This window comes from Rhamphochromis sp. 'chilingali' (assembly GCF_963969265.1).
Source record: "Rhamphochromis sp. 'chilingali' genome assembly, chromosome: 6".
NCBI lineage: Eukaryota > Metazoa > Chordata > Actinopteri > Cichliformes > Cichlidae > Rhamphochromis > Rhamphochromis sp. 'chilingali'.
In genome coordinates this window covers 22,509,815-22,653,993 of record NC_137933.1, presented here as the reverse complement: position 1 = coordinate 22,653,993, position 144,179 = coordinate 22,509,815, and the positions used below count along the sequence as shown (strand labels likewise).

General features: G+C 39.4%; 2 protein-coding genes across 3 annotated transcripts; one reads left to right on the top strand and one right to left on the bottom strand.

Annotated features, from left to right (window-relative positions):
• The first annotated feature begins 31,220 nt into the window (after nt 1-31,220).
• Nucleotides 31,221-131,927, top strand: galnt18b (UDP-N-acetyl-alpha-D-galactosamine:polypeptide N-acetylgalactosaminyltransferase 18b). Of its 2 annotated transcripts, XM_080885101.1 has the most exons (12): nt 31,221-31,709; nt 71,101-71,296; nt 75,329-75,495; nt 82,794-82,826; nt 83,985-84,168; nt 85,684-85,881; nt 86,131-86,245; nt 105,740-105,925; nt 109,272-109,409; nt 120,934-121,029; nt 125,151-125,315; nt 131,375-131,927. In XM_080885101.1, exons 1-12 carry the CDS (start codon nt 31,472-31,474, stop codon nt 131,519-131,521), a joined length of 1,863 nt encoding a protein of 620 aa, XP_080741227.1. In that variant the 5' UTR covers nt 31,221-31,471; the 3' UTR covers nt 131,522-131,927. The 2 variants fall into 2 exon arrangements, with proteins under 2 accessions (XP_080741227.1, XP_080741228.1); XM_080885102.1 differs by lacking the exon at nt 82,794-82,826.
• Nucleotides 131,928-137,868: 5,941 nt separating this feature from the next.
• LOC308398882 (uncharacterized protein) lies at nt 137,869-141,829 on the bottom strand (the record flags this gene model as incomplete). The annotated part of the gene is made up of 8 exons (XM_080885750.1): nt 137,869-137,877; nt 137,987-138,190; nt 139,628-139,894; nt 140,127-140,333; nt 140,624-140,788; nt 140,879-140,963; nt 141,371-141,389; nt 141,736-141,829. 8 exons carry the CDS (start codon nt 141,827-141,829, stop codon nt 137,869-137,871), a joined length of 1,050 nt encoding a protein of 349 aa, XP_080741876.1.
• Between the last annotated feature and the right edge of the window lie 2,350 nt (nt 141,830-144,179).

Sequence of the window (144,179 nt, the reverse complement as noted above, 5' to 3'; positions counted from 1 at the left end):
TGTACCATCTGCATGATTGTTAAAGCTTGGCTGAAACTGGGTCATATGACAGGACAATAATCCCAAGCACAGCAGCAAATCTGCAATGGAATGGCTTAAAAAGAGAAGAAACGAGGTCAAAGTCCAGACCTCAACCTGATTTAAATGCTCTAGTGGGACCTCAAGAAAGCACTTTCTGCATACTTGAAGCAAGGTTGCAAACATTCCTCCTCAATGATGTGCAAGACTGATAAAGTCACACAGAAAATTATTACTTCAAGTTATTGCTGCTAAAGCCATTGAATCATGGAGTGTTTATTTTATTTAATTAACTATACATGTTTCTGAAATAAAATATGTTCAGTATTTTGATGTGTTACTTCCCACTCACTAACACAGAAAAAATGTGACAGTTTGTGGCTGTGAATAAGAAAAAATACATTATACTGACTGTATTATTCACTGTTTATTTTATGGAGTTGCATATAATGAAGCTAAAGTCTTCATTATTTTCTGAGGCATGGACAGTGTTCAGCACAGAATATTTTTGTGCCATTTAATGCGATGACAAAGTGCTTACCTTTAAAGCTGATGTGGGAGATGCTCAGTGACCTTTATTGGAACAAGGAGGCACATACACTACATACAGAGACTTGTTTTGTAAATCCTTTTCACATGCTGTGAGCAGTATGATTTGTTGATGCTTCAAGGTGAAAAGACCTTGAAATATCTCAACTCAGATGAAAATCTATTGAATATGACAGAAGATGGCAGAGCGGGATGTTATTAACGACAAATGTACTGATGTATAATATGTTTGCAAATAGAGCATACAAAATGCTATGAGAGGCAACAAAATTAAGACACTCACGATGATGGTTGTGTAGTGGGGAGGGCTTCAAGAAGGATCTGCCATGGTTCTTAGGAACATCAGACCCCCAGGGGACCTGAGGAGAAAGGAGAGCGAAAAGGGGATGAGGGGGTGGACCACAGAGAACAAGAACAAACGGCAAGGAACACCAGGAAGTACGTCGTTGTAAGAGGAGTGGGTGAGTCTGATCTTGAGCAGCTAAATTATTACTACACACTGATTTGATTAAATGTTTGCTCAACTCACCAGATGCTTTAATTAAGAGTATGCTATATTTATCATAAATATTTTATTTTTTTTATTAATTCTGCAAGTCCAAGCAGACTGAAAACATTTTAAGGCACTGCACTTATCTAATGAAGTATTAAAACTCTTCTCTCTCATTATTGACATAGCTCATTATATGCAGGGTAGCCACTCAGCACTGCAGGCATTATCAAGCAGAGGTACAGCACAGCACTGGGCTTGATCTAGCTAAAAAAAACTAAACAAAACAGTTTTCGTTAAAGAACTGGTTTAGAAAACACTTAAAAATTAAAGAAATTTCTATTAGAAGATGTCCAATAAATAAATAGATGGCTCAAAAAGCCACTGTCTAATATGTCTAGCTGTAAGAGCCATGCATGAGCAGTTTCAATAATGTGAGGTGTATATGCATGGATCTCCCATGTTTCCACCTCTCTCATCTATGCATACACGTGTTGGTTTATTTGTTTGTGTAGTAGTTTGAGCGCCGATAACTGTGCACGACTTCCATTAACCCTTTACAGCCGATCGGAGCGGGCACGCTCTGTTTTGCGTAACTATTTTTAAATCCCGGTAGCTCTGCAACCAAGTAAGCTAGCGCAATAATTTTTTTTGCATATGAAACTGGAGGAGTTGTACTTACATCTTATGCCATCAGCTTGTCCTAGGTCACAGTTTCCTTCCACATATAGCTTTGCAAAAACTGCATAAAAATCACTTGCAGCAACAAAAACATGATATTCCAGAAACACGCTTCGCCGATCCATCAGCTGTTTGTAACACTTCCTACGTCCATCAGCGCGAACTATCACATGACCGCATGACCTGCCCGAAACCGGAAGTGACGTCATTTTGCGGAAATGTAGTTTTTTACGATCGGGGCCTTATGAGCTTGTGTTTTACTTATTATGTGTTTTAAAAAGTTATGTTTGACTTTATGACTTTCTGTGTCGTTTCTGGGATGCTTAAGACTCATATTGCACTGCTGGAAATAGTTTATTTTGATGCATATGCTGTTATTTTGCAAATTTGCACTATAATATTTATTTCCGTTTTTCCTGCAGTATATAAAAATTGGTGTATTTCAAAAATAAAACTATGAAGACACTCAAAATAAATTTCCTGTGGTGGGAAACTAGTTTGTGTAACTTTTTTGTATTTACAGTTTTGAGGGATAAGCCTCTTAAATTTCTCTAACTAGAAATATATGTTAAAAAAACAAAAACGATTTTCAATTTTTTTGTAGTTTATTGCACTTTTTTGCAATTTATGTAATTACTATGCACCTAATGCAGACATATTATTAAAGTTTGGGCTATAATGGTTGTATTGATGTATAGCAACTTGAAATGCTCCCAAAAATGGCTCCACAGCATGTAAAAATATAATATAAGCTCTGGCGAACTTGGTTCTATGGTAGGTCTTAAAGGGTTAACCTTTACATTTTTAAAAATCACATCCTGAGCACATCCATTCAGCACGAAGCTTAAAGGACATCCTTTGTTGAGCTTTAAAACCCTACACTTAGAGGATTAAAGGGTGTCTGTGGGCGGAGGTGCACTCAGGTAAGTGAGACCTGTGGGGTTCATAGAGGCCCACACCTGAACAAAACCCTGCCAGTCAGCCAAAGGGTACTGAGAGGTAAGATACTGCATGCACAGCCCTGGAGGAGTATCAGTGCTCACTGCAACGTAAGACCCTGAAAGATCTGGTTTGATAGTAAAGTCAGCCCAATTCAAGGACTCAGTTTTTTACTTTGCAGTAGTGTTAACTGCAGAGTATGCTTTAATAACAAAGAAGATGAAACCAATTCAGAAAAATGAGTCAGACACTTAAACAAACCTTCAACTAGCAATGATGTGCTGACTTCTCACATACTCTGGCTAATTTTGCTACTACAAAAACATAAGCCCTGCATTAGCCAGATTTTTTTATTGTCCTGTCCACAATTTTTCTCTTGAAATTTCTGACAAGTTTAGCTGTATAATGTTGTTTTATGGAGTACTTTTAAGAATACATGGGTTTGAAAATGTGAATAAAGTGCCGATCGCAGCTGTGATTGGCGCATTTGGGAAGGAACTACAGCACCCGTCCGAAGGGCAAGATCTGAGCCAGGAACAAGCAGCGTTTTCTACTGATTATCTAAAGACACTTCAACCAGATTCTGTAATGCGTCGTAATAGTGAGTCCCATCATTTGAATGCAGAGAAAGTCACAGAATTGAAGGCTGGGACGGAAATGGAACAAGCCGTTGTGCTTAATGAAGAATCTTCCATGGCTTACCAAGAAACAAGAATAGAAAAAACTGAGCAATGTGCAGCTCAGAAACAAAAACAGTATCTATTCTTTCAAACTGTTAATCATGCCAAAGTGTTATCAGACTTAAAATCCAAACCCAAAGGTATTCTTGGTGGCTACTTAAATATTCGGAGTGTTATTCCAAAAATAGATCAGATTTATACTCTTCTTTGTGACTCAAATTTGGATTATCTTTGTTTAACTGAAACTTGGCTTCATGTGAATATTCCAGTCAGCTTTTTCTATATTTGGTTTTATGAAAATGTATGTTTTATTGTAAAATGTATCTATTTAGATTGTAAGCCCAACAAGGGACAATTGTTGAAAATTAGCAGTAGCTATAAACCTATGTGCGGCACATCAGTTTCATGTCTTGCACTTGAACTATGTTAAACTGCACTGTCCCTTTTAAATAAATAAATTCAAATTCAAATATAACAAATGCCTAAATAATATTGCAGGTTAAACATTTACAAAACTGCATCCAAGTGTTTTCCAGATACATTGTTAGCATGTTTGCAAGCCAGTTCAAAATTGCAGGTAATTATAATATACTGCTATATAATTATATAATTATAATAATTATATAATTGCCATATTGGCATTTAAATGCCAATATGGCAATTAATCAATTTAGGCTTTAGAGTAATGAATGGCTTTCACTAAGTAATATATCCTATATGCTGTATGAATGCATGCTGTGCCTGCAATAGCCATTTAAATGAAACAGAAATATCCTCTGCGTACCTTCTTAGCTGCCGCTACATTATAACAAAATCCTTCCCGACTGATGTACATCTTTGTGGGTGGAGGATCTGTTTTATAATTGCTTTTGAGAAACATGTAGGGCTTAGGCTTTATCACTCAGATCTTTTTTATATTTGAATTTAAGTAATACTGTAAATCTCTGTGCAATCACCTCTCAGCAAATTAGGTTGACGAAAGTAGCTGAAAATCCTTCTGCTTAACGGGCTCCTGTGTCCTCTCATCCTCGACAGCGTAATGGTGTTTTGTATCAGCAGTTATACATGAACATAATAGATTGTCTGCTGCCCTCTACATCTGTTGCCATGTGGAGAGTGACAAGTTGATTTATGGGACTTGGAGGAAACAGTAATGAATTAATTAGTTTGATGAGATGCGCCCATCAAGGTCACTGTCCAGTGATTCCCATGCATATCCTCGCTGACTGTAAACCTGGTTAATTAATACTGAATGAGATCAGCAAGTGACCATATAAAGACCTGAAAACTGCCAACATCATTATGTGTTATCCTGCTGTTTTAGTTTTATTTACAGCATTTAAAATTGCATGTCGTCTAACCGAGGCCTCAGAGGGTGGGCTTATGCCTCAGTCAACGCTAGATTAAAAAGCAGGAAACCTCCTTGTGACTCGTTAGTTAGTTAGTATTTGTTCTATTTTATTTATTTATTCTTTTTGCTGTTGGCGAGGTTGAATATCCTCAAAAAAAAACAGCAACACCAACAACCTTTGAGCAACCAGTTTCAATCACAGGTCAACTGCACAGGTCTTCCTAGTAGGAGGCAATCTGTCTCCAAACGACAGACAGATAAACTTTAATCACTGTCAGGGCAGATTGTAAACATATTTAAATAGGTCTGAGTCAGTCTGCACTGACAAGCACAACTCATCTGCAACATGTGATTTGTAGCAGGGGACTCAGCTCAGTTGGATGCTAACTGGTTGTATTCTGGTTTTGTTTCTATGTAAAAGGAAAGTTGTTGAGCACCTGTTCAAGCAGTTTATGTGAGTTTGAGACTTCTACATCATCAGTGTGATTTTTTTCCCCTGTGAAAAATAAATTGCACAATAGATTCAAAGAAAAACAGCAAAAAAAAAAAAAAGAAAAAGGAAAAAAAAGCCAGATGTAGCAAATTTGATACAATTAAAACTTGGGGGATTGTATTAATATTATATTAATTTTAAAAAAAATTGTCAGAAGTTTCAGCAACCACTAAATAAATAAACCATACCATACCTTAAAGCTTTAAGCGATCCTGCAGCAACTACCTCACTCTTTTGCAGAGGAATTTCAGATTTGTTTCAGATCTACAACTCTCTGGCTGAACTTTAAATTAATTTCTGTAATTTCTGCAACAGATAAGCACATTTTTTGCCGATTAATGTCAGTTAATCATCATATTATTACAACTAGTTTGCTGATAATTGCCAACCCGATCATGATGGCAAACTGACAGCGGAGAGCCTCTAACTTAGTGCCGTTTTATCACCATCTTAAAACCATCTTGAGTCAAGGAGTCACAGACCTGGTTTCTGTCTTTGATGCGCCGATTTCAAAGGCAACAAATGGCAAGGTCATTGCACTTGGCTGCATAAAAAGAAGAATCCAAATATTAATAAAGCCCCGGAGAGCAGCCATTTGGGGAAGTTGTTTATTTTGGAGTCATACCAACCAAACCCAAGCAGCCTTCCAGACATATTTTGCATCCCTGTTATGTCTCTATGTCATCTATATTTGGTCATGCAGTATAGGATTGAGACTTGATATGATCTTTTGGTTTTGCACTGCACGAATAAAGTGTTGCTTAAGAAGAGTTGAAGGTCATCAAAAAAATGTTACTACATGCACCCAGATGCAGGCCACTTTAGATTTATTAGATTTATACTAAATATATTTAGTGTTTTATAGATTTGTCTTATTTTTATTATTATTATATTACTTAACCAGTTTTAGATCGGAGCACCAGGACTGCCAGCTCTGACTGGTACCTGATCCACAGACCACTGAACAATATGGACCCCATGGGTTAAGGTTCAGCCACCAACTGTACTACCCAGCCTGACTCCAGAGTAGGACCCAATTAACCATGCCCCAGGCGTGGTACGCTGGACCTGTGATTTATTATGCTGCATAGAGGTTGCCTGAATCACTTTGCCGATCAACGCCGACTCTGCATTCACCAACGAGCTGAATCGGTTCTACGCCCGTTTCGAGGTTAGCCAGGCGGCTAATGCTATCTACCGCCTGACTACCGAGGACAGTGACGTCATCAGTGAGAGACCGGTGACCAGCATCGCGGAGCATGACGTCCGAGCGGCACTGAGGAGAGTGAACACAAGGAAAGCGGCGGGGCCAGACGGCATCACCGGCCGTCTGCTGCGCTGCTGTGCTGACCAGCTAGCAGGTGTGTTCACTTACATCTTCAACGAGTCCCTGGCGAAGTCTGTGGTCCCCACATGCTTCAAAAATTCCACCATCATCCCTGTGCCCAAGAACAGCAACCCCTCATCCCTGAACGATTACCGGCCAGTTGCACTGACCTCGGTGGTAATGAAGGTGTTTGAGAGGCTGCTGAAGAACATCATCTCCTCCTCCATCCCAGACACCACAGATCCGCTGCAGTTCGCCTACAGATCCACAGAGGATGCCATCGCCCACGTCCTACACACCACTCTCAGCCACGTGGACAAGAAACAGGGTAACTATGTGCGAATGCTGTTTGTTGATTACAGTTCAGCGTTTAACACAATAGTGCCCTGCAGACTGTTCACAAAGCTGAGGGATCTGGGACTTAACAGCCGTCTGTGTGCATGGGTGTTGGACTTCCTCACTGGCAGAACTCAGGTGGTGAGGGTGGGCAGGTGCTTCAACAGCATCACCATCAACACAGGAGCCCCTCAGGGATGTGTCCTCTCGCCACTGCTCTACTCCCTCTACACTTCAGACTGTGTGGCCACCCATGGCTCCAACACCATTGTGAAGTTTGCTGACGACACAGTGGTGTTGGGTGCCATCTCCAACAACAATGAGGCGGCCTACATGGATGAAGTGAAGAATCTGGCATCGTGGTGCCAGGACAACCACCTCCAGCTGAACGTCAGCAAGACCAAGGAGCTGGTGGTGGACTTCAGAAGGGGTCAGCACAGAGACTACAAGCCCATCATCATCAATGGAGCACCAGTGGAGAGGGTGCAGTCCTTCAAGTATCTTGGTGTCCACATCTCCTCAGACCTGACATGGACTGCCCACATTCAGGTCCAGACCAAAAAGGCTAGGCAGCGCCTGTATCACCTACGACAACTGAGGAAGTTCAGGGTCTCTCCAAAGATCCTCAGGATTTTCTATACAGGTGCTGTGGAGAGCATCCTCACACAGAACATGACATCGTGGTTTGGGAACAGCTGTGTGAAGGACCAAAAAGCTCTCCAGAGAGTGATCCGTACAGCAGAACGCTGCTGCAGGATTGCTCTCCCCCCGCTTCAGGACACCTACACCAGGAGATGCCGGACTAGAGCAGCGCAGATACTGAAGGACCCGTCCCATCCTGGCAACAAACTGTTCCAACTTCTGCAATCTGGTAGAAGGTTCCGCATCTTCCCGGCAAGGACAGAGAGACTCAAGAGGAGCTTCTATCCCCAAGCCATCCGTGCCCTAAACACACACACCCGCCCTCTCACATCATCTATGATTGACTGAGACAGGACTCTTCCAGACACTAAACCAAGGAACAATGTACATTTCAATTCCTTTAATTTTAAATATGTTTATATTGTCTATCCTGTAAAATAGTCAGATGTCTATTCATATTAATGTACAGAATTCACCTGCTTGCTGCTACTACTGCACATTCACCCAGTGCATGCGCGCGCATATATATATATATATATATATATATATATATATATATATATATATATATATATATATATATATATATATATATATATATATATATATATATATATATATATATATAGTTCTTCCTCTACACCCCCCCAATTTTTGCACATGTCGAGGAGCGTGTCAGGCTACATTTCACTGTGTGTTATACTTGTATAACTATGCATGTGACAAATAAAGAACCTTGAACTTGACTGGCCCCTCACCCAGGATCTACACGGGTGACCCTACCAGGGGCAGATTGCTCCTGACAACTTAGTTCCCAGGATCACTGGAGCGCACAAACACCTCAACCTTCATAAGGTGGCGGTTCGAGATCTGTTGTGATGAAGAGAGAGTTGAGCGGAATTTACCGTCAGTCTATATTCCTACCCTTACCCATGGTCACAAGCTGTGGGTAGTGACCGAAAGAATAAGGTTGTGGATACAAGCAGCAGAAATACGATTCCTTGCTGGGCTCTCCTTTAGAGATCGAGTGAGGAACCCCATCTCTGGGGTGAGGAGCTTGGTCATTCGAGAGGGAGCTTTAATGTTGCTCCTCAACATTAAAAGGAGCTGGTTGGGGTGTTTCGGGCATCTGACTGTGCCCCTTGGATGACTCCCAGGGAATATATTCTGGGAATGTCCTACCAGGAGAAAGCCCCAGGGCAGACCCAGGACCTTGATGAGCTGGAAGACACAATGGCTGCTCATTTAACATTTCTTTGCTGGAAATTGTAACATGTTCTTCACACACCATGATATTAGTTGATATCTAATTGAGAGCTAATTGTAACACATACCAGAAGACAAGGGGAGCATAACACACAGCCTGATGGACGACGCGACACTGACTCAGAGAAACACAGGATTTAAATACACTGGGAAGTAACGAGGGGAATGAGACACAGAAGGAGGGCACAGCTGGGAGAAATCAGGACTGACGAGACAAGCAAAGCAGGACACATTTACATAAGACACGGACCTTCAAAGTAAAACAGGAAGGATCACACAGAGACGAACTTGACACAGTGGAGACAGCAACTAAGAAACACAGAGACATAAACCATAAGGCAGAGGACTCTAAGAACAGAGGGGACACAGAGGGGAACTCAAACATGCAGACACAGACTTACACAGAACAGAGGGGACACGGAGAAACATGAAGGGCAAGGGATCGAAACTAGAAACCATAGAATAAATCACACACATAAGTACAATAATACAAAAACCACAAAGAACTAAAAACGCTGGGTCAGGAGACCCAGGACCGTGACAAAAAGAGCTTGCCTGGTACATATGCTTTTATATTTTCTACCCTGTGGTGCAGAAGCACACGCACACACGTGCTAAATGTGAACAAACCTTTTTTTGTACATTTTTGGAACATGAACAGAGCATTGATGTTCTTTATTAATGTGACCAGAAAGTCATTAAAATGTATTATGTGGTATTTGTACTTATTCACAGTTTTGGAGGCGAGAGACGTGCTGAATGAGAGCCAGGTGTCACAGGCTGGGTCTCTGACCCAGCGCTCTGAGTTCATGTTTGTATTTGTCTCATTTTGTTATGTGATTAGTTTTTGTGTCATTTCCTATCTGTCTTTAGTTTGGGCAGTTATTGTTTATTGTTCCTCTGGTTTTCTATGTTTTGGGTTCTTGTATTATTCATCACGCATTAGGTTTGTTAAGTTTGTGTTGTCATGTCTAGTTTTAGTGTTTCCTGTTTTATTCTGACAGTGTCATGTGTTCTTTGTTCATTGTATTTAGCTTTCCTCTCCTGGCCCTGTCATTAGGTTTATGTCAGTCAGCTGTTCCCCCATGTGTCTCCACTTCCCCTGATCATCTCATGTATCTATTTAAGCCCTTTGTTTTCTGCATGCCATTGTCGGGTTGTCTGTTTATTTTGACCTTAGTCTTAGTTAGTGTTCTTCACCCTCAGTCATAGTTATGGTTTTCGTCTGTCAGTTCTACATTAGTCTTAGTCATAGTCTTTGCCTGTTATTTTCCACCACAGTTATAGTTATAGTTTTTGGTCTTAGTACCTCTTAGTGTTTTGTCTCTTAGTGTTTTGACAGTTTGCTTTGGTTTCCTGGTTTTCCCTTGCCGTTATCATTAAAGGATCACTTTTCTGTTCAAACTTACAACTCATCGTCCTCATCTGCTTTTGGGTCCTGTTTCATCACACATCGGCGCACCCCGCCGTGACACCAGGAGCCATGTGACTCTTATGTTAAGGTATGTGCTACAGAAGAGAATGATGAAAAAAGCCATTGTGGAAACTCTAAGACAGTAGTTCTGTTTTTTTTTTTTTTTTTTTTTTTCCTCTTCTCCTCAGGTTGGCTTGTTTCCAGATTCTGATCCCTTAGAAAGACAGAAGACTCAGATGGTTCCCCGCTGTAGGAACCCCATCTTCTTACAAACCTTTTACTTGTAAGACTTTATCCAGTTGCTCATCATTATTGCGTCAAATCCTGTTATTGCGTCAAATCCTGTTATTGCGTCAAATCCTGTTATTGCGTCAAATCCTGTTATTGCCACTGTGCGATGTGTTCACTGCTACAGATACCATGGCAGTGCCAGGATTGTGAGTGATTGCTGAAAATGTTGAAATGTACTCACTCACTTTTTATTATTGAAAGAAACTCCGTCCCGGGTCTGGTCCGTGGATCGGGTTTCCCCGAGGCGTGGGCGTCTATAAGCAGAGTTTTGTCTTTACCCTATAAGATTCAAAATTATTCTTATGTAACACTCAGCAATATATTCTCAAGTAGCACTCAGATATGCCGTCAGCGGGTTAGTTACGACGTCGGGAGCAGTTAGGAGAACAAAATGATACAGAGACTGTTCAGGTTGCTTTCCCAAAATCAACTCAAAGTTTTATTCTTTTGTGCAGCGGTATTTATAGGCAGAAAGTTCGTGTGTCAACAAGTTTCAAGTTAAAACCATATAAGGAAGGTCCCCCAGCTCTGAAAGAGGCCTTCTACAATCGTATCTCAACATACCTTTGACAGGTCCGTTAAACACTAGACAGTTGGAATCCTTTGTTCTACAATTGCAGTAAGATGCACTCTCAAGGCCTATAAATCTTATACAGAGGTCTCCTACATCCGTGAGTTCTGACACAACCCAGATGGTCTTCACATAAACATCTTCTGCAAGGGAGTGATAAGTAAAAGAGTGATTTGTTGGTGTTTTCCCTCCAACCTTAGTATCTACTTTAACACCATAAAATCTTGAGTTGACAAAGCAAGAGAAAATGAGGTTAACATAAAGAGCCTTGTTGAGTCACAGAATCTTCTGTTCTAATATCATCAAAAAAAGTACCCAGTACATGCTCCCTTAATATAAAGTTGTGTTAAAATATTAAAACCTGCCCAAAATGTTTTGGTGACACTGGAAGCAGTAGAAAGTGGCGTATCGTAACTGAAAAGCTCTTTGGAAAACAGTTCTTTGTGACACATGTAAAAGGTACAGAGCAGCATTAGCATTCATTAGGAGTCATGTCATCGGCCACCTGGCAACTCTCGTTTTTGGTCCAACCCCCGGGGGAAATATCTGGCTCTTCAGCTGCTACATGTTCCTCTGTGCTCATCATCTATTTGTTAACTGTGACTGGTTGCTGTTTAGTGCTCAGCAGTGACCTTTTTTCTCCAAACACCCGCCCGCCACTTGAGCTTGAAGTTGCTGGAAAACCAAAAATCTTAAAGATTCTTCCTTCTGCTCACTTGCTCCATAATAGGCTTTAAGTTTTTACAAAAATTCTTTAAGAAAAAAACCCTTTACATATAAATTCTGCCTGGCAGTGTTAAGACTCCCAAACTTGGAGAACAGGAGATGTTTCTTTGATATAAAAATCATCCTCCTTACCCTGTATTCCCAGAGGCTGACCTTCAAATGGTGAATCCCATTTCAGGCTGTCCTCCCCTCCCATACTTCTTCTACCTCGTGCACCTGAAAACCAGATTTAATTTAGTCTCAAAATGAATCTGTCACTTGTAGTCGCTGGCAATTTCTTCAGGTTAACAGAGGCACAAGCGACGGTGCAGCTCCCATTTATTGGTCACAGGAAACTAAGAACTTTCACTTTGTGTCATGGTCCTGAGTCTGAGGACTCAGTGTTTTGTGTTTCCTTATGCTTTTGTTCATTCCGAGTGTGTATTCTGTTGTTATTTTGCCATTTGTTAGGTTTCTGTTCTTTGCCTGCCTGCTCCCACTTCTCTGTTCCCTCTGTCTGTCCATGGTGTTTTTGTGTCTGCTCATGAGTCTGCCTGTCAAGTTCAGTGTCCTGTCTGGTTCTGTCTGTTAATTTCCTGTTTTATTCTGAAGGTTCATGTCTGATGTGAGTGTGTTCAGTTTACATTTCCCCTGTCCCGTCAGCTCTGATTTCTCCCAGCTGTGTTGCCCTCCTGTCTCTTATCCCCTGATTACTGGTGTGTGTATTTAAGCCCTGTGTGTTCTCCTGCCTGTTGCCGGTTCGTCTGTATTACTCCATGTAAGTCCGCGCTTTTCTGCATTCATCTGTGTCTCTCTGCGTTTTTGTATCCTCCGTCAGTCTGCGTCTCTCTGCCTTTCTCCCCGTGTCCTGTGGATTTCTAGTTGCTCTTTAGTTTTCCCAGTTTAGGTTTCCGTTAGTCTCATTATTCGTTTTCTGTTCCTGCCACTGACACCTTGTAAATAAACTCCACTAATCTTTTCATACACTGCTTGCTCTTGGGTCCTTTTTCCAACTCCACACGGCTCGCCTCGGCAGCCGTGACACTTTGCTCAGCAAAACACCTCAGCCTCTTTCCTGTGGAGCCCATCAGCTCTCTGATCAGAGGGAGTTAAGTTGGGCAGACTTTACCAAGGCTGAAGCTGTTAAATGGATCTGGCCTGCAGGTTGCAGATTCCATTCATGATACTACTGAACACATTCAAGCTTTGTGAGACACCCGTCGTGACCCAGCGGGGAGCTCAGGGGGAGAAACTATTTAGCCAGCTCAGCATGTATACTGAGCAGGCACCATTACATCCCACTGCAACATAGGTAGTGGGATTGGAAGCCATTTTGGGGGGGAGACAATTTAATTTCACTACACAGTATGTCTGTGGGATGAAATAAGTTAGTTTGTCTATACATGAATGCTTTGTGGCATCTCTGCTTTTCTGTTTCATCGCTTCATCTGTTTTATCCCACCATAAAGAGCCAGCGGTATTTCCAGCAATTGGTCTTCTAATGTCGCTGAGAAATGGCAGCATTTTACTAATGCATGTGTGCAATTTCAGAGCTTGTTTCTTCCCTTACATTTGTCTACACAAAAAAGGTTTGTCAGCATTAAATTAAATGTTCATAATCTCTATGATGAAATTAATTTGGTGGCTATAATACATAAACACGACCCCTGCTAGTGTTATATCTGAGGCAATTTGTGGTGCAGTCTGTACATGTACCCTAACAATAACTACACAAAAATGCATTAGCTATAGAAAACTACACCCAAATAAGCAATCGGTGGAATCTGGCTACAAAGGGCGGTTGGGGTATGATCTGATCATTTTTTGGTAAATAGTTCCTATATATTTGTTACACCTTGTGTCCCAAGACTGCAAAGATGTTCTGAGACGAGCATGATGTTGTCTGATTGCCGTTTAATTTATTTATCAAGCATAAAGCCACTGTCACCCTACTGAAAACTACACACTTTATGCTTTTGTTGCATAAACCTTGGTCTCATTTGTCAAGCTCTGCACATTGTTCAGCTTTCACCTTGACTACCTCTATCTTTTGTGCACTACAAAAAAAATGTTAGCATTAGACTAAAAGAAACCTTAATATAATCCTTAACCAGAGGCAGGAATCCGCTACTTGAACTGTGGCTTTGATGTTGCTCCTCCACAACATAAAGCTGTGACTCATGGGACCTCACAGGTTCAGGCAGCAGCTTTAGATGTCCTTGGAAACAAGATTTTGAAGTTTGCAGCAGCTTTGTTTGCCTGGTTTCACACTATAGAAATATAACACAAGGGCCTTATACAGTTTGAGGGAAAAACTAAAGACCTAAAAAGGTTTTTCTTTTCTTCCGTGTTGTCTTAAACACAGGCTGGCTGCTTTAATTTCCAGCAGCAGGTGAAGTAATGCAAATTCCCATTCATCTGTAAAAAGGAAAAGTTGACTTTGAATGCTGCCTCTCAAAAAAATGCATCTGACCTCATTAAAAGGGATTCACATTAAAGATTTATGTGCATGGGCATATCTGTGTCACAGAGGCGATATGCTGCGCGCAAAACTTTGTGTTGTGAAGCAACTGAAAAGTAGTTTGCATGTGTTTTTTGTCTATTTTCTTTTTTTTTTTTTTTTTTTTTTTTTTAAATTGCAGTGCTAGCACAGTGAATTACACAAACACCTTTCTGGTCGTTTGTGTTGATTTGTATGACAGAGCACAGCTTTACACACTGGCTTCATTATTGTTCAGTTAATCGTTTAGTTTCATTACAGGACCAGGACAAGTTCAGCTGCGGCCGTTTTAGGTACTCCTGTGTCTGTCCTGCTGTGACTTTTGACAATGACTACTGTGAAAAAATCTATTTTATTGAAATAGAATGAATAGATAAGGACATATTACATCCAAACTGAGTAGAGTTCACTCATGGATATAGAAATGTTACGTGTCCCCTTCAAAAGCATTACAAATGTCATGTCAATGACATGAAAACAAAGCTTTGCTGAGATTTAAGAAATTAGGTAACCAGCATCTGTGGAGAACTTTCATCAATCTGGTTACAATAATAACTACTGTACGTGGTTAAAGTCAGTGGATAATAATCATGCTTCACAATAATAAACACTTTTCTGTCTGCTCTTTTTGTCTTTTTTTGGAGAGTATGTTACTTTGAAACAGCATCTAGGAGCAAAGAGTAGTTTCTTTGCTCTTGTCATCATTTTCTTTGGTAAGTAAGGATCCAGAAATATAAGAAAATTACCTTTACAGTTGTAGGAAAAAAGAAAACCATCTATTCAGTTTAATAGTAAATCATATAACAATAACATATTTCTTTCAATTAAATATGCGGAATTGATAAGATGGTTTCCCCTTATTTTTTAAAATTATGATTAATCTTGTTGAACCCATATGGCATGCAGTTTTAGAGCCACCTGGCACTCAAGAGTGGTTTTTCTATTGAAAATTGATTTGAGAATTTTATATCATCTGGATATGTAGTGCAAAGACATGGACAGAGAGATGATTACTGTACCTTTTTTAAGCAAGAAATTTGCATCTCCTGGCATTTCCACTAATAGTCTCCTCGTCTCTGACACATTTTACACAAGTGCCTGGATTATTCTAATTAGAAAGGGCGATCATTTCCAACACTGAATTTTTCCTCCTGGATCCAGACATAATGTTAGATGAAACAGGGAAATCTGTTGAAAATTGGTTAAGTAATGACTACGGTTCTGTTACTTGGTGGGTTCAGATCTACAGCCATATAAATGCGTCACTGATTTAAGTGTGATCCTTCTGCCATGCAAACGTGTGAAAACTAACAGTTGGGATGATAGTGAGAACCAGCGGGTACGAACTAGGTGACAAGTGTAAAAGCTCAGATTAAATTAAACTCGTGCATGCTCAAGCAGGTCAGACACCTTTTCTAGAAGACTGTGTTTTTCTCTTATTACACCTCATAATTAAGACAAATGGAGCAAGGTTTGCTATTTAATATTTCTCTTGGGTCATGTAACAATCTCATATTCAAAATTGAACTCTAATTGCAATTAAAGGGGTACTGCAACATAGAAGATAAATTATTTGTTTTACATTAATAGTTACAAGTACTCTATCTTTCCCAGTTTCTTGTGATTATCTCAAGGATGGCTTTGGTGAACAATTGCCTTTTGAGTTTTTCTATCTTATCAATGTAACTTCTGCAGAACAAACATCTGTGTGTGGCTGTATGTTGAACAGTCAAGCAGCATATGGCCCCATATTGTTTGTCAGGGAGGAACAGTTTACTGTAAAATAATGGCTGATGCTGAGTTAGCAGATTAAAGAAAAAAGCCCACATCTGGCTGTAAAGCCTATTCCAAGGTTATAAAGTCTATATAAAATATAGAGTCCATCTGGATACGTGCTATTTTGTGCAGGCTCAAGTGTTTATGAAATCTGACCGCGTGTTGTTTTATAGTTATATACAAATTAATTGATGACAGCTACTTTTAGCAAACTAAAATGAAGTTAGAGACACTTTTGTACACTTAGCAGCACCTCTGTGGATAGTCTGTTGTGCATAGTACTGTGCAAAAGTCTTGAGCCACCTCTGATTAATTTGTATGTTTTTAGGTGCAGCAATTTATTAGGCTAAATGTACAAACATACATGAAAATACAGTATGTAAGACAAAAATATAGTTTGTCTAATTCTAACAAGATTGAAACTCAATATTTGGTGTGACCACCTTTATTCTTCAACACAGCTTGAACCAACTTAAGCAAGCTGTCTTGCAATGTCTTTCAGTAGTACTCAGGAATAGTTCTCCAAACTTCTTGAAGGACTTCTCTGGATGTTGGCTGCCTTCTGGTCCACTTTTTGTCAAGATGATCCCACACTGCTTCAATAATGTTGAGATTCAGGTGCTAGGAAAGCCAATCCATGACTGAGAGGATTCTGTTGTGTTTGTCTATCCAGGTATGCTTTTACTGCATTGGCAATTTGATTGGGATCATTGTCATGGCTCCTTGACAGCCACGCTTGCAATGAAACGAGGAAACAGTTAAAATAAATATAATCAGAAAGCCTGGAGAACTATTGTTGAAGAAACTCTGGCAGCTTGGAAGCAAACTTTAGAGAAATGATGGGTGACTCAAGACTTGCACAGTAGTGTAGTTATATATAAATTAATTGATGCCTGCTGTTTTTTAACCAATTAAAATAAGGCCAGAGCTAATTTTTGGAACGGCAAGTACCACCTTTGAGCTTAGTCTGTCGTGTTTTACGCTGAAAAAGCAGGCGGTGCACCATCGTCACAGCTGTTTTCAACAAAAAAGGAAGCTAGCAGAGGCAAAGGTTAGTTGCAACAAAGGAACCAAGGGAAAGAAACAGAAGGAACAGCATGATTGAGAAGCCGGAGATCAAGACACTAATCAAAGGCACGCATGGATCTGTAACTCTGCAGCTGGGTGCTCTTTCCTGCTCGCAGACACGCTTTAACCTGCAGTGACCAGAGGGAACAAAGAGTCACACTTTAATTGATTTTACTTTTATGTTCTGTTGCTTAATGGAAATCAAATCAAAACTCAGCCATGGGCCACTCAGCCTTTCTCTTCCTTTTCCTCTCCCCCCCACACACCCCTACCCTTCATCCCAATCCTGTGCCGTGCTGCTTTGAAGTGTAAATCAGATTCTAGTGATGTATGAAAATAAAGTGCAGACTGTACACTAGAGATCATTTTGCAGCACTGAGGGCATGCAGGGTGTAACCAGAAGTAACTGTCTTTTTTACAATATGTTTAGGTCAATAATGCTTTATACTGTACAGCTCCGTGTATTTGTGTGTGTGTGTGTGTGTGTGTGTGTGTGTGTGTGTGTGTGTGTGTGTGTGTGTGTGTGTGTGTGTTTGATGTGTTTGTCATTCATATACCTGCAGTTTGTCCTTTCATCCAGCTTCAACTGTAGAGAAAAACGCAGTGACCACCAGGTGTTCAAGTACTTCTGCTGCTCTTTCTTCATCATACTTTACCCTGATCTTTGTTTTCAGAGCTTTTTGGGGATTTTATAATAAATAGATCTTACTGCTGAGTGAAAATAAGCAGATTCTTTTATAACAGAGCTCTGAGCTACGAATGAAAAAAGCATGCTTGATGTTGAGTTCAGTTCTTTTTATCTTACACCCATGTGACTTTTGCTTCCTTTCATTTAAAATTCTTTCCTTGAATTCTCAGCGATTTATTAAAGAAAGACAAAACGCTAATTACTTTCACTTGGCTTGAACTCATCTATGTACTTTATGAAAAGAGCACATTTTTATAGATTCTCACAGTCATTTGGGTAGTTGATGTTCATGTCCTATATTTTTCATTATTGTGTATAAAATTCAGTTTCTGAAATTATACATTACTTTAGCAATCAGCTAAAAAAAAAAAGAAAAACACTGCTTTTAAAATAAAAAAACCTTAGCAAAATTTTAGCCGTGATAAAATATTTGCAGTAAATAATAATAAAATTGGCCACTTTATAGGCACCAGCAGTGACCCAGACAATGAGTCAATCAGTGCTTGTGACTGAGTTTCAGTTTTACGTCATTTTTATTTATAAAGCATCAAATACTAATGAAAGTCATCTCAAGACATTTTACATAGTGAGGCAAAGAACCTACATATTTATTTATATATAAAAAAACACAACCCTGTGAACACAGCACAGTGGGAAGAAAAACAAAGTCTCTTTTAAGAGGAAGAAACCTTTGGCAGAACTAGGCTTAGGGAGGGCGGCCATCTGCTACGACCGGTTCGGGTTAGGGGAAAGCAAGAGAGGCAACAAACAGCAAACAAGGGAAGACACAAACTACTAGAGAGATTATACACAATGACATGCAATTTTTAACTATTTGTTTATGATGCTATTTATTTAATAAGTGTAGTCATTAAATTATGTGTTACCCCACACACACACACACACACACACACACACACACACACACACACACACACACACACACACACACACACACACACACACACTTCTGTGGTTCACAAAACATAATTTATGAAGCTACTGTGGTAACAAACAAAGTGAGATTTTTGCAGAGAAACACGTTGATGCATGGTTGGCACCAGCAGGTTTGCACACATTACCCACAAATGACAGAGAGTCAGGGCAGAAAGTACAAGTAATATGTATCCCAGGATGCCCCCATTCATCAAAACCTTTCAGGTGAGACACTTGTTTTTAAACTAAAGAAGTTTAAAATAGTGGAGTAAATAATTCAATAAAATGAATTCAATAAAATAAATCAGGATAGAACTATGGCTTAGACATATAGTGCAACTTTAATTGAACTCAATGATCATCTGCATGTAATTTAATGTGGGGAAAAGGTCCAATTTGATATTCATTTTCACTGGGTCCCCCCTACCTCCTGGGCCCCTGTGGTACTGACCTAGCTGCTTCATTGCCTTTAATGAAAACCCACATTTTCACCTGAATGGCATAAAGACTCTTAATGATGTGACTGAATAAATTTAAGTCATTATTGCCTGTCTTTTGTTCAGCTTTAGCTTTAGCTTGCATCACATTCAGTCAGCCACACAATTTTACAGTTCGAAAGACTTCATATTGACAAGCAACCGGGACATCACAGGTGAGAAATATTTATAAACTATTAATAAACAAATTACAAGAATTAAAGGGGGAAACACAAAACACATAAAGGAAAAACTGAAAAATGTGATGAATATCACATTACAATTGCAAACATAGGAAAAATTAAATAAACGACAGTGTCTTTTTTTTTCTTTCTTTTTTGACTGGGGGATAGGACAGGGAGAAAGAATGAAAGAAAGAGAGGGAGAGAAAGAAAAATAGAGGGGAGAAGAGATGGAGGGAAAGGGGGGAAGAAAAAAAGAAAGAAAAACAAACAAAACACCTCGATCACCTGTATGGAGATAAAAAACCAGAAGAGAAAACAAACAACAAAGAGCAACATAATAAAGACAACACCATCACAATAAACTGGCTAACAGTAGATAACAGTATACTTTTTTAATTTCACCTGTTGAGAATGAAAAAAGAAAACAAGCAGAAGAAAACGAGAGCAATAGAATAAACAACATCACAAGGGTCTATGGGAATGTAACGGTAAATACTAAATATTAAACATTATTGTGCAGCACGTAAGATCGACAGCGCACAGTGTGCTTTGAGGTAGGAGCCAAAAAGGGTGTAGTTTGTGTGTGTGAGCACCCGTGTGTACACCTGTGAGCATGGACGAGCTTGTTTTTAAAAGGTTCCTTCATGTAACGATCTGCTAGAGGGTGTGGGGAGCCACTGCCCCGTCCACCAGGGCATGAAGCAGGTATGGAGGAGATCAAAACTCCAGACATCCAGAGCCCCCAGAACACAAGAGACCAAGGAAGACCAACGGAGGGGCAGCCGCGCCACTGTCCCAGTAAGAGCTGAGGAGAGTCCCAGATGAGGGTTCACTCAGCAGCCGCGGAGCAGAAGCCAGGGGGGGTTGCAGTGACGTGCCCGTGAGCTCCGCCGGCAGCCAGCTGTGCCAGAGTGACCGAGCCCCAGGCCGAGAGGCCGAGGGCACCTCAACCCTGAAGTGGCCTAAGCGAGCCCCAGGCTCCAGCCCCCGGGGTAGTCACACATCTGTCTGCTTCCCAGGTGTTTGGTGGCAAATTTAAACTTTACATCACTTCCACTTTCCCACACTGTCAAACTCATTGTGATGTCACTGGTCTAGTCCACTCATCTTTCAGCTCAATCATCTGTCATTTTTCCTTGCAGACGCCTTTGTGCAACCCACCTCCTCCCAATCTGCACCTTTCCCCTGTTACACAGGCTCCATCCAAGCCTCCATCTTCATCTCCACCACCATCGTCTAGACTCCTGTGTGGTCCTGCCCTAATTCCTATCACTGCTGGCATTACGTCCTGCAGTGATGGGCCATCGGACTTCCATTGCCAAATGCTTTAAGTGAATTCTGTTCAGTTCCTTCAAATGTTCTCTCCTTATTTAACTGGTGTCAGGTAAAGATAGCTACGGGAAGAATATTCAACATGACAATCCACTTTTCTTTTGAGACGATATGTTTAGGTTTGAGCCCAGACACACCACATGTGTTCGAAAACAAATATTTGTAGAGGATTTTATTGAAATGATGGATGATGGTAGCTGACGTTTATTTCAAGACAGGATAAGGACACATTTTTAAAGTGCTGGCAATCCTGGATTGAGTATGTGCCGATTTTAAACAAGCTAAAAATAACTTATAATAATAATATTAATAATAATAACTTGTACTTCCTCCCCTAGTTGCTAAGCTACTCAAAGTTATGATAGTATTACTGTAGGTTATTTACTTTCTTAATTAGGTTTAGGGGTTTTGATTTTATATCAAACTGGTTGTACAAAAAAAAAAAAGAAAAAAAGAATTTGAAGCCAGTTTGTGGTGTTGTGATATACCATGTGCATCCCAAATAAGAACTTAAAGCAGACAGGTCTGTGTGAAATATATAGCCATGCCTGTATCCAGCCTTAGATAACACTGCCTGGATGAGTGGTTTTGGGCATGTCCCAGTGGCAGGATCCCCCGGGGCAGACCCAGGATATGCTGGGAAGATTATGTCTCTCGGCTGGTTTGGAAACACCTTGGTGTCCCCCTGGCATCTCTGCTTAGACTGCCACCCCTGCAGATCAGTGGCAATGGATGAATGGATGGTTCATGGTTTCAGCTCAGTACACTAGATGATCACCAAAAAATATAACTGAAGATCATCACATACACCACAGGGCCAACTTCAAATTCATTAACATTTCTGGTTAAACAGGCATTGAATTGTAATTGTGACCTCAGAGGTTATTTTGTTCATCCAGGAATAACACGTGCATAGGCATGTTGAGTCATAACCCCTAAAAGCCTTTTTCTGACTCAAAGTGTTGAAGTCATTCCTAAGTCAGTCTCCCACAGCAAAGGGATGTCACCTTTAATATCAGTCAAACTGTGGAAAAGTGAATTTGCGGCATGATTTTCTACTTGTTAGACCTTTACTTTAGTATCTTTAGACAACTCAGGTTCGGTATTACATGTTAAAGCTTGTTAGGAAATGTGAATCATTCGTGGCTTAAAGGCTTATAAACAAAAGGATTTAAGACAGATTATTTTTTTTCTACAAAGCTCATATAATAAGGATTACACATAAACCCCCAAGGTTTATTACAAAATAGAAAAGACACAGACAATTTTTCCAGAGAATAAAATGTTCAGGAAGCGTTACTTTATTCATTCATCGTGCTAATGGAAAATGTTTTTGTGAATTACACTGTTAAAAACAAATCTACAAAGATGTAATAAAATTACAAGGTGATTGGATTTAAGAAAACATCTTAATTGATTGTAAAATATTTCAAGCTCCAATATTGCTACAAAACACTGAAAAGATTCCCTTACCTTCACTCTTGAAAAAGAAAAACCTACCACGGAGGCTTTGGGATTCTCATTCTGGGCAGCATAAATATATGCATGATGTCAAGTACTGCAAGTTTAGCCAAAATCTTTTCATTCTTGCATGAGAGAAAAGAAAAGAAAAGAATCTAAAGCTGAAATGGAAAAAGTAGGGCAAAGAAAGGAGACTTTATGCCGGGTATTAGACTCCCCTATTGTAACGGTCAACGATGATGAGTTTATTTCAGCTCTACAGTTGCCGAATAAAAGGTGGCCAGAGGTTGAAAAGCTTCTCTGAATGAAGGTTAGAAATATTCAAATGCATGAAGCTGCAAACTATCATACACATAATAATACAGCAGATTCTCACTAGATGTATTTTCTGACATGTACAAAATTCTTAGCAGTAACAAATAATTATAAGCCAAAGTAGTAGCTTGATCACAAGAACAAAAAACGAAAAGAACAAAAGAAGAACAAAACAGCATGCACGGCACATTTGCATTTTTTCAGCATAATAATATGATCTGCATTTCTTGGTTTAAAAAACGAGAGCATCTGACAGGAATGCTACAAGACATCAAAGCAACCTGATAACCATCTATCAGCCGTTAAACTTGAGTTAAATTAAACCATTCTGGATGTTTAACACGTTAGAGAGCTGACAACTCCAGTGCACTTTTTACGTCTCTTTTTAAACACCTACAACAAGAAAGCACAATCACTGGGTGCCCTGGTAACTAGCTTCAAAATGGTGCATTCTTTTATTTTATAAACCATACACACCTGCAATTTCTGTCAGTTTCTTTTGAAGTGAAGCTCTGGGACTCTTTGAGGTTGGTATTAGGGCTCTATAAGCCACCGAGCCAAGCAACTGTCACATTCGGTCTTAGCAAATGGGCTTGTCTGCATGTCTGATTAATTGCTGTGTGCGAGAGGTTATCCTCTAATCATCACTGCAAGTTCATACAGACAAAGACACTACCTCTGTAAGTTCTTTAACTGTGGCCACGGTAGCCATTAATTAGCACACACTCAACACATAATTACTAGGCAGTGCCAACCTGGAAATATGAAGCAGATATTTGTGGTATTTTGAACCAACTTTCAAACCTTCCCTTGAAATTATGCACTTCGACTCATTATGAATTGTCCACTTTTACTACATAGTATTTTGATGTGCTATTCAAAGTCTCAAGTGTAAGTTTTTGTACATCCACTCACCGACACCATCATGTGCTTGTCAGAAGGGGAAAAGGAGCGATCAGATATGGAGCAAATGTGATTTTCCTACCCCCTCGAGAGTGTCTGGTGAGGATAACACTCCTCAGATGTCTGGCACGTTTAAAGGCTTGTCTCCACCTCAGTCTGAATACCATGATATATATATATATATATACATGTACACAAATAGATCACTTACAGCTCCAGTTTCCATCATACTTGTGAAGGTGGACATAGTTTAATAAATGTAAATGTTGGTACATTTATGTTGTGTTGCCTCCAGAAGAATGAGCTGTCTGTTTGAGGTGGCCAGCAAAAGAAAATAAATACCTGGGCTTGGGTGTAGAAGCAACACTACAAAAATTGTATAATTGCTCAAACAGCTGTGGAATATCTAAATCTGCATGTAGTAACATTTTAATAACATTTTTTCATGCTCTCTTTCTTTCAGGTTTTTCCGTATATGCTTAGCATTTATGGACAGAGAATAGCTTCTGTTCTTGAAATGATGATTACACATAAATCATTTACCCAAGAATCAGATAAATATTTGTATTTTTTAATTTTAATTTAAAATATGCTTTCACTTATCCATATCTCTTTTTCTGACCTGCACCTTGTTAAAATACTCTATTTGAGGTGGTGTAACTAGTCTTTGCTGGCAACAGCTGAAGGCCACAAATTCAGAGCAGAGAAGTCTTTTTTTAATTCGCGCTGAAGTGCTCTGAACATTTGTAATTTTAAACAAGCCCCCATATTATTTAAGTGGTTGTGGAGCTATATTTCTTGATGTGGACACAGGGATTGTGAGATGGGAATCACATTAAGTTCAAGCTCATTTGTTCATCACAAGTGTGTCTCAGAGGACTCCAGAGAGAGAAACTGCAAACCTATCCAGATCTCTCTAATCATACTCATGACATTACAAAATGAAGTGCTGTAATACATGATGAAACAACTGAAATGCAAGGCAACAAACAAAGCACAGAACTCAGAATAGACTCATACATCTAATCTACAAGAGGTGGACGAAATATCACAAGTGCAGCATAATTTAATTCAACAGCCCTGCTCTGAATAATAGATTTGTCAAGCTTAAAGTAATAAATTGTTTTTGTTGAGACGAGATGAGAGAAGCCGGCTCTGGAAAATTTTATTCTGTGTGTTTCTATTATTATGTTACACAGTGTTAAGCAGAGCTGGTGTGGACAAAATATAACGTCCACCTTATAATTTAATATATTTGTAGTTAGCGATTGCTGCGGGGCTCCAGAACACGATTTTATGAGGTTGCAGAGATATTGTGTTCACTCCCTGTACGTCCTGAAGTCTAGTCTTGTTTACCTGACACCGTCAACCTTCCCTCGGCACAATCAAAGCTGCATCCATCTAGTGGGATCACATTTGAAGTATAGCATCCTTTCACTACGAATAATTTGAATAGTCTCATCTCTCTGTCAGCTCTCTGAGTGTTATTAACATGCTGTGCTCTGCAGGCTGCCTGTGCAGAAACTCTGCTTTTCAAATAAAACCATCGAAATGAGAAGCCACAGGTCTTGAGGAGGTACATGGCCTTAATGGACCAAAAAGCAAAATATATGTCTTTAATTTTAGCAAGCATTTGCTAATAAAATAGGCTCCGAAAATGGCTGAAAAGGAAAAAACAAGTACAGAGGGTCGCCATTTAAGGATGCACGTTTACTTTACCAGAGGAGGCAAAAACAGTTCTTCAGGTTAAATCTGTGTTTTTAGTGTTTCTTTCTCTCTTTTTTTTTAATGCAGCAAAATGAAGTGATGTATCTGAAAGTGATGGCAGGGGGCTTGAGGAGAATAGATGTTTGGTTTGACAGCATATTGAAGAGAAAAGCTAGGTGAACTCACCAGGGCTTTTTAGAGGAAATAGAGTTTACTAGCTCAGTTTGGTGCCTTGAAAGAGAAGCCAGAGAGCTTTCTCTGTGCAGGCAGGAAGGAATCAAGTAAGGTTATTGCAATTTTAGTCTACAGAAGTCAAAAAGAAAAGTAAGCAGAAGCACAACTTTCTCTTCACAAGCACTTATCTTCTATTATAGTCAAACACACCAAGGGGAAAGAAAAAAAAGGACTCATTCAAATACTGACATGATTTCCAGGTAGTTTTGATCAGCCTTGAAACACAGAATTGCTGCAGCTATACTGCTTTGGAAATAATCTTTTTGTCTAAGGAAAATTTCAAAAATGGTTTTGACTGAAAGACACATTGTTCTTTGTGCTCCCCTGCAAAACAAGTAACTCAGTGAGATTTCTGAAAGAAAAGACACTAATCTCTCTTCTAGTTTTATGCTGAAGGTCTTCTTGTATCATAAAACATTTCGGTAAATTAAATCATCTAGCATTGATGCTTGCTTACCCTGCCACTATGTTGTAAAGCTCCTTCCTCACAACTAATTGTACTGACTCATTTTATTTATTTTCTGTGTTAACGTTAAGTAAATTAGTGTTCCAGTAGCCTCAAAGTTTGTGTCATTCACAGAATCTGCATGTCACAAAATTGAATTTACTTATGTTTAGTTCAGTCAGTACAGCTGCTTATTAAACGAAAAAAGAAAAGAAATGATTAAAGCTGAAATTCTGTACTTCGGACAAATCTTGATTTGTGTATCAGTTTGGTAAATAAAAAAACAATCTTTTCAATAGGACGTTTAGACATTTAATTCTGAGAAGCATCTAACAGACTGTTTAATCTCAGTGAAAGGTAATGTCTCAAATTCTTATTCAAATGCGACTTCTGTGAATATTTCTGTTCCTAAGTGACCTCAAGTTTAAACTATGAGGAAAAAAACCTAAAACATTACATCAAACACTACCTTAACAAATTTTGAATGAGTTAAACAAAAAGCCATGCCTGCTTTAGGTCTGCTGCAATTACACGGTACAGACATTAGTGCTGGGCCACCAGCACATGTCACCTACAGAAGCTGCTCAGTCATGGAAACTAATGCAATGAAGCTCCCAGTGTACAGTTTTTGTGCTGATGTTAGTGTCAGAGCAGGTTTGTAGCCCTGTGATTAGTGAATCAGCAGCACTCTGTCAACTTTTGTTCAACAAAATACACCTTAGCATTTGGTGACTCGTGTGACTCATATTCATGTGGTCAGCCACAGGGTGGCTGAGCTGCTGTGTTTCCTCAACATTCAAACTTTGCAAAAACACCACTTACAGTTGATTGTGGAATACTTAGGAGGTAAAAAATGTCAAAAATTGACTCTGACTTGGATCTTACAGCACCCATTTTTAAATTCAGTGAGCTCTTAAGAATGACCCGTTCAATTCAACTCTGTTCAGTTTAATTCAATTGAATGCAATTTTATTTATATAGCATCAAATCACAACAACAGTTGCCTCTAGGTGCTTTATATTGTAAGGTAAAGACCCTGCAATAATACAAACAAAACAGAGAAAAACCCCACCAATCATAGGACCCCATATGAGCAAGCACTTTGGGAACGAAATACTCCCTTTAAACAGGAAGAAACCTCCAGCAGAACCAGGCTCGGGGAGGGGCGGCTATCTGGTGAAGAGAGGACAAAGACACTCTGTGGAAGAGAGCCAGAGATTAATAATAACTAATAATTAAATGCAGAGAGGTGTATAAACACATAGTGACTGAAAAAGATGACTGAAGGAGAAACACTCAGTGCATCATGGGAATCCCCCTGCAGGCTAGACCTGTTGCAGCATAACTAAGAGAGGATTCAGGGTCACTAGATTTGCTTCACCTATATGCTTTAACAAAAATAAAGGTTTTAAGCCTAATCTTAAAAGTAGAGACGGTGTCTGTCTTCCAAATCCAAACTGGATGCTGGTTCCACAGAAGAGGGACCTGAAAGCTGAAGGCGCTGCCTCCCATTCTGCCTTTAAAAACTCTAGCAACAACATGTAAGCCTGCAGTGGGAGAGCAAATTGCTCTGATGGTGTGATGGTACTATAAGGTCATTAGGATAAGATAAGGTCTGATTATTGAAAGCCTTGTATGTAAAGAGCATGATTTTATGAGTCCTAGTTTGAAGTCTGGGTGATGTTCTGTATTTATCATTTTCTTGCCAAAACATATAAAATCATGGAGTTCAGCTGAGAGAGAACTAAAGGAAACAATATGCACAATTGAACTGTCAGTTTTAATGTTCAGCTGAAAAATATACTGATAAAAACGTGAATGTGATTATCAAACGTAAATGAATGTTTTCATTAACTGAGCAATAAAGATTTATAGCCGGTGTCATAATTGTAAATGACATCTTATACACAACATTTTAAACTTTTACCATGGACCTAAATTTACAGTCTAACTTAAAAGGTGCAAAGACTGCAAACAGTGTATTGACTTTCTGGAGAATCTAATGGTTTGGGATAAGTAGAAACAATGGGAAAAGCAAGAAAAATCTTTTTCATCAGATCCTTGTAACTAGAGAATAGGAACACCCTTCACATATTGCAAACTAAAACAAATCTACCTTTTGGCAGTCTGGCAGGTCTGTTAGCTGAGATGAATGGGCAGCATGCTCCTGCATTGATCATCTCACAGCCATAAATGGCTGCTGCTGCTGAGAAGACAGGACAGAGGTGGTGGTGGTCTTTTATAGAGGTGTCAGAAGCTCTGAAACAACGGACAGCGATATTAAATATGTAACAGTAAGAACAATAAACGAAGCAAAGATAACTATGAGCTAACCTATGTTCTGAAAGACGAATCAAGTTAAAGAGCAACTGATTTGCAGCACGGCTGAGCAACTGAATCTAATTGCAACAACTCTTCACTAAGTGACTCTGACAGGGAATAGATATTGCCTAACCAAACCAATAAGATAGGAAAGAACAAGAATAATGAAAATCAACTGCAAAACACACTGTTCAGAAAGTTCATTACTATTATCTTTTTAAATAACAAAATAGGTAGCATTTGTGCATTATCTCCTAAGCTCTTTCTTAAGCAGACTGTCTGGGTACAGTCTAGGGCCCAGATGTAGAAAATTAACACTATTCAGCTGTCTAATCTTTTGTTCCAAAGGCAGGCAATCTGCCGATCGAACAGGAAATCAGTAAAAGAAAAGCATCATTCACAGTTAGTTCTCTATGTTTTTTGAAAAACTACACAATTTTTGTCATTTTGCCTCTGTCCAACAAAACAGTTGATTTTAAATCAGACAATCAAGATGGGAATGAAGTGCAGACTTTCCGCTTTAATTCAAGGGTTTTAACAAAAGCATTGAATTAACTGTTTAGGAAGTACAGCCATATTTATTCATCGTCCCCCATTTTCAGACGCTCAAAAGTAATTGGACAACTGGCTGTCATATAGTTTCATGGCCAGGTGAGGCCCGGTCCCTCATTATTCCATGACAAATTGAGCAGATGACAGATCTCGATTTGACTGATTCTGATTCCAGTGGAACCGGGTCATTAGTGTTTATTGATGATGTGGCTGCTGATAGAAGAAGCATGATTAATTCTGAAGTGTACATTCTACACCGTCTGCCCAGAAATAACCACATGCTGCAAAACTGATGGACTTGCTCTTCACAGTTCAAATGGATAGTGACCCAAAGCATATGGCAAAAGCAACCCAAGAGTTTCTCATGGGAAAGAAATTTGATATTTTTCAGTGGTAAAGTCATTCATCTGATCTCAACCCAATGCTTTTTAGTTATTAAATAGAAAACGGAAGGCTGAGAGACCCACAAACTAGCACTAATTGAAGGAGGCAGCAACGTATTGCAGCCGGCAGAGCATCTAAAAGCTCTAGAACTCATGGACATCGCCAAATGTCCTTGGGTTCTAGATTCAGGCCGTCTTTGACTGCAAATAATTTTCATCCAATAAAGTCCTTGGATTTCAAATTGTGTTACTTCATCCAGTTACATTTGAGCCTCTGAAAATGCAATATTCCTAAACAGTTAATGTCTGCACTCAATTTTGCACTTCAATCACATCTTGACTGTTCAATTTAAAACCAACTGTGGTGGTGTACGGTGGCAAAATTACAAAAAGCGTCACTGTCCAAAAACTTATGGACCTGACTGTATCTTAGAGAGCAGAACTTCTGTGTTTACAGTTCCAATAAAGAACCACATATGATTCATTTAAGTACTCAAAACTAATAAGCTGAAAATGCAAACTGAAGCACTAGCAGTGTTTAATTCTTTGAAAGCTGTCCTTTAACATTTTATACCAAAGTGTGGGTCAAATTACTGTGAAGCCGAGTGGGAATGACATTACTCAGTGATAATGGCTGCTAGTGTGACCATCACTGATGAAGCACAAATCGGGTAACAGTGGTGATCTTTGACTGTCAAAATAAATTAAAAGTGATTGAATTTAGAATAATACAGCTTTTAGATTTGTTTTTCAAATGGCCGCATATAGTTGTCAGTTTAATTTACCAAATTCCTGGTTTCCCCTCCCAGTCTCTGTAATCATAGCAGCCAAGCACAAAGAAGACATTTCACGTTTTGCTCTGTAAAGTTAGAGAATGGGATAAAACTGCAAACAAAGGAATCTGTCAGCATTTGCTCTGCTTTTCTATCCTGTCTTACTTCACTAACATGCTTCAGTCACTCAGGAAAAAATGTGGAGGAACGAAGTATCACATTTAACGCTGTTTATCCCATTTGAAAAAATATGCCTATATCATATTGATGTAACTTTTATTTTTCATTACTGAATATAATAGCTTCACCCTGACAAGCTGCTGTGCTGTTGCTGTCTGGAAGATTGGATGACAAAGGCTTTTTACTAGCAAATAATCATCTGGTGGAGATGATACTGGAAAATGCTGTCAAAACATAATCAAGAACTGAAGTGGGGGGAGAAAAATGCAGTCAACGACGTCTGACATTCATTCAGACAATAAAAATATACTGCAGACAAATACTGTGTGCTCTCAATATAAAATAAAAACATTCTGATCTGCTTAAAAAGGAAATGCCATATGCTTTGGATACACCGAAAAGGAAAATCACTAAGTGACAAATCTGCGTAAACCTGAGGCTCTGCTGCAGACATTAGTATTGGTGCACTATACTTGGGAAAAATCTTCTACACAACGGCAACATTTAAAGCTGTTTGTTATCGCTATATGTGTCATTTACTGACTCCTTTAATAAAATGTCAATAAAGAGAGGGTGCAATTAGGCCCAGACACAAAAGTCCATAATTTAAAATTCAGTCATCACCCAATCACTCAAAACGGGAAGGGGGTCTTCAAAGAAGCAACATCAGTTCAGCTTGCCTCGAAGTAGATGTTGATAATTTTAAAAAATGAAGTTCACGATTTAGCCCAGAAAATACATTTTAAACGATTCTCCATCTTCGCTGTATTATCCACCCCCCCTCCCCGCTCCCTCTTCTCTGCATTGATAAGGCGATTCACAGACCTATGACATGACCCCACGCCTCGATTTCACCGTGAAACCCCGTTGTCTCTATCTCGTGGTTTGATCCAGTATTGCAGCAGGTAGGCTGTGGATTTCATAGCTCTTGCATCAAAAGTGTGTTCTACATGCACGGGACAATTAAGAAAAAAGAAAGAAAGAAACCAACGTGTCCGAGGAGAGAAATCAGACACGCATGCTGAAAATATCTCGCTGTCCAAATAAAATAACGCCTGGCTACTTTGTGTCCTTTAATGTGCGAACAGTCTTGACAGATCCTTTCACAGTGAATCAGTGCGCAGTGTGAGGACGCGTGCAGCGGGCAGACTGTCAGTCCTCTCCACCCTCCCATTGGCTGCAGGATTCTCGGTGTCTCTCCAGTTTCCTTAATTCTCCAAAGCTACTGGAGCTGACGGAGGTTTACGATGGATCGCGAGATGGAGCTTCACCTGTAGATATTTCATATTAACCTGTGATTCAAAATTGAGAGAGGAGGATTAAAAAAAACTAACACCTCTTTGGAAGTAAATGGTTTTCTATTGGATTTTGCGTTGCTGAACAGTTGCTGGAAATAACTTCACTATCACAGTTTTGCGGGCGGGCTGTCGCCTCCTGCTCCGGTTTAACGGGATACCGTAAGCTGTATGGAGGGATGTCGGCATGGCTTGCACCAGGAGAACCAAAACTTTGGTGTCCACATGCGTGATACTGAGCGGCATGACCAACATTGTTTGCCTGCTCTATGTCGGATGGGTTACTAACTACATCGCCAACATTTACATCAAGGTCCCGATGCCTTTACCCGAGAGAAAGTTAGAAGGGGACAAGCGAGGTGACACTCTCCGGATCATGGAGAGGCTCGATCGGCTGGAGAATGTGGTCAACCAGCACATTCATGGTAAAACCTGTTATTTTAACACGGTTCTGGATGAACTAATCCTTCTGTTTTACATAGTGTCCGAGCTATTTGCACTAAACCATGTGAAAGTTTCATTTTTGTCACATAAAGGTGTGTGGCATTTGAAAGTGCGTTGTGCCTGGGGGAATGGATAGAGCAGGAACTTCTTTTGTCTGTTCACGATCAGATTATTTAGAGGGTGTAATAAAGGACAAAGAAAAGCTGCAGGTTTGCAAAGGAGTGCAGCGAGGCTCTAACCTATATGACAGTAATACAGCACACATAAACACCATTTAAAAAGCTGCATATATGAATTTCATTGTAATAAACAGATAGAATACAATAAAGTCTGAACAGCATTTTCTCCTTTTGTTTTACGCACAGAGAGTGAATCTTCATTAATACTGTCAAACACGGGATTGTATCTTTCCTTCATTTCTTTAGGTGTTGTTTTTGCTGTACAACGCGGATTGTTAATAAAACGTTTCCTCTTAGAGAGACAAAATTCAATAAAACGTTGAGCGCTGCCAGCGTTAAAATACAACTGCACGACAGGACATTTCACATCTGCATTAAGTTTGATTATGTGTATAAGAAACTTGCAAAGAGAATTTCTGGATCTGCTCTTTCATTCCTCGTCTGAATGAATCGGAGTTATACATTAAACAGCTGAAACAAAAAGTAAGTCTTTTCTCCCCAATCACGTTTGACTTGAACTTGACCTGTTCCTACACTTATAGGAATGCCGGGAATCCTTTTGGTCAGATTCCTTGCTGGCATGCAGTTTCTTTACGCTTGATCACACATGGTTAATTTTCGTCCTCTCCCTCTCTTTAAAAGAGCTATTCTTGTCGTCACAAGGGGGGCTCGTTTTGGGCAGGTCCCAATTTGAAATGGCACAGAGCTGCTGCAGAACTGAAATGCAGGCAGAAATCTACTCATGCTTCTTTGAGCAATAAGGCTCTGTGCTAAGCTTGGGTAAACATTCCTCCTGGAGGCAGGTCTCCATTTCAGCTTGGCACCCATAGGCATCTGCAGGAGCTTTGTTGAGTTGCCCCCAGTGACTTGCCTCCAAAGTACACGTTTCAGCTATTTCTGTTACTCTGACTGGAAAAGATAATATGTGACATTGCCACTGCTGCTGCGATTCTGCTTCTTATTAACCTTATCACCCAACCTATATAAATTATGCTGCTTACACGGAAAAAGACTCGGTCTCTAGAATCACCTGTACTTTATTTTAAGCTGCTTTTTGACAGACCGCACATGCAACATCTCAGTTCTTGGACTTTTTCCAGCTTTAACGCGCAGTTTGGCATATGGGGAAATGTGCTTATTCACTGTATTGCATTCGGTCAGATGAAAAGATCACAAACCCTCCCATCTCGTTTCTGTTTGGTAAATAAGCTAAGCTGCAAGAGTGCCAACAGGGAAAAAGCTCACCTTGCTTTGTCCAAAGATTAAAAAATATATATATCTGCCTGCAGCCCCTCTGAGGCTCACTGATTAACTTGTTATATATTGCTGAAATTACTGCACCCAGACCAATTCCCATGCACAACCCTCCATAAACCATAGCTTGTTTTCCTTCACTTTGGCCAAAAGTATCATGGTATTTGGAGGTTGTTCAGTTCTTTTTAACATTTGGACGAAGGCTTGCTGTTCGGATTTCTCTAAGTCAACGTGGCTTCTGGCTGTAACAGAAACAGGGGTATAGCTCCCTAAATGGAAACTCTCTTTAAAAACAGGCTGTGGTTCACGTTTTTCTTACTGTCTTTTTGTGCTACTTTTAAAACTAGGACAATCATCCTGTAATTAGTTTTAAAGAAAACATCATGCATATCAAACATTTTCACTTCTCCATTGTTTCACCAGCTCCTGCACAGTCAGCCAGCATTATTATTGTCTGCTTTGGGATTTTTTTTTTTAAGTTTCTGAACATGTTTCCAGGCCCTTGCCATAAACTGCAGAGACAAGACAGAGATAACTTTAATAGCAACAGTAAGTCTCAGTGATGGTCATTTTTTAAGAGTTCGGGACCACAGTGTTGTTGTTGGAAGCAAAAATCTGTTCGGGCTAATGCAGGGGGAGACTGTTGGAGCTGACTCAGTCAGAGCACATTTGCAACAGTAAAAACTGCAACAGCAAAATGACCCATCATTCTAAGTGCAAGCCATATTGTCTGGATTTCCCCGATAATTGCTTTCAATGGATCTGCAGCAAATGTAGACCCATAATCTGAGTGCATATGTGGCCAACAGCGTCCTCAGAAAAAGAGCCAGAGAGTCATTAGTGCACTTTTGACATCTCTAAAAATACATTTCCTTTCTGTACAATGATTTGAGACAAATGCAGAAATGGTATATTTTCACTCTTACATTCTTCAGTTTTGTGATGTGACTTGAGTCATTGTATACTAGTCACACAGCCACCAACTGTATATGCACTTAGTTTCAGTGCAGCGGAGGCCAACATGAGCCCTCACAACCAGAGAGCATTACCGCATCCGAGAATGAAACATTTATTGCAGCTGACAGTCAAGAGAGATGTCTCTGGTGTCAGCTTCGCTCTCAGGGATGAGACAGAAATATTCCACTATGTGATGAAGTTAAGTGGCCTGTTACCAAGATAAAGCATCATGGAAACAGCATGTTAAGCGGCTGAACTCTTTTATTTATTAAGTAGAGTCACCCAAGGAGAGTTTTTTCGAGTGGCTGGACCGAGCACGTTCACACATGTCCACCATGTGTGAACGTGCACTCTTTCCCTTACGCTACCAAACCCAAAACTCAAGGGCAAATGCTGCAGCTACATGTGTGACAGTTTACAGAGCATATTGTCAAGTCGTGCTACAAAATGTCTGATAAACCTCTGGAATATACAGTTAATGGAGCACTCCACTAGGTGTAATAGTCAAGCTTTTTTTGCTCTGTGTACATTTACATATATTTGTAATTCTTTATTAAAATAGGAGGCATCAGAATTCCACATATTTTTATTTCAAATAGTGCTCATCAACTAATTTTGTCTTATTTTTTGCTGCTTTTTGTTGTTGATCTGGGTGACAAACTGTTGCATTGTTGACACAGCAGGAAAAAATAGCACTGAATAGCACTGCAGCTAAGAATTATATTCTTGAAATCATTTTGGTTCTTTGTTAAACCATTAATGAATTGTTAAAAAAAAAAAAAAACGAAGAAGAAGAAAAACAATTTCTAAGAATCAATGGGTGACATCTTCCAGTTTCCTGTAATTTGGATTTTGTTGTTTAGTTTAGTTGGTATAAACAAAACAATGAGGCCAATTATCACACCTAAACAAACATAAATGCATGAGTGTATACCATAAAAGCTGTGCTGTTTTATTGTGATGGTGATTATGAAAAGATAGCCGGTTTCATTGCTTCGATTTGACCTCTGAGGACGTACATTCGTCTGATTGAACAGTCACGGAGCCTCTGTGAGCGAGGCATTAACACAGTGGTGATTTAGCTGCAAATGATTGTGACAGCTCCCATGATGGCTCCAAGAAAATACTGTACACCCATCAACTCAATTGAGAAGCTCAGTAAAAGAGCATTTCAGTTGATGCTCAGAGGACAGTTATAGCTGGCTGTATATCTGATGTGATTTTCTCTGGGGAAAGTCGGTGCAGGCTGGAATAAACGAGTGAGGGTGAAAACTGAGAAAGGTGGGTGCATGTTTGTCTGCATGTGTTCAGGTGCTTGTGTGCTTGCTTGTGCAGGCTACGGCATGCAGCTCCGGCAAGAACAAGCTGCACTCACACATACTTGTGGATTCTCAGGACTTAAGGGCCAGTGAAAGAAAGCCGTGTTTCTTACAGAAGTTATGATAAAATATAATGACTGCGTTTGCATCATAAACAACAAGAAAACACAAACATTTCTGTATTACTATAAGAATACACGTGTGTGTGTGTGTGTGTGTGTGTGTGTGTGTGTGTGTGTGTGTGTGTGTGTGTGTGTGTGTGTGAAAACCTCTCTTTCTGGCTCACGTTGCAGAAACCTGTTGATGATTGGTCTGTTTCTCTTTACCATTTAACTTCTTCTGAATCTGACTCACATTCATTTGGCAGCTCTGAGAGCTTGTTACTTCAGCAGAGACTAGTGAGGCAAACTACACAAATAGTGCGGCTGTTATGTTGGTGTGCAAAGCAGCTTATTTTCCTTATGGATATAGCACAATTTGAAACATTTTTATAGGTTGTGATGATTTTTTTTTCCCAACATGTCATATACCAAACGACAGATTAATGCACAAGCACCACTAGTACTACTACTACTATTAGTAGTTCATGTACCTTGACATATTGCAATCTGGCAGATAACTAGAGTTAGTGGGCATAAACTGAGTGGCTAATTAAGGTAATTGAGGGCAGGTGCTGGCAGGTTTAGGACAGCGGGAACAGCTGAAGACTGCTGCTGGGTGGAGAGACTATTCGGCATCTGAAGTGGCAGGACAGGTTCAGACTGGCAGAGAATCATGATGAGCATTAGCATGCAGAACCATTAAGGATGAAGATGATGTAGAACTGTTGCAAACTAATGTGCTATCCATGATGAACAAAAATGTGATTTTATTATAATATTTTTGTAAGAAAATGTCAGTGTCGTTTTACCCATTGTTCTCAAGTGCTGTCTTTGCAATATACTGCAGAAACACTGCTTGTAATTACTGTAGCAGGCTATTAAAGAGATCATATTTTTCTTTCTAATATTGTCTTCTTTTCATTGGCTCCCTGTAAAATCTGGAATTTAATATGAAATCCTTCTCTTTACATGCAAAGTCTTGAATAATCAGCCCTATCTTAAAGACCTCATAGTACCTTAATTATCCTGATAGAGCACTTTTCTCATAACCTGCAGGCTTATGTGTGCTTCTTAGTTTCCAGAAGTAGAATGGGAGGCGTTCACTCTCAGGTTTCTCTCTTGTAGAAAGAGCTTCCTCTTGTATTGAATTCAGGAGACCAATATCCTCCTTGGGCTTAAAATTGTACTTTTTGTTCAAGCTTGTAATTTGGGATAGATCAGGTGATTCTGAAACCTCCCCTGGTGTTGCTGCTATAAGATTAGGCTGTTGGGGAATTTCCATGATACATATCATTTCTTTGTGACACTGAAATTTTGGAAGCAAACAATGCAAAACAACTTAGACAAAGCAATGCTTTGAGTGAAACGCTAACACAATAAGAATGCTGGCAGGCTCATGTTTAACAGGTGCAGCACCTACTGTAATTGCCACGTTCGTTTCATATAAGACAAAGGAATATATTTTCTAATGGTCTCCTTGAGGAAATTGGTCTATTTCATTTAGCCCAGTGTAGGTATTCTGATAGAAAATCCGGTTCAAACCCAGGACCATTTTGCTGTGCACTGACTGTGGAAACTACAGAGCCACCATGCTGCCTTAGCATGCCAAAAATCACTAATTAGTACTATAGTACCCTGCAGCTAAGGCTGAATGTCATTAATTTTTCAGGTATTTGTATCATGAACCACAGTAAATTAACTCAAAGGGATGGGAGTGAATAAATGTGACTGTACGTCCATAATAACTGGTTAAGATTCAGACTCTTTGAATTTCTATATTTCCAATACATAGAATTCAGCTGGGAAATAAACATGCCAGTGCGTTCAGTTAAGTAATCTGCAGTATGTTCGATACTGCTTCAAAAATACTGCAAATGTATCTCAGGTGTGGAATGTGTGTGTGGCATTTACATGTTTTCCCTGTGCTTGTGTGCGTTCTCTCGGGTACTGCGGTTCCCTGCCACAGCAGCCCTGCACTTGCTAAGGTGCACCCCTCCTCTTGCCCAATGACAGATGGGATAGGCTCCAGCCCCCACCCATGACCCTGAATTGGATAAGCAGTTAAGAAAATGGATGGATGGTGTCTCGGGTGTTTCTGTAGTTAGTTATACCTTTTGTGCAAAGTCAATAGATCTGTGACGAGCTAATATTGGTCTGGCGCTGCTGTAAAGATTTTGTGATTAAAAAGAATATTTGTTTAGGGAATAATGCAGTCTTGGTAGGCTGGCAACATTTCATGTATTTTTAAGTAAGCAGCCAGGTAAGACACTCTGCACATTTAGAGAGACATGAAAATGCAAGTGCTTATAAAAGCTCCAGCCCTTTCAATATGTTTTTTTTTCTTTTTATGAATAGATCATGAAGCAGAGATGGTGCTTCTCAGACTTCACCATCTGTTAAAATATAGCAAAGAGGATTTTACTGCATGACTTTATCTTAATGCACAGAGCTTAACAGTGCTTCATATTGTACTGTAATGTAACTGTGGCTCTAAACATTCTGCTGTAGATTTATTACAAGTCTGATTCATCTGTCAGCACTTGCTGTTCGCAGCCTGTAGGCAGGGCTGCAGACAGTGTGTGAGAGCGAGATGTGTGAGGAGTGGGAATATAAAACAGGAGAATATTCTGGGTGGTAATTTCAATAAATCAAGACGCTATTGAAACACAGGGATATTAATCCACTGGAGAGTCTTTGGTAATGAAAACAATTAATTATTTTGAATCCAGAGGGCTAATATGTTAAAGTAAGTAAAGCCCTCTTACAAAAAAGGTCATCCCTTGACAATTTATCCTGAATTGATCAGTTCACTTTTGCAAATGTTCTCAGTGTTGTTTTCCCCCTGCTGAATTTGAAGTTGCAGCTAAATATGAAAACAATCCTTGTAAGTCAGATGGAAATCTGATTTAGCTCTGACTGCATGGGATTTACGTTACAGCCCCAGCTGACAGTGAGCAGTTTATCTTTACATATTGATCTACAATGATTTATTGATAAGAACCTCCTTCCCTGGAGCTGGTTAGGTAAACATAATAAATATTCTCACAGGATAAACATAAAGATGCATTGTGTGATTTTTAGACCGATGTGCGACGAAAGTCTTTTCTCTGGGACACATTTCTGATAACCAGATGTTGTCATCCTACAGTCAGTGGAGTAGTTATTTGCTGTCAGCAGAATGAAGCCCCAGATTAGTACACTAGATGTGATCCTCAAAGTTGTCAACACCACATTTATAAGAATTTAATTAGCAAAAATAAACACAGGGTGTTTTGTGAGAACATGCATGGACATAACAGATATGTATCTGTGTTAAAACATCTGCAGAATGCTCAGCGCAAAAGACGATGAGTGCATCAGCAAAGCATTCGAAGTCAATCCATGGACTGGAAAGCGTCAGCTGTTTCATGGTTATGTTAAGCCAACCCAGACCTCTTATATAAATCTGGGCCCTAATTTTGGTTTAGTGTTTTATATCAATTATAATTAATGTAAGGGGTTATAATACCAACAGAGTCTCATTGAGGTGAGACTCTTTATTTTGCAGAATAATCATAAACCAGTATTTGTTTGAAAAGAAAATGGCAAAAGAATGCACCATCTGGGTTTCTCCTCAAAGTATCTTCTAATCCACTGTAAATGCTTCAGACCTCCGTGCTTCACATTCAGCATATATCAGCAAAGGCAGCAACAGCGGAGAACAAATTGAAGTGTTTTGTTGCACTATGCATTCAAGATTTGTCAGCAGTCGTTTCTTTTTCTCACTCCTCTGCACTTTTTCATAATTAATGGCACTAAGTGAGGAAGTATGCGTTTCCAACACAGCTATGCCATTATGTTTTCATCTGCTATATAAACAAGATCTGTCATTTTCTCATGTAGTGTCTCTTCGACTCCTTTTTATTAGATTTAATCTGAAAGCATATATCTTAAGATATCTGAAATTATCCAGATCTGTGCTTTTATGTTTGCCTAGCTTTGGTATGAGACTGCTGACATTCAGATTATACTTTTGGGTCTATATTAAAGTCAAAATAGAAACGCTTTCATCAGAGCTAAAACAGACAATCAAATACTTAAATCTCTGTCTGTTTTAGCTCTCGTCCCTTTAAACCAAATTTCTTTTGACAGACAAAGTTCTGTGAAAAAGTATTTGCCTCCTATCTGATTTTTTTTATTTATCTTTACTACACATAAATGTTCAAGATTCAATCAATTTCAATAGTAGTGAAACATAACACATAAGTAAATACAAAATGCGGTTTTTAAATGAAATCATTTATTAAGGGGGGGGGGGGGATTTGTAAAATAAATAAATAAATAAATAATTGAACTTTATGTTTGTGTCCCGCTACATCTGGCATAAAACAGCATTTCATATAAAGTCATACCAAGAACACAGTGGTAAAATATTAAATATTAGTTAATAATTATAATAATAATTTCATCTCTGCACACAGTCGTACAAAAGAAGGGCAGATTGTGAGGAAAATTGGTCTGAGCTGCTGGTGCTGCTGGTGCATACAGCATCTGGCTCATGTTCACCCACCAACACCCATCTGTCAGCTGCCTGGATTTGCTTTTATGAACCATGTGGACCTGCATGCAGTGTGTGGCCTCCATGGCAAATCTATAATATGCTGGCCATGTGTGCACTCAGTACACAAAGCCAATCTGCTCACACCTCGACTGAAACTTCAATTAAAGTTTCGTTAGCCAAATTTAAATAATGTTACATATTTTTCACGTCTTATGAATATGCATTTTTCTCCACTCAGCACGTCTTTGCCCTACATGATAGTTGACTGTATCTGTCAGTATTTGATTTCTCTTTATTGGGTCAGCTGATGTTGCTGATGTGAGACAATGATGGGGACGGTGTAGATGGATTATAGGGTGAGACTCGAGAAGATAGAAGTGAATTACTGTGGCCTCAGAAAGAGATTCATCATCGGCTCACTATAATTGAGATCCTCTATCAGAATACATTTTCCCAGGCTTCACTCACCATTAATCCATCACTGATACAGACAAAATTTGAGCTGTAGTTGTCCACCCCACAGTGCCACATTGATGGAACAAATAGTTCTCTAAATATCAAATGGACATGATAATTTTTTTCTTAAAATGTTCCATTTTTTGTTCCAAAATACATCCTTTAAAACTCCAGCAAAGTACTGAACAAAAAAAGACTCTTTCCTGCTATTTCTAATAATCATTCAAAATAATCATTGCAAATCTTTTGTAATCTCAAACTGTCAAGGCTTGATGATTCTAAAATGGCATTCAGCTGTATTACCAATGACACTTGAGTCCATCTACAGTTTTTATGGCTCTAATAATTCATGCACCACTCTAAATTCCAAACAGAAAATGTGGAAATTGATGTAGAAAGCTTAATCTAAATGTGTTTGTTTCCACTATTAATTTGGAGAACATTGAGCATCCTTATCATTCCACCCAGATCTGATATTTTCTGTCTCAGTTCATTTGTTATACACATTCATACCCCTACACTAACTTCTGCTCACCTCTATTGATCACTTGATTCCCCTCACGTAAACTCTCATCACATCTCTCCATCTCTTCATTCACTCCCTGGTGTAAATATATTTTGTCCACTTCCAATTGCCCTCTGCCAAATTGCCTGTGATGCTTTTCAAGTTGTAGCTTTCATGCCTTTTTTGTCTTTGGCATCCTGACAGTCTTTTGGACTCTGCCTTTTACCCATTAATGCTTTTGGTCTCTTGATATTTTAGCCTGCCTGCTGACTTTGCCCCTTGCCCCTTGTCCCCATATCCTGCTTGTGCGTGCATTACTTTTCACAAAGGTGAAGCAGCTGAACTTTTGGAGTCCCTTGTTCTCTGAGCTGTCAGTTTTTTGGGGGGTTTTCCCTTTCTATCATAAATGTCATCTCCTCAATAGATTTAGAAGTCCCATCGCTTCATGTGGGCTTATAGCATGGGATTTCTGCTGAGTCACTTCCATCATATTGTATTCTATTTTTCAATCTCTGCCAAGAGGCAATGTTGAGTTTGTTCATTAAATTGACAGCATTTGTAAATGCAGTGATGGCTGTCATCTTCACAGTCTTTCTAAAAATGACATTGTGACAAAATCATAATTCACATAAAATAATAACAGAAAAGACAGAGAAGATACTTAGTAAAATCCAGTCATTAATCACATGAGATCCACCTTAGTGATTGGAGTTTGAGTTGACCTTAAGGTAGATATATTGTGTCAGTTTTAATTAGACGGATCCTAACACCAGTAGCATCACACTGGCCTTTCCCACTTCCACTTAAAACATACGATCCGGTTTAAAACATGACTTAAAGAAATACCAATATTTCAAAATATCATTAATAAAAGTTTTGATTTGAAAAATAGAAAGGGCTGTAGTTTTATATTTCCAGTTGTTGCTCTGAAAACTGGGCATGAATTGCAGAGAGATATAAATTAGTGTGCAGCTGTGTATAAGAAAATTGAGAGAAAATATCCCATTTGTGAAGATATTAAGTAATATTTTTCTGCTGTGATATCTCTGCTACCTGTGCCTTTGCTGTTGTCTTGCAGTATGTCTTGACATAGTTGTTACACTGTTAACATCTGAAGTGAGAACCACCTCCTGTTCTGAAGCTTTTATGTCTCTGTTGAGGCTTAAATCACTGACAGAAACTTCACATTATGCCCCACAGAGATGAAGAGGTTGTAAATGTGCTTTACGTCAACATTTTTCATGCCACTCACCTTTTTCACATATCAGTTCAGCCATTTTCTTAACTTCTTATTCAGTTCAGGGTTGTGGGGTTGCTGGAGTCAAAGTCCCAGCTGACACTGGGTGAGAGAAAGTTTACACTCTGACCAGGTCATCGGTCTGTCATGAGGCTAACATAGAGACAGATAGTTATTCACTCTGTTATCTATTCTTACTTTAGTCCATGAGAGGAAGCCAAAGCACCCAGAGAAAACACAAGCATGCACAGGGAGAACATCCAAACACAGAAACGCCTCAGATGACCAGCATGTTCTTCTTATTTAAGTGAAAATTACTGCAAAAAATGGAAACACATTTGTCCCATGTAAGATTGAAACTATAATATCTTAACACTATAAATCCCAGAAAATTAAAATAATTGCCAAAAAATGTTTTCTTATTAAGCTAGAGTGTACAGAATCTTTTGACAATTAAAATAATAACAATAAATTCAATATTATTTTGGATATGTAAGTTTTAAATTGTATCATCTTCATTGACGGTCATGAATCAAATCAAAGTATAAATTTGTTTAAAGTACTTTAGTTAATGTTGTGATACTCTTTTGGTGAAAATGAGACAAAATGCAGAAATTGTGAAAATGACTTAATCGTGTTGGTTATTTTTGATCAATCTTGCTTTATTCATAATGCATTAAATGACAACAAGAGTCGCAAAGTAAAGACTACTGTAAGGTAAAAAGGGGTGCAACAGGTTGTGGGATGAGATGAGATGACATCATATGGCACTTACATGAATTTCCTTGGATTTTGAGCTGTTTTTTCCAAAAGGGTTTTAAATGGATCATTCTTAGCGCTGCCTCTTATTTCTTGCATTTAAATTCAATTAATTTATTCAAATACATACTTAAGTGCTTAGTTTAATCTTAAGCATAATGTAAGTGAATAATAAATTAGTTTTTCCATTAGTCTTAAGAAAAGAAAATTACTTAAGCAATTGCATTCACTAACATTCAATATGTCTGCATGGTGTGTATAGACAGCATGTATAGGAACAGTTTTACCTACATATACACAAAAGACTCCAAAAGTAAACAAAAGATTGTTTACTCCCCTTCTGTATAAAGCTTTAAACAGGATAAACAGTGAAGACACACACACACTAACTAATTCCCCCTCTGAAATAAACAATACAGAAGCAGATTTGGTCACGTTATGAGGCAATTGAAGGCCTGAAGCTCTGCACCAGCTTCCCTTGCCTGTCTGAGTCTCTTCCTGGTGCAAGTGCAAGCTATCAAATGCACACAAATGCCTTGTGAATGCTAATGCTTTGCATAAAAGTAGAACTGATGCCTTTCAAGGTGGTAAATATCATTTTTATTTAACACCTTTAAATATGTATGGAAATGAAGTCATTAGAATGAGAATCAGAGTCATCTTTATTTGGCCAAGTTTGTGCACACAAACAAGAAATTTGACTCATCAGGTTCGCTTTGCATTTCTTTCTTTCTTTTTTGCATACAAAAAAAGGAATGTTTTTAAAAAGGCAATATACTGTATACACAAGGAGAACACAAATATGAGGAGAAGATAAAAAGTAAGAAAAGTCTTAAGAGAAACTACACAACTTTTTGGAACATTTTGTTATTTGTTTGTTTTTTTACAGGATGTCCCAGCTGCACTGTAGCCTGAGAAGATTTAAAGTTACTTGCATAACAAATCTGGGACTACTTCTCTATAGGACCTTCAGTTATGGGTGGCAGTGGTTAGCACTGTTGCCTTAAAAGAAGAAGGACCTGGGTTTGAACCTCACAAATGACTGCGGTCTTTCTGTGGAGTTTGCTTGCCCTCCCTGTGCCCACACAGGTTTTCTCTGGTGGCTCTGGTTTGTCCCACAGTCACGAGACATGCTCTTTAGACTAAACTGTGATTTTAAATTGACTGTGGATGCGAGACCTGTTGTCTGTCTGTATGATGTCCTTGTCCAAGGTGTATCCACCTTTCACCCTACAACAGCCCATCCACCTGAAAATGGGTGCATGGGCCATCAGTATCATCATCACTTTCTGTATGCTCATCTAATGTGGAAGGTATGGAGAACATATGGTCACAGAAAAAGAAAATGTCTTCATTTATTAGTCACGTTTTCTAGGAAGAGCACTGAAAGCCATGTTAAAAAAACTAAAAAAAAGCTATCTTGCCTTGCTGGGTGTAAATGCTGATAAAACGAACTCTGCTTTTTTTTGTCCCACTTCTTTTACAATCGTTCTTGGGAAGCTTTTAGATCTTCTGACACAACATGACAGGGCATTCAGCTGTCAGGCAGGGTACAGAGGCCAGCAGCTGCCATCAACAACAAACCAGCATCCCGTCTGTCTGGCCTGAGGTGCAAACCAGCACGTTGCAAAAAAACCCCCAAAAACTGTCATGTGCTTTTGTGTGGCATCTGCTCTGTGGTGATAAGGACTGAAGTCAGTTGTTTCACTTTTTGCTTCAAAGCACATAGTTTTAGAGCTAATTATATCTCTCATTGTATTGTTGCTGGAATTAATGTTTAACCTATATGTTCTGCAGAAGAGTTATGACTCTTGATAGTGTGAGTGCGAGGCAGAATGTAAGGCTTTATTCAAAGTGATGTGTGAAATGCAGGAGCACATCTGCTCCCCTGTGATTACAGAATTGAAATACAAAGCACCTGTGTTCTTTTCTTTCTTTCTTTTTAACGAGAGCTGACTTTGGCAGTTCTGCTGTATCTGCAGCCTCAGGTTAAACATATGGACTTGCTGGACTTCTCAGTGATCGCTGTCATTTTGCAGGCTGGAACCCTGGCTTTGTGGCTCCTGGGAAGAACATTTAGGCCACTACAGTTAGTTGGCTGGTGGGCTTAACAGAAGCAGCTACATCTGTCCATTGCCTGAAGTTGCAAACAGCCAAAATATTTTGCTAACCCAAACCCAAGCATAGTGTATTTTTGGTGCATTGTGAAGCATTGTGTGCACATTTTCTTTTATGCATTTACATACTTGCTGAAAACTTCCACATGTTGTGTGGGGATATAACATGCATTACTAGTAATGCCAGCACTCAATGTCTGAAACTGTTTTATTTCCTTTCAATGTTTTAATTTATGCATTATATTAACTTACAGTATCTCAATTTATAGTATTACTTAGATTAGATTAGATGTATTTTTCCCTCTAATAACACCCAACATATTCATAGTCCATGAGATATTGTTGCAGTTTTACTCATTTTTCACTAGCAGCCTTTTCCACTAAAGGTTTGATAAACCTCATTACTGGCCTTCACCTTGTTTCTTCACCCTTAACGAGAGATATGAAAGGTGCAACTCGTAAAGTCAGCTGGTTCGGCAAAAAGACAGCCTGAGGCCATTTTTCTCTATTTCTTACAGATAATAAGCATGCCAGTTCATACTTGCGTCTGGACAGTAACGCTTTATGTGAGGTTAATGATTCTTATGATTATGCATGCATTACACTGGGTGCCAAATCTGACTCCATTTTCCCTTTTGACCTATGTTTTGCTCCTTCTGGGCATTTTAAAGGTGGAATATATACTACAAGCAACTCAGGACAAGAAAATTTTTTGTATTTTAACATCAATAACATGAATGCAGCAAAGCTGAATCCCTGTAGCAATCATTTTGTCCTCTCTATTTTTCATTTTCCAGCCTCCGTGTCACCTATCTTCAATAACAAATTAGCAGTTGATTGCTGTACAGACATTGTCATATTCATCAATACAGGAGCATTGTTGTAAAGTTGTTATCAACCAAGTATGATAAAGGCCCGACAGCGCTGAGATGGTTTTTTTTTTTTTTTTTTGCCAATCACTGCACCATCTGATTTATTGACCTCAGTCACAAAACATAACAAGCAACTGTCTATTGTTCAGCTTTGACAAAAAACACTTCATTTCACACTTTGTGTTCTGCCCCTGCCACCATTAAAATATTTAAACACACTATGCTGTTGTCATTTTAAAAAAAAGGTAAATTCTTAATTTCCAATGATTTTTGTGTTTCTGAACCATCAGTCCATGTTTTTGTCTTGAATTTTGTTGAAGGATTCCATTTTTATTATAAGCCGTAGCTCTAAAATTGAGGCGTGGGGAGAAATTAAGAAATATATATACAGAGATATGAGATAAGAAAGAAACCTTATGGGGATCTTTAAATATTCTCTTCAATAAAGGCAAGGGCAAACAACAAATAAGGGCACTGAGTGAAGTGAAAACCAAGGGTGGGAGAAGTCGACAAGGAGAAACATGTTTGATTCAGTCTCTATAAAACTGCAAAATAATATAAAATTAAAGTATATCAAAGCTGAAGTGCTTTTATGTTTCACTTCACATAAAAATGGTTAGAAATAAGTGACCATTTGAAAGTTCTTTAAGATAAACATCTGGGTCTTCATGTTGTTTGTGTCTGACTGGTGAAAAGTATCTAAGGCACAAAGCAAAGAAATTCATTTAAAAAGCCTAAATAGTGGTGGAATAAAAACTTGGCTGTATTTAGCTTTCAGTTAAAACAGTCCAGCGGGGAGTTTAATGATCAGTTTCTCCATCATCAAAGAATAGATTTTAGTAATCCATCAACAGTGTAATTTAGAAACACAGTCTTATACTACAGTTACAGTAGGGAAAACAGTGGTTGGAGAGCATGGTGCAACCAAAGTTTATGCAACCTTGTGAACTTACAATCTTGTTTATTTTGAAGTGGTTGCTTCAAAGACGGGGATCAGTTCTGGGACTACTTGCAGTCAGTGAAGTTGTTTCCGCATTTGCATGGAGAGTGACAGGTCTTTGTTTCCAGCTGCAGACACAAATCCACTTTTGGGCATCAAGCTGGCAACTGCATGCAATCTGTTTGTGATAATCTGATGATTAGCTGTGATAGATTGCAAAATTAAAAATCTATTGCTGTCTATGTAGTTTCAAGGTCACTTAAAACAGAAATTCAAATAAACTTCTTAGATTTAGAATCCAGCAGAAACTCATAGATATGAAACTGAAATTCCTCCACAAATAGTGACATTGTTGCTGCAGGATAGCAATTGAACCACAACCAGTAACCTTGCTTTTATATAAGAATATAATCACAATTACAACCATCTGGTAACGAGCTGAGTCAAGTCTCATATTTGAAAGAGACATGTCACAAGTGAGTTTCACTTGTTTCACAAGCAATTGGTTGCTTGTTGGCACTCTGTTGGTGTTTGTCCAGCAAGTCCATTTGTTCAACATGAGGCGGCAGATACAGCAGAACTGCTAATGTATGTGTGTCTGAGGGGAATTATTTGAAAACCTCTGATAATCTGTCTGAGAGTGCAGTTAGTCCTAATCAGACAGTGATTGCTTGGCGATAGTTTGCCTCTCACCACGCAACCTGTGCAATCGCCTTATGATCAAAACTGGGCACTGCAACTACCTGCAATCTGTGACTGAATGCAAAAAACCTCAATGCAACAACTGATTTCTCCTAATCATAAGCAGGTTGGTTTTCAATCTTGTTTGACATCAGCCAATTATTTAACCAAATTATTCAATGAGGAAATCAGAAATGAGTAACAAAATTAATTTTGTAGCTTTCCGGTGACATTTTGGGGCTCCTGGGTTTGATAACATTATTTCAGTCTGTTTTTATCCCTCATCTGCAGGTAGCTCCTGCAGTTTGACCTCAGGTCTTTTTTCCTTTTCCAAAAAGAAATGGAGAAAGCCTTGACTGATCGTTTTCCAATCTTTCAGCTTGCTTGCAGAAGCTGATAATGGATAATTAGTTATCAAAGCTTTGGAGCTTTGGCAGTCTAACCCAGGAGCACATTTTCTTTTGATATTTGTCTCAATACAACATTGCTTCACATTCATATACAGGAATGTCCTTCTCCAGCTTTCACTTCCCAGAGATGCACTTTATCCACTCTGCATGTAAAGATGCACAACAGTGAAGATGCAAGGAGCAGAGATAGTGGAGCTGGATGAGTTTAAATCCCTGGGGTCAACCATCTAAAGCCTCGGACAGTGCACAAGAGAGGTGAAGAAGAGAGGGCAAGCAGGGTGGAGTGGGTGAAGGTGAGTGTCAAGGGTGATTTGTGACAGAAGGATAGCAGCAAGAGTGAAAGGAAAGATTTACAAGATGGCAGTGAGGCCTGCTATGATGTATGGTTTAGAGACAGTTGCATTAACAAAAAGACAGGAGGATGAGCTGGATGTGGTAGAGCTGAAGATGATAAGATTTTCATTGGGAGTGAGTAGAATGTGCAAGAGTGGAAATGAGTATGTCAGAGGGATGGCTCAGGCTGAGCAGTTTTGAAAGAAAGTTAGAGAGGCAAGGCTGAGATGGTATTGGACGTGCAGAGGAGAGATAGTGGATATATTGGACAAAGAATGTTAACAATGGAGCTGCAGAGCTCAGAGGAGGTTCGTGGATGTTGTGAAGGACACGCAGAGGGTTGTTGTGACAAAGGAGGATGCAGAATGAGGGATATCATCAACACGTGGAAAATGGGGAGTGATGATTAATTGTCCTTGCTGGTGTGTTGGAAGCTGAAGCAGTGACACAGAGCAGCAGAAGCACTAACATATCAGAGGGAGAGAAGGGTGATTTGCAACTTAAATAGAAAACTAAATTAGAATAGTGTATTTGGTTTCTGTGATGAGGAGTGTGAGGCATGTTGAAGCAGTGTGACTTCAGTTGTCTGCCTGAACTAAAATCGGCTTCCCTTGATTTCACAAACTGCGATAAGTTTGGAATTTTTAAGTCCTAATATGTGAGGAGGCAAATAAGACATTTCTCTGAATATTTTTTACTCTTAGCCCAATCACTTGTGCAGGCTCTGATGTGCACATTTTGAATGCAATGTTCAGTTGGTAGGGTGATGTATCTGTAATGCTCAAATAATCTCAAACTGTTTTCTTGAATATAACAACGAGTTCACTGTCCTCAAAATGACCTCCACAGTCACCAGATCTCAATCCAATAGAGCACCGTTGGGATGTGGTGAAATTGGAGAGCCTCATCATGGATTTGCAGCCGATAAATCTGCAGCAACTGTTTGATGTTATCGTATCAATATGGACCAAAATCTCTTAGGAATGTTTTAGCACCTTGTTGAATCTATGCCAAAAAGAATTAAGGCAGGTCCAAAGGCCTAAAGTAGTCTAACCTGGTTTCAGAAAGGTGTACCTTATAAAGATTCTAGTGAGTTTGTATCTGGCAGAGAGCTATCTTTACAGACACTAGGTTTCAAAAATCAGATTACAATAGAAGGCTGGATATAATCTTTTAAATCTTTTTTATGTAAACACTTGGCACTAGAGCAGCTCAGTATTTTTTCCCAGACTAAAGTACATAAACAAATGCAACAATAGAAACTCGAGCAGATGTTTTCTTGTTCAGTTCCTGATCGTGGAGGTGTGAAGAGTGTGAATAGTATGCTTTTGTGTGCCATCATTTCATTCAAGTATAATCAGAAATAAAAACTCAAAACAAACCTCAGGAGATGAACAGCTTTTTCAATAGTGACTTGCTTCAATAGCTCCAGCTGTTAGGTGACCTGTTCCATATTCCCATCAAAATTCCCCAAGTGAAAAATCAAGGAGCTCTCTACCTGAATAATTGATAAATACCCCTCACCAGTCGTCAACATAGGGCATGATCAAAAAATAAAACATGAATCAACGATGTCTGTATCTGCTGTCTAAATCCATGTAGACTTCACTGAATATAGAGCAGATATTTCTGTTTCTACGTGCGGTCATTAAGAAAAACCTCTGTACTCTCAGTACAGTATTTTAAATATTCTGTTACTAGTGTGTCAAAATCCTTCACATTTCCCAAGATCTTTCTGCATTCATTAAAAGAAAGTTTTTCACTGATTTGTGCTGGTGTAGTTGAACATTTTTGTACAGCTCTGCTGGAATTAGTTTTATTGCTTATAAGATATTGAATAGTAAAATACTAAAAAGAAGAAATTCTCTGAGAGTCACTGACACACTGATGATTTATTGCTCAGCTATGTCAGTCCTTTGAGAAATAACGTAATGAAAAAACAAAAAGGTACGTAATAAAATTATTGTTGGTTGGTAGATAGATTTTTTTGGTTTTTGACAAATAAAAAATACACACTTTTTGGTTTTTAGCCACACTTATAGCACTGCTGCCAATGTCAGTCAATGATTTGACTTTTTTTGTCTGCACACTTAAAAAGTTAAACAACTGTTGGATAGATTGCTCTGAAATACGTGCTAGATGAATTGTACTTAGTTGGATTGCCAACTGGCTTTTCCTCTTTTGAGCCTTTTGAGTGAGAGGTATTAGTGTAAGGACCAATTTTCCTGTAGAACTTGAATTTGGTTGAAAGCATACCCCAAGAGTTTCTGTGGTTCTAGCAGAGTGTTGGAAAAAAACAGTGTTGGAATATTTCAGTGCATTGTGTTACTTTAAAGAGTCAAATTTCCAGTTAAGGATCAATTTATATCATAAATGAAGCAACTTCAAAATTAAAAAGTAAAACAGTAGTTTAAAAATAAAATCAGACAGGAGTACACAACATTAAAGAACAACGACACGTCTCCCCAACTAACCCTCATATTTAACATTTATTTTAACACTTATTTTAAATTAAGTAATTCATATAATTTCAGAATAACCAGAACATTTCATTGCAATTTTTAAATCTGGTAAAATTACATGAATTTTCAAGTTGGGAAGAGACCGCTTGACACTAGCCAAGAGAAAGTGTTTCAATTACTATTCTGAATGATGCTGCAGTTTACGCCATGCATTTGAGCTCATTCTCAGTTCTTTTTATATGTTGCAGGTTTATATGTTCTTATGTTCATACTTTCCATATATATTGTTGCTTTATTCAAAGCATCCTTTCAGGGGTTAGTGTTTGAAACAGGAACATTTCCTGATTTTTCCTTTTTTTTAAAAACAACAACAAAAAAACCCACCTTGTAGAGGGGGTTTCTTTTTTTACATGGGGATGTTTTCTTTTGTTTGTTTTATGAGTTATGAATCATTTTCCAAGATCATTTGTCTTCATAGGGAGATCTTTAGTTATGTAAATGAGCTAGCAAATCTCTATTATTTGATTCTCTGATGTCACATTTGTAGATTTACTGGCTTGATCTATTAGTAAAATGGCTATTTGTATAGCGCTTTTCTAGCCCCTAAGGACCCCAAAGCGCTTTACACAACCAATCATTCACACACTGGTGATGGCAAGCTACATTGTAGCCACAGCCACCCTGATAGAGGCGAGGCTGCTGGACACTGGCGCCACCGGGCCCCTCTGACCACCACCAGTAGGCAACAGGTGAAGTGTCTTGCCCAAGGACACAACGACCAAGACTGTCCAAGCCGGGGCTCGAACCGGCAGCCTTACGATCACAAGGCAAACTCCCAACTCTTGAGCCACGATCGCCCCAGTACTGGTTAAACAAATTAGGGGTGCAGACAACTAACACATCATAGAGCATAAATACATAGCTTATCTCGGGGAACTCATAATATATGCTAAGTGGGGGGACTTTTAATGGCTTGCAGAAGAAAAACACTTCTAGTAGTAAGGAACGTAGCAACAACAATTATTTGCTGTTCTTTCTGTTGCCTCTAAGAGCAGACTTGTCTCTACATTAGTGTTGTAGCAAATTGGGTTAATGGTAAATTATTAGAAAATTAGGTCTTAAAGAAAAAAAAGTGTTTTGTTATACTTTAAAACTTCATTACCAGTGAATAGTTGGTATTGGCTTAAAAAGACAGATGTGCTTTCTGATAGATAAATGGGATACTTCACCCTATATTTTTCCATGCCTTGGGCTACATCAGTTTATTTTTCTGCTCCCAATGCGCTGAAATATTTTCAGATTTATATCCTACAACGATGAGTGCTTTTCTGAGAAGAGTCTACAGCCGAGACTCAGGGAAAACAACCCCTCCCCATAAAGGACGAATGGTGTTAAATGCAGGGCACAGATAAAGATTGCAAGATAGAAAATGAAAAGATACTGTGAAGAAGTTTTTTTTTTTCTCCACACGCTCATTGCTGAGGAAGTCAAATCTGATACGAGGTTATAGAAAAGGCATCTCAGATGACTGAATTTAATGGAATGGCAAATCCAGCTTTTCAAGTTGAGCAGTGAGAATGAGAAATGTGGCTGAGAAGCAAAATGTCCAGAGCTTGACATCAAATAACGCCGGCAGTGTCTCATGATATCTGCTGTTCTTCAAAAGAAGGAAAATATTAGGAGTTACTTTGCTCTGATGTTTTTGGTGTTAATGACATTGAATTTTTACAGGAGACTTCTTCTTCTAAAGGATGAAAAAGCAAAAACAAAGCATCTGTGGCCCTCTGAAGGGCATGGGTGATTTCAGGGCTTTAATGAGGAGAAATGAACAAAAGGAGTAGAGATGACAAAGGCCGCTGCAAGTAAACATGACCCTCCTAAATTCTGTCCCTGCATATCCCCTCTTGGGAGTAAACAATGAAAAAGCTGCTCACCCCTCTCCTCTTTCAAGAGGAAAATGTCAGTGTGACGTGCCAGCTACTGATGCGTCCTAATGAGAGACTCCCACCGCCACTACCACCCTCCCCCCAAGTCAGAGATGCCTATACAGCATCTATACAGTGGCCAACTTAGCCTTTCTGCCAGTAAGTAGACTAATTGGTTATTAACTGTATTTATTGCCAGAAGAGGGGTGAGTTGTGTGAGGAAGGAGTGACAATAAAAGCTGTAACTGGTCTATAAACATGAAAAACTGATCACACTCAACGTGTTTTGCCATAGCATGCATCTTCTTTAGGGTGAGCTTACATAACTGCGCAGGTTGTATCACTTCATTTTACAAGTAATTCACATAGTTCTGAGGATGTTTTCGCACCCATCGTTTGTTTTCTCTGGTCCATATCAGTTGATAAGTAAGTAAACTTTCCCCTGGTTTGAGTTCTTTTCAAACAGAGAAGAATCCAAGTGGACTCCAAAGAAACTAAGATTTGCCATTACAAACCACAGGAGAATTTTCAGTCCACTTATTGGTTAGATGTGTCGGGGGACCCTCAATGAACTGAAGCAACATTGTGGGCCAAAATTCATCCCCAACAATTTAAGACAGTGATGAACGATTTCTCATTTCTGCTAACGGTGGTTCTATAAGCCACTGAATCACAGGGTGTAGTTAGTTTTTCACAGGACTTTATTCCTCTTTAACTCAGGCAAACTGCAGTCAGGTTATTAATCTATGGAAGTTTGTGATTATAAGTCACAGCTTTTATGTGACGATATTCTTCAGAGATGGTGTTAACAGACAGAAGTTGATTAGTACAGCTTTAAACTCATGCAACATAATTTACAGTTAAATAAATGATGTCATAAAGATGGTGTTACTTTGTAAAGCAGAATTTTTCCAGATGCTTTACAGACCACGGGTCTTGGCTCCAAATTGAATTAATACTGCTAAGGCCAGTTAGCATTGATCACCCTGCAAAAGAGAACAAGTGTTTTAGTTAGCATTTCTTTTGTAAATGCAGACATTCTCCATGTCCTTTTGACAAAACCAATTTAGTTGTTTGTATCGACTAATCCTGCATTCATAATTTGACATTTAAAGCACAAACTGCTACACCAGTGCTGATTTCAGGTAGATCATTGAATCTCGTCTCTGTCTTCCTGCTCATATTTTTTTGCTCACACCCTGTTAACATACGAATTAAAGATAGTGTAACAATAACATAATTGCTACATATATTGATTAACAGCAGCTGCATGAATTCCACATTTAGTCTCAATTCTGGATGAGTCATGAGGTAATTTACAGAAGATCTAAGACTCTTGTGGCCTGGCTCTTTGGGTAGGAGGGGCAGGGCTGTGAAATGGTTTTGAAACAGGCGATGCCAGAATCAATTAAATCTTTGAACTTCTTCTAAACCTGGGAGAGAAACAGAGAAAAGGCGATAAAACTGGATTAATATGTCATTTAGCTTCTGTTAAGCGTCTACCAGCAATGTTTCCTGCTACCTGCAGCTAAAATGGCAAGGGAAGGAAGAGAAAAAAGGTGATTTATAATGAAATCAAAGTATCAGTTACCTTCTTCACATCACTGTCAGATAAGAGCAGTCTTATTTTAACCATATTTCTGAAAGCAGTTGAACTTGTCTCTTCATGCGCTTCCACATCAAGTTAAAATTAAAAATGAGTCATTCTTTGAAGCTACACATTTAGACAAAAGGCGCAAAGGAACAGTGTGTCAGTCTGTAACAAAATGCAAATTACTGTTTTTCTTTGAACGACTCTTATGTGAGTGGAGCAGTGTTACCGTGACTTGCTGTTGGAAACAAAGTAAAAGCAGATAAGATAAGACAGTCAACAGCAAATTATTTATTTAAAGAATCTGTTTCTCTTGCACCCCTCACACTGACTTGAATGTGACCACTGAGTTGCAACCCTGAGGTGCCAACAGAGTTTTAGTGTGAAAATTTTAAAAGGTACTCAGCAAAGTCTGATGTCACCTCACACAGTTCTGAATTGGCAAAGTGAACATGTGCAAGAACACTTTTACTTTCTAACACGGATGCAGTATTTCTACTGTTCAGTCTGCAGTGGTCAGAGGGAAAGATAAGTACAAGGACTGGTCCACTGCTAACCTCTTATAATGCAACTCATCCTCCATTTAGTGTGGGAAAGTCAATTACTGAAAATGGACTTCCTGCATTATGTTTTATTGTGTCTGTGGCTGTTTGTGAAGGATAATGCTGCAGCATTAATGGATTTATTTATTTATATTCCAAATATCCATTCAACCTTACCATGCCTGGGTGGTGACAAGGTGGTTAGCATCACTGCCTCACAGCGAGATAGTAATGGGTTTGAAGCTGCTGACCGGCTGGAGCCTTTCTCCGTGGAGTTTGAAAATTCTCCTTGTGCCTGCTATGGTTCTTCCATGTACTCTAGCTTCCTCCCATAGTTCAAAGACATGAATCTTAGGTTAATTAGTTAATAGCTGGTCTGAGTATGAGCATAATTAGTTGTGCCCGTGTTAGCTCCATGACTGGTGACGTGGCCTGGGTGTACCCTCCTCTCACCCTATGACAACTGGGATAGGCTCCATCGCCACCTGCTATCGTGAACTGGATAAGTGGTTAAGAATAGATGGATGGACTCGGTGTATGAAGAGACATGGATATACAGTAGAAATCTACTTCAAAGGCATCAAAGGTTTTTTGTCAGTACATATGAAATTAGTTAGTTTTTTGACTTTTTTTTATCTATTAGTTGTCTGGCATGTTTTTACTGGATCGGATGATGTGTTGTCTTTCATTTGGGTTTATGGTTCCAGCTTATTTTACAATCCTGGCTCAGACTCAGATTTTTTGCTTTATAGCTAAAAAAGGAAAACGTTTGGAGAATAGACCAAAGAGTGGACCACAATTCCTCCACAGGGGTGTGAAGGACTTATTGCTGCCAAGGGTGACACAACCAGTTATTATGTTAAAGGAGTAGTTACTTTTTCACATGGGGGCAAGCTGGTTTGGATCAGTTTTTATATTAATACATTGTCCAATATGGAAAATATTTCAGATCATCAAACCAGTTAAGTGTGACAAATATAGTATAAAACTAGGAAAGCAGGAGGGACGCAAATACTTTTTAACAGCATGTGTGTTTAGAGTTGGGCAATATAGATCAATACCACAATATCCAAGAGTACTTTTACCTATAATCAGTGTGTGTGTGTGTGTGTGTGTGTGTGTGTGTGTGTGTGTGTGTGTGTGTGTGTGTGTGTGTGTGTGTGTGTGTGTGTGTTCAACTGCAATGTAATATACAGGGTGGGCCATTTATATGGATACACCGTAATAACATGGGAATGGTTGGTGATATTAAAGTCCTGTTTGTGGCACATTAGTATATGTGAGGGGGCAAACTCCTCAAGATGGGTGGTGACCACGGTGGCCACTTAGAAGTCGGCCATCTTGGATACAACTTTTGTTTTTTCAATAGGAAGGGGGCCATGTGACACGTCAAACTTATTGGTAATGTCACAAGACAGGACTTTAAAATCACCATCCATTCCCATTTTATTACGCTGTATCCATATAAATGGCCCACCCTGTATATCACAAAGCTTTTTAAATGCATAAAACAAGTCCTCTGTTCTTCATCTTTAGCAATTTATGAATTTGATTTTCTACATAAGCAGAACAAGATTCTTAAAATCAAAATGCAATATTTAGGCTAATAAACTTTTTTAATGATTTTAATGAAAGCAGCTAGCAAACGTTATTGAATCAGCATTCACTTAATTTAGAATAGTTTAAATGTGTGTGTGTGTGTGTGTGTGTGTGTGTGTGTGTGTGTGTGTGTGTGTGTGTGTGTGTGTGTGTGTGTGTGTGTGTGTGTGTGTGATCATTCCCTACTATTGTCAAATTGACCTTGAACAGTAAATTTTTTAAAATAAATATTCAGTCTCTTTTAGCAGGCAGCTTATCTAGTTTTATAGAAACCGTGTGCCTGAAATCTTCATCTGCCTTTTTCATAAGACTGTAATCGATGTTGTAATCGAAGGTCCTCTCCCTGCTCACGGTCCGAATGAATATACAATGAATATATTGATCGTGTAACGGTGTTTGATGTCTTGGCTTCATACTCCACTCTCATTACGTTGGATGTTAAAATGACAGGATAGGATAAATTGCAGACTCTCTGTTTTAATTGGACGGTATTTTCTAGACAGTGAAATTACAAGAATAGACACAAGACCTTTTGAAAGGCTTGTCTCATGTCTCGGTCAAACAGGGATCACTGATTGAAGCAAAATGTGCACATCAATTTTAGTTTGTAGCAAAACACATTTGAGTTCCTCAGTACCTGCATTAAGAGTTTTGAAGCTTAGATCTCAGTGAGAGTTACATAAATTAGTTTCGAAATAACAGAACTAAAACCCAGAAGTTCATAAATCTGATTTTCATCTTGTTTTTCCCAAAACATTCTACTTAGACCATTAGATTAAAATAATAGACTGAAACTGAAGCACTAACAATATATCCTGAGTAATAAGCTGTAAAAATATGATGACTATAAAGTAGGTTCTTAATATCAGCCATCTTTTTGCTATTTTCTGACTGGACCTGTGGAGGTGGTAAAAAATGTGGTAAAACAGTATATCTTACAAGACTACCAAACTACTATACTATCCCTCGAGACTGCTTGGCAAGCATGTGGCAACCATTGGTCACTAGGGAAAAATTAGTATTGTCCAACTAGTTTCTAGCAGACTGTATGGCAGTTGCTGATTTGTCACTCACTAACTGCTTGCCATGAGGTCATGAAACTGTGAAAATTGCTGTGCAAACCATTGTTTTTCTTCGAGGAAAAAGTGGTATGTAAGAGTAGAATGGAATCGAATAAAATGGAATAGCCTTTTATTGTCATTGTACATGCAAATGATGACTGTCGTAATCTACTTGCAATGAAAGCAAGCAACTTTCGGCAACAATTCACCAACTTAGACATTCACATTACTCACACTCTCATTACACATACATATAGGATCTTGGGGGTGGGCACGATACACGGAGTCCAAAGTACCATCAGGGTGTACACCCCACCCCTGGCATCGTTGCCCACCTCTCAATTTTAAATACACGTAGACATTGAGGGCTAGCAGGAGGGACCATGCGCTTACCTGCTGCTCTCTGGCAGGTAGCTCCAAGCCCTCCTGGGTTTTAAATGCACCTTAGAACACACATGCATCAACATTACAATGAGCGGGTGGAGGGAGGTTCGGAGTCTTCTCTCACCCCCGTTCTCTGCGACCTGCTGGAGCGGGGGGGCTAGGACTAGGAGGAGGAGTTGGCCGTCCGACTGCGGTCTGGAGTGTGGAGCCTTCCTGCTGCTGCGGAGTCGGGGCGGTCTGCCTCCCCCCACCGCAGGGAAAAGGGAAACACCACCTGGGTCTGGGTGCAGTTCCCCCCTCCAGGGGCGGGGGCACCTAGACCCGGTTTGTAGAGTACGCTTGGGGAGTGTGATCGTGTGTACAACGTCTCTTTATGTCTGTCTCCACGTTGGTTGAGTGTGGAGTAAGTGCATATGAGAGCATGAGGGTGGGAATGGATGTTTGTGTCTGTGTGTGCCTGTATGTCTGTCTCTATATGTCAGGTTGGGTGTCAGGCGCCACCTCTCTGGGGACATCTCAGGCCCTCCAAGGTTTGGAGGCCTATCTCCCCCTACCACCACTTCCCCTGCCAGTGGCGGACCCCCTCAGACATCGGTGCGTTGGTGGTTCTTTGTGTCCGGGGATGGGCGTCCAGGTACACACCGGCTCACTCCTTGGCGGCCGCTTATCGGGGCTTGGGGCCTGGGGCTCGCTCGGGCCACTTCGGAGGTGGGGTGCCCCCGGCCTCTCGGCCTGGGGCTCGGTCACTCAGGCGCAGCTGGCTGCCGGCGGAGCTCACGGGCGCGTCACTGCAACTCCCCCTGGCTTCTGCTCCGCGGCTGCTGAGTGAACCCTCATCTGGGACTCTCCTCAGCTCTTTCCGGGACAGTGGCGCAGCTGCCCCTCTGTTGGTCTTCCTTGGTCTCTTGTGTTCTGGGGGCCTCTGGATGTCTGGAGTTTTGATCTCCTCCACACCTGCTTCACGCCCTGGAGGACGGGGCTGTGGCCCCCCCACACCCTCTAGCAGATTATTACATGAAGGAACCTTTTAAAAAACAAAAAACAAGCGCGTCCATGCTCACAGGTGTACACACGGGTGATCACACCCACAAACTACACCCTTTTTGGCTCCTACCTCAAAGCACACTGTGTTCTGTTGATCTTATGTGCTGCACAATAATGTTTAACATTTAGTATTTACTGTCATATTCCCATATATCATTGTGATGTTGTTTATTCTATTACTCTTGTTCTCTTCTGCTTGCTTTCTTTTTTCTTTCTCAGCAGGTGATCCAGGTGATTGATATATGCATTTTTTTTTCTCTGCCCGTTCTGTTGGTTTTTGTCTTTTGCCCTTCTCCCCCGTCCCTCTTCTCAGCTGTTTCTCTTTCCCTCTTTCTTTCTCCCCTTCTTTCCCCCAGTCAAGTCTGTCCCGTATTCATTAAGTGAAAATAAAATAAACAATAAAAGGTGAATCAAATGGACCATTACGGCAAGGCTGGGATGGTCAGTTTGGTAAAGTAAATCCGTTGGGCATCTTTCTTTGCCTTTAGACAACAATTCTGATGGCAAAAGAGCCAAACGGGACAGGCCAAAAAAAAAACCAAAAAAAAAAACAACAATTCACCAACCATTCAGGGAAATACTGGTGCTGTTTAGTTGTTGTTGTTGTTGTTTGAGGCTTAGCAACCATTTACGCAGCAACCTCCACCAGCCACTTGCTGGTTGGGGAACTGGTTCAATAACGTTTTCTAATCACTTCACTGAAATCATTTCAATGAAATCATAAGGACATTGTGGTGTGGCTTTTTAAACTTCTGTTCTGCTCATTAATTATTAATGATGATTTAGATTTTAAAATCAAAATCATAAACTGATAAAGATGACAGAAGATTTTGCTAACAATCTCGAGCAACCACTCATACAGGCAGGGAATACACATTTTTCCCTAGCGGCCAGAGGTTGCCAGGGTGTCACCAATGGATCGCTAGGCCTATGTGACTGAGGCCCAATATATGACCTCTGCCTCTCATATCGATAACACATCTGTTGGACCTCGTCTGAATAGAGTGTCTATAAGGAAGCTCTTCCCCCTCACTAAACCATAATTACTGTCAGAAATACAAACAGGGATAGCATCCTTTGGGGAAGCTCTTGGACGACTATTTATGAATATGGTGATGATTATCTGTCCCAATTTAAGCCTACTGTCACGTATTAAATAAAGAAAGGATCGAGGATAACCAGTGATGTGATCTCTGAAGATAGTAACCATTATTATCATTACTATAAGAGCTGAAAAAACAAGATTAATTTGATCATTTTTATATATATAATAAATGATATAAGTAATTAGTTTGCTCTGACTTGAGTTGTCTTGACTGGTGTCACACCTAGCATGAGTTTGGTGTTGGCCAGTCTGCTACTTAAAGTGAACAAAAAAGGTCTCTAAAACCCTGAGAAATATACACCATGTATTCATCACAAAACAAAGCTTTTCATCAGTTAAGTTATTTTAGGACTATATAAGGTTAATGAGAATATTCTCCATCCATCCACTCTTGTCCATTTGACAGTTTGCAGGGTCTTAGATATACTAAGTATTTCTTAAAGGACATTTTGTCATCGTATTGATTTGCATTAAATAGTTTCAACAGCCTCGCATTTCTTACCAAGTGTACTGTGTACCTTAGGGTTTGAAGGCGCAGGTAAAAAGCTCCCAGTGTCTGCAAGAGCTTTATCAGAGGTCTACATCTGTACCACTGTGAGTTAGCATTGCACAGAAGGGATTTCTATAAAATGATAATGCTTTGTGTTTGACATTCAAAACATTTTCCCTTCACAAGCATGGGGGCATGAGTAAATATAATTTGATAAAATCTTTGTGCATTGTGGGGTGGTTTCATCACTTTGAACTATCTTTAATGGGATCAAATTGAATAATTTAACACGTACTGCTTTTCCTCCCAAAAATTAGACCATGCAGGACCTGGAGGTTTGTTGTTCTCTTTCAGTGACGTCTTTGTTAACTGTTATCTGTTCCCTAACAACTTTTTTTCTTCTGTTAATGATGAGTGTGTTTTGGTTGTATGTGCATATCTTTTTTCCTCGTCTCTCCTCTGTGACTACGGGAGACGGCCGTAACTCAGTTGCCTTGCTGTGCACGCATTGAAAGCACACTTAGTGTTGCACTCCACACAGGGCTGGAGTGCTTCTGGGAAGCTTAGGGAATACTTTCCCAGTCTACACGCACTATGCACATGCCCTACTCTTTGCCTCAGGTGTTTGGCTGTGCTTTACTTGAATTAGCAGCAGTGTTTGTTGTGCTCAAGAGGAAACCACTCTCCAAACACAAGGTTAAAGTGAGTCACGTGATCTGCTTAATAGAAGAGTCATGTGACACACTTTTAATTGCTTTGGTCTTCGTTTGAACCACTGCAGTAATTGTATTGTGCTATCCTATTTGTCAGATGTGATTATGTAGACGTACTAAAAAACACCAAGTTGCCAAACTCACTCTGTCTAAACAACACCAACCTGCCCTAACAGCTACTTCTGGGATTCACCGCAGAGGAAATCATCTCTGTAGGCTTAATTAATCACCACCACAAGCAGTCAGATGAATGGGCCTTCAGGCATGCTTGCCCAGATTGAAAGACTTGGAGAAGTTTTACGCAGGCCTTAGCCTAACCACAGAGTTCTCTTATCGAGAGCTGAGACACTTCCTCTGTGCTTCACAGCAGTGAAACAACTGTGGGTTGTATGTAAGTTTCACTGCCTCGGGCTTGTATCGTTTTCTGTCTTCTCTCAGCTTGGATGTTGGCTGGCTTTTTGATTTGTAAATGTTTCTCTGAGCATTTTTATAAAATACAGCTACGCCACTGTGATGTATCAAAGATAAATAACTTTGTGTACAATACTGCACCACATTTGATAAATGCAGGAGACATGCAGTCAGCTGGTAGCTTTCTGTGCAGCAAGACAAATACATTCAATCATCAGCTCGTGCTTCAGTGCAATCTATTCCTTGTTACTGCGCACAGTATTTAAAGCATTTAAAGCTCACAGTAGTTGGTACATGTGGACATCACATTTTGGGTTGTCTAGACCAAAATATTAAATTTTGCTTTAGAAAGGGCCTGATATCCACTTACGGGGACATTATACTGCCACTGTTCTATTGAAATTTTAAACAAATATCCTCATATGTGCATCTCATTTTCGTCAGGAACAAAAATCAGGTAAAAAAAAAAAAAATTCTGGAAATTCTTTATTTTTACATTCATCGGGTCCCAATCAGCCCAAATAGCAAAGAGAAATTAAAAATGCATGCCGTGGAAGAGTTCGGGTCTTACGAGGTTAAAATAGAATAAATATTAAAATGACCTACAGGTTAGATTAGTTACAGGTAATTCCATCTGGACTCAATGCCTCATTTACATTTATAATTTGCATGTTAGGATTTTTAACCTAAAAGTGAAATTTCCTCCATATTTCTCTGCAATATTTTTGCACAGAGTAATTTTCAGAACAAGATTGACTGCATAACGCAAGACTGCATTATCACATTTACATGCATTTGTTAGCAAACAGTACATTTACACACCAGGAATTACACAAAACAAGATAATTCATTTGGAATTGTATTTCTTGCCCAGTGATGAATATATGAGTGTAATGTTTGCTTTGTTCATCTCTAATTCTGCCTCTATCCTCCAAATTCTCCAATGTTTACTAGCTTGTCAGCTTTGTCTGTACTGCCTGCTGTTTATTGTTGGGCTAACACACCATGTGCTTGTGGAGTTTTAAAATTTCTTATTTGTAAAAAGAGATATTAAGCTGAAACAGAAATATTCTAAGATGCCCAGAGGCTATTTAAAGAAATTTTTAAGAGACCATTTTAAGGTCAGACTCAGGGTCGAGGTACAAAACTATGATTATGTCCTCATGATAAGCAAATATGTACAGGATAGAAACTGTGTTTTAATTTAACGGAGTATAAACTTTGTAGGTTTTTTTTCCTTTCAAAGCACAGTAGTATTATCTCCTGCCTTTTCAGAAGAAGTTTTTCGTTCTGTTCATAATGTAATCCTGTTACACCTGCTTCCCCTTCATATTGTTGTATTTAATCTGCTCATGAATATTATTGTCTGTAACCTGTCTTTTGTATGCAGTCTCAGTGAGGAGTCACCCCTCACTTCTCTTTGGGTATTTGAGAGTTCTTAGTTTATTTTGCTCACGTTTTATTGGTAAAAAAAATAATAATAGTCTTCAGTTAATAGAATACTGTAGCTCTATTAAAACAGCTTAAAATGAATAAATCTGAACTTTGAAAATGTAATTAAATGACGAAATTATTTTTGTCACTCTTCTACTAAACAGCTTTTTTTTTTAATAACCATACATAAATGTTTACGTATGGTAGGATGTGAATTATCCCTGATAGCTGCAGTATTTCAGCAGGGAGCTGAAATACTGAAGGTTTATAATGGAAATTGTCTCTTTTTTATTGTTCTATAGTTTCGCTATGCTGCAGGGCACTGATGCCTTCTCTTAATGAAATTATTAACACATGATACGCCAGAACCTCTTTTCATTAGATTTCATTTCCTGCTGATGAAGCCATTTTAATTTACAATATGTTATTATTAACCATGACACAGAGGTAATTTTTTATAACGTTAATTATTTTCTGACTATTTTTTCCCGCCTCTAGAGTCCCTCTGTTTGCAATCACGTTTTCTTAATATTACTAACAGCCTCAGTTTTCAGACCTGTTGCACACTATTCACTGAAATGAAAAAAGTGTTTTAATAAGTGTATTAATAAGCATCACAGAAAATATTTTGGGATTAGATATTGCAAGTATAATTGTAAGTGTTGTAAGTATTGCAAGTATTGAAAACTTTTATTGTGTCTCTTTTGAGATTACATCACTTCATTTTAAATTTTTTATGCGCTTTATTTGCTGTATTTTTGGTGATCGACCCTCTTATGGATAAATCACACTCACACTGTTAAACACACTCAAAAGTTTACCTCTTAAGTTCATTAATGTCTCTTGGAAGCTTTTACAAAAGGTTTAAATGATGCTACCATTGCTTTATGGAGTCTGGTCATGAAGTGAGTCTATCAACACGGACCGAAAGCTGTAATGTCGCATTCGTCAAAACTTAAATGTCTCTAAGCTCTCAGTGCAGTCACCGTGTTGAATTTTTCTGCTGTCAGCCTTTTAAACACAGTCCTTTTACAGTCTCATGTAGTGTAAGAACACAGTAGGATCATATTTTCCAAGAAGGATCACACAATACCAAGTGATTAACTATTAAAGAAAGGTAAAAAGTGTACTGGGCACAACTAACAAGGTGCCGACTCCCTCCAGCAGCAAAGGAACGTAATCCATTAAACGACACCGCCCTGAAGACTCACCACAGCCAGCTTCTCCACAGTACAGCAACATTGTTGACATTTTGGCGTCCACTGTTTAAAAAAGCTGTCCAGCTTAGACGTACGCCTGGCCCTCCTGGAAATCCTGCATAAAGATTTTCAGGCACTGTGCGAGTCGGTGGAGTTCAGCCAGCAGCAGGTGGAAACACTGGCTGCTGAAAATGCCACCCTCAAAGAGTTGGTGAATTCCTAATTGAAAGAATGACCCAACTCTCAGAAGAAAAGAAAAAAAATCAAGGAAACTGTCATCAGGTTCCAGGCCGGCAACATGAGGGACAACTTGGTGTTTTCAGGAATACCAGAGAAGGCAGAAGAAGACCCGGAAACAACAGTGAGTCATTTCTTCCACTCACCAGAAACCTGGAGGATGTAGTTAAAAACATCAGCTTCCCTCGTGTCCATTGTTTGGGAAATCGATGAGCTGATCGTTCTTGGCCAAATTTGAACACTTAAAAAAAATACGAACTGGTGAAGAGCCACAGCCAGGAGCTAAGAGGAACAGACTTCAACAACCAGTTTTCCAAAGACATCCTGGAATGACACAAGGTTCTGTTAGAGATCTGAAAGAAATTCATCCAAGAAGGCTCTCGAGCTTTCATCACTGATAAACTGTGTGTCAACAGCCAGCTTTATTGCGATCATAACACCACGCCAGGTGACCTGGATCTACACAAACGTCACTTTCTGCTTTTCCCTTCTCACTTTCCTTTCCCACTAACAGACATGTCTACGTAGAACAAATATTGCTGGTTTAATCATCTTAGCCTGTAATTTTTCTTTTTTTGTCATTTTTTTCTTTTTTTTTGTCATTATGTGTTAGCCCTGCGACAGACCATCCATCCATCCATGGGGATGGTTAGTTGATTTAGGTTACTCAAAATGGTTCTTGGGTGGCTGCATTAACTTATTTCCCTTGTCACCATTCATATCTTTTCTCTTCTCCCTCAGCACTCAGCATTATGTATGCTTTGCCTGAATGCTGGAATTTACCACATAAACGTAAACATCACAACAACAAATAAATAAATATTTTAAAGACTTCATCACAGATTAATCCTTCTGAATTTCTGCTATATCAGAATATAAAATAAATATTTAAAAAATATATAAATAAATATTTTAAAATATAAAAAAAATATTTGTATTTTTATTGAGCCAGTAGTGGTAGCAATCTGACAAAATATAGCTATCAAACCAGTTCAAATTGAAAATACAGACCATAAGATAAGCCTGCATGCCGATGATATATTACTTTTCCTTAGGAACTCACAAACCTCTCTCAGAAAGACGATCACACTTATAGATAAGTTCTTATCCATATCATACTATTCCATCAGCAGTTTTGCCTCTGAATTGCAATTTGAAAAACACCACCACCCCAATACAGTCAGGTAATATTAGATATCTAGGTATATATGTTTCTGCCAGGCGCCTCTCAGTTGCCACCATGAAAATTATGATTTTGCCAAAAATAAACAATTTTTTCTCAGTTATCCCTAATAAATCCCTTGGTTTACTTGGTTTAAATCACTAGACTCCGTGGAAAAGTAAAAATCTCTAATTTGCCTTTCATAAGCTCCAGTATTAAGCATCAAAACTGCTTTAAAAGCCTTAACATAAAAATCTTTCTGACAGCCTGGTGGGACATCTTAAAAATAACTAAATGTTCATTTTTCCCATGTAAACTAACACACATTTGGAACAATCCAGATATCTGTCAGGAAAAGAAAATACTAAAGTTTGCATCGTGGCATGAGAAAGGGATAAAAAATCTTGAACATGTTATATGGAAAATCTTATGGGCCTTAAACACTCAAACATATGCACCCACTGCAAAGAGAACTCTGCTGAGAACTGTATGCATGATATATGGTCCTACACACCTGTCCAGAGGTTCTGGCAGAGGCAGGAAAGCTCGCCTCTTCTGGGTGGGTCCAGGTGCACGACCTGGGGCCCTGGGATTGTAGGTAGCAGACAGTAGGTGCTGCAAGCCATCCCCTCTTTTCAAGGATAATCGTTCACAGTGGACACAATGGGTGACGCTGTGGAGCCCATGGCACATCCTTGTTTTTTGTCTGTAGAAACCCTCACTGTATTTAAAATATGTGGTGGTAAGGCAGTGCTCTAACAGTGGGCAAATCTGATCAGGGCCAAAGCTGGTTCTGTCTTCTAAGGAGCTGTCTTGCTTTAGTCATTTTCTGACAGTCTCCACTGCCTCAGTTGTATATCTGCAAGTAACGAGTGAAACCACATCAAAGGACACTATGGTTTCTTCTGGATCCAGTATAACCCACATAGCAAGCAGGTCTGGCCCGGATCTGGTACCAAGCCGGCACTGCTGGCTGACTTCTGGCATGATAAGACGTATGTCATCCACATATGGGCCAGGCCTGGCATAGATGGTACTGCCTATGTGATGGCATGCCATATCTGGCTCGATTGCGGTTTGGTTTATGTGGCCCAGGCCTATAGAAAACAGGTCTGGCCCGGATCTGGCATCAAGCGTCATATAACGTGCGGAGGGCGGTGAAAGAGGCGAAGCAGCGCTACGGGAGGAAACTAGAGTCACAACTCCAACAGAGTGACTCTAGGAGCCTGTGGCGGGGACTAAGGACAATAACGGACTATAAAGCACCAACAACCGGTATGACGAACGCGGCCGTGACTTTGGCAGACGAGCTGAACACTTTCTATGCTCGCTTCGAGGCTGCAGCTAAGGTCTCCAACAATGCTAGTGTTAGCGGCGCTAACGGCTGCAGACAGGAAGATACTGCCAGCACCGGAAACGTGCTCGTCATCTCCGAGCATGAAGTAAGGAGAGCCTTCAAGAGAGTGAACACCAGGAAAGCAGCAGGACCAGACGGCATCCCAGGTCGTATCCTAAGAGACTGCGCATACCAGCTAGCTCCTGTGTTCACTGAGATATTCAACATCTCTTTATCTCAGTCGGTGATCCCCACATGCTTCAAAGAGTCCATCATTGTTCCTGTCCCGAAGAAACCCCACCCTGCTTCTCTCAATGACTATCGCCCTGTAGCCCTCACCTCAGTAGTGATGAAGTGCTTTGAACGCCTGGTCAGAGACTTCATCATTTCTTCACTACCAGACACACTGGACCCACTACAGTTCGCTTACCGTCCAAATCGTTCCACAGACGATGCCATCTCTCATCTCCTCCACACATCACTCACTCACTTGGACACTAGAAGGGGGAATTATGTTAAAATGCTCTTCATAGACTACAGCTCTGCATTTAACACCATAATTCCCTCCACACTCACCACCAAGCTGGAGCATCTGGGACTCAGCTCATCTATGTGTCAGTGGATCTCCAACTTCCTAACTGGCAGACCACAGGCAGTAAGGATGGGCGGACATGTCTCAGCCTCCACCACTCTCACCACTGGAGCCCCCCAGGGGTGTGTTCTGAGCCCCCTGCTGTACTCTTTGTACACATATGACTGTGTGGCCACTACCAGCTCCACCACCATCATCAAGTTTGCTGACGACACCGTCGTGGTGGGCCTGATCTCTGATAACAACGAGACGGCCTACGTGAAGGAGATTAGGAATCTGGAGAACTGGTGCCAGAGGAACAACCTCCTTCTAAACGTCAGTAAAACAAAGGAGCTGATAGTGGACTTCAGCACTAAGCAGGAGAGGAACTACCAGACCCCCGTCATCAACGAGTGCCCAGTGGAGAGAGTGGACAGCTTCAAATACCTCGGAGTTCACATCACGCAGGACCTGTCATGGTCCTGTCACATCAACACCGTGGTGAAAAAGGCCCGACAGCGTCTCTACCACCTCAGACGCTTGAGAGACTTCCAACTGCCCTCCAAGGTGCTCAGGAACTTTTACTCGTGCACCATAGAGAGCATCCTGGCGGGAAACATCTTAACCTGGTTCGGGAACAGCACCATGCAGGACAGACGAGCTCTACAGAGGGTTGTGCGGTCAGCTGAGCGCACCATCCGCTCCGAGCTCCCTGACCTGCACTCAATCTACAGCAGGCGGTGCTGGACCAAGGCCAGGAAGATCGTGAAGGACCTCAGCCATCCCAACAACAGACTGTTCTCTCTGTTGAGGTCAGGAAAGCGATTCCGCTCCCTGAAGACCAACACAGAGAGACTGAGGAGGAGCTTCTTCCCGCAGGCGATACGGTCTCTCAATCACACCACCACACAGTACTGACCCACACATATGGTTCTTACACACACACTGGACTTTCTGGACTTTGTTTTTGCACAACACTGGTCACTATATTCTTCATTTCCGGTTAATACTTGTACAGCTGCTGTTATTGTGTATATATTTATTTATATTTAGATTTCTTCATACATTCTTATATAGTTCTATATTGTGTATTGTGTATTTTGTTGTACAGTTATTTTATTTTCAACTTTAATTTATATATTTATCTTTATCTTATTCTTCCCAGTTAAATTTACCCTTCATTCTAATTTGTGTTGTACAGTTATTTCATTTTTAACCTTAATTTATATTTTATTCCTTCCTAGTTAAATTTACCCTTTTTAATTTTTCATATTTATTTCCTATCTTATTCATAGCCTTTTCCTTTTTTGTTCTCTTTAGGTCACGAGCAGTTGTCCAAGCATTTCACTACATATCGTACTGTGTATGACTGTACGTGACAAATAAAATTTGAATTTGAATTTGAATTTGAAGCTGGCACTTCTGACTGACCGGTGTCATGGCAGAGTGTATGTCAACCAGATGTGGGCCAGGTCTGGCAATGATGGCACTATTTATGTTCCTGTTTTCCTATTTTAGTTAGAAGACCCAAATGCCATGTTGCAATACTATACTGCTATGGTAGCCAACATTTCAAATGCAGGTTTGACAGGTTTGTGAGTGTACACTTTATCCAAAACCTAGTGATGGTTTACTCATCTTTGCCAGTGGGTGGCTGTAGCTCAAGAGGTAGAGCAGGTCACCTACTGATCAGAAGGTTAGTGGTTCAATCCTTGGCTCCTCCAGTCTGCATGTCAAGAGTGTGAATGTAGTTAGGAAGCACTGAGTTTGGAGAAATTGTGTAAATGTGGCATGTCGTATAAAGTACTTTGGGTAATCCGGGACACTAGAAAAGCGCTATATAATAATCAGATCATTCACTGTCTGAATAGAGCTTCGTCATGTTACGTTTGCACTGTTTTGCATGTTCTGACACATGTTGTTATTACATGGCTTGATAAGGCACACATTAGGCTGACATCTGGGGCCAACTTACAACTTACACATGGCCCACATACCGCAAAGAATGACGGGCCTTTGGTGGCCCAGATCAGGTTTGCCAGAGGTAGTTCACACATGGGCCAGCAGCAGACACACTGATGGTCCTGTGCTGGCCCATGTATGGGCCAGATCCGGGCCATACAATTTTGCTATGTGGGAAGTTTCTGGACCTTGTTGGTGAAGTCAGTGGAGTTTTTGATGTGATGGGGTGCGTTCCCCAGAAGGGGAGCTAGGATGTTGGCGAGGTTCTTGGAAATGTTGTAGGCAGCTGAATTTATACTGCTAACTGTTTATACTGTCTGAGTGGGACTCCATCTTGGCGGATCTTCGGAGGTCCCACCCACACACCTAACACCCACTCACATCTTGCGTAATTTGATCTCAATAAGTCACATGATGGCAAGGTCTCACAGTAGTTTCGCCCGAAACCTTCTGCTGATAATGACCCACACAATTTTTTAACCCATATGATGATGCACATGATAAATAGTGGGTCAGTGAACCTCTTAAGGGACAACTCCCACTAAGGCTTAAATACCTGGGACTTTCCACCATTTGGTCTTAGAACTGAGAGGTGAAACGTCTTCAAGAAACTTAAAGAAGTCCAGTCAATTTTCTTTGCAAGCTCTTTAGATTACTGTGACCTGGATGACTTAGAGCCTACACATACATTGTTGCTTTATGTACCTGTGCATTTTCGAATGTTTGCATTCCAGGTGTTGTATGTTTTTTGTTTTTTTTTACAGGTGCAGCAGCTGGCAATACATTGTGCATTTCTAGTTGATCTTCATCCTTTCATTATGTCTTCCCCAACCCCTCCTCTTTTTTTTTGCCTGTCCTGCCTTAAACATTGTCATACTGTATACCACATATAATGTAATAACTGAAATAACAGAAATAGAAATAAAGAAATAAACAGATAAACCATGAACAAGAGGAGCCTATAGAGAATTTATAGAGCTGGTCTTGGAAAAGCAAAATGTGTTTGGCACAGCAGTGCATATAATTCTGATTGATAAAACTGCCAGACAGGACAGGATTTAAAAGGAAAGGGAGAAAAAACTATGAAAGAAAGGTTGTGTCTGTTGCTGTAGGCAAATTGGTTTCACTTTGTCCTGTCTGTGTAGGTCAAACAGCAAAGTCAGCTACAGCGCAGCTCAGCAACTGCTGGGACAAACTGAATCTTTTTCTCGTGTTCAAGGACATGACAGAGCTTCTCATCAGCAGCATGAACTCTAGCATTTCTGTTGAAGGACACTCAGCCAGTCTTTTTAAATAACAGTTCACCCCCATCTGCAAACATACATTACAACACAAGGAAAACAACATTAATCATAGGGATTATATTAGCTTATCGTTTTTTCACTGTTCCTTAAATATCCAGTTATGCAAACCTCACAGGTAGGTTGACAAGTTGGAGTGGAGTAGACAAATATTTATGTTATTTGTCTTTCTATCCCTCATAGAGACTCCAGGGAAGGACGACGATGGTCAGCCGGATACATCATTCTCTGACTCGTCACTGTTTGCTCACTGGGGTCAAGAGCTCAGTCCAGACAACCGGCGAGTGGCTCTGAAGCAGTTCCAGTACTATGGATATAATGCCTACCTCAGTGATCGTCTCTCTTTAGACAGGCCAATAGCAGACCTCAGGCCTGATGGGTAAGACTGGTACAAGACTGGTTTCCTTCCCACTGTTGCCAAAGTGCTTGCTCATAGGGGGTCATATGATTGTTGGGTTTTTCTCTGTATCTATGACTTGTGTTGTGATTTGGCGCTATATAAATAAAATTGAATTGAATTGAATTGAATTACAAAAATGTTCAAACACTGCAATGAGATGCATTGAATTAGATGTAGCATGCAATAACATATTTAAAAAAATATGTATGCATGTATGTATGATACACATTTTACATGTATCAACGATGAAGGCAACTTATCACATTAATGAGTATGGGTGCAAACTAATGGGGCACACAATGTAGATCCTGGGGGCTTCTTTATTTATACAAAGGGAAACACAAAATCCAGGTGACAGGTTCTTGAGACAGGTACATTTATCCTAAAATGTAACACAATGAGTTTTTCTCACTAATTCTTTGCAACTTTTCACATGTAACAATTATGATACGTGTGATACATACACAGTTATGATGTCTATTTACCGGTCACTTTAGTAGGTACACCTTGCTAATACTGGGTTGGACCATCTTTTGCCATAAGAACTGGCTTAATTCTTTATGGCATTCCAGCACATTCCACACATTACAGTGAACTCGCTTTCATGTTCAAGAAACTAATTTGAATTCACTTTGAACACGGTTGGCTTTCCTGCTGTGAGCAGCCATCAGAAAACTGTACTGTGGTCACACTGCAGTCATAAAGAGATAGATGTGGTCAGCAACAATACTCAGGCTGTGGAGTTTAAATCATTCTCAGTTAATGCTAAGGGGCCCTAAGTGTGCCAAGAAAATATCTTCCACATTATTACACCACCAAAATCAGCCTGAAGGCAGAATGGATCTATGCCTTCATGTTTTTATGCCAAATTCTGACTCTATTGTGCAAATGTCATACCAGTCAGCCTTTTTCTGTTGTCCAGTTGTAGTGAGCTTGGGTATATTGTAGCCTCACTTTCCTGTTTTTAGCTGACAAGAGTGGCTCTCTTTCTGGTCTCTGCTGCTGTAGAACATCTGCTTCAAGGTTAGACATGTGCATTCAGAGATGCTCTTCTGCATATCTTGGTTTTAAATTAATGTTTTTTTGAGTTATTGTTGTGTTCTCTTTTTTAGCTACTGATACAGGGTTTAATTAAGCTATTTGCAAAAAAATAGACTCCAATGAGTCATCATAGCAGAACAGAATCCTAGCAGTGATAGAAATTCAGACAGGACTAGGCTTGGTGGCATCGAAGGTCAGGGTAAGAGACAGAGACGGGGAGGAGTCTGAACAGTAGAATGACAAAAGAGCAGTAAGAAAGCAGAATAGAGGCTGATTGGCAGTGATGTGGATGATTTGGTTAATTAACCAAACAAAAGATATGTTTACATGTGTGCATTATGTCTATAAATTTGTACATGCATTTATTTTAATATATTGGCCCTTGAAATGTAATAGCTTAGAGTTATTTGTGAGAGATTACTGCTCATATGTAAAACTTCCGGCACATTCAAAACAGTTCCCACATACAGGAATCCCTTTTGTGGGATAAATTTTAGGAATTCTATTTTAGCTTTCTTATTAAAACTGAATGAAAACAAGAAGTACGGGCAATGTCATCTTAAAATTTATTTAAAAACTACAAAAAAATACTTCCTAATTAAAGAAACACAAACACAAAACATAAGTGCTCACAACTTGCATATTGACCGGTTATCTGGTAATTGTAGTGCAGCTTAATGAAGAGATTAATAAAATACTAGAATTTCACTCATTAAAACTGGAGCGCAGATGTATTGGACAGGTTGTACCACAGAGTAGATACAACACCACAAACACAGAGGTCAAATTCACCCATCAGTCAAAGCGGTCAGAATAACCACACCCCTATCTTGAAGCCTTAATATTAATACTACTTAATCGCTTAATATTAATATAACTTTTGATATTAAGTGAACTAAAATGTTCCCTTTCATACTTTCATAGTTGTTATGAAAGTATGAAGGGGAAAATTAAAGGCCCATTTTCTTCAGGCAGTTATTTTTACTTTGAAGTTGGGGGTTTTGATATTGGAGTTTTTGGGGATTGATTCATATTTGGAAGCTTTGAAGGAGCTTAAATTAGCACTTTGTCTTTAGCTTCCTTTATAAGCCCTGGAGGTTGCAGCTTGGCAGTGAAAAGTAAATGGAGTCATCCTGTGGGGACCATGAACATCTGTTCTAAATTTATGGGCCACAGCAATTGACCAAACAAAAAAATAAAAATCCTGAACTGGCAAATATTGTTCTTAAAATTTTTATTTTCTATTTTCTATTTGGAAAACTGCATTTCTGTAATTCACCCACTAAACTATAAAACATCACAAAACTATGCAATGTTAAAAAATCTATAACAGAATCAAATCTTTGTTATTTGTGTTAAAAAAAACATTAAACATTTTTAAAATCTAATACTGATGATAAACTGATGATTAACTAAGAATTACCTGATGGTTTTTGTCTCTAATCTCACTGTAAACATCCATGTACTGGCTAAAGAAATCTACACTGGCATTGTGTTCTGATTTTTAGCTCTAATGAAAAATCACTTTGAAGTGACAAAGAATTTACAAGGTCACATGGAAAAACACTGCCTCAGTAATTGAAACCCAATGAAGAGTTTACTTTTGCCTAAAGCATGCAACACCACTCACTACCTACTAATGAGTGAATTATGTTATTGATGCAAGAAAAATGCAGTTTTAACTGGGGTTGTCAAAGGGCAATTCTTACTCTACAAATATCTGTTACAAATCGCCCATTTAAAGGTGCTGGGGCAGCTGTAATACATATTTATCCCAACAGTCAAAGGTAAAGACTACTATTCTGGAGAAAACCCCAACAATCAAGAAATTCCCCTGTGAGCAAGCACTTAAATGGACACAACACAAGAATCATTCACATCACCAAACGTGATTGTGCACCTTCTTAGCGATGACAATTTAATGAAGGCCACTCCACAGTCCAAAAAATGTGATCACACAAGTTATTCCAAACAAAAATCAGGGAAAAAATTACATCACATCATCACGTTTGGGACCAGACATATGTAGATGGCTCCATGGTGGAGAATAAATGGCGATATAGTGCAAAGGTTTACACAGCTTAAAGAACTTTTGGACATTTTCTTCTCCGAACTCAATTCAGAACATTCATTCTTACTGACACTGGCTCTGCACACTCATTGAGACAGTTCCAGGGGAGACATTAATCACGCATGTTTTGTGTCTCTGTTTCACATTTCGCAAACATTATGCCTGAGCCATGGCTTTCTGCAGATACAAAAAGAAAGGAGAGCACGATGAGCATGGACAGTTGTTGAATTTTTCTGAGTGGTGTAGAAGCAAATAAAATAACACAGTCCTAACCCAATTCTCTTCTTTTTAATTAAATTAAATGTTCATTTCTAGAGGATATTATGGGGAGGTTTTAACTAATTTTGCTACTGTTGTTATTGAGGTAGTTGTCTGTGAACACAGGAGCCATAGAACCACACAGATAAACACCTGGGTCATTTAAAAATACCTCTGTTCAGACTGAAAGCTATGTTTCCCGGACTTTTATTGGCATTTTGTGCAGCTTCCTCTTTCTGCAAATCTTGGAAACAGACATTTAGTTTCCTTTCAGGAGAAGAAGCTGGACTCATTATTCACAATGCAAATGTCAACATGTGGTGACAGAAAACAGTGTTTTGAAAGAGAAAGAGAGGAGCGGGAGATTGATGACAGACCTTACCACTTTTCTTTTCCCTCTGCCTTGCAGAGCACCAGCAGTGCACTAGCACCTGTATTTGTTAGATTAACCATAAACCAGTGACAACATTTATGCGTTGATAATCGGATATAAGGTTCTGATAGTCTGCCAAGAAGACACTTTGGCAAGAAACCTGACAATATCTCACTCTCAAGCGGGATAGTGTCAAACGTGTCTGTTAATCATTTAGACAAGCTGAAGGTCTAAACGTTGCCTCTTATTTGTTATTTGTCCTCCACAGGTGCAGAAACATTACTTATCCCTTGAACCTCCCTCAAGTGAGCATTGTGTTCATTTTTGTGAATGAAGCCTTGTCTGTCATTCTGCGGTCTATTCACTCTGCCGTCAACAGGACACCTTCCCACCTGCTCAAAGAGATAATCCTGGTGGACGACAACAGCAATAATAGTAAGTACCCACATTTTATGTAACAGAAATTGACTGTTTGTCTAGCTGTAGCTCAGCAGCCACAAACAGGCAATAGATGCCTTTCCAGCTAGATTGAAGTAATAGGCATGGATTTGCAATTAGGGTGACACTTTGTCTACTATGCATTTCTAAGAGTTTTATGTGGTTTGATCACAAGCGCAAAAGTGAGTAAGCAGTGTGTTGATCTACCTTTCCCTAAGCTTCCATCTGATAATTGTCTTGTCACATCCAATTACTCCCAAGGTAATGGAGAACACCATCAGATAAAGATATTGTTTTGTTGGGTTACAGGTTGTGTAAAAACCGTGTGGAAGCCCATCCTGGATGCTATCAGAATAATCCTTCAGCATCTCTCTCTCCTTCTCTGCCTTTGTTGGTTTTGGGGGAGAGCTGAGCAATTCCAGCCAAAGTTGTTCAAAATTACCTTCAACAAAATATATACACTCAACAAAAATATAAACGCAACACCTTTGTTACTGCTCCCATTCCCCATGGGATGGACGTAGAGACCTAAAATTCATTCCAGATACACAATATAACCATCCCTCCCAAACAGTGGTCACAAATCAGTCCAAATGTGTGGTAGTGGGCACATCTGCTATATTGAGATAATCCATCCCACCTCACAGGTGTGCCACATCAGGATGCTGATCTGACATCATGAGTAGTGCACAGGTGTACCTCAGACTGCCCACAACAAAAGGCCACCCTGGAATGTGCAGTTTTTTGCGCTATTGGGGGTCTGGGGACCCAGAACCGGTCAGTATCTGGTGTGACCACCATTTGCCTCATGCAGTGCAACACATCGTCGCATGGAGTCTATCAGATTGTCAATTGTGGCCTGTGGAATGTTGGTCCACTCCACTTCAATGGCTGTGCGAGGTTGTTGGATATTCGTGGGAACTGGTACACGCTGTCGTATACGCCGGTCAAGCACATCCCGAACATGCTCAATGGGTGACATGTCCGGTGAGTATGCTGGCCATGCAAGAACTGGGACATTCTCAGCTGCCATCTGCCCTGAACAATGTGAACCATGATTCATCCGTGAAGCGCACACCTCTCCAACGTGCCAGACGCTATCGAATGTGAGCATTTGCCCACACAAGTCTATTACGGCGACGAGCTGGAGTCAGGTCAAGACCCCGATGAGGACGACGAGCATGCAGTTGAGCGTCCCTGAGACGGTTTCTGACAGTTTGTGCAGAAATTGTTTGGTTGTGCAAACCAATTGTTCCAGCAGCTGTCTGGGTGGCTGGTCTCAGACGATCTTGGAGGTGAACCTGCTGGATGTAGAGGTCCTGGGCTGGTGTGGTTACACGAGGTCTGCGGTTGTGAGGCCGGTTGGATGTGCTGCCATATTCTCTGAAACGCCTGTGGAGACGGCTTATGGTTGAGAAATGAGCATTCAATGCACGGGCGACAGATCTGGTTGACATTCCTGCTGTCAGCATGCCAATTGCACGCTCCCTCATTGCTTGTGGCATCTGTGGCATTTTGCTGTGAGACAAAACTGCACATTCCAGGGTGGCCTTTTGTTGTGGGCAGTCTGAGGTACACCTGTGCACTACTCATGATGTCAGATCAGCATCCTGATGTGGCACACCTGAGGTGGGATGGATTATCTCAATATAGCAGATGTGCCCACTACCACACATTTGGACTGATTTGTGACCACTGTTTGGGAGGGATGGTTATATTGTGTATCTGGAATGAATTTTAGGTCTCTACGTCCATCCCATGGGGAATGGGAGCAGTAACAAAGGTGTTGCGTTTATATTTTTGTTGAGTGTATATATAGTTTAAATATCGGTGTTTGCTTGCAGTCAGTATCTGTATTGCTGCTCCTCTGAGGGCCTTCAAACTCCTTTAATGTTAATTAGGAGCTGTGTACACTGGGTTTAACTGATGGATGAATAACACTAATTAGCTGCAAAGCCAGGAAATTTGCCCCAAGGCAGATAACAATCCAGCAAGGTGATGAAGTGTTTGTACATATCTTGTCTGCATTTGCAAACCTAATTCTTACATCTGCATGCATTGGATGTTGAGTAAACACTGTCAGGTCAAAAAGACATTTAATATATGCGTGTAACTACTGAGCTCTGTTCCTTCTGCTCTGCTATCACTGACATGACTGATGTGTGAGATCACTGACAGGTGACTTTAGTCTGCTTTGCAGAGCACAAGATATAGACTTGAAGTCACCTGTGAAAGTGGACCTGATAATTTACAGCAGAAGACTTTAACTACATCACAAAGGCAGAAAGCAGGCTATAAAAAGGTAATGATACTGTGCCAAGGTCATTTATAGGCTTTTCACTTTTAAATAGGCTCTGCACCTTGTAACAGGAACTGAGACAACCATTACGGGCCAATCAACAGGGGAAATTCTGGCACTGGGAGGAATATGTTTACCAGAGTCAATAATGCACAACATGGAGCATTGCCTGTAGCCTGCTGGAGCAAAACATAGATCACTGTGGTATGTCTTGATAACTTACCTCAACTCGACTGAATAAGGATTATCTCTCTCCTTCTGGCTGTTACTGGCCATAAAGTTGGATTTATCCAAATGTATCATATAAAAAAAAATGTAAAACCCAGAAGTCTCGTCCCAAATTACAACTAATATTCATTCATATTTCATCAGGTAATTGAGAGCTGGAGAGCAGTTGCCTTCAGCGCCTTCAGAGACCCAAGTCATGCGTTGACATTTTGCTGATGGCATTTCGCCCTGTTTGCTTGAGCACTCCGTCACACTGCGTATGATAGGCCTGGTGTTATCATTATCACCATGACTGTGAATCTTATCTGTGCTAAATGTCGTTAGCCTGTTGACCTGTGATGCTGCTGATAGTGCTGAAAGGGTCATCATCCAGAGCTTACCTCTGAGGCACCCACGGCCTTGCATTAGTCATCGGCCGCTGTCACAGCTCACCTCCGAGACATTAGCATGCAGGAGAACGTGTAGCCATCAAGGTAGAGAAGGGCAAATTGACCTAGCTGATTCCTCCTTAATTGGATAATGTCCCAAGCTGTGGGCCGCGAAAGACTTGTCCGTGTAAAAGTAGGGTTTTGCAAGGGTATCGCTTATTAGACAGGCTCAGAGGACTTATGATCCATTCTTTACCCTAAAATGTAATATGTTAGGGTGTAGAGTTCTATGATGAGACACTAACCTGAAAGAAAACGGACAGCAGAAAGAAAAAATCATGCTTATAGTAATGTAAAATTGTTGAAGAAGACTGTCTCTGCATCATCCATCTAGACATTCAAAGGCTAGCCTGCTGATTAGCCTCTGTAGGCAACATGCAATCTTTTGCCAAGGTTTCCTGTTCACTCATTTAAGTAAGGAGATAGAGATAATAAAAAGCTTACATTTCATTAGAAGATAGTTTTAAGATTACATTTTAACAAATATAATGTTCTGCCACACAGACTATTTATGCAAACTTTTCTCAAAAGGGATTAAAAAACGTGAAAATAATTTAAGCATGCTTAAGCATTCAGAAATTTCCTCCCTTGCCTTCATGTAAAAATAGTCATAGGCAGAGATTACTATGGCTTTTAACAGTTGTCAAAAACTGCCTGAGTTTTCTGATATATGATAGAGTCTAATATGCTTGTTGGCTAATTAATCCTTTAGTCACAAAAGTTAAATGTAAAGTTCTCAGAAACTAGTGAACTAACCATAATAGTCTCCGCTCCTTTAAAAACAGAAATAGATTCAGTTTGCTAAAGAACTTTCTGGCATGTTTTATGGCAATTTGTTACTGACCAGTAACCACTGACTTAGTGTGGAATGGTTCAGCCCCTCATGTGTGCAAAAAGGTTCCAGCATCTGTTGGAAACCACTGAGATATCCATCAAGCAGTTACTACAGGTCCAGCCAGTGAAAGCTGGAGGCTACGCAAAAGTTATGATATGATCAGAAACAAAAGATTGTATTAGTGTTCAAATTGTTGTTAATATGTACTGCCAAGAATGTGTCCAGATATTTTCCTGTTCTTTGACAATGCTTACTGAAACGTCCGTACCAGAAAAGTCTTCATCAACGTCTAGAGAATGATAAACAGGCAGTGCCAATTTGTGATAGAACTGTTAGCAATGTACTCTATGTTCACCATGTTTTGTTTTTTTAGCTTTTTTATTTATTTATTTATTTTTAAACAAACTGCCTTTGGACTTTTTGGCTTGATTGTGGAGGAAGAGCAGTTCTCAGTTGGATATTTTAAACACTGATTTTCACTACCACTGAGTTGTGCAGTGAGAAATTGCCAAGTGATGCTGTGCAAACTACTCATCAACTGCGAGACCTGTATCCATGACGATTTGCCATCTGCTGTGCAAGCAGTAACTCCTGCTTGCTGATAAATGGTGTTTAGTTTGAACATGCATGAAAGAAACATAATATTCAAGGCATAGTCAGATTGGCTCAGTTCATAGAAACATTTATGTAAGTTATGATGAAAGATAGATGAGGAAGGAAACAATGACTAAAATCCCATTCATCAAATATCCTTTGCCTGGTTGTGCACGCAATGATATATATGACACAGTCACAGCTAATTCCCTGTGCAGCTAGGAGAAAATCTGAACAAGAGGATTTTAAGCCCTGTAGCCATATGGAAAGCTTTCAAGGTTTGTTCAGGAAAAATTGTTCATTCAGGAAATCCTTTTCTATAACTGTGTTACATCTGACTGAGAATAGGCTTGAGGTGAGCTAAATGGCAGGTTCTTCTAGTTTGCCACTCACCATTAGATTTGCTATTCATCCTCTGAATGAGAAAAACCTTGACTTTTCTTTGATACTTGTAAATTATGTACTGGAATTAGTGCACGGCTGCACAGTGATGTTATAGCCTGTTTTGCTTGTTGTTCGAGTCCAACTCTATCCCAAAGCCCATTGCTTTCCAGCAGAGCCTCAGCCGGATATTGGTCCTGAAAGATTGATGAGCGTTGGCTATCAGCTATTCCTGGTGTAATGAAGTGTGTTTTATTAGGATTTGTTATGAGGAATAAGAGCATCATTCTTATTTTCAGTGCACACACACATTAGTATGTTTTAATTATTGATGGATTAAAACTTATAGATCTGTTGCAGCTGCTTTATTGGCTTTAGCCAAAGTAAATGGAATTATATAGCTAATCTCTCTACTAAATGCCTTTAAACTTGAATTAGTACAAAAATTACTCTGCTTTGAGTTTGAGAAATCTCATTAGGGGCAAATTCACATTTCAGTTGTTAGCTGATTGCAGTTAATAAGGAGGTACAGAAACCAACTGTTACTGACTCCTCTTCCTACTGTAATACTCAACATACAGGACATGTAAAATACCACAGTTTCATGTGGCATGTAGTGCATGTTCATTACTATGAGAATTAATGTGCTTTTGAATTATTTATTACCTGGCAGGAAATGGCAGCCGTCCACTGGAATAAATTAAACACACTCTGACTCTTTTCTGTTGAAGCACTCCTGTTTCCACATGTGGTCTGCTTGTAGTCCAGTTTTGGTTGCATGCAGATAAACAGTGTGAATGGAGAGCAAAAGATAGATGGCATTTCCTAAATGCAATCTCGAAACCAACAGATTGCTTTACAAGAGCTTCTTAAAATGTATCTTTATTCGTAAACAATGATTAGTGTGAGAAACAACTGTACCCATCATCCAAAAGTTGGATGTTGCCTCCAAAGCATAAGTCAACAAACTAGTGATTTATTCCAGAATACGTAAATCTTTTTGTTTTTTACTTTTGTTGCTCGATGACATTTTGTGTCTGGAAAGTGTGAGTGTGCACAAACTGAAATAAGTGGCATCTCCTGCGCTCACATTTATAGGTGGGATATCTTATCTATATTATCACTCTTCATAGAGTTTGTTGACATTATATAATTCAGACTCAAGGGTGAAGGCAGGATAGCGGACATTTTATAGAACAGCTTCACGTACCTGTGTATCCCACAGGCCAACTGGAACTATGATCAAGATGCAAGAAGGTCAACCGTAGCCAAATACATCCAGAAAGTAAGACAGGTGCTCAGAAGCCAGCTGAATGGTAGGAATAGGATCTGAGCCATCAATAAATAAGCCCTATGAGTCATCAGATACTCACCTGGAATACTAAGCTGGCCACAGGAGACATAGATGCCACTGATGTCAAGACGCAAAAACTCCTCACAATTCATTGAGGTTTTAACCCAGAGTCCAGCACTCTGAGGCTCTACGAGCACCAGAAAGAGAGAGGGTGAAGATTTATTAGCGTCATAACCTAAATCCTTGAAAAAACACAGAGCATCTATGAATACATCTGGAAGATAGTCCCCTGAGATGAGTGCCTCAGGCACTCAGACAGTCAATGATGAGGAACAGAAGGAGGAACTGTGCCATCAGATAGAGGAAGGGGCTGACAAGACATCCTACCAGTGGCTAGAAAAGGCCAGCATAAAGGACAGCACAGACACAGAGTGTATGAGGAGTCTACCACAGTCAGAAGGACCCAAGCTGCAGAATGTCCAAACTTACCCCAGAGACTATCCATCACAAAGGAAGAGGAAAAAAGATGCAGAGGAGGCAGAACCAAGTAGCTGGGATAGTGTATGGGATCATCTATGTTTATTATAGACTCGAAGTCTCCAACTCCTGATAGGAGACACCAACAAAGGTGGATGTAGTGATGGATCTGGCAATCCCAGTAGACAACATCAGAAAGAATGATTGTTAATAAATAGCAAAGGACCAGGGGCTGAAGGAACAGCTGCAGCAGATGTGGAAGGTAAAGGTCAAAGTGCTCCCAGTGGTAATAGGAGCATAAGAAGCTTTAAAGCTCAACATCAGAGGTCTCTGCCCAGAAAAGTGCAGTCCTAGGAACAGCTAAATAATCCGCCGAACCGTCAAACTCCCAAGTGTCTTGTAGAGGACCCGAGCTTGAGGAACACATGCACCACCACCCCAAGTTCAGCAAGAGGGAGATTTATTTTTTATAAAACAAGACCCCTTATTAACTTCACCTTGGGTGGCAATGTAGTATGCTAGGAATTATGTGATGTCAGCAGACTAGTGTGTCCGCATGTGTGTGTATAAGAACCTGTGCAATTCTTTGGCTTTGGCAATCATGTTGCTTTACTGTGAATATCAATGTAAAGAAAGACATAATAAAATTGTCATACTCCACATATGGAGGAGATGAAGATAATTACTGCTTTTGCAACCCTTGAAAGGATTCCAAAAGAAAACATGAGCTCTTAGCACTCATTTCTGCTCTTTCTATAGGAATTCAATGCTGTGGATTCACTGGATCATATGGTATGAGACTTGTTTACTAACAGTTGTCAAAATTAACTATTAAGTCAGAAGCCAGCAGAAAATAAGGCTGAAAAATATTTCATTTAAAGACCACATATTGGTTTGCTGAATGCATTGTTGGACTGTGGGGAGTCTTTACATTCCAAGAAAATATGCTGCCTTTATTATCTTTGTAGAGTTGATGAGGACTGGACCGTACAACTTTTGAATAACAGAAACTTTCTTTAACAGAACTTTTTGCTAGCATTATTCGTTTAGAAAATCAAACTTATTTTTTTTCTAAAGCACCTCACACTGCCTCTAATAAAGCTAGCACAGCATAATTTCACGGTAGCCACTTTTTGTCTTCTCGCAGCTGCTTCTCACTCTCTTCAAACTGAAAAGATGGTTAAAACAGTGGGAACACAGCCTCGGGTGATTTATGTAAGGAATGATAAAACACAGTACTGATAAAACTTTTATTTTTCCCCCCAGCTTTATCTGGTTGATAGTACAGTACAGAGCTATGATGTAATTTTGCCTTATCACACTGGTCTATGCTGATATTTTACAGCAGACTCAGAAGCTTGGCCTTTTTGAAAGAATTAGTTTCCGTCTCAGTCTGTTTCACTATCCTTGGCATTTTTCTAGTCGAAGCACAAGGTGAACCTGTAAATGTGCTGTTGTAATTTATTGCATTTTTGAGAAAATTACCAAAAATGTGGCTCTCTCAAAACCTTGAAGTAAAATACATATTTATTTGTCATGTAAGCAGCAATGAGTCATATTCTCCATGGCGTGATTCATCACACAGTATACAGCTCAGGTAATAATGGAGGTAAACTTTGAATCCAAACATCAAACCACAGACATTTCATCTCCTCCTTCCATGTTTTGAAAAGCATTGCAGGCTGAGTTCTCAATATTGCAATATCCCGTTATGACTGGTAAGCCCCATGGAGGTCTGCAGTGCTGGCTCAAGCTGCTGCCTGTTTGGTCCAGTGATCAAAGCAGTGAAGCAGAAGTGCTGCTGGCCTCCGACCAGTGAAATACTGCCCACTGGAGGAGGACATGATGTGTTCTTGTGGGTGGAAGTTTACTTCTAAGTAGCTCTCACTTTTCTTACCCTTTTCAAATGATATCTTCAGACACCGATATGCATTCGTTTGTTTCTTGCAGATGAGCTAAAGGAGAAACTTCATGATTTTGTGTCTGAGACTAACAGCCAACGTCCAGGATTCATAAAGATGGTGCGGCACGACAAGCAGGAGGGTTTGATCCGGTCCCGAGTGAGTGGGTGGAGGGTTGCTACCGCCCCAGTCGTTGCCCTCTTTGATGCCCACGTTGAGTTCAGTGTCGGATGGTGAGTAACTCACAAGTGCAGCATGTGAAAAGCTCAGCTTAGCAGCACAAGAGCGCCGCTTCTTGAGCCATATTGCTCTGTGAGGGTTGATTGTTTCTTTTTTTCAATCGAACCATCAAACTTCCTTTATATAAATAGCAGGTTAGCGCAGGTTCCAAAAGAGTACGAACAGATTCAGCTGAAAAAAATTAAATCATATTTAAAGCTAGATAAAATAAATTAACAAGACATACTGTAAAATAAAAATATAATGTACACATACACAATGTGCATTACAAGCAAGTGGATAAAAATTAAGTTACACTACTGTAGATTAAATAAAATTGAGAGACAAAAAATTGTAACAAAACTGCAAATTCACTTAAATCTAATTTTAGAAATGTATTGTGTATATATTACTTTAAAAGAAAGAAATTTGCTATGTCTTTATAATGAACTAAGTAAATAAAAAATACAGTACATGATATTCATACATCAAAAAGCCAAGCTGAGTAGTTTTATGTTTACGACTGAATAAACAGCACTTCGGGCTCTTCTCAGGACTCACTCACTCGCACTAAGAGTGGGCCAGAGCATAAAAAAGCTGCATCCCTGCCCAAAGATTTTTGTTCTGCACTTTGAAACAACTGACTTGTGCTAGAGAATGTGAAGAGCCTCAGTGATTCACACAATATATACATTTACATGTACGCCAAGCAAGACAATAAACTTTTGTTCTGCCGGCAACAGTAATTTGTATCTTTGTATGACAAGATCACTGAAACACATCAACTAACAGTTAAAAATACAGAGTCCGATATTAAATGTGAATTCAAAGGTGCAGGGGTTCTTTGTCACTTTTCAAACCGGCATGTAAGACCCACTCGTGTATTTAGATGAGAAGCATAAAGACCTCACTCCCTTTGGTCAAAATCACATCAAAATTAAAGAATATGATTTTTTTAAGGGGAAAAAGTGGATTTTAGGTGCCTTAATAAAAATAAAATAACAGTTATATTCAAATTTTCCACAGTATTTGAAGGGCACACACATGCATAGATGGGAATTTAGATGTATACTGATTGTATAAGTGCAGTTTATTGTAATTATTTATTATAGCAGATCCAACCTCTGTTATAGCTCATAATATAATTTTAAATTTTTCTCTGTGTGTGTGTGTGTGTGTGTGTGTGTGTGTGTGTGTGTGTGTGTGTGTGTGTGTGTGTGTGTGTGTGTGTGTGTGTGTGTGTGTGTGTTCCTGTTATTGTGTATTGTGTTAGTTTTTCCATGAATTGTATTTTTTGAAAAACTGTTTGGAAAAGAAAAAATGTGTAATTGTGTGTAAACAAATCTTATCTCTTCCTATTTTGATTAAAAAATATAATTTCCATAAAGCTTTGAGATGAGCAATGAACTGAATAAAATTGTTTACTGAACAAATACCCTAACCTGACAAGTGTGGTCATAGAGTCGATGGAGAAAGCACGCAACAACACATACTGACACTGAAATATCTTTCTCTCTCCATATTTACAGGGCTGAACCTATTCTGCAGAGAATTAAAGAAGACAGAACCCGGATAATCTCCCCATCCTTTGATAACATCAAATATGACACTTTTGAGATTGAAGAGTATCCGCTGTCTGCACAGGGCTTTGATTGGGAGCTGTGGTGTCGCTACCTCAACCCACCCAAGTCCTGGTGGCACAAGGGCAACAAGACTGCACCAATTCAGTAAGAGAACTACATAATTGTTTTTAGCCTAAATAAAATAAAGTGATTAAAGTATTCAAAAACACATGTAAATCCTGCTAAAAATGGATTTTATGCACTTCCCTGAACGTTTTACAAATGTTCTTGGGTCACACATCTTTTCCTGCCTTCTGTTACTATAGCAACTGTGTCACGCTAACATTATATGTGCAGAGGATAGCAACTGATAAAATTTAAAAAAGCTCATCTTCATCCCCTTAAATCCTTCAGGAGCCCAGCTCTGATTGGCTGCTTTGTGGTGGATAGGCTGTACTTTGAGGAGATTGGTCTGCTCGATGAAGGGATGGAGGTGTATGGGGGTGAAAACGTGGAGCTGGGCATCAGGGTGAGTAATGATGTTACTCCTCTAGCTATGGGCCATTGTTCATCCAGGTAATGTGTGGAAAATTAACTATGATAATGAAACTTAATGGTTGTTAGGAGCAAGGTCGCCGAGGTCTTCACTCACTGGTTCATATGTAAAATGCTAAACTCATAAGCCTTACCTTGGAAAGTGTAATTTGGCTTCAAGCAATGGTCTCTGTGCATTTAAAAATTGTGTGGGGGAAAGAAATATGAAGCAGCCTTTGGGGTTATGTAGAATATCCATTATACAAACTGTCAACACTGTATTTTTGCTGAATGCTACTGTTTTTAATCTAAAAACTAGAGAACTGTAAAATAAGGCTGGCACTTCAAATTACTGCTGATCAAAACATTCTTTGGAAAGTTCTTAGAAATATATAACTCACAAAACAATCTCCCTTCATGGCACACATAGTAGTAGTAGTAGTATCACACTGCCCAATAAGTACAGCAAGTGATACTGAGTGTTAAAAACAATGAAAGGTGTCCACTGCAGGCAAGGTCTTTATTTTAATTTAATTTTTTTGATCTTTCATCATTTTTTGGGCTTCTGCTTCTGGTGAACTCCACTGTCACTCCTTTTACTGTTGCAGGACACTTGTCAACTCTATCCACGTCCACAGACGTGCAATCGGGATTTTGGAGAACTGCACAGGAGTGTCCCATAAAAACCAACCATAAAAATGTATTCTGATGGACACATTTGCGGGACCATAAAAATATGTTTTTCTCCTGTTGGTAGGTGTTCAGTTGGCCATGTAACCTACTGTACATCTATCTCTGAATGCACTGACTCTAACTCATGACAGTCTAACGCAGACTGTCTCAGGACTATATGTATTACTATCCTTATAAGAGAAGGATAGAAAGCGAAACCAAGTATATTTTTGAAGAATATGTTTTGTTTTGTTTTGTTTTTAAGGAACAGGGAAATTTGGGAAAATATTAATATTGGCATATTGCTTATTTGGAAAATTAAACTGCAAAACTAACATTTTACTTCTCCCATTACAATAAAAAAAAAAAAGTGAATACTGGCCTAGACTTAGCATAGCTTGGCTCGAATTAGCTGCTTTGTTTTTTATTGTTACCTTATCAAGGCACAGAGATCATTTCTCTTCCTTTTTTTACATAAATTTACAACAAGAAAAATAGTAGAAAAACAGGGAGGCCATGCATTGCAAATGGTGAGATGATTTGACTGGAACAAGTGACTCGAGCAGAGGGAATTATCCCTTTTTTCCTACTGTACCTGGAATACACTGTGACATATTCCCTCATGTAGATTTAGCTAGAACAAATGATCACTACTAATGAATTCTGAAGTCTGAATGATCACCTTCATGCCCCGGCGATCCCTCTGAAGCACATGTGAGACTCTGATAGCAACCGTGTGTGAACAGAATGCTGACATTGTTTAGAGCAGAGAGATGCACCGTGTCTGCCGTTGAGTTGCGTCCTTCTAACAGTGCTTTAATTAATTTGTACACCCTCATCAGCTTTGTCTGGGAGCTGAAAATCGCTTTTGTGTGCATTCACTTCAGCAGAAACAAAAGCAGATGGGCCAGAGCTATAAGTACCCTCTAGCTGATGATAGCACACATGTACTATACCAAGATCATTAATGCAGCTATCAGCAGGTTTATTAAAAGCAAGAAACGAGGGACAGCTCCTCCTCAACTGCACTTTCCCTGGATTTTTTTTTTTTTGTGAGCAGAAAATGGAGACAAGTTTTTGACAGGATGCTGAATGTAGAAATAACCATTCTCACTAATGACAGAGATGCAATCATCAGTAAAGAAGGGTGATTAGTCCTGCAAGTCATTACATGCTTTTAGAATTCCCGAGTCTGATAATAGCCCCAGTGCCTGATTCATAGCTGAACACATTGATGATTTTATCACATATATTATAACCCATCGCTTTGCCTTCTTGCTTTATTATCTTAGCTTTGAGTTCAGTCTTTGTCCACCATGTTGTTTACTTCCATGGTTATAATTGACTGAAGGAACTTGCCCTTGCTGGGAGTTAAATGCAGTTTATAGTTCTGCAGCATTTTTGAAACAGAGGGTGAGACAATGAGCTTAGAGCTACAAGTCTGAAGGACCCTGGCTTGGCTCCAGATTAACAGTCCCATAGAGCCCCAACAGGGTCTGTTTGTCTGTCTGTAGCGTATTGGTCATGCCTCCAGACCACCTGCCAGCATGCAAACTGGCTGCTGACGAATCTTCAGAGACACAGTCAAGCCAGGCCAAAAACTGCAGGCTTTGGCTGGGGTTTTAAAGGGCTTGTGCTCTGTAGAGTGAGGTTTGAATGAACTGCTGCTCTATGATCACATTTGGTCACAATGCAGAAGAATAATATTTGACTATCTGGATGTGTTGTTTTCATAAATGGCATCTTATGTGTATAACTGAAGGGGGATGCATCTCATCGTGCCTATGAACAGGGGATTATACATTTCTGCCATATGTGAAAAAATCCAGCATCATGTGCTTCATATAAGGTTTTTATTTTATGCTATTTAACATAAGAGCTAGATTCTTTTGTTCTGGTACACATTAGAATAAAAAAAACTGTTTGATTAAATCCAGTACCAGTCAAATGTTGGGACACACCTGAGAACATTTCTCTTTATCTGACAAGTTTATAAACGTGATGCATAGTGCATATAAAAGAGTATTTGACTATTATACACAGTTAGCAGTCAGTGCGCTAAATCCATCGTAACTGTATTTTGTCAAATGTAAATTTAATGCAGTTTGTTCTGAATATGTAAAATTCATAACATAGAATATCAGGGATGTTTAGAAGTAAGACATTTTACAGGGAAATCTCTAAATAACCCAGATCATTTTTTGGTTCAAGATGAATCTCTGGTTTAGTTTTCCTCTCTCCTGGCTGTTGATGATTTACCCCAAATAATTATTTACCAAAGTAAGCTAGGAACAAAATATACACATCTTTAGTAGAATGTACAATTGTCTGTTATGAATCAGTTATTTAAAGCAGTTTAAAGTCAATGTTTTGCAGAAGCTCCAACAAAACAAAAAGGTAATCCAGATTCAGAAGTCAAACAGAGCAGGAGAACAGATAATCTTATTTATACTAAATATCTTCATATATCTTTACCAAATCCCCAGTAAAAACTTGAATTCACATTTTGAGTGCCCACCAAAGACTGAACGGAGACCACTTTTACAAATTCACATTTTCATTACATTATATATGTATTTATAACCAGTATCATATAATGCATTGCAATTTCTAATTGCCATCTACTGCTGCCTGTAGGACGCTAATGCTAGTGCTTTATCTTTCTTTTTAAGCGGTCTTTACAGATACAAAACTATTGACTGCAAAATAGCTACTGAGTTACACGTGATAAAAGCAGTGTTGGTCAAGTTACTTGAAAAAAGTAATCAGTAACTAATTACTGACTAGTTACTACTCAGTAACTAATTACTGATTACTTCCTCAGAAAAGTAATCCTGTTACTTTACTGATTCTTATTTTCAAAAGTAATTAGTTACTTAGTTACATAGTTACTTTAAAAAAAAAAGATTTACAACCTGAATAGGTAATAAAGCAATAGATCTTTAAGCCCAATCCAATTTTTTCTGCATAATCCATCATATAAAATGTAATCAAATGAAAAAGTCTCTTTTTGAAACTAGTTTTATTAGTTTTAATCTTTTAATTTTACGCATGAAGCAAACATTAAATTATATTCAACATTCTCTGACTGGAAGAAATTTGTTTAACATTTAAACCTATTTTCTGCACATTCCAGCACATAAAATAAAATAGGTTTTTGTGTTTACACTCAGTCTTTCAGATAAATGCAAGTAAAACACAGCAGAAAATAAATAAAATCGAAGACTCAGCGGTCCTGTTGCTCTATTTTCACCTATATAGCAGGAGTGGGGCAGGCGGAGTTTTGCCCTGGTGCAGGTGTGTCCAGTGTTGTCAACTTAGTGACTTTGTCGCTATATTTAGCAAGTTTTCAGACCCCCTTAGCGACTTTTTTTCTAAAAAGCGACTAGCGACAAATCTGGCGACTTTTTCTGGTGTTATTGGTCTTATTTACGATGACTTTTTGACATCAAAGCGGGTATCGCTTTTACTCTCAACAAGCAGCGGGTGCTGCCGTGGGTACCACGCCTGTTCCAAAGCACTCACGAGCGGAGGATAGTCCTCCCCCAGCTGCTATCAAGGCAGAAGACGTTTACACCTATGTGTCCAAACTGCAAATGAATCGCGCATGAGCGAAGCCGCTGGTCCCGCACTGTCTGTAACGCAATCAGTTCTTCTTTTACTGTTATGCTGTTTTGTGGATCACGAGGTTTAAAACTACTTATACACACACAGTAACTCCACCAGAGTGCCTATTTCGGGTCACTTTTGCCGGTCCAAGCCCGGATAAAGGAGCAGGGTTGGAATTGTGACATTAAAAAAAAACAATAATTGCTAAAATAAATGTCATTTATTTAGGTCGCCGGTTCGATCCCAGGGCTCTCTGTCCTGGTCGTTGTGTCCCTGGGCAAGACACTTTACCCCACTTGCCTACTGGTCTTGGCCAGAGGGGCCGATGGCGCGATATGGCAGCCTCGCTTCTGTCAGTCTGCCCCAGGGCAGCTGTGGCTACAACTGTAGCTTGCCTCCACCAGTGTATGAATGTGAGAGTGAATATGAGAGTGGTATTGTAAAGCGCTTTGGGTGCCTTGAAAAGCGCTATATAAATCCAATCCATTATTATTATTATTATTATTAATTTGTAGTTCTAAATTAACTCTAAATGCATTTAAGACGTTTTTACTCACTTCATGTCTCTTCCACTATGTTATTTCTCTCTCCAACAACATAGGTTACAATTATATTAGCATGACCAATCATGCAAATTAGCCGATGACGTCATTTAGCGACTTCTAGCAACTTTTAGGACAGCCAATAGCGATTTTCCTTACTGAAGAGTTGGCAACACTGGGTGTGTTGTAGCGGTCAGTGGAAGGATCTGGGAGTTTCACATTCCCGTGGCAGTGTACTGTCGGTGCTTGCTCGGAAGTTTAGGGGGTTTTTTTGCTGTAAAAAGAAGTTTTCTTCCCAGTGAACAGAGGACGCTAATGTTTTTGTCACTTTTTACAGAATCAAACTCAAAATAACGCTTTAAACACTGCACGGTCATACTCTCTCCCGCACTCTATGTTAGCCATTGTTGATCTGCACACAGCTGTTGCCACGAATGTCGCACTCGCTTACATCATTGTCATGAGACACTCTCCCAAAAAAAATCACAGTTTTAGTAACGCAGCAACGCTACATGCTTACGGGAAAGTAACAGTAATCTAATTACCTTTTTTGCAATAGTAATCCCTTACTTTACTCGTTACTTGAAAAAAGTAATCGGATTGCAGTAACTTGTAATGCGTTACTGCCCATCTCTGGATAGAAGGGCCAATGACAGTCTCTGGAAATTCAGGAAATGTATCTGTATGTGTTGGAGATGAATCCAGTGAATTAGAATCAAAAGTCCTTCTGAATGTGATCTATCTATGTTGTCTATTGCATTAAAATGCTGAAGGATTGTCTTAGGGAGTCTGAGTCATGTCCACAATAAAACACAAAGCATCGTTAGATCCGTAACACAAATCTGACCTGTTTCTAACAGGGCTGGTTCTCTGTTTGAGCTTCAAGGAACACTGGGATGATTTGTTTTTTGAAAACTGAAGGTGGATGCATTAAAAAATATATATATATCATTTATTTTTTTGAGGTTATCCTTCAAGTCAGACTGTACGGTGGAATGCACAGCAAATTGCCACAGGACCATGAAACAAAATTATAATACAAATGATTTCCCCAAACACCTGTGAATACTGGGTATCACGCCAGTGAAGTCAGCCTAGGACAATGCATCATAAGAATACCAAAGCAGACATCATCACTCTAACAGTGCCAGGATGGTTGTGTTGAGAAATGAGAATCATTGAGGGCTATGAAAAACAATTATGCAGCAGCCTTTGTGCACAGTATTTATGGAAGTGGCAATAAAGCATCATTACTGTCATCATAATGATTTACACAGTAGATTTCAACCAAATAGTCACCAAGCAATTTAATTTGCTATAAAAAAAAAGTGTAATCTGTTTGAGCTTTAAAAAAACAAAACAATGTAAAACACATAAATAGGACTTCGAATCAATCAAACAAACAAAAAAAAAATATTAAGGCCAGTTATCAAACTGAACTATTTTCTGTGATAATTTTTAAAATGATAGTTGTCATTTAATCAAACTTGCAGTTTGATCAGTTACCAAGCATCAGGATTTTTTATGTATCTGTTGAAGAAATACTTTATGTGCTGCACATGTAATAGACAACACATATAGTAAGTTTAAGTATTCCAATACAGCAAATTAGTTATTTCGATTCAGCATATACAAAATCAAACAGCAATGTCACGCAATGTATATTTAAATTTAAATATATTCTCATCACCCATATGGAAAAGAAATAAAAGACTTGCATAAGATTTGGCTTACTTCATATGGTGAATCATATAAGGCTTATATGATTTACTCATGAAAGTGGCCACTTTCTCATTACTTTCATATATTGTTTTAGTAAGTATCCAAAACATACAAGTTTCATTTATATAATTTTTCAAGGGATCTTACACTGAACAAAAATATAAACGCAACACTTTTGTTTTTGCTCCCATTCCCCATGGGATGGACGTAGAGACCTAAAATTCATTCCAGATACACAATATAACCATCCCTCCCAAACAGTGGTCACAAATCAGTCCAAATGTGTGGTAGTGGGCACATCTGCTATATTGAAATAATCCATCCCACCTCACAGGTGTGCCACATCAGGATGCTGATCTGACATCATGAGTAGTGCACAGGTGTACCTCAGACTGCCCACAACAAAAGGCCACCCTGGAATGTGCAGTTTTGTCTCACAGCAAAATGCCACAGATGCCACAAGCAATGAGGGAGCGTGCAATTGGCATGCTGACAGCAGGAATGTCAACCAGATCTGTCGCCCGTGCATTGAATGCTCATTTCTCAACCATAAGCCGTCTCCACAGGCGTTTCCGAGAATATGGCAGCACATCCAACCGGCCTCACAACCGCAGACCTCGTGTAACCACACCAGCCCAGGACCTCTACATCCAGCAGGTTCACCTCCAAGATCGTCTGAGACCAGCCACCCAGACAGCTGCTGGAACAATTGGTTTGCACAACCAAACAATTTCTGCACAAACTGTCAGAAACCGTCTCAGGGATGCTCAACTGCATGCCCGTCGTCCTCATCGGGGTCTTGACCTGACTCCAGCTCGTCGCCGTAACAGACTTGTGCGGGCAAATGCTCACATTCGATGGCGTCTGGCACGTTGGAGAGGTGTGCGCTTCACGGATGAATCATGGTTCACATTGTTCAGGGCAGATGGCAGCTGAGAATGTCCCAGTTCTTGCATGGCCAGCATACTCACCGGACATGTCACCCAGTTCCCACGAATATCCAACAACCTCGCACAGCCATTGAAGTGGAGTGGACCAACATTCCAAAGGCCACAATTGACAATCTGATAGACTCCATGCGACGATGTGTTGCACTGATTGAGGCAAATGGTGGTCACACCAGATACTGACCGGTTCTGGGTCCCCAGACCCCCAATAGCGCAAAAAACTGCACATTCCAGGGTGGCCTTTTGTTGTGGGCAGTCTGAGGTACACCTGTGCACTACTCATGATGTCAGATCAGCATCCTGATGTGGCACACCTGTGAGGTGGGATGGATTATCTCAATATAGCAGATGTGCCCACTACCACACATTTGGACTGATTTGTGACCACTGTTTGGGAGGGATGGTTATATTGTGTATCTGGAATGAATTTTAGGTCTCTACGTCCATCCCATGGGGAATGGGAGCAAAAACAAAAGTGTTGCGTTTATATTTTTGTTCAGTGTATATCTGTTTTCATTCTTGTTTGCTTCTCATACACGTTTCACACAAGACAGATGCAAACTTTATAAGATTTATATATATCTTTTCCATGTGTGCAGCCACATTATTAGGCACACCCACGGGTGGTCCTGGCATGTTTGGTGCCCTGGGAGAACTCTCCTGCAATCCCCAAAATGCGCTGTCATGATGTCGGGGCAGCATGGGTGCGAGCAACTTTTTTTGCCCATGCCATGATGCCGCCCCCACCACGATGCCGCCACGGGCAACCGCCCATGTGGCTACTGGGCACACCTGTAGATATGCTCAAGATTATCTGCTGAATAGGAGAGAAAGATTTAAGATGTGCTGTGGTTGTGGGTACCAGATGATGGTTTGACTATTTCACAAAGTACTGATCCTGACCCAGCGCTACGGTTTGCAGAGAATGGTCAGAAAAGGAAAATATCCAGGGAGTGGCAACAGTAATTCAAATAAGCACTTGTTAGAACAAAGGTATGCAGAAGAGCATCTCTGAATGAACAAAATGTTGAACGCTGAAGGACATGGGCTTCAGCTGCAGAAGATAACACATGCAACTGAAATCTGCAGCAAATGTGTGATGCTATCATGTCAATATGGAATGATTCCAGCAATAAGAATTAGGGCAGTTCTGGAGGCAAAAGAAGGTCTAACCCAGAACTAGCAGGGTGTATCTAATAATGTGTATGAATATACAAGCTTTGTGTCTTGTAAAACACATTCACATTCACAAAATGTTTCCCACGTGTCATTATTTTAGTCTTAATCTCAATATTTTGGGTATCAATTGCAGGTGAGTGAATCTGAAACAAAAGCCACATTCACATTAGCAGTACCTGTGAATAAATTACCAGCTCAATTTTGTGTTCAGTATTCCCACTGCATAATGCTGTTTTGAAGTTCTCCACCATATAAAATTTTAAAAAGATTTAGCTCTCTGTAATCATACATGAACGAATAACAAAACATTGTAACATAATGACCGAGTCTGTAATTGTAAGACAGCGCTGATTGAGTTCCATGACCCCTGTTCTGCTGAAAATCTATTGAACCCCGCTGCGTAATCTCAGACCAACAGGACAATCAATGAGCAAGTCTTTTTTCTAACAGGGGTAATGGGAACAGCATCGCAGCCGTCTTGTATAAAAATGAGAAATGTTGCAGTTTCATGGATACGATGATCCTTGTTATACGGTAATGCTATATGAGCCAGAGTTAAATCCCATAAATGGCAGTGGTTTGCAGTAAGCAGCTGGACACTTGTAACAGTAAAATAGTTTTATAGTGTACTGAGACAAATGCAGAAACGCTGTTTTAAGCGGAGCCATATTAACAGAATTAACTTCAATGACTCCCAACAAATACCAGTCTGTTCACATAACTCAGACCGGCTTCTCTACTTTGGCCTGCCCATTCAAAGTCATTTCAGTAGGAGTAACATTATAAGACCATACTACTCTCACTGGGTTTTAATTTTTATACTGAAATTGTTATTAGTGTTTCACATCATTCATAAGCCATCTTTCCACTTACCAAAAAACATTGCTGGTTTCCTTTTTCCTAAGAAAAATATTAGATGTAAGTATAACCACTCTTAGCTACGTTTGCTCTAGGAGCTTCACTTTGTTCTTGGCTTTTGGCATTACAACAGCTATATCACTGTGAAGATAAATGTGGTTGATTATTATGTTAAAACCTTCACCCAGTGCACCAAAATGTCTGTGTAAAATTTTGAGTGAGAAGAAAACTACTTGGATTTAAAGAAAAAAAGACTAGAAGGATTCGGTATCGACTCTATACAGAAGAACTGTGCTCATCAGGGTTCAGACTGCAGGCTTTTATTTTGTAAAAGCACCTCTGAGTGGTGGGAATTTCCCAGTGCAAACACACCAGGAGATACTCATAATACAGACTGTTGAATTAAATTCTTTCTAGTGTTGTTTCTGGAGGTAAAATAAGTCTACAGCAACATTTTAAAGAAAAACACTGTTTTCTTCTGTGAGGACTTAGACAAAGAGATTTAAAGTACTGTGAAAAAGTCTTGAGTCATCCCTTATTCCTCTCAGTTTTGCTTCCAAGGACCTTTTAAGGTAATTTTTATAGAGTGGTCTTGAGCAATAGTTCGTCAAGCTTTCTGAAGGTCTTTCAGGGATTTTTCTTTTTAGACATTGGCCTTGGTTTTCCCTCATTTTCCACCCAGTCCTTCTACTTTTTTAGAGTAATGCTGTATTCGTGTTTGATTCTTTCCGTATTTTTGGTTTGTTTGGTTGGTCATGAAGCCACTAAACAATGACTATGATTTAATTAAGAATTTAAAGAAGACACTTGATTTAACAGATGAACCAGTGTAGTGTCTACCTATATAATTTTTAATCGCATCCTTAGGCACTTGTTACCATCAGCCTGTTGCAAAATATCCTAATATTTTCCCATTTCTTTAGGTTGCCAATGCCAAATAAAGCAGTCTGACAGGAATAAAATAGTATTTTTGCACCAGCAACATGATTGCTCTAAACTGAAAACTTGGTATATCTCAGAATTGTGTGGCGTATGTCCTTAAAGACCAAAGAACATGTTTCCTAAAAATAAAACCTGCAGCAGTTGAATAGTATCTGAAGGTTCTGAACCTAAGAACTAGAAAAAAATCCAGCAAGAAAACAGACAAGACCCGACTAATACATCTGACCCTTTGGTTGATCTACTGCTCATCAGAAATGTTCTCAGTGGTGGCTCTCAATAAGCCATTCTTAAGTAAAGGAAACATCCGTCCATCCATCCATTTTCTGCCGCTTATCCGGGGCCGGGTCGTGGGGGCAGCAGCCCAAGCAGAGAAGCCCAGACCTCCCTCTCCCCAGCCACCTCCTCCACCTTGTCCGTGGGAAAATCAAGGCGTTCCAAGGCCAACCGAGAGATATAATCTCTTCAGCGTGTCCCGGGTCTGCCCCGGGGCCTCTTCCCTCTGGGACATGCCTAGAAAATCTCACCCAGGAGGCATCCTTGTCAGATGCCCGAGCCACCTCAACTGACTCCTTTCGATGTGGAGGAGCAGCTGCTCTACTCTGAGCCCCTCCCGAATGGCCAAACTTCTCACCCTATCTCTAAGGGAGAGGCCAGCCACCCTTCGGAGGAGGCCCATTTTCGCAGCTTGTATTAGCGATCTCATTCTTTCGATCACTACCTACAGCTCGTGACCATAGGTGACGGTAGGGGCGTAGATCGACCGGTAAATCGAGAGCTTCACTTTTACACTCAGCTATCTCTTCACCACAACAGACAGCATCCGCATCACTGTGGCCACAGCACCAATCCGTCTGTTAATCTCCCTTCTGTAACATAAAACAGGATTTTTCATTAATAATTCAAGGCTAAGAATCTTCACATGCTGCCTGTATGAATTACTTCATCCCTGTCTCCTAAGAAGTTGCATTTATATGCATTTATTCCTTATTAGCTTTTTGAGGGGGTTTTTTCAAGAGTAACATTCAGACCTGAGTTAGGGTCAAAAAAAGAAAAAAAAATCCTGAGTAGACAACATGATGGATGCACATTTAAAGTTGGCATGTTTGTAGTCTGCAAATGAAAAAATAAAAAATGTAGGTTTACCTTTAAAATATCACTATTTCTCTTAGGTAGACTTGTGCAAAGTTTTTCCAATGTGCTTGGCAATAAGTTGTTCTGAGCATCTTGGGGATCTTGCCACAGTTCTCCAGTGGATTTAGACTGTCTCCATGTCTTTGGTCTCTTAGTGTAATCCCAGAAGGACCCGTACCGTCTGCTGCAGGACAGTTCTTTATATTTCCCACTGTGCTTAAAACATCTATAGAGCAGTGTAGATAATATTATTTTTCTAGCCATTGTCAAGTCAATAACATGTTTAATAAGTCGATCAGATGTCCTTAAAAATGTCAGAAAACATTTTAGAAATATTACAGTATAACAATGAAAGTAAGATTTGCTTGTTTGGCATAATAAAAACTAAAATATTTAGGTTCTACGCTTTCTAGAATATATCAAACAGTGCTCTTATGAAGTGCAGGATTCTAGGTCTCTATAAGACACTAAAAATTTAATAAAAAGTCTATTTCTCCAGCTTTAGCTAACTGACAATATTCAGGCATGGGATTCATGCAGGCATGAGTGCATGTGTATTTTGTATATTAGCCATTCTGTACTAAATATGCAAATCTCAAAGAACACTTGCTGAAGCACTAGTTCTCATAGTTTAACAATATTTTGCACGCAGTGTGCGACAGGGACTGATAGCACTGAGAATAAATCATGTGAAAGTGAAGAGTTCTCCCCACACGCTGTATGAGTGGGTTTTAAAACTTATGTTGTATTTGACTGACTGTTTATCTCTGAGCTTTAATTAATGACCACAGTGAGCAAGAGGGACCTTCACACCCTCTTCTCACTACACTAATCAAGGCTGGAAGATCCCCTAATAATTTTCTCTTCAGTGTCACCATTTATTAGGTAGAATATAGAATTTAGTTGCTCGTTTTATCGCCTACACTCTGACGGCATTAGCATATCCACGTCCATTAGTAAGTTTGCTGTAGGAGATATTCCGGGAATGGAAAAAGGTGCTGATTAATTTTACAGTTATTCAAAGGATAGCTTAATGCGACACCACCTTGTGAGGTTTTGCAGTTCTCACGACTGAGAACAGGCAGTGAAATCATTGAAGATGTACTTGTTTTGGCTACATTCTGCCTTTCTCACATAAATTAAACACCTGTTAGACTGTACAGAGTTTAAAACTCCTGAGAAACATTTATATGCATCACTACAGCTGAATGTGGATTTTGACTTTTTAATTCAACGAGCAGTGAAACTTCAGTCTAAGGTAAAATGATGGAGATGCTTCTCTTCTGAGTGATCCAAGTTAAACTCCACTGAAATTTTGGGTCAAGCCCAAATTAAAGTCTAATTTGCTTCAGATATGAGTTTTACATAATATTTAACATTTAAGCAAACCATTATTATGATTGTTTTTGAGTTTTATGCCTGTGACTTTTATTCAAATTCAAAACCAACATGAGAAACACATTAACATAATGAAGTGAGTGTCTGAACCTGGCTTAAATTAACATAATCTTTTTTTATTGTGCCATACACAAACACATAATAAGACTGATTTGGTCAATTAGAAATACTTTGCCTGGTGTGTTTAGGATTGTCTGCAAATGGTTCAGCATTTCTGCGGTAAGGACGGGGAAATGTGTTTTGCCTTTCAAACAACAAAGAGTGCAAGCTGATACACGCTCAGTGGAAACTCTACACCAATTGTCTGCACTGCTTTAACTCTGCGCTCTGGGCAAGAAAAGAGGAAGTCAAGCTTTACCTTTAAAGTAAGTCTGCGCTTTGATGTGAAGGGTTTTATTATCACAAAATACTGAGGAAATGTGAAATGAATGCAGTGGGAAATATTAGGGAGTTTATTTAAAAGCCAGTTAAGGTTTCTGGAGGGACAGGAGAGGTTGTGCAGGGAGATGAAAGCAGATACCTTCAGATACGCAGACAAGCATGAAGTGAAAAAAATAGAATTCCTAAAGTAGCATATATAAAATCACAGGACTTTATGGTGCTTCAGAAGCATCATTTCAGTCATAAGCAAGCTGTCACATCAAGGTGTTCGTGTCAGAATTACATCAGCTGTGTCCTTGTATAGGACAATTCACTCATTTGCATAAGCAAGAGTCCAATGTACACACAATTTTCCATTCACTTGCCGTTTTCTTTTAAGTGCAAATGGCTAAAATTAGCTCTAGAACTTTCCCTGCGGTATCCTGCTGAAAATCTATTCACAGATAGATATATATCATAGTTTTACATCTATTGGCATTTAAATGCACGCCAGCTTTTATTAAAGGGCATGGTATTTAATACAAAAATGCACCCTATTTCATTTGCACACCTCCAGGATGCAGCTATAGCAAGACTGATACATGAACTTGTGAACTCCAAGTCTTCCCAGCTAGAAACAAGGTATTCATAGATTGATTGATTTATAGTGTGTGTGTGATTTAAGAGCAGATTTCAGATTTATTTATTTTTTAATTATGCATAACATTAACGTAAAATGTGTTTATCTTTCAGTTAAACATGGAGTAACAAAGACTAACTATTCTGATATCCTGAGTATACTTGGAAGCAGAGAAATACTTCATGCCAAAAAAGTGCTTTGAGGTGTTTCATGTGCATCTTCATCTTTTTGCCTGTGAAAATGCTGAAATCAGTTGTTACGAACACAACTTCAAGTAGCTGCTGTTCTCAGTGAAGAAGAAAAACACAAACATTTTACATGTTGCCTTTTAAGCCTGCAGGAAGTGAATATTTGACACTAAAGCTGCAAACTATGTACAAACCAGAAGTTAACAAAAGTTTATGAAATGATTAAGTAGATAAGCCTGCATATATGTAATCTGATTAGGACTTTGGCTGCACCATAAAGCTTTTTGCCGGTATGCTTCATATCCTCAAAGATTTTTGCAAAGTAACCTTGTGGCTACTCTCATCAAAATCCACTTTAAACCACTGCACAATCTGTTTGGTAAGTGGCACCACTACACAGAAAAATGAATGAAGCACTTCCACTCACATTACATTTACATTAAAGGTATTTAGCTCTTGCTCTTATCCAAAGCAAATTATGATGAGGGCAGCAGTAAAATTAGCTTAGGCTCAGACTGATGGTGCCCTGGTAATAGATCTAAGCAAACACAGCTGTAATGTGAGACAGGCTCTCTGGCTGAAAAGTTCTACAAAAAGAAATTAAGAGGAAGAGCACTTAGATGGTGAGGAAGAGGATATTTAAATATGAGTATATTTGCAAGAGGATCTGGAAGGAAGGGGTTTGAGCGGGTGACGTGAGTTATTTCTTGAGGAGGTTTTAAGCTTACAAGAAAAGGCAGAGGTTGTGCAGCTCTGCCTGAGATCGTTCTATCATCAGGAGTCAGGGAGACTTGGAAGAGTGAGGACCTGACTCTTAATAACACAAAGTAGGCTCATGGACTGTAAATGGTGAAGCAGTGATTTATTTGTATCACCGTGTGGGTGAACAGTCCCGCCACCCGTAATGACAAGGCCCAATTAAGTGTCGCAATTAGGTTTATAAAACTCCTGTTTGACAGCATGGAGACTGAGAGCAGTTTCTCATCCAACATTGTGCCAACTCCTCGGAGTAAAGTGTGGTGTAAGTGTTTGCTGCAGTAGCTGCATAGCTGTGCTTTTTGCTTTGGCGACACACTGGGAAACAGAGTGTATGAATGAACATGCAAATTAGGTGGTGGGTTTGATCATTCAAGGGGAAGGGTAACCGTGTAAGGCTTTGTATTTTGAAAAGAATAACAATATAGGCATCCATAATAATGGTAGGCTCAGACTTCTGTCCTGACAGTAATGGCCTGTTTCTTGAAATGAATTTAGAAACAGGCTGCTGGAAATTAGTGGTTAACTGCACGGCTTTAACAAAAGCAAAAATTATTTATTTATTTTTTTTCATTGTCAGAAAAGAAAGTTGACACTAAACAATGGAGAAAGCTGCTGCATAGAAGCCCTAACTGATTATGTTTTATATAAAGTCCTAGCAGAGTTGTTTAAGCTGTAAAATTGGTGCAATATTGAAACTGCCACCAAAGTAATATGTTATCCAGTGATATCTTAACTTTTACCAGCCCACCAGTCCACAATTTGAGCTCAGGCCAAAGTAACTAACAACTGTTTGTTGAATTTCAATTAATTGTATTAAAGATATCTCCACAGATATCACTGAGCTCCATATCATGACATTCAAACATTCATAACAATAATGGTAAACACTTCAGTTTGTTGTTTATTTGTAAACAAATATATCCAAAAACAAATATTAGTATAGTCAGACTCTGCTGACCTTTGGGTTACAGCCTAATTTGGAAACGTTAACATGCTGGCCTGCTAAGATTGTTAATGATTTTCAGCATTTTTATCATCGTTGGCATTTGCTTGGTCACAGATGCAAACTGTGCGTTTACTGCCTTTTGTTGTTGTAGATAGATAAACTCTACAAATATATCACTTTTGTAAGTCGTTGCGATCCAATATAATATTTAACGCTAGTTTATTAATTCTATAACTTGGTTATTTTAGCTGTTATTAAGTATATCTGACACATTAGAGCTTTCAGGGACCTAAAATCCACCTATTTGCTCAGCTCAAGACATAATAAACACACAAATTAAAACAGCAAAATACAAAGGATTTAAAATTCTGGTCAGTTTCTTTTTTTGTTTGTTTGTTTGTTTGTTTTTGTATTAGTGTGCTAATCTGTTTGCATATGTGCACTTGACTGAATTTTAAGCTTTGAAAGAAAAAGTTATGCCACTGATCTGCTTTTGGAAACTGCATGAATGAGAATATTAGTCTTTAATCTGGTGTTTTAGTTTTCTTCTGGGACACAGAAGAATTGAGCAACAGCTGCTACAACTGAGCAGTTTCTTTTCAGGCGTTAACAACCACATGAACCAGTGACTTGGTATTACTTGTGGAAATCTGCTAAACCTGATCTGCACCTTAAAATACACAATAAATAAACTAAGGTGATCCTCAGGGGGTTTTGTGGCCTGAACTTTTAAATAGGTGTGTGATCAGCTGCTTTCCAGCTGCTTTCACCAAGGAACCATTAAATTCATTATCATGTACATAATCGTCACCTCATTACCAACCATGAATTTGAATTCCTTGTTTTGAATTTGATTTCTTTTTTAAGAGAAAATAAAGAACAACACTGACAAGTAAATGCATGACCAGATTTGCTTGACGATTTAACTCATCTGCAGAAATTGTGTCAATTTTACCCCAATTGTATCCAGAGTGTATGCCACAGCTTATGTTTGTTCTCTGTGCTGGATGATGCTTATTTGCAGCAAATGCTTTTTGTGTTTTCTTCGGGTTGATGAAAATGATGAAAATAACAGGAAGGATGTCAGCTGTGCTATTTGGTCCTCACATAAGAGCACAGTGTGATCATTTAAAGCTTATTCACACTGAAGCATTGGGTGTTCTGAGATAATGCTGAGTTCAACACATTTAAGTGATTTCTTAGCATCCTCCACAGGCTCTGTTAGTGACATCTCCTGTGACAAACCCACACAAATGTGAGCATGTACGCAGAAGAACACATCTTCATTGCTTTGTTGAAGTCTTTGGATGATTTGAGAGGCCATTCACATTCTTCAGATAGCAATCAGCAGAACTGTACAGCCCAATTTATTTTCTAATTCATATCCTTCCAAGATTGAAGTCTCATTTCATTCCACTCAAAGTTTCTTTTTTCTTACTCTGAAATTCATAATCTTTTTGATGTACTAATGCACTAATTAAATAAAAATTGAAATTGTTCATATTTCTGATTGGGTTGTTGAAGAATATGGGGAAATTGTAAATGTTAATATAAATCAAGTGTGTTTTATAATAACCGCAGTCACCAAACCAACCATTTTACGTGTCATTTCATGTCGATTAAAAAGTTTTTCCCAAAACAGAAATCCATTAAGAAGTGTTTGTCATTATACAAATGTATTGTATTTAGCAAAACTTCCCTTCAGTCAGCATTCTGAGTTCATTAACGGTCTCCATTTTCTTGGATGGGATTATTACAGTTGGGAAAAGTTTTTAGAAAGTCCTGCAACAGGGCATTGAGTCTCCCAGAGGTCTTCATTATATGAGGACTTAGTGCCACTAGCTTTTAGAGTCAAAGAGTCAAGCTTTTCCTCCTGGGCACTAGGACTATCCACATTCTCCACCACGGGCACTCCCTCTTCACAGTCAAGGATACAGTAGGCAGCAGAAATAATGAAGGCCCTGTGCTTGTTAGCCACTACGTGCTTTATGCAGTCTCGATGTCATCATGGCCCGCTGCACTGACTGTGAAGTTTCCAAAACTGTTCTTGCACTTGAGTAACAGTCTGACTTTTCAGGTATGATGTAAACATCAGAAGAGAGCTAAGAAGGAAATTCCCTTTTCTTTGTAAAACAGAGTCAGCAATGTGCTCAAAATGTTCCTCAGAGATTCTTGACATGATAGCATCAAACAGTTGCTGGATGGGTGGAACAATGCTCAGTTGGTACCGAGGGGCTCAAAGTGTACCAAGAAAGCATCCACCACGCCGTGAAACCACCAGCAGTCATAACTACTGATACAAAGCAGGATGGATCCATAATTTCTTGTTGCTCAGAACAAATTCTGACTCTGCCATCATCATGTCGCATCAGAAATTGAGAGTCATCACCCGAAACAACGTTAATCTAGTCTGTATGAAATGGCCTGTATGGCCTGTGTTTTTGTATAGTGCTTTACTAGTCCCTAAGGACCCCAAAGCGCTTTACACAACATTCAGTCATCCACCCATTCACACACACATTCACACACTGGTGATGGTAAGCTACATTGTAGCCACAGCTGCCCTGGGGCGCACTGACAGAGGCGAGGCTGCCCAACACTGGCGCCACCGGGCCCTCTGACCACCACCAGTAGGCAAAGGGTGAAGTGTCTTGCCCTAGGGCATTGAGTCTCCCAGAGGTCTTCATTATATGAGGACACAACGACCGAGACTGTCGGAGCCGGGGCTCAAACCGGCAACCTTCCGATTACAAGACGAACTGCCAACTCTTGAGCCACGATCGCCCCTGGTGAACTGGTGTGGTCTTCTGCAGCAGACATGATTTTCTGCCTAATGAGTTTTTGTTAGAGTTATTGTTGGCTTCCTACCAGCTTAAAGCAGTGTGGCCATTCTCCTCGAATCTCTGGCATCAGCAAGGCATCTGCACTCAGAGAACTGCTGCTTTCTGTAATTTTCTCTATGAACCCTAGAGATGGTCGTGTGTGAGAAATTTTAATGGATCAACAGTTTCTGAAATACTCAGTCCAGCGTATCTGGCTCCAACAACGATGCCATGTTCAAAGTTCCTCAAATTAACTTTCTTCCCCATTCTGATGCCCACTTTGAACTTCAGCAGATTGTGTCGACCATGTCTACATGCCTAAATACATTAAGCTGCTGGGTTGTCATTGGCTGATTATACTGGCATTTTTAATGAGATAAGGTGGCCTGTGAGTGTAAAAAAACAACAGAAAATGGGTCACAGGTCTTTGCAGAAAAAAAAGTTTCCTGTATATTGCCAGTTCTGGCAGCACAGTACAGCTTATTGAAACTCGTCCCTTTCTAAAGTATCCTTTAGACACTTTCAGTGCTCCATAGAGGGCCTGCTTGCTAGCATGAGCATCAGGTACAAGGCCCTAGAGTGTGTAACAGCAACATCTGTGCAGCCTGTGGTGCAGCTGTGTTTTCTTAAAGTCTTCTGGGGTATCTGTCTGTTTTGTGACTTAATTGAATATTTCAAGATAAACTTTTAAACAGCACAACAATAGCTTGGGTTGTTATTGTGAAAAAACTAACAGAACTTTCTTTTCTTTGTATTTGGAATACTTAAATCCAGGTGTGGCAGTGTGGAGGCAGCATCGAAGTCCTGCCTTGTGCTCGCATCGCCCACATAGAGCGTGCTCATAAACCCTACACTGAGGACCTGACATCGCACGTACGTCGAAACGCCCTCAGAGTTGCAGAAGTTTGGATGGATGAGTTTAAAAGCCACGTCTACATGGCCTGGAATATTCCACTGGAGGTCAGTGACCATGTTAATGACAACAAGCACAAGTCACACATGGATTTGAGGGTGGGGAATGTCAGCTTACACCTTGTCAGTAGTGCAATGTGCAATGAAAAAAGTTAATCCCTTGGAAATTGTTGTGATTTTTTTTACACGATTGTACTGCTGATACTTTAGATGTGTGCAGACAAGGAAAATAAACAGCTCTTCTTTAGTGGCATTCATTCACTATTCAGAAAGAGTCTTCAAAGAATGATGGTTCCTTTCCAAAACCCTAAAAATAACATCAAAACAAGAACTTCATAATTTCTCACAGCATGATTGACTGTTTTCCTTTTGTGACATAATCCAAAGGGAGTATTTATAAAGTCAGATGTGCAAACCCACAAATAAGCGATCATATCAGAGAAAAGCACCATAAATTTCAGGATGATCAGGCTGAGTCCAGTCTTCAGCTACCTAATCTAAATGTTGAGGGTTGAGTGTCATCTGTTATCAGCTGCTCTCCTCCCATCACAGATGCTTAGTTGAACGAGGCCCCTGACACCTCCTGAAGGCTCAAATGAAATGATTTTCTTGTGACTTACAGACTGGCCTGAATTAAATACGTGCCACTGAATAAATAAATGCTTAATATGATTCAAGAAAATGGTTTAAATGAGGACATTAGCATTTAGAAAATCCATTGTAAAGGCTGACAATAATAATTTAAAAGATTAATTAAAGAAAGTAACTGGATTATAGTGTGACTTGGGAGTGAAATAATGAATAATACAGAAAGAACAAAATTAAATGCAAAGACAGGCGCTGTACGTCATTTATTCAATATGTTGGAGCAGAAATGCCGCTGATTTACTCTTTTCAGTCTTTTCATTTGAGGCATTTGAGGCTATACTCACATATACTTACGTAATATTTTCAGCGTGTTTTCACAGTTGTATTAGTGTCAAATTTCAAGGATTTCATAAAAAAAAAAGATTTTTATTTGATCTTGGATTTGGTCAATCAAAATAAATATGCACGCTGTGTCATCTTATGTTAAATGTAGCATCCCTCAAAGGCAAAGTCAAATGTTTGTTCACTGAATCTTTTTTCTTGTCCTGAATAATCTGTTTGAATATGTAAATCCATGTTATGAATAGATGAACATCTGCAGGCAATTCATTCAGTCAATAATGAGGCGTTTAACAGAGCCTGTACTCAAGAAGCATGAAATTTTGCCCCAGCTTTAGCCCCATGAATTAACCACACAGTGAAATCATCAGTGTTAATTTACCTCTGAGAGCCTCAAAATGAGCATAGTGCTCATCCGAAGTTTGCATCCATCTGAGTTCACTTTTGGGGGAATTATGTTAAAATGCTCTTCATAGACTACAGCTCTGCATTTAACACCATAATTCCCTCCACACTCACCACCAAGCTGGAGCATCTGGGACTCAGCTCATCTATGTGTCAGTGGATCTCCAACTTCCTAACTGGCAGACCACAGGCAGTAAGGATGGGCGGACATGTCTCAGCCTCCACCACTCTCACCACTGGAGCCCCCCAGGGGTGTGTTCTGAGCCCCCTGCTGTACTCTTTGTACACATATGACTGTGTGGCCACTACCAGCTCCACCACCATCATCAAGTTTGCTGACGACACCGTCGTGGTGGGCCTGATCTCTGATAACAACGAGACGGCCTACCTGAAGGAGATTAGGAATCTGGGGAACTGGTGCCAGAGGAACAACCTCCTTCTAAACGTCAGTAAGACAAAGGAGCTGATAGTGGACTTCAGCACTAAGCAGGAGAGGAACTACCAGACCCCCGTCATCAACGAGTGCCCAGTGGAGAGAGTGGACAGCTTCAAATACCTCGGAGTTCACATCACGCAGGACCTGTCATGGTCCTGTCACATCAACACCGTGGTGAAAAAGGCCCGACAGCGTCTCTACCACCTCAGACGCTTGAGAGACTTCCAACTGCCCTCCAAGGTGCTCAGGAACTTTTACTCGTGCACCATAGAGAGCATCCTGGCGGGAAACATCTTAACCTGGTTCGGGAACAGCACCATGCAGGACAGACGAGCTCTACAGAGGGTTGTGCGGTCAGCTGAGCGCACCATCCGCTCCGAGCTCCCTGACCTGCACTCAATCTACAGCAGGCGGTGCTGGACCAAGGCCAGGAAGATCGTGAAGGACCTCAGCCATCCCAACAACAGACTGTTCTCTCTGCTGAGGTCAGGAAAGCGATTCCGCTCCCTGAAGACCAACACAGAGAGACTGAGGAGGAGCTTCTTCCCGCAGGCGATACGGTCTCTCAATCACACCACCACACAGTACTGACCCACACATATGGTTCTTACACACACACTGGACTTTCTGGACTTTGGTTTTGCACAACACTGGTCACTATATTCTTCATTTCCGGTTAATACTTGTACAGCTGCTGTTATTGTGTATATATTTATTTATATTTAGATTTCTTCATACATTCTTATATAGTTCTATATTGTGTATTGTGTATTTTGTTGTACAGTTATTTTATTTTCAACTTTAATTTATATTTTTATCTTTATCTTATTCTTCCCAGTTAAATTTACCCTTAATTCTAATTTGTGTTGTACAGTTATTTCATTTTTAACCTTAATTTATATTTTATTCCTTTCTAGTTAAATTTACCCTTTTTAATTTTTCATATTTATTTCCTATCTTATTCATAGCCTTTTCCTTTTTTGTTTTCTTTAGGTCACGAGCAGTTGTCCAAGCATTTCACTACATATCGTACTGTGTATGACTGTGTACGTGACAAATAAAATTTGAATTTGATTTGATTTGAATTTGAATTTTGTGGATGTTTTTGAACCACGGAGAGCCACATCAGCAATATTTGCATCCTCTTCATCTTAATTGAGAGAGGCGTTGGTGGTGCTAGAGGCAATGCATAGGACAACATGCAGCAGATGGTAACTGTGAGTGGTGGAAGAAGTTTCCAAACCCTGGACTTAAGTAAACTAGAGGTGACACATAAAAAAAACATCTCAATCTTAAATCCAAGAAATTCACTTAAACAACTGAAATGAAAGCTGTACTTTTAAATATACACTTAATCTAATGTTATTTTTCACCACTAGTAATATAAGGCAAGCTCTGGGTATTGAAATTTGAGGTGGCAGCTGACTAGTAAAGATGGATTTTAAGTCAAAACAGAAAAAACATTAAAACTTTATAGGGGCTGTTCAAATGCACAACAAACGGCTGCACAATGCACCTCAATGACACATTATTTGAGTCATCTTTTTACAATCTACAGGTAATCAATTCTGTACTCTGCGTGAGCATCTCTGAGTTGTCCTGTGTGTTGCTGTTTCCTTAATGCAGGACTCAGGGATTGATATTGGCGATGTGTCTGAGAGGAAGGCTCTGAGGAAGAGGCTGCAGTGTAAAACTTTCCGCTGGTACCTGGTCAACATCTACCCAGATATGAGGATGTACAGTGAAACCATCGCATACGGAGTAGTAAGCTGCCAACTCTCTCTTCATCCTAAATTCAGTTCGGTGTCTGCAAATGCCAACGCAGGGCTAAACCGTGCCTGAGCAAATCATTTTAATCACTTGTGCTGGGATATGGATGGCTGCAGTCAGGAACACAAACAGTTCATATAGACCAGGTTGCTTCAGCAACTCTGACACTTGCCTACACTACACAGCTGAAGTATTTATTATTTTTTTGATTCTTATGATTTTTCTTATAAACTGCAGTAAGGTTAATTAAAAGATACCTGTAGCATAGTCTTCTAGAGAGCGTTGCGGCACAGTTTTCAGTCAGAAATGCCAGAAAACATAACACCCAATTGGCATGCTGGCAATGCTTCTATTTGCCCATTCCTAGGTGTTCTCAAACAGCTGCATTTCCACGGTCCTCCCACGCCACATCACTACGATCCACCCTAATCCACAGTGACACACAGGCCACACTATTATCACACTCATTTTTATCTTTTTTCCCCCCCCACATTAACTGACAGTAGATAGTGGATGGATACAGACAAGGGAATAGATGAGTCTCATTACATTAATTTCCCAGAATTAGTTGACCTAATTACCCCGTATTTGTGCCATGCATTCACGGGTTACTCAGTTGTGGTGTCATGTGGGTTCATTACGTGCAACAGATTGTCAACCTTGTCTAATGAAAACAACAAAATACAAAGGCAAGGCGGCAGTGTCAAACTAATTTTTCAGTATTATTTATGCTAAAGATAGGTGTTTATCTCTGTGTGTGTGTGTGTGTGTGTGTGTGTGTGTGTGTGTGTGTGTGTGTGTGTGTGTGTGTGTGTGTGTGTGTGTGTGTGTACACGCAAGAGAAAGACAATGCGAGAAATTGCCTATTTGGATTTTGTGGATGTATACAATCAAATGTGATTTAGGTTGATTAGTTAACCCAGCCCAGCAGATTTAATTTGATTTGATTTGAGTCTCCCCAAGGTATACACTCTTCCACATGCATAACAAATACACTACTGAGAGATAAAGAAAGCTGATATTTCATGTGACATTGCCATGCCATATGCCATGCACTAACATAAGAAATTACACTTTACAGCTAGCTTATGAATTATAGCTAATGGTGTGTATTTGGATCTTTACCTATAAAGTTGCCAAGGAACTGCCAGTGCCTCTACTTTTACTTCTAGTAATGCAGCTAACTGAGTAGCCCCATTCATCATGCATAATTACCAGCCACATCCATTAAAAGTAACTCTCTCCTTAATGATCTGTGCACTTCTAAGTTTTTACTTTACTGGCCACAAAAATAGGCCCCATGGATCTGTTATTTTTATAGACTAGTATAGACCGTAAGTACACAAGATATTGCCTTTATTGTAATATGAACAATCTAAAAGATGATGGCCACAGTTTAGCCTTCATCACCAAATTGATTATTTATTCAAGCAATTGGAGGGGGGCAAAGTATACAGTTCAGTCAGATGACAGAACACATCATAAAATCCAGTTTGTATAACCTATTCCTACCCAAAGGTCTTTCTGAGCTTCCTACTCGAAAATGACATGGCCAAAATGAATGGAGTATTTCTCTGCAATTACAAACTCTCTGTAAACAATCTTGGTATCAAAATAAAGCTAATACACCTTTAAAAAGAGCCCATGAGGTTGCCATCCCCCTGGTGGAATGAGCTCTCACTCCCTGGGGCAAAGCAAGGCCCTTAGTGCTGTACGCCAGTGAGATAGCTTCTATAATCCAGTGCACGCACTGGACAAAGACAATGCATCCTCCTCTGCTCTTCAGCTGCAAAAGAAGGGGAGCAACTCAAGCTCCATTGAGTTATAAGATGCAGGCATGATCTTGGGAAAATATGCAGCATTCGGACGCAATATGACCTTGCAGCCGACAGCAGAGAACTGTGTGTGGAAGGGATGCACAGGGAGAGCATGAAGGTCACCCATTCGCTTTGCCGAAGCCAAAGCGAGAAACAATGCAGTCTTATATGAGATAAATTATATATCCACAAACCCAATGGTTTCAAAAGGGGAGCCACAAAGGGGCTCCAGCACCAAAGACAAGTCACGCGAATCCCATTTAAAAAAACATATGGCGAGGGGATGTGCACCTGGTGCCACCCTGTAAAAAAAAATAATATGACAAGCAGATAGCTGCTAAATAAACCTTAATTGTAGAAAATGAAAGGCCCTTATCCAGCAGCTCCTGCAGGAATGTCAAAACATCCACAATAGAGCACTAGAATGGGAGAGTGTGGCGGTCCTGGCACCATTGCTTGAAGCCTCTATTGGATGAGACCCTAACGCTCTGAATTGTCGCCACCACACTAGGTGGCAGGCCCCTATTAACCAAGTTTGACCTTTCAGCAGGTAAGCATATAGGCGCCACAGATCTGGACTCGGATGAACCACTTCTCCTCCTGTCTGGAAGAGGAGATCCCTGCGGAGAAGAAGCTGCCAAGGACTTGCTGCTAGCAGACTGATTATCTCTGCACACCACGACCTTGTGGGCCACCAAGGGGCCACTAGAATCAGAGAGACTGCCAACGCACTCTCTCTAGAACCAGAGGGGAAATGCATACAGGAGCATATCTGGCCATTGGTGCGCCAGCCCGTCCATGCCCAAGGGTGCATCGTGGTCGATTTTGGACAAGAACAGTGGGCAGTGAGCGATGAAACAAGGCCACTCTGTGCTGCAACAAACGTGCATGTCTGGAAAGCCAGCATATTTCCAGGAATGAAATCTGCTGACTTGGGATTGGCGAGCTCTTTTGAAAGTTCACAAAGAAACCGAGTGTCTGAATGTGTGACAGAACCAGTGACAGCTGTGTCGCCGCTTGCTGTCTGGAGCAAGCTACGAGCCCAGTTGTCTAGATAGGCTAAGATGCAGGTTCCTCTCTCTCTGAAGAGTCTGAGTGCTGCCTCCGCACATTTTGTAAAGATGCGAGGAGCAGGCAACAACCTGAACGGCAGACCCAGGTATTCATAGGCTATGCCCTCAAATGCAAACCTCAGGAACTGCCTGTGGTTCAGGTGTAAAGCCACTTGAAAATAGGCATCCGTTAGATCGATTGTTGCAAACCAATCACCTGGGCCGGCTTAATTCAAAAGCTGTCTGAGTGTTAGCATCTTGAACTTGTACGTTCATAGATACTTAAGGTCGAGGATGGGACAAAGCCCTCCCCCTTTTTTCGGAACAACAAAATAACATTTTCTGTCTCCGAAGCAGGGACCACTCATATTGCTTTTTTCTGCAATAGCGCATTTATTTCTTCCCTCAGTATCACTGCTGCCTCGTTGCCAACAGTAGTGTTGATGACTCTGCGGAAACGAGAATCATCAACGGAATTGCAACCTGTAACCCATAGCTGCGGTTCGCAACACCCACGGGGAGGTGGCGCAAGCATGCCATTGAGGGAGCCAGCTAGATGACCTGCAGCACTGCTGGTGTGACGTTGTCAATTGTAACATGGTAACATGTACATTAACACATTTTGTTGGAGGCACCTTTCCTGGGGCACAACAATGAAAAACAGCGGGAATACTTGATGTGGTCACCTGAACATTTAACACACCCGAACCAGGAGTTACAACCTGAGACATTTTGTGTGCCAGGGGTTTTTGCTTGGGAGACGGTGTTAGGAAAGTGCAGCGCCTTCTGGGGCTGACAACCTGAACAGAACTTAAGTGGTGCCTCTTGGGCGGCAACAGAGGGGGAAAAGCAGTGTCTCCACTTTCTCCACTCAATTCCACAGCTCAGAGGGTTAACCTATTGTGATGGAAATTTATGTATTGGTCCCACGTTTTAGTAATATCGCTTTTGGGTGATTTAATCCGTCTTCGGATTCGGATGAAGCCGGGGCCCCAGAGTTGGAGAGGAGAGTGTCATGCCTTGCAACAGCCGTCCATCCCAGGACTTTCTCCACAAACGTCACCCATCTTTCCAGGGTTGAGCACCAGAGCTGGTGACAAAATGTAGAGGCTTCCGGCTCTGTCAATGCTCTCCTAGCATGGACAATCCCCAGGCAGACAGGGCAGGCATCGTGCTGGTCTTTGTTGTGAAAACAGAAACCGCACCACTGAGGACAGGGGTGGACAAAAGATTTCTGCTTTACTCGCTTAGGTTTGGAGTCCATTCCAAAGCGCAAAGCAAAACGATGCACAAGAAAAGTCGAAGTTAGTGCTCCAACTGCGTCAAGTCGGCAGACAACGGAGCTAACTAGCAACAGCTAGCTAGCCCAAATCAGCAGAGGTATTCTCAGTGAGGTGAAGAGCGTAAAAACTGAGGGATGACTGTGATGACAGGGGGTATATGTGCAGGCGGGGCTGTGCGTATGTCATCACAGGTCATCCACCTTAAAGGCATGAATAAAGGTTTCTTCAGCCATGACACGCGAGGATATGATATCCCACACTTATGTGTTGTACTGAGTGAATTGACTTAAAGGAAACTTGAAGTCATTGTGGGTTGCATACCTCTTGAGCATTGGGGCTCAAGAAGATATATCAGTTCAAAAATCATTAGACTAATCATAAGATCATAAGAGCTCATGGGTTGTTTGGGTTATTCCTACTGACTGTAGGAGAGAAAAGGACAGAGCATTGTTGTGCCGTATTTACTGTTTTTTATTTTTGTCTTTATATTAAAATCTCACTGACTTTCTGTTTACAACATCATTACACTTCTTATAATCAGATTCACTACAGAATGCTTACTTTTAATAATTTTATTACATCTGTTCATTTTACATACTATTTCAAGAGCAAGAGTTGAGGCTCAGGTGTGAAATTTATGGTTTTCAGGGTTTTTATCAATTTTTATCGTTATTTTTTGATCGTTTTTATCGTTAACTCAGTTTCCCTGTGTCTTTTCCCATGTATTATGAATACATCTTTTTTTTGGTACCGGTACAGATTTTATTTTGTTGTATTACCTTAAAGCCCGGTCTGTGAAAATATTGTAGGACTGTTACCGCGCCAGATCCGCGACCCCGAACCGTAGTAAGGAAACCTCTGGCAGTTACTTGAAGGTTCCGTGACTTGCTCGTAGCCGGCAACTAGCTTACTGTACAGGTCAACTCCGCTAGTAAAAAGATCAAAGGAGGCGTAGGAAAACTGCTTCACCGAACTTTATTTCTTCTCCAACGCACAAACACACCGTGTACAGTGGGCTGAAACAGTTTACTCACAACGAGCATCGCCGACACAACTCTGGCTGCCAAGGGAGTTATTATATTCCTTTTACTAATTTTCTTTCCGTCTCTTCTGTTGTTAACCGTTACTTTTTCCCCTTCTCGTCTCTCTCTCCACACAACTACACCAGGGCAGTCCCGCTACACACATCCCAAATACATTTCCCATCAGGCTTCACCCTTAAAGGGCCATGCTTGTAATAGGACATAAACCGGTCCGTGGCACAAAAAAGGTTGGGGACCGCTGCTTTATTTGGTGTATGAAGCTGTGGGAATCACAAACTTTTTAACAATAAATAAAACTGCAAATTCTGCTGTTTATTAGGTGTAATGTTTATCACATTCACTATGTTAGCCTAGCTAATGTTAGCCTAATGTTCGCTAATCTGCCCTAGCACAAAGTCAAAAGTGCAATGAATGAAAATTTGTTTAGTTTTCACAGGTATTTGGTCATAAAAGAAAAGACTGGATAAACTGATGATCTGATGAATTACCTCTGGCTGGATAACCCAGTATCAGGCCAAAATGGGTAATATGCGCACAAGCCCACCATGTCCATTTCCATGCAGAAGTCACAATAAGTTGCAGAAGGCTGCAGTACCAGCAGAGGGAGACATTTTATTTTTAGCCAACATGAAAATAATCACAGGAAAGAATTTAAACAGACATTATTAACACATTAGCATCTAAATACATAGGGCTGTTCGATATAACGATATATATCGGTAGAGAAAGAAACCAGACTCATTGATCGCAATCCTCATTCAATGTTCTTAACGGCAGTAGAAGAAAAGGAAATCATTGATATTGTTGGGAAATTACAAACAAAAAACTCCACAGACTCTGATGACATAGATATGGAAATAGTCAAGAAAGTGATAGAGGGCATTTCCAAACCCTTAACACATATCTGCAATTTGTCCATACAAACTGGTACATTCCCGACACAAATGAAAATAGCTAAAGTAACACCATTGTTCAAAAATGGTGATAAACACCAATTCACAAATTATAGGCCTGTCTCTCTACTTTCTCAATTTTCAAAAATACTGGAAAAGGTTTTTATTAATAGACTTGACAAATTTATAGACAAACATAAAATAATAACGGATAGTCAGTATGGTTTCAGATCAAATAGATCAACATCATTGGCATTAATAGAATTGATTGAAAATATCACTAACAATATAGATAAAAGACAATGTATAGCTAGTATATTCATCGACCTAAAAAAAGCTTTTGATACAATTAATCATGAAATATTACTCGATAAATTGGAGTATTATGGCATTAGAGGAGTGGTGTTAGAGTGGGTAAAGAGTTATTTGAGAGACAGGAAACAATTTGTGAAAATTGGGGAACATCAATCAGAGTGTATGGACATTGTTTGTGGAGTTCCGCAGGGGTCAGTATTGGGACCAAAGCTGTTTATCCTCTATATCAACGATATATGTAGAACATCAGATATATTACAGTTTATTCTGTTTGCAGATGATACAAATATTTTTTGTGCTGGAGAGAACTTACAGCAGCTTTTGGAAATTGTCACACAAGAAATGATTAAACTGAAAACATGGTTTGATAGAAATAAGTTATCATTAAATTTGGAAAAAACGACATTTATGTTATTTGGAAATTATAAAAAAGATGCCGAAGCAAAGTTATTAGTAAATAATGTCGAATTAGAGCAAGTTTCGGATACAAAATTTCTGGGTGTGATAATAGATAACAAAATCTGCTGGAAACCTCATATAAAGTATGTACAAGCTAAACTGTCAAGAAGTGTCTCCATACTGAGTAAAGTTAAATATTTTTTGCCTTCCAAATCACTCCGGGTACTTTACTGTTCACTTATATTGCCATATTTGGAATACTGTGCGGAAATTTGGGGAAACACATATAAAACTTCACTTCAACCAATATGTAAAATTCAAAAAAAAGCAATCAGGATAATTAGTAAAGCTGGATATAGAGACCATACTAACGCCATGTTTTTGAAATTAAAAATATTGAAGTTTATGGATCTTATAAAATACAAAACGGCAAAAATTATGTAGATACAATATGTTACCAAGAAATATACAGAGGATGTTCTATGACAGAGAAGGAGACTATGAACTAAGGGGTAAATTGAATCTGAAGATTCTTAAAGCACGGTCAAATGTTAAAACCTTTTGCGTAACTATTTATGGAGTAAAACTGTGGAATAGCTTTACTGCAGAATTACAGCAATGCTCAGGAATTGGCAAGTTCATAAAGACACTTCGAAAATTACTCTTGGAAGGATATGATATTGAAAAAGACAATCACCCATTGTATGTATAAATATGTCAACTCGTATTTAAATTATAAATATCGTGCCAGCCTTGTTGATATAAGTTTTCTTGTGTATTGTGTGGAATATGTGATGAGGAGAATTAGGTAAATATGTGGGATTAATAAGATGTTGAGCAGGGGTAGGAGTTAATAAGTATGTGCATACTTCTTCCTACTCCTTTTCAGACCAAACAACTGTTATCTCATGTTAGACGAATGTGTTTTATTTTATTATATTTTTCTTGTTTGTCTGTACAAATACGTGTGTGTGTGTATATCTACACATATATTCATATTCGTAAATGAAAATACATGTAGACGAGTATATATTGGTTTTTTTGTTTGTTTTATTATGTCTGAAATAAATAAAGATACAGATACAAATACAAATACAAATACGATATAAAAACTTCTATCGTTTCCTAATACGCTATCGTTTGTTTCGTGGTGTCGTAAAATAAACTGTTTACAGCAATATTTTTTCATCATTTTGATGGTCATTGTAGTGGCTATATTAATTTCTTAAAGTTCTCTCTTTCTCTTATATTTAATATAACCACACGGACAAGTGCCTGTTTTTACATGTTGTTGTTAGCAACAATGATGGTAAAACCATCGCGTGGCTCCGCTGTCCGCTTGTTTGTTTTCTACTAAACCTTTCACAATAAAGCTCAAGATCCTGTTGAGACTTTTCAAATAAAACTGAATCACGTGAAAGAGTATGCAGAGAGTTTACGGATGAGAAGAAAAAAAAGAAAAAAGAAAAAGAACTGTTAGGTGCTAAAAAATAAACCTTAGACTCAAACTTTGAAAGAAAATGTATAGTTTCATGCATCGGTTAAAACACTCGAATCCAGATAAAGGACGCCCAGCTGGAAAAACTTCACGCAAGTCGAGTTGCCCGAGCGTCACAGAATTTACAGAAAATATTACATTTTTGTGATTTATATTGTTGTCAGGACGATAAACGTCTTATGATATGAGATTTTTGTCATATCGCACAGCCCTATAAATACATATTAGCCGCCTATCTTAATTGTTTGCAGTGATTAAGGACCCTGGAATGTATTTCATACCTTCCTTGCTCATTAGTGACTTCTTGGCTTTAAATATATTATCTCCGCCTGCTGTTATGGAAACTTCTGCATGCGTGTCCATTTCACACTTTGAAGAAGCAAAGCATAAAATGGAAACGGTGGCCCGGTGTTTCTGTTACACGCTTTGCAGTGATATCGGGTTGGGTTGTAGGCTATTTTTTTAATTGTTGTCATGTTGCGGCATTAATTAACAGAAACAAGATGTTGCTCAATCATAAAACACATCTGTAGTGTTTTAAACCTCTGAGCATGGGTTCATAGTCTTGACCAAAGTGGTAAGCTGATCATTTTTATTTCGACAGCCAAAAATGTCCTCACATTTTCAATTCACGTGTTTCAGGTCTATTTATTTCTCCCTCATCTTGTCCTCTACAGCTTTGTATCTAATTCCTGTTCCTATCCAGCTTTGTATTTGCTGTGCACACATTAGAGCAGTCCAATCAAATCTGAAGGATTTCATTTTTAAATCTCTCTTGTAACAATACTCCACCCACATATTTTCTGAAACATGTTTCATGCATCATCTTTCAAAAGCTAAAGGTCCTGATGGTTCAACGTGACTGTTTTCCCATAGGTGTCGCTTACTGTTACATATTTATTGTTTTTATAGCTTTAGAATAGTTTAGACCTGTACTGTTGATGTGGCCATGTGCTGCCTGTGGATCTACTGATTATCAGATACGAGTAGACATCCCCGGAGCAACTGTGTTCTTCTGATCTCACATCTTTGCCTAATTCACTCCTTGCTCAAACCACTATCCCTGAGCTCCCTGCGGTGCACTTTGTATCTTGCAATCTTGCCAACCTTTGTCATGACGCACATGAATAACCCTCTGGGCCTCAAAATCTGAGTCATGTTCATGAAGCGTAACAGTTCTGATTTACATTTTTATAGAGTAAAAATTAGTTTAAGAGGATTCAGAACATGATTCATGTTTAGATCTTTCGACCCATTTTCCTCTGTATTTCCTGTAATTATGCTTTAAACCTCATATTCTGTGAGTTACAGTGAAGATGTATGATTGATGTTGGTATTAGATGGTTTCTGTGGGATGTAAACCTCTCTGGCCTCTTAATTAGTTACATCTTGCTTGTACTGGGTTGGATCACCTTTTGCCTTCAGAACTGCATTAATTATATGTGGCATAGATTCAAAAAGGTGCTGGAAACATTCCTCAGATGTACACTTGGTACTAAGGAGCCTGAATTTTGCCAAGAAATTTCCCACACACTATCAAACCAGCCTGAATCATTGATACGAGGCAGGTTGGATCCATGCTTGCGTGTTGTTCAGAACAAATTCTGACTGATCAAATGCTGACTGATCCAGCACAAATTGAGATTCATCAGACCAGGCAGTGTTTTTCCAACCTTCAATTGTTCAATTTTGGTTATATTCAAGTTATACAATCATGTTTCATGTTTTTAGCTTCCTGTTAACAGGTATAACCAATAAAGTGGCGAGTGTAATTCTTATTTGTCTTTCTGGGTTTTTAGCTCCAAACTTACACAGTTTTGTAGAAGTATTTTCGAAGCAAAAACAAGCACTGCATCAGGAAGTACTAACTGTCTCGGTAATAATTTCCTCCCCTATGGAAGAAGAAATAATGCAGTGCAGAGTTGAACAGAGCTTCCTCGCTCTGTTCGTGGACTGTTTTTGGCTTATTGATCAAACATGTAGTACTCTGACATGTCCATCTGCATCTAAAGGACAATGGTCACTCTTTCGAGGATGCCAATGTTCACATTTTGGAAAGAGAAGCCAGATAGTTTGAAAGAAGAGTGAAAGAAGCCATCTATGTCCACTGTGAACGACCATGTTTGAACAGAGGCGGTGGCTTGCAACACCAACTGTCTGCCATCTACAATCCAGTTTTGAGATTCCTTCCCAGACACCTTAACGCCCACTCACATCCTGGACCATTTGACCTCAGGAAATCACATGATAGGGTGGGGCCAGGTTTCACAATGAGCTCACCCGAAACCTTGGCTGATTGTGACCTACACCCGTTTTCACACCTTGGCTCGTGTGATTAGGTAAAGGATCATTAGGGGGTCCTTTTGTCCCTCTCAGGGGGACACTCCCACAGGGTTTAAATCTGGGACTCTCCACCATTTGACCTTAGAACTGAAGAAGCTTCTCAGATGAGAGGTGAAACGTCTTCAAGCAACTTAAAGAAGTCCAGATGCTTTTCTTTCCAAGCTCCTTAGACTCTGACATGTAGTACTTTGGATTACAAAAGCATCATAATCAGTACATACTCCAGCATAATAAATAAAACTGACCATGCATACAAAACAGCACAGAAAATATCATTGTCTTGTAGCAGTGTCCTCCGTACACCATCGATTTTTCACACATTTGGAGTAACAAATTGAAGAACTAACAGGACTTCTCTCAGACAAAGAAAAGACACTTGCTGCAGCAAGCATTATAAAATGGTACCAGGATCAATCGACGGAGTAATAAAGTGACATGTAATTTACCACCTTAAATAATTGCCTTTTTTTGCTCAGTTAGTTAAACTCTTAAGGGTGGTCAAGAATTCTCCCTTTGAGTACAATTGTAATTCTGCAGGACAGCAAAAATCTTTTTTTTCTCGCATGTTTCTTTTCAGTTTTCTTTGTAGCTACTTCAATAAATTAAAGGAGGTGAATAAATCAAGCTGTACTAGAAAAGAGCGCATCGAGTTGTCTTTTAATTATGACAGGCTTGAATGGAAGCTCGGCACTTCGCTGCGTGAACCTTGTAGAAATTAGATACTACTGTTGATGGAAGCACATATTTCTAAAGGATGTAAAGGTAACATAACAAACTTCATTTAGTTTATAGTGTTACCTGCTTGTGCCACATGTAAACACAGTCATAGTACTGACTTTAAAAACTAAATTTTGTTTCTTTGTGCATTTCCCCAGTTGAAAAATTCTCTGAAGACTGATCTGTGTCTGGACCAGGGGCCTGATAATGACAACATGCCCATCCTGTATCTCTGCCACGGGATGACACCACAGGTTAGTGCTCTCCTAAACATCCTCTCTGTCTCCGCTTCACTTCAGCATGGAGCAAATACTAAAACTGAATATAATACCTATATATCTTGGGTTGTCTTACCCAAACTTGTTTTATCTTATCAAGATAACCTTAGCAACAGTCCCGGGTGTTTTTAAATACATATTAAACTTGTCTCTAATCGCAATACACCTCAATTTAGCTGTGAACCTTCCTGAAGGAATTCAGCTCGGAATAAAATTCCACATTATCAACAAAACAAGTTGCAAAGACCAGGGGCCCGTTCTTCGTACCTCGCTAAGTAAGTTAGCCGGATTTGACTGTTGACGATTTCGCGTGATCCTGGATCGTTCGGTTCTTCGAAGCCCATCCGGGACTTGCTGTCATAGCAACAGAGCCGTAAGCGTAAACCTGCTCGGGAGCAGGTTTACTTTATGTAAACAGGATTAGATCGCGGCCACTCAGGTATTTCCGCTTCATGTATACGAAAGCAACAGCGATATTTTACCACTGTTGTACCATAAATAAATAACATCAATGTAACTAAAGATAATGCAGCACTTGATCCTTTTATTGATGTCACACAGATACATACAGGTCATTTCCTAAAAAAGGGAAATGTACTATTAACATTCTATTACATGTATGTGATTATTACAGATGTAATTCAGATTTCAGAGTAGTAATTGCAATTTACTTCGTGTAATCAAGATGGGAGACCACGGCTATAAAAGCGAAGGTGGATTTGGGAAGCCTGTTGCAGCCATGTCCTGTCCGTATACGGGAGCCACCCATTGCGGAAGGTGCAAGATTGATAAGGAGAGTCCTCAGAATCCAGCGTATATTGCGGGACAGACAGGATCCTTTAGCTCAGCGCGACAGTGTGCTCATAGAGAGATATCGATTTTCCCGTGAGGATATTATTCACTTAACCAACTTGTTGACGAGGGGGTGCAGGACCACCACCTGTCTTTTTTTGCGCTGCCCCTTTTCTTGGTTGCTGTTATAAACAAACAAACAAACAGATTATTTCAGGGTCTCTGTCCAAGAGACGAAAAGCAATATAAGTGATCAATATTACCATTCTGTAGAATATTCTTATATTTCACTTTTACTTGTTCCCATGTTCTAGTGGGTCCTGTTGTGGCTCTAATGTGAAAGGGGATATAATATAACATAATGTAATATAATATAATGTAATATAATATTGGATAATATAGTGTGATATGATAAATCTACCCTACCACCTACTGGTGTTGGCCAGAGGGGCCGATGGCGTGATATGGCAGCCTGGCTTCTGTCCCAGGGCAGCTGTGACAGCTACCAGTGTGTGAATGTGAGAGTGACTGAATAGTGGCATTGTAAAACGCTTTGGGTGCCTTGAAGAGCGCTATATAGATCCACTCCATTATTATTGTTATTATTAAATTACTTACGAGTTTAATTTGTCAGCAACTTTCTGCCAGCCCTCTCTCCTTGCTTTTGCAGCCTTTGCAGTGTTCCCTTGCGTTTTAATTAGACTCTGAAACTCCTAAAATCCCTCACTCAAGAGTTCTTGCTCTGCTGCCGAAGAATACCGAGCGCGCTCCTTCGACATTTTCGCCGACCAATCAAAGGGTTGCCGATCAATGTTTCTACTATCGATGCGTAGCCCCTGTTGGGCCACCCAGTGATCTCACATTACTTCATCCAGCTATACTAATCGTCAACAACAGGTGTGTTCGGGGAACCGGAATAGCGAGCTCAGAGTTAGCGCGATGATTTGATCTTGGATGTGTCATTTGATCTTGGATGTAGTAAGCGACGTACGAAGAACGGGCCCCATGTTTTTGATTACAATATTTTGTACCTTGATCTTTTTCTCCAGCTTTCTGTTTACACTCTGTCTTTTTGTTTTTAATCAGTTTTTATTTGCTGTTTGTCTGAACTGCTTATTCAGGATATATGTCAGCTCAAATAGGAGGGAGTTTGTGTCTTCAAATGTTAGTACAGCGTGATTATCATTTGCTTTCTCCAGTCTCTCCCAGCATATCGATTCCATTACATCTGAGCAGGTTGTTTTCAAACTGTTTAACCTTGCTGTGATGGTTGTAAACTTGTCTCATAGAGTGTGGTTTGATCTGACATTATCCCTCTCTATTTAAATGAAACTACTGGATGTGCTTCAGACTCAGTGTGGCCTGTGTTGATGTTTACACCACTGTACAATTTAAAACTCATCCCAGAGAAATCTTCGGTGATATATCTGTAAGCTTTAGGAATGTTAATAATTATTATTTCCTTATTCTGCTTAAACAGCTCTTTTTTCAGGCCCAGATAACTTAAAACTTGTTAATTATAAATCTGTTTTGAGCTATAAATCCAGGCATATCAAACAAAGGATTGGAGTAGCACCAGCATTTCTAATGAGATTAGGGATCTCTGCTGCAAGACAAATCTGGTCTGCTCTATTTTTATGTTTCAGTGTTACATCATCGGGAGGAATTAGTCCCTGGATTGCTTTTATATTGGTACAGATACAATGACTGTTGCAAATGCATGCTCTAGTCGGTCAGAATGAGTCATTTTAAGCGTCAGCTACTTTCTGCAGATGTTGCTTTTATAGGCTTTGTGTCCAAAGTGCTGTGGTAAAAGCAGTACATAAATGTGCTAAAAGAAACCTGCCAAGGTACACATGAAAGAAAGAGTAATACAAAGCTTACACTCCCACAGTAGAACATGTTGTCAGCAAACATACAGCCCTCCAGCTAGCTCGAGCAGTAATAAAACATACCGACTTAAGCACAGCAACAACAGAAGCCACTGCCACAAAGGCCTGGCAGCTTGCACATTTCCAAACGTGAGCAGCACTGATTTTTTTTTTTTTTTAATCACTCTTATCAGATTTGTTTAATGCCTGGTGCAAAAGAGGCAGGAAGTAATTTGGGAATTAAGAGACAAATATGATTAGAGTAAAAGTAATACAATCTAACTCTGTGTTTTTAATAAAACTTTAATAAAAGAAAGTATTTTGAGTATCTTTGACTGATAATAGAGGGGATGATGTGGGATCCTTTACTTTTGTAAGTCTACTAGTAAACAATGTGAAAATACTAGAGTCACAGTTCTGCTCATGTAAAACCACAGCGTTGACAGCACAACGTGTAAAGCTGTACTCGCTCTGCATACAAAGGGGTCTAGTCAGACACTTGATACTGATCCATTGATGTGTAAGTAGCATTTTATTCTTTTTTTATGGCTGGTCAAGGTGGAGGCGTGGAGCTAATTTTAACTGTTTTCTGGACTACACAGTTAGATACTGTGGCAGCCAATGTGGGTGTTGTGCCCCTCCACTGGGTCACTAGATAAATCTGGTGAGTTGATTAGCGGGAGAAGGGAAAAAACAAAGCGACATTAATTTCTTTTTATTGCTTTAGGCGTCCAGCTGCATTTTCTTTTTTGTTAAAGGTCATATAGTTTTATCTTTTTGAAATATCTCTGGTAAAAAAAAAATGAGTGCTAACATAACATGTTTTTAGTTTTTTAAAAATGTAATTAATTAATCAAAGAGTTTCGAGTTTACTTATTTACCTTCCACCCCTGCACGATTGAGCACATTCAAATCATCGGTACACAGCATAGCACATTATGTTTGTTCAAGACGTCGTGTTTTTCACTCTGTGCTCTTCACCAAACCAAAGCAAGTTTTGTGTCAGTGAATACATAACTCGTTCCTTTGCTTCATTCTTGCAAATGATTTACAGCTTTGTCAGCTTAATATGAGCAAACATTTTCCCTTGGAAAAAAGCTGTTGGGAAGGTTTCCATCAGAGAAAGCACAATTATTTCTCTCCCCCCCCAATTCCTGAATTAACAATGAGCTTCTTTTGTTGCCTCGCCTCGTCTATCTTTTAGCCTGTGTTCAGTCAGGAAAGCAGTATAAATATGCATCTTTAATGCATGTAAATCAGCCTCACAGATCTCTCTTTCATACTGAAAGAAAACCCAAGAGCAAGCCTCATTTGCTGCATAGTTTAACACCTGTATAGCATATACAGCTGGAGAAGGGCCAACCACGCCAGTCTGAACATGCACAGTAAAGGAGCATGCAGTTTGCTTATAGCTGGGTTTTGTGTTTATTTCAGAATGTTTACTACACCAGTACTCAGCGGCTCCACATCGGGCTCCTCAGTCCCACCATTGATGACGATGACAACAAGTGCCTGGTGGATGTGAATAGCAGACCCCGCCTCATTGAGTGCAGCTATGCTGCAGAAAAGCGTATGAAACTCCACTGGCTCTTCACTCAGGTAAAAAAGAAACCCACAGCACAGATCTTCAGAAAAAGCCTTAAATAGCTCTTCCAAACACTTCCTGGAAAACTCATCACATTATTACCATCCATCATTTTAGCACCAAATTTTCACTGAAAGTATAAATTGTGGCTGTTGTTCATTCATTTTGCAACACATAGCAGTGACAATTGTTCTGTGGTAAACACAGATACACGCAGATATTAAAATGTGTATGTGTATGAACATAAGAGGAAAAGAGGTTTCAGTAAATCCCCTCAAACAATAGAAAGTGCCTGAGAAGAAAGTCAAAGAAACTGTACTAAAAAAAAAAAAAAAAAACAGGAAAAAAAACCCAGAATCAATGAAGCTTAATCTCACCTTCCTTGTTGGTCAGGCCATCAGACTTTATTCACATCCATGGGATGTTTTTCTCGAGCCTGTGAAAGAAAGTTGTGTTTATAGTTTTGTAAAAATGGTGTCATAGCAGAAAAAGGGCATTCACACACTTAGTTTAGTTTAAGTGTTAATGGTGTCCTGGTTCCAGGGCCGTGCGCTATCTCTGAGTGCTGAATCATTCGTCTATATATGTAAGTTTGGGTTTTCTATATTGTAGTATTTAAAGTTTTGACTCATCCGTTTTGGGGTTTGAATTCTTGTAATGGTTTTATTTTGAAATCCCTGTCTTGGTTTTATTATTGCTGTATTGCTTTTCAGTTTTGGGATATTATTACCTTTTTTCTCAACGTTTTCTTTGTTCAGTGTTATTTTTCTTGTCTAAGTATTTAGTTGGGTCTTTTTGTTATTTCCCATTTTGTTTTCGTAGTTTGTGGTGTTAAAATTGAGGTTTTTTCTTCCTACTGTCACCAAGTAGCTGGCTCACATGGTATGATCTGATTGTTGGGGTTTTCTCTGTATTATTGTAGGGTGTTTACCTTACAACATAAATCACCTTAAGGCGGCTGCCGTTGTGATTTGGCGCTATATAAATAAAACTGAATTGAAAAATAATTAAGGGAGCACTTAAAATCTGACATTCCATTTAAAGTACATAGACCTGTCTTCCCCTTGTCCTTTGTCATGTCATTTTCTAAGTCCAGTGTGTGTTCCTCTTTTGTGTCTGTGCTTGGATTGCTTTTCTCTTTGTGTTTTTTGGATGTGGTTCTCACTATAAAATGCTCGCTTCTCTGTCTCCTGCGTTATGCATCTTGGATCCCCTAAAATCTACAGTCCACACAGTCAACTGTTTGGTTTTAGACTTCAAGCATCAGTTTAAGTATTCAGGAAAATATTATAATCATGTAGGTGGCTAATTTACAATTTAAGTTCTCTTCAGCTAATTTGGACACAAAGACTCACTGAAAATTAATGACTGTCTCACTCCATTAGTAGCTCAGTGGTATTTCAATAGAACTGGGGGGATTTTGATTTACTTTGTGCTTTCATTTGGCTCCACATATCCTCTGCTTTGCTGTCAGAGTACAATCAGATTCATTTTTATGTATAAAATCCCAAAATAGTGCTTTTAAAGAGGCTTGCTGTAACAAGGACAGCACAGTTTTCACTCCAGTGCCTCTAGACCTGTGTCTGTTTGGTTTGGCATAACAGACACACGCTCAAGATCATATGTCACACATTCCCTTGTTGATCTTAACGTGGCAGTTTTAGTTAACTTTGTATAATTTAGTAAGTGGAATGAGGGCATATCAGCCAGGCTGGAGCATACGTCTCTGAAATGTGCCATCAATTATTGACACAGTTTTAGCTGCACAAGGAGTCAAACTTCAGCAGAAATAGATTGCCTTGATGCAGCTTCTCCAACTCTGAAAGGAGTGCTCTGCAAATAAGAGGGAAAAAACTTTGATTTATCTTAATTCAAATGCTGCACTGTTCTGCACAAAACCTGGTTAGATAAAGATATTTTTAATCTCTTTCTAATGAAATGTGGAAAATTGCCTCACCTCCTTTACTCACTCTAAAAGCCTCTCATTAGCCACAGTGTGATTTCCATTGTCCTCAGTTTGAGAAATAAATGAATTGTTTGCTTTCATGTAGATTACTCACATGGTGGTAGATTAAAAACAAAACTTAAATCGTAGAGTTTGGTTTGGTTGTATAATTTGTGGGCGATGCATTTTTTTTAAATCACTGTTACAATTCAAGTATCAGCCGCCCTGTCTATGATATGTATCCACACATTTTAAGAAGGCGTACCAAGATTTCATGTAGACAAGTTGGCTGATTAAAACCCCGAGTTTCTACTTTTATCACCCAGTGTTACAGATTTACAGTGATTCTGGCTTTTATAATGGCCAAGTTCCAGCTCTGTGAATCATCGCCCAGGTCTTTGGTTTGTTCAGCAATTCCAATAAGTCTTGCATTGTGTTTATTGACACCTGTTTTCCCAGTTTGCAAATCAATGGGATAATTGTTTTGCAGGCATGAATAAGAATAAATATGTCATCCCTCCATGCAAGAGCCAGAACAATAGCTGCATCCCCAGATTAAGTTACAATTGCATTTATATAATTATCCAAAAAAGACATTTATAAAGGTATGAACATACCCTAAGTTTTATCATTATTTTATCTTATTTTTTAACACACTGTAAATCTGGAGTTTACATGTTTTAACTGGTAATTTTTGGGCCAAAGACATGCATGTTAGGTTAATTCAGTGGTTCCCAAACTTTTTTTGCTAGGCCCCCTTTGTTTTACAACAAAATCTTTTTGTTTTTTATTCATACCACTTTTTTTAGCCTTAGCTAGTTTGATAAAAACTAAAACTCCAGCTGGAGATAATGGGCTTATGAAGGTCATTATCAACTTTCTCTGTTAAACCCAGTTTAGTGCTTCAAGCTCTGAGTTTCACATGTCATTTGATGTTTCCATCCATCCATTCGCTTCCGCTTATCCTTTTCAGGGTCGCGGGGGGCGCTGGAGCCTATCCCAGCTTTCATAGGGCGAGAGGCAGGGTACACCCTGGACAGGTCGCCAGTCTGTCGCAGGGCCAACACACAGGGACAAACAACCATTCACACTCACATTCATTCGAACATTCACACCAATTTGGATTATCCAATTAACCTATCCTCACAAGCTGCATGTCTTTGGACGGTGGGAGGAAGCCGGAGTACCCGGAGAGAACCCACACAAACACGGGGAGAACATGCAAATTCCACACAGAAAGACCCTGGCCTGGTGTTGGAATTGAACTCAGGACCTTCTTGCTGTGCAGCAACAGTGCTAACCACCGTGCCACCGTGCTGGCATTTGATGTTTCATCAGCAAAAAAAATGATAAAAAAGATGCTGATGATAAAGTGGTCATTAAAAAAATAGTAAAATGCAATACTTACAAATAGGATAATGCTGCAGAAAATCATTGATCTTGTTAATATTACACAGAGCAGTATAATAAGCATTTTATTTCAAGTTTTATTATTTTATCACTCGCTGAGCACTGAGTGTGCTCTCAGTACTGCACATTAGAGCTCTGAAACTCTAATCTGGACACATTTGAAGAGGAAAGAGACACAAGGAAGACATTGTGGACATATTGGCAGATCATTCTAATCTTTTTTTGTGTGTTCTCTGTTAAGAGACTTAAAACCAGATTAGAATGAAATATAACATCACTTATGATATCTGCATCACCACTCCCACGACATTGATATGCACATTTTGCGCTTCATTCAGTGGTTTTAGTAGCCGTAGTGTTGGGAGGATAGTAGAATGCTCCCAAACAGGTTATGTGTTCAGCATTAGTTACCATGGTGATTCAGCCAGGTAAAAAGAGAGACATTTTTTGTGGCATAGCTTCCTAAGCAACCTCGCTTCATAATACACCCCTCAGCTCTTCTGCATAATTTATGGTGTCCATTTGTAAATGGATTTCCATATAGTTAGCTAAGAGAGAGGTATTTTCCTGCACATTCCTGAATGTGGATGATGCTGTCTATTGTTGAATTCTGATTGGTTGACAAGTGGGTCGGAATAGGAAAGAGAGTGAAGCATGACTAAAAAAAAATATATCAAAAATCAAAAAATACAGCATGACAAATGCAGACAGTGGTAGTCACTGTGCAAACCTTTCAGTGCTTTTTATATTTTATTTCACTTCAGCTTCTTATATGTTCTAACTTCGCTCTTCTCTAAGGCTGCCTGATGGACCAGAAACAGCAAAAGCAAGAATAGGCGACAGACCAATTGTGTCACATACTTTGTGCATGATTGACAACATCTCTGCAAGTAGACGGGCCGTCCACAGACTGCCTGTGGACTGGAAGCATGTTGTACTTCAGCCTTACAGATGTACAACCTGACACAGGAGGACGGGCTTTAATCCCAGCTTTCATTTCAAAAATCAGAGAACATTTATAAACAAACCTCAAATAGTGTGATGTTCAGAATGACACAAACGTAACCTGAAAAAATAAAAATAAATGAAAAGGGAAAAGTGTTTTGGGGGGTTATATTGCTACTGCACACCCCCTCAATGCAGTCAGCCCACGGGAAATACCAAATTATTTGTTGCAATATTCTTCTACATCGTATCACAGCTACAGCTGTCGCTATATCTGCTTATGGAGAAGACATGTGTGCCCCTCTGGTACCCTTCACCTCATGCAATAGCTGTGCCTCGTGTTTAATGCCCCCCTCCCCCTCCTGTGGAAAAAATCCTCCTCTTCTTGGTTAGGGAAACCTGACAGTTTGAAGGTGTCTGCTCTAAATAGAGCAGCCATTGTTCTCTATATTTGAAGTCTAAGCTTATTAGAAATTAACTGTTATGTAAGCAGTGAGAATTTAGGATACTGTGGGTAAGTTAGTGCAATGGCTGGTTACACTAAAACAAAGCCACCTTATTAAATAATAGCAATAATCATATCTCGGTGTAGGTCCTGTTTACTGGGGTTCGAGCACCCTGATGATGAGCATAGGGCTGAAACTGGAAGTAATAGAGCTCATTTTCCATTTTTTGCTTCTGTAGTCAGATTTCATTATGAGATTTGACCTTGCAAATCATATCTTAACAGTATCTTAAATGAATAGCAGGCTGTTGTCATATAAAATATTCTGTTTCTATATCAGGAATGGGGATCTGTGCCTATACAGCTCCAATCCTTTAGGTTATTTCCTTCATTGTGCCACACAGTGCCCCATCGGGTGGTGCATGTCTTAATGGTCTTTAAATGTCCACTTCCAGAGTTACTGCAAATCTGCTATCTGTAAAAATGTCTCTTGGACTTCACACATGGGCCAAAACTCGTGAAGACATTGAAAGAATAATTTAGCACCAGGTCTGTACAGGCTGTCCAATCCTTGGGTCTTTTTCCTCCCACATCCCTTTGCATTCCTCTCATAGCACTGAAAAGAGCTCTCCCCACACAGCCCTCTCCACACTGTATTGACTGTTGAAGGCCTCCTCTTCAGTCACTTGCCCTTTGTCAGCCCTGACACTGTAATGAGAAAATCCTGCCTCATTTCATGAAGACATGCTTCAATATTTTTACTGAGCTGATGGTCTCATTCTGTTCAGACTCTGGCAGCAGATGTCATATTAAAGTTTATAAATTGCTGGACCTTAGTTTTTGCTCTTCCTCCATATGTCCCATCCTCCAATAAATCAAAGACTTGTCTATTAAATGAAGGTGTTTTTTTAAACAATATTGTAATAGCTCTGAAACCTAATATGAGGTGTTTGTGTCCTTCATGCCCTGGTTTCAATTTCTCTTCCTGTTTGTCTGGGATGTCTGTTGTTGTGTTTGTGTCTCGTTTTCCTCTTTTGAGTCAAGCCTTTTTTATCCAGAGCCTTGCTAGGAAAAAAGCTAATGACAAAGCTGGTAATCACGTTGCTGTTTTTGCCCTTAACCATGCTGATGCTATCTGGTGGCCCAGTGAGGATGGTGTGAATCAGCCAAAAAAAAAAAAACCCCAGCTTAGGGCTCCTCAGTAGCTTACATCTATAACCATTCACAGCAGTGTGGGTTTAAAAAGAGGCAGGTTATATTGTGCACACATTTTTTTGTCTCTTCTGGATTCTGGCACAATTTTAACCAGCCTGCTTTTATCTTTTCAGGGAGGATCCATTCAAAACAGGAAATCAAAGAGATGCCTAGAGCTTGTAGCAAGCAGTGACAATGAGTTTGGCTACCAACTGGCTCTGCAGAAATGCACTGGACAGAAATGGTTCATCACAAATGTGCTGTTTAGCAGCTCCCTATGACTGACTGCCGAAGGAAACACTGGAGTCAATAGCAACTGGACTGAATGAAGTCGTCTCTTTTGTGTGCATTTGTGTATGCAAGTGTGAGTCTGTGTGTGAAAGTCTGGGAAGCGGGAGCACTCATTTTGAGAGCCACGATGTCTTCTAAAGAGCCGGTCGACATCACATCATAAATGTTAAACATTTTATTTTGCCTAAAGGAACAGCCATAGTTGGCAGATATTTTTCAGATCTGGCAATGTAGTATATTTAGTATATTTTGTGGTAAATACAGTACAGTCAGATTTTCGTTGACTTCAAATATGTAATGGGTACTTGTTAATATTTGCTACTGTGTAGCAAGCTTTCAGAATCTGTCCCTGCTGTAATTATTTTTTATTTTAGTGTCTCGGGTTTGTAGGTTTATTATGCGATTGAGCTGTACAGTTGTGGAAAATATTGGAATAAATCTGAAATTGATATTTTCTAAATGTAAATATTTTTGAATATTTGTAATATATAACGTTGAAATAACGCCTAATAATTATAGAGTGCAGTGCCTTTTTTTTTTTCGAGGTCAGTATTTGAAATAACAGGTCAATCTAGCAGTAATTATCAGCTGAAAGGATTCAAGCTGGGATAGGCTCCAGCGCCCCCGCGACCCTGAAAAGGATAAGCGGAAGAGAATGGATGGATGGATGGAGGATTCAAGCTTACAATCAAATCAACAAACACATTTCACACAGGGCCTTGGGTGACCCCAGAGGGTAGGGTGGGGTGTGCCCCCCGAGGCCCTGGGACGTGCCCACACACACTCACACTACAAGAAGACTGTTGATTTATGTATCTATATATTTTTTTGATTTATGTGTTCCAGTAGCTGTGTGTTTGGCTTTTCTTACAGCAACACCAGTCGGCGATACACTGTGCACTTCTATTTGTGCTTTATCATTTTATTATATCTCCCCCATCCCCCCCTCTGCTTCTTTTTTTTCCTGCCTGTCCTGCCTTAGACATCGACATACAACATATAGTGTAATAAGTGAAATAACACAAATAGAAATGATTAAATAAGGAGATAAAAGATTCACATGAACAACAGGAGCCTGTAGAGATTTTATATAGCTGTTCTTGCTGAAGCAAAGTGTGTTTGGAACCAAAATGCATTTAGATCACAATTCTGATTGCAAAAGCTGGCAGACAGGACAGGATTTTAAAAATCAAAAAAGACTGTATACACACTGTGCTACAAAGCTCAACACACCCAGGATAACTTTCCATTATTGGCTTCAATTGCTCTAACTTGTCAGTCAGGCTAAGCAGTTACACAAAGGCGGTTGTCAGCTTGATAATTTAACCCAGAGTTTTTCAATCTAGCTACAAGTGCACTCACGTGGAAGGGGTTAGCGTTGGCATCATCTGACTTATTACAAAAACGGTCCACAGGCAGAGGTGTGATTGATCCTAAACAGGAAGATAAAACTATGATATTAGAAAAACATCAAGAAGTTAGACACTTTTGTTACACTGCTAGTACTGTGTCATGAGGAAAAGCACTTTACAGTCATTTACCGTTAAAAGTGCTGCATAAATGTGCGCAATCCAAACAATTTTGATGTTAAGACTGGAAGAGACCTACTTAATTAATAACATTGTTTCTTTGAATCCAGGAGGAAAGTTGGGCAAAATGCTAATTGTAGAAGTTAAGAGTACCAGTACTTTGTCATTAAATCACAGGAAAATCTGATGGAGTTATTCATTAAACTGATATTTTGATGAGCATAAGATGTTATGCCCATCTAAATATCAGTTGTAGTTTAAAAATAAAAAAAATATTTTTTTCAGCAAGCAGGAAACGAAATCAAAGAGTTGTGTTTATCTTCTCTAAACATCGTACTGCTGCTCATCAGGGAAATACAAAGACTTTAGATGATATTAAAACACTTTAGACCTTTGTTTTATCTGTGCACAGAAGTCTGGGGGACTTCCAGGAATGGTAACAGGATTTTTTTGAGCTCTAATTGTTCAGCAAGTGGTAATTTTCTATCTCTTAATCTAGGAACACGATCTGCTTTGGAGCAGGTTAGGCCTGCAACATAAGTTACCATGGTGACAATAAGGAAAACCCAGGGTTAACCCTGAAGTTGCCTGGGTAAGACCAAATCCTCTTTCATAATGCAGACCCCTGTTAGATTTAGAAATCACAAATACAGAAATACTGGAAGTGGCACAGATAACAGAGATAACTGTTGGGAGTTCAAACACTCTCAAAACCATCTGTCAGACAGAGGAACACAAGGCAAGACAGACAATGTTTAACTAGACGTTTTTGTATAAATTTCCTCAGAGTGGCATCACAAAAACTGAAAAATCTCTCTTCAGATTGAATTGTATATACAAATGCTGCAAAATTTCACAGTTGCCACTTTTTAAACATGCAAATGGGCTCCACTCCATTTCAGTAATTCCAGCTTTAGGCTGTTGGTTGGAAAAAGTAAGCACTGTGATGGTGTCACTTTGAACTCTGAGACCATTTTCTGAATTTTTTGCAAATCACTTTCTTTCAGGAAATGGTTTGCTAATGGTTTTGTTTAGGTTTCAGACACCTGCTGAAAACATGTTGGGGCTTTCACTTGGGGATGGAAGAATTGCAGTTTAGTTGTTTAAAAATGTGTTTTTGCTACCTGTCAACAACAAGGAAGATTAAACATTAAAGAAGCCACTCGGCAAACTGACCCACTTAGATGTAGCACAAACTTTTTGAACTATAGAGCATCATCAATTGCCTGACAGCAAACCTACCAAAACACAAAACCGTGGTCCTCCGACTGGTCCAATCAATCAATCCAAACACTTGGAGTTGCTGTGACACACTGATTTACTTGTAATTTGGGGTAATGCTGGCATAAATCTTCCGAAATCTATACTTTAAAATATTTGCTGTGTGTGTTATGTGTATATGTGATATATTTGCAAATAGCCTCACTCTAATGTCTCTACATAAGAAGACAAGTTTACCTGGAGGTTAATATGAGACAATGGTGACAATGTAAGAGAGAAAGCTGCACTGCTAAGGAAAAAAATTAAATAACAGCGTCCGAGCTTTCTAAAGAAGGACCAGTTAAAAAGAACAACAACAAGATGCTGAGGCTGAAATTTTGCTCTATGTTGAGATTTGACCTTCAAAGAGACCTTTTATTTAACTCTAACTAAGACACACACATAGAACATTTAAAAGGTACAGAGCTACGGCAGTGATCTTGTCAGTTTGTACTGATAAATGCTGGGGCAGAAGCGGAGAAATGGGGCAGCTATCTAGTCTAACTGTAGGCACCTGGGGACGAGGCGAGTGGCACAGACTGCTTCCAACATGCCAGTCCTCGTTACTATTCACATTCAAGCAGAGCTCAGCAAACCATGGCATTAAATATACATGGAAACCCACTTTCATCAAAAGGACTTCCCCACTAACACGTCCTAATATATGCAATAAGAGAGCCTCGGCACGCTTGAATTTTTGAATGAAAGAACTCTAAAACAGTGTTCCCATGCACATTGCTTTTATCTTCTTTTAGCAGAGCTCTTGTCTTGATTGCCCGCTGATGCACTCTGTAAACCTTCCTTTCACCTTTAAGCTGGGCATGTCTGTTAATAGGGGTTCTTTGTTTGGATATTTGCTAAAATTCATTGTATTTAATGCATATTTCACCCTTGTTGATTTAGCACATAATCGTGTGCCTCAAAATAACTCAATAAAGGGTTTACAAAGTACACAGCAGAGAATTAAATTCCTGTAAATGTGGAGATGTAGCTACATCTAAATGTATCCCACAGAGATGGAGCTGTGGAGCTGCTCTTGTCTGAGAATCAATGAGTCACATTCAGTTTCTCAGAAAAGCGCTGGCCTGGTTTTGATGAAGCCACAGTGATAATATGCCTGTCTTCCCTTTGAGATATAGCATTTGCAAAATTACACTTCTCGTGCTATGGGAATTAAAAACTGACTTTTAACACGAGCAAAAATTGACTTTTAACTTTTTTTTTTCTGGCGTTCCGCATAGTGAGAAAAGTTTTCTTCAATTTAAACTTAGCAGCTCTGATTTTATCTTGTACAAGTATATATCAGATATTTTTAATAACTAACATGAACCACAGGGCACTGAAGGAAATGTGTTTACAGTTGAGTAAATGAAGTGGCTCTCTAGGTGAAAATGTGTCCAGCAAAAACATTTGAGTTCCTGACTCCCCACCGTTTTTCTCCCTGCTTTACTGATTAAATTGATTTTTCTTTCTTTTTTCCCCACACAGTTCAAACTTAAAGTCCGACATAATGCTGCTGAAACCTTTGTTTATGTTGTGGGACATTTCTTGTAGAGATTAATGAATAATGATTTCACTCTTTGTTTAAGAAGAAAATAACAATTTTGTGTATTTTTAAGTAATTTTCTATGTGTTATAAAAGGGAGGACAGAAAAAATAACTGCAAATATGAAGCTGAGCATCATTAACAAAAATTACTAAATTCAACAAATGTTATAATAAAGTCTAGAAAAAAAACACTAGCATAAAATAGCATGAGGGACAAAGGCAAGAAGCACAGACGTGGAACACAGGTAATGGTTACAGATGAGCTGACAAAGACCTAAGAAAGCACATGAGCTAATTAAGGCAGGAGGGCAAGGTAACAAGGAACAGGTGAAACTAATCGGGACCGATCAGGCAATCACAAAGGCAGCTCAGGGAAGGAAACCAATTTAAAAACAAACAAAAATGTAAAAAGCCATAGAGAAAGGGAAAGAAATGTTTCCACATTAGCAGAAAAAAGCGCTGTAACTATAACCCTGTAAACCTTACCCAATCTCAGCATGGTGACAGCTGCTAATGGTTAACCACAAAACCCTAGTAAAACCCTATGTTATAACTTAACGCTGTAACCTGACATTTACCTCACTGGAAATGACCTGCACGTCACATAAACGCAGTTCACAGTAACTGTTCCGGCAGTTCCTTACACTCTCAGAAATAGGGGTACCAAAGTGTACCAAAAAAGGTACAAATGCTTGTCGCTGGGGGTGTTCCTTTTTGAAGGACATTTCTGTACCCTTTAGGCTTGGTACATTTTTGTACCTTATAAAGTTGTACCATCTGAAGTACAATCATGTACTTTCCTAAGACATAAATGTACCTTCAAACTATAGTACAGAAATGTTCCCTTGAAAAGGGTACAATAGGGTACCTATGAGGGTACCCCCCCAGCGACAACCTATTTCGTACCTAAAGAGACAAAAATGTACCCCCAATAGTCCAAAATATTTGGTTATTTAACTATTTATTTTCGATAATAGAATCACATCAAAGCATTTAAACAACCACAGGAATACATCCTTGATTACATTCATACATTGCCATAGGACATGTTAAGAAAAATACATTCATTTAAAAAAAAGTAAACAATCACATAAAGACATTAAACACCTGAACACAATGTTTTGACGGATCACAGAGATGTCATGTATTTAAAAAACTGTCCACACAAATGTTTTGCTCTACTTCATCAAGCCAGAATATATATATGTCATATATATAGACAAAGTGGAAAATGTTCTTGCAATCACGTCACACAGAATACCTCAAGGACACAAACAGTCTATCATCAACTAAATAGGTGTCTAGAGCTTGAAAATCTAATTCATTTCCTGGATTGAACAGGATCCAGTCATTGTCAACTGCCACTTGGTAAGCATGGAAATGACATTCATAAGTGCGAGGAAGTAACAGTTTCCCACACAATACCCAACAAGTATCAACATTCAAAATATACTTGATTTTAAAGAATATAGGTATGGCTTCAGTGTGTACATGGCCAACTACAAAAACATCCTCAAGTTCATATTTGACACTGCTGACAGATATAGCAGACACACGCTGAAGCACTTTATCCTGAAAATGCACATCTGTAAAACTTTTGTTCATTTCCAGAGCATTCTGTAAGTCACCTGGCAGAGATGAAAATGGCACACTGACACTTGTGCTGAGTGAATGTTCAAAGTCAACAAGCAACCTACCTGAAGAAAACTCCCAGCACTGTTTCATTTGATGACGATTGCTAAGAGTTGCAGTGATGTTTACAAAGTTTTTGCATTTACTCGCTATATTTTTGAAATATTGATGCTTGCTTTCATATCTCATACACCATAAAGGGCGAAGAGGACCATACATCAAAATCAGCCTTGGGTAGTGAATAAGGTAGTGACACTTGGGTGTTAAAACATTTCCAAAGACTTTTGTAGTCATTTCAAGAAATTCTTGAATAAGCAGGTTTAAATGAGCAAGCTCATCTTTTCTCACATTTGTAGCCATTACACGATCTACGATTTCTGAACATAATAAGAACACATGCCAATATGGAGTGCCAGGTGGAACATGGGGAGCCATTAAAAAAGGCAAGAGCCTGAAAAGGCACCATTTTTGACTGGCTGATCCAACTATGTTAGAATTTCGAAGCATCTTTTCCGTCAGTGGCACTGGGCTGTTCGGCTTGTCATTCCTCCCAAACTTCACATTTTTCAGCTCATCATTGATTTCATATATGGTGATGTGCTTTTCCCTGTGAGCTTTACAAATAACCAAGTTCATTACCAAAGGAATAACCCCCTCCAGCAAGTCGTGCATTACATCTGGGGGAAGAGACTGGGTCACATCAAAATAAGGCAGTGCATCAAATGTACAGTTACCATACACACCGTACAAAGCAGCACTCTCTGGGTTGTTTTCCACACAGTTTATGTGGTACTCATGTACTTTGGTTGTTCTAATAACAAAATGGTCCTCACAAAAGTGCTGTTGTATCTCCGAGTGCGAGGCCATACAAAATCGGCATATTCTGCCTGTATTGAAAGACATTGAGAAACGCCCAATCATATGAGCAGAAAGGTTGTCGCATGAAATGGTAGCAAGAGCAGCATGAACTATGTGCTCTACTTCATCGACACAGATAGTGAAACCCTCTGTGGACAGCATCTTCAAGTCAGTTATCAAGGGCTGAAGTATAGTTTCAAGCCCACACTCTTTTAAATGTGAATGGCGAACCAGTAAGGCTAAATGAATGTGACTCAACTTTGAGCGATGTTTTCCACTTATGTTTCCTATAGTATAATAAAATGCACAGATTTTGTATTTATTTCGTTTTGCACCAAGTGGGTTCACAATTTCAAATTCATCTTCATAAAAATGAAGTCTTAGAGCTTGAGGATGGTCTTTGAAAAATGAGTGGTCTTTAAAATACATGCCATCTTTGTAATCAGTCAAAACATCATCATCTTGATTTCTGTGGTTATCCAGAACAATTTGTTCCCACACATCCTCCACCTGACAGTATTTGTTTAATACCTGTAGGATTGGAACATACGAATAACTACCAATTTTCACACCAGAATGGTCTCTTACTGTGTAACTGATAGGTTCTGTCATGTTCATTTTTGATTTGCAGTGTTCTTTTATCATAAATGGTGAACGAATTGAATCACATGCTTTCTGGAAAAAATCTGAAGTAGACAAAACCTGCTCAAGTTCTGGACAATCACTGAGGCGGAAACCATGTTTATCCAAATGATAACGAATAAACGAGTCGTAGTTTTCTTTAAAAAAAACACAAAAGAAAACTAAGATCATCAACGATGTCTTGCTGAACAGAGTGTGGAAGGTTATTTTTTTCAGTACATTTGAGAATAAAGCTAAATAAATGATCTCCTAAATTATCAAGCAAACTGTCCATACTAGGTGGTGTGGGCTGCTGAACTGTGTGCGTCTCGTCTGAACTGTGTGTGTGTGGGTCTTCAACCTCTTTGTGTGCATGGTTTTCAAATCCATCTTCAACTACCTCAAGGCTATTCAAAACAGAGGGTTTGTGTTTGCGATACACATGGCGTCGAAAAGAGTGATACTTGGAAAAAGCTGCCTGGCAGTCATTTATTCCACAAGTGTTGCTGAAATGAGGCTCATGTGCGTGTACTAACCCAACATGTATGATCAACTTCCTCAGAGTAAATGCCCTTTTTGAACATTTTGAACATTTGTGGAGTGGGGGCATATTTAATAGAGTTGGTTAAGTACCCTGGCGACACTTACTGGCAGGGGTTTGTCTCCCTGGTCTCCTATGTTGACAATGCAGTTCTGAAGAAAGACAAGTGTTTTCTTGAAGTATGCAGGGTAGGTCATGTTGAACATGAAGAAGGTGGAGAATGCTGAGATGTAGGCCTCATCCAGCGAGACCTTCTTCAGTGGCAAATCCTTGGTCATTTGAAGAACATTTTGAAGAACAGCAGTGAAGTTTTCGCTAAAGCGGCGACAGATGTTGTCTTGGCAGGGATGCATTAAATCAACCTCATAACACAACTGGAAATGAAAAGAGCAGAATAGACAAAAGAATGACATTTTACATTGAGGATTTAAATTTTTGACATGTTTAGAGACACAGACTGGAGATAAATGTAAAGTGCTTTAACCCGTGAACAAAAATTCTAAAGATAATGAACAGATCGATTAATCAGTTAGTACAGAAAATAATAATCAGATTTAGAGACAAAAAATCATTAGCTGTTTCCCCAATCATCTTAACAATTCTTACCCCTGCAGATGTCCCCAGGAATGGATATCTCTTTAATAGGTCCACAGTACACATTCCTTCAGCTACCTCTCGACGTCTCCATGCAAAGGTTTTTGTCATGCGGTCTTTCACCAGTGCTGTGTCAGGATGTAGCTTCTTGTGCTGATCATTTAGCACCTTGATATGAGCATCAACGGAGGCTGCATCTTCCCCCACAAAGCACGAATCCTTTGTCAAAACAGATATCAGTATTATCATAAGTAAAATCTGATAAGTTAATGTTACTCGAAATGCGGTAATTTGTACACCAAATGCTTTGAAAAAAATGCAAAAATGTTGAATAGGAATTGCAAGTTGAGCTGACTTTTGTTAAATCAACTGTGAAGTTCCTTTTTCTATGTTAATGTTATCTGTTAACATGTTTCTTTCAATTAATGTTTACTTTTAGCTTTACAGTGAACATAATAAGACTACATATGTTACCTTAGCTCTTAAAGGCTGAGGGTGTGAGGACTTACGAGAGAGGGCTTCAGTCTCTTCAGACAGGAGCTGCTGGATTCCTCTGTGGTCCGATGTTTCTGCGTGCGTCCAAACTTTTCTTTAACCCGGTTCACTTCTTCGTTGCTGATTAGGGGAGCCCGTTCTGCTTTGAACTTTCTCTTGAGTTGGCTGTGCCAGGTGTCCTAGTTGTTTCAAATGTATATAAGTAGTTAATTATGCTTACTTTATATTAATATAATCTATAAAAGAAACAAAAAAGGAGAGGTACTCACATAACCATTTCCGTGTACATCTCTTAAAGGATACTTCACAATCAGGGCTTTGATTACCTGGATGTAGTCTGAGTGGGTTGGGTACCTGTTTCAAACATAAGAAAGACAACCCACAGTGCACTGATTACTCTTATCCTTTCCTGGGGGCTTTTCTGTTCTTCAATTCTTCTAATCATATTGTTATTACCGTAAATAGTATGTTGTAGACCAATGTCAAATCAATGTAGCTAAAGTTGATTTTAATTTTTTAAAAATGGGCGTGGACAAACAGCCACATCTCTCCCAAACTTAATAACATAATAATAACAATAAGCTATCATTGTGAATCTGTCTATATTCCCCAAAAGGAAGTTACAATTAATTCTCTTGATTAATTGTTAATATAAATTAACTGGTAATATAAAAATGTAAGTAAGTGTACTCCCTGCACAGAGCTTACAGCTCTCATATTCGAAAATCCCACTAAGTAGGTGGAATGGTACAAATGTGTACCTTCCATTGTTTAAAATCCCTTTGAGCGGGAAACAAGTTAGATGGGATAAATTTTGCTTAGAAAACGATTTTGTTAATAGCTATATTTACATACTAGCATGTTTTGAGAAATTATTGATTTTTTTACATTTTTCTACACGGTTCGACACTATTTATTGATAAAACACTCGAATACGGCGGGCAGACAGACGTTGAACATTCCACCAACAGTCTAAATAGTCCACATTTGTACCTTTCTTTGTTTAAAACTTAGCTAACTGCTAGCTTTCGCCCATGTTAAATCTAGCTCTTCGGACTTTTGCTAACTCTACTGTAAAATTACACGTTGTAATTTTTATAAAAACACAAAATCACACCCGACTTACCTCTAAATCTTTGCGCCTCGTCGTCTGACACATCAATGCCTTCTTCCATCAACCTTTTAAGGAGCTCCTCCGTGGATAACCCCCTGAGAGTCATTTTCTGTGTCAACGCTAGTCAGCGCGGAGGCGGAGCACTCATCACTGCTGCCTTTTCGGCCTTTGGGATTAATGCGCGTTGCGAACTTGACACATGAAAATACAACATTGTGGTATTAATGCGCAGTTGTTTAGAAACCGTTATGCTGTCTTGGCGAACTATATTTGTAACTTACAAAATGTAGTCACCGTAACATAAAAATCTGCTTGACATTTTAACTTCCAAAGAACCTCGGTTTAACTTGATGTTGCAAATTCCATAAAAACCTCACAATTAATGAACAATTCTAGGATGTAGTTAAAGCAAAAAAGTAAATGGCCAAACATAACAGTAAAATGATTTCACGTTTTTGAAAGATTTAAAACATTAAAAAATTATAACTGGAACTTAATAAAATGGAAATGGACCAGTTTTTTTTAACATCATTTGGTTGTGCCTGCATGTCATTGTGTGTGTGTTTTTTTTAAATATAATTTAACATAACTTACACAAAGGTAGGTTACAGATATTCTTTGCATCATAGGATAATTTACGTACAGAGGAGAGGACCAACAGATTTGATTATAACATGTAGCTTTTATGAGCACACTCACATCTCATATGAATTTTACAATTAACCAGGCCCATCCAGATTTTCCCATGCTGACCCATTACCACATTCTGCCACTGCAGTACAGGTCAAAATGGTACAGATTTGTACTTTATTTCAAATTGAACCTTTAAAGGGGCATTTCTGGACTTTTAAAGACCAGTATTGTACTTTTAAGGGAACATTTTAAAAAAATGTACCTATAGGTACAAAAATGTTCTTCTCTCATACCTCTATTTCTGAGAGTGTATATGCTGCCATTAATCGACTGTAAGTGAATGGACCACCACCAACTAGTGTTTTCACAGCAAAATTGCAGATCAGTGGTCATGCAGAGACTTGTTTGATACTTCATGTTCATTGTTCTTCTGTAAATTATGGACGCTTTTAGTGTTCAGAATGAAGATAAACAAAAGCTTGTTTTGGGATTTGCAAACCTTGTCATTGACAGGTCAATACTATATGAACATGCAATGCACTTTACAAAACAGGACTTTGGATTATGGATTGTGCAACAGTTGCTAGTAATCTTTCACATACAATCTTTCAGTAAAACAGAACAATTATGTGTACTTCAAACAAATTAAGCTCTGATTATATTTTTCATTTTGACATGTAATGAGCAAAAACTGCTGCTGAATATAAGCTGCATCAGATCCTCTGCAAGTATGTGATAAGTTCCTGGTAATTTACACGTATTTGAAGTGTAATTTATTTCTTGAGTCATCTTATTTCTTGCATGTCTTTCCTCAATTTAGTTCAGTCTATGATTTTTTTAACACAACAGTTGATCTTTTGAGGAAAAGAAAAATATCTATTTGCACACTTGTTACTCAGAGTCAGAAGTTGGTTACTGCTTTCATGTCATAGAACTTATTGTAGCATGAAGACTGGACGCAGAGGGGAACGGAAAACTCCAGATCATTTCAAAGGTAACAAAATCCATCCATCCCATTTTACAAGGGTTTGTGGGTCAAATCATTTCTGAGCTTTCTGAGCTGAGAGCTTGAGCCAGAGTGTCACTGGTCAATGACACGAAACACTGAAAATCACAGTGTCAAAATTAATTTGGGTCACTATTGCAGTTAAGTGCTCAGAAAGGTTCAGTGCTTAGAAAACCACACCAGGCACAGGTTTTTTGCCCCAGTGTTAATTTTATTTCATTTTTTGTGTGTTTATTATTGTTATGCTTTTGTTATTACCCATATCTAAAATATTGTAATACGGAAAAATCATTATCTCTTCCATAGCTTCTTTAAAGTAAACTATGACTATGTCTAGTTTTGCTTTTTGTTATTATGTCCTTTACTTATCTGGATTTTAGTCTCTGTAAGGCCTAAAATTCCTCTTTTCCAGAGTGACCTAGTCAATATGACAGCATATTTCCAATAGATAAAAGATAAAACACAAATCACAAACTAAGGTAATATTTACATCTGTGTGTTTAAGGTCAAATCTCAACTTTAACCTCAGTCCCAACCACCATATTTTAAGTGGGGTAAGAAACAGATTTTAAAAAAGTAAAAATGTGTAGAAACAACCAATTCAGTAACAACTGGTACAGTATGAGTGCTGTACTGACTGTGAGTGATTTTAGCCAATGATTTCTAGGATGCACAGCACTAAACTGTAGAGATATGCAGATTGTATGAACTTGTTCTAACTCAACAAAAAAGCAAATAGGCGCATTTCCCAAAATGCCAAACCATTTCTTAAAATAAAATCTGAGCGCGCCTCCTCTTTTCTCTTTTCCCTCGATAT

What these genes read in the sequence shown, in the direction of transcription:
- galnt18b (XM_080885101.1), top strand. Translation starts at nt 31,472, where the DNA reads ATGGCTTGCACCAGGAGAACCAAAACTTTGGTGTCCACATGCGTGATA. An exon ending in AACAAGACTGCACCAATTCA is followed by an intron (nt 85,882 to 86,130) that starts GTAAGAGAACTA and finishes TAAATCCTTCAG; the next exon opens with GAGCCCAGCTCTGATTGGCT. An exon ending in ACGTGGAGCTGGGCATCAGG is followed by an intron (nt 86,246 to 105,739) that starts GTGAGTAATGAT and finishes ACTTAAATCCAG; the next exon opens with GTGTGGCAGTGTGGAGGCAG.